Below are 144,179 nucleotides of genomic sequence, written 5' to 3'. Positions count from 1 at the left end.
GCATCATGTAACATGCACACATACACATAGCAACATATCACTGCATTCTAGTATCACAAGTAGCAACATGCATATAGCAACAAAGCACCATTCATACTAGTCCTGTTAGACAAGCTTTCGAATAATCACTTGGCCTACTTGATTGAGCACTTCTTGTTTTGCTAATCTATGGAAACTGGGGAAGCTGATCCCAGGTACACAATGATATACCTGGAAACTAGGGCAGTTGACCCCAGACACCGAATGACATACTTTGAAATTGGGGCAACTAACCCCAGGCACAAAATGACATACTTTGAAATTGGGGCAGCTAACCCCAGGCACAAAATAACCACTTTGAAACTGGGGCACAGGTCATTAAATCCCAAAAATATGTCTCCAACATTATGACGATCTTTTCTAAAGTTCTTGTCATTTGCTATAGTACTCGAGTCCCCATGCCCTATACGACTTGTCCTCCTTTACTGTGGTACTAGGGTACCCATGCTCGGTATGAGTCATCCCCATTTACTATGATACTAGGGTCCCTATTCCTGGTACGAGTCATCCCCATTTTCTATGGTACTAGGGTATCCACGCCCAGTACGAGTCATCCCCATTTACTATGGTACTAGGGTCCCCATGCCCGATACAAGTCGTCCTCATTTACTATGGTACTCAGGTCCCCATGTCCGGTACGAGTTATCCCCATTTACTATGGTACTCGGGTCCCCATGCCCGATACGAGTTACCCCCATTTACTATGGTATTTGGGTCCCCATGCCTGGTACGAGTTATCCTCATTTTCTATGGTACTCGAGTCACCATGCCTGGTACAAGTTATCCCCATTTACTATGGTACTCAAGTCACCATGTCTTGTATGAGTTATCTGCATTTGCTATGGTACTCGGGTCCCCATGTTTGGTACGAGTTATCCCCATTTCCAATGGTACTCAGGTCCCCATGCCCGGTATGAGTTATCGTCATTTACTATGGTACTCAGGTCCCCGTGCCCGGTACGAGTTATCCCCATTTGCTATGGTACTTGGGTCCCACATGCTCGATACGAGTTACCCCCATTTACTATGGTACTCAGGTCCCCATGCCCAGTACGAGTTATCCCCATTTGCTATGGTACTCGGGTCACCATGCTCGGTACGAGTTATCCCCATTTACTATGGTACTCGAGTCACCATTGTGAATTCCGATGTTATCCTAAGAGGGGGGTGAATTGCGTATTTTTAAAATTAAGTCCTTCAAGTTCTAATTTTGAAAACTATCAATTACAAACTTGCAAGCTACTTAACAACTAACTCACTATTTCTCAATTAATCAATTTATTGTGTGTCTTTATCATGTATAATTTTTTTCCTAATTACTCACAAACATACCAAATGTTCAATACATACACAATAAGCAAATAATTTAAATGCAAGTGAAAATTAAAAATACTTAAGGGAAGAGAGATGCAAACTCGATTTTTACGAGGTTCGGCCTACCCCAGCCTACGTCCTCACCTTGAACAACCCACTCAAGGATTCCACTAAAAATTCACTCATTTAGCTAGGACACAGCTTCATTTACAACCTACTGCTTACGAGAGGCATAGTTTTCTCCTCAACTCCCGTTCACAACCCGAACCATGAATACAATATAAAAATTACAATTTCTGTAAAACTCAAAATGCTTCTAACCAAACTAGTGAGTACAATAGAAATTCTAGTACATACTCATATGATAAAACATGAAGCTCATGAGTTTGTAAGATGTTTTCAATGATATTTGCGTGTCAACAAATATATGATCTTTGTATATAGATATATATAAAATAAAATATCTTCAAAGATCTGAACACACGTCAATATTTTTTAGAACGATTTTTCAAGGCTATGTATTTTAAAATCCTTAGGATTTGCTTATAAAAAGTTTTTGCAACAATATTGTAAGATGAAACCTTTGTGTAAAATATGAGCTTGAATATCTGCAAAGATTCATATTTTAGAAAAACCTTTCTAAAATAAACTTTTCAAGTTATAAAACAAGGATTTTCTTCTCAATAAAAATATTAGATATAATAGTTTGAGAGATGAAAAACTTTGATATATCTATTGAATCCACAAATAAATCACTTATTATCAAACCTCAATCACCATGGGTTTAAAAATCTGAGATGATTTGCCCAAAAAGTATGAATGTAGTAGAGTATTGGCAAAATCTTTTGGAGTGGAGGCACACTTAGCACAAGATAACAAGATTAGTCTCTCTCAAGTGTTCTTCTTGTGTCTCTAGGGTTTAGGGTATGTTTAAATAGTGTTCTCGCCATCAGATTAAATCCTGACCATTGGATCATTTAAAAATAAAGGTTTCCGTCCGTATTTGTGCTGAAAACGTCATTCTGCACCGCTACCTTCTACGATGAATGGGTACGTTCATCGATGAATGTACAGCACTCATTCGTCAACGAGACCATGAGTCCGTCGATGAGAGCACTATCTGAACTTTTTGGGCTCTCGGTATTTTTTCGTCAATGAGACAACACTGTTCATCACCGAGTGGCCTTCATGCGTTCGTCGACGAGGCCATGGGATTTGTCAACGAGGCCTCTAAAATTTTCCTCTAAAAATTAATTCAACCTATAACTAATGAAAAAGAATATTTCATGAAATGCATGAGTCCTAAGGTCAGTCTAGGGAATATTTGAGCTTCGAAATCTATCATATGACATATGGAAATACATTTAATTTTAAATAACCATTCCCATTGAAGATCTTGAAGTTGAAGCTTGCTTCTTCATCCTTTTATTCCTCTAGTTCCATGGATTGAGCCAAGTGATATGTATTTTAGGTTCCTCGTGGCTTCCATACAAGTTTACCATTCATGCATTCTAAATCATGATCCTATTCACAAACTCAATTGCACAGGTCAAATACCAAGTGATTTGTCATTATTAAAATAGGATTGGACTCATAAAGTCCACAACAATGCCTGGTATGAGTTATCCCCATTTTCTATGGTACTCGGGTACCCATACCCGATTCGAGTTATCCCCATTTACTAAGGTACTCGGGTCACCATGACTGGTACAAGTTATCCCCATTTGCTATGGTACTCGGGTACTCGTGTCTGGTAAAAGTTATCCCCATTTACTATGGTACTCGGGTTCCCATGCCTAGTATGAGTCATGCCCAATTGCTATAGTACTCGAATTCTCAAATCCAATATGAGTCTAGTACACCATGGAATTTGGGATCCAACGCCCGATTGATCATTCCCGAAAAAATGACCATGTTCTAGGAAAGGTGTTTCATCCTAATAATCGAAAGCCTATTTGAAAACATGTACCTTGACCTGGTTAAAATTGGCATTTTCTTATCTTTATAGCCATATTACTCTAAAAATAATAAAGGGACAACCTCCACTGTTATTTTTAAGCAACAGTGTCTATAAAGAGGGGCAACTATAGACACCCTAATTTTTACCAGGGGCTTCCAAAAGATCCGGCATAATAAAGTTTGACTTTGAGTCCCAAAAAACCCTGAGTTTTACAATTAAGACCCTGGGCCCCTATAATTCTCAAATATTCTAGTCCTTTTAATTTAAGTTAGTTAAGTCCCTCAAAATTTCATTTCACAAAAATTAAGCATAGATCCTTTTAGTTGCAAAATTAATCTCCTTTAGTTGAGGCCCCTGTAATTACCTTTGTTAAGCTAGGTATCGTGCCAAGTCTTGAAATAAAAAAAAAAAAAAAAATTGAGTCCTTAATTTTAGTCTTGAAAATAATTTATTTAAACTTTTTTTAGTTAAATTCTTTAACTTTCAAAATTTAGTCCTTCTACTTTAGGTTGAAAATGGAGTACTCCAGTTTTTAAGACTAGAATTGTTTTTTAGACCTTAAGTGAAGTTTTCAATAATTTCTTCAATCGAGTCCTTTAATTGGGTCTTTAATTTTGAAATCGGGTACTATGTTTCAAAGTCATTTTTTATTTCCAAATGTCTTTTGGGCAAGGTTAGTCAACTCTGAAGTAGGATTTTTGTCAAAATTGAATTTTGAGGTAACATTTTATTAGAAAGGAAAGGTACACGTGTCCAAAGCACATGAAGAGTTACCACAAAACAGAAAGTACAGGGAAATAAAATGTACAACATATAGGGAATAATACAGATAGTGGTTGCAGTACAGGAAACGTGGGGGTACATTAGTATACATGAAAAGATGCAAAAAATTACACAAAAAAAAAAATAAATACAAGAAAAATAAAATTGAAGCAGCCAATCCTTGAATGCCAGCTGGCATATCTGAGAGCTCCACCCCCACCCCCCCCCCCCCAGTTCACCTACGCATAAAAGAGAATTAACACGTCAGTAAGCAAGGGAAATTCAAAAAATAAAATGAAATGCAATCACATGGGTGTAGAATAGAGTTTGTTAGGAAATAAATATTCCTTGCCAGGTGGAAGGGAATTCTGTTGAGGGGGGGAATTGGGACCAAAATAGCCCCCAAGCCTCCCTATAAATAGGGAGGCTCACCTTGCATGCAAGGACAAGGGGGAGAGAGCTAGAAAAGCCCTGAAAAATTTGAGAGGCAATTAAGCAGAGGCATTAGAAAATCCTTGCATAAATTAGGAGAGAAAAAATAGAGAGAAAGAAAAAAAGAGCTGATAAAATTTGTAGAAATATTGAGATAGGGAGAGGAATTAAAAAGAGAGGGAAGAACTCCGTTGAAATTAAGAGAAGGGGGAGAAAAGAAGTTGAGGAGCAAACAGAAGGGGCTCTGCAGTACAAAGAGAAAAAGGAAGAAGTAGAACCAGTTAGAACCAAATACCAGCCCACAAACTCTAAACCAGGAAAGCATCGACCGATACAGAAGCTAGAAAAGAAGACCGGAGGAGGAAAGAAAGAAAGGTAAGAAATCAAAAGCCCTCACTCCCATTCAGTTCAATTTATAGAATAATTGCATGTAATTTTGAATGCAGGTATTCCCTTCCCTCTCTCAGATTCTTGAACCGGAACTCGAACCCAAGACCCATCAGCTAGATCTAGACCCTCGACCCAAATTCAAACTTGACTCGGGCTTGGGTTTTTAGAAGCCCAATTCCCATTTTAAAACACCCAAGCCCATTGTTGAAACCCCAGGCCCAAACTCTCTTTTGAAAATTCCCTAACTTGTTTTTAAAATCTCTTAGGCCCATTTGATAACTTACCCCTAGCGCATTCTATTTTAAGAATCAAATCGGGTTAAGCCCATTTGGAAACATATAAAGCAGCCCATTTTGAAAATCCACAAAGGCCATCTGTTTTAAAATTCTTTCCCAATCTCATTTTGAAAATTTAGCCAAAGCCCATTTCACTTTAAACGCAAGGCCCGGTTAAATTTTTAAAACATAGCCCATTTCAGAAATAAACCCCGAGGCCCATATGCTTTCAAACACCTCTAGCCCATCTTTCAAAAAAATGACCGGAGGCCCATCCAATTTTAACAAGAGAGCTTGAGACAGATTCACTCGGGATCACCCGAGGTCACACAACTCGCTGAGTTGGCTCACACAAGTCAACAGTTACCCACTCACTAGATCAAAGACAAGTTGACCCGTCTTCGTCTCCCATCTCTTACCCAAAACCCTAACCTAAGAATCCCTACACTTCACCATCAATACAAGCCCCAAACAACAGTACCATAGACACACGAACCACAATCAACATTCATCACATACAAACAACCACTTAGCGCAAAATAAAAATCACAATAAAAAGAAAACTTATCTGGTTCGTGGGCATTTTCGGAATTCGAGGTAACTTCCCTGAGGCTTGTTTTGGCCTTCTTTTTTGAAGAACCATTCGATGCTCATCACATTCCATATATGATCTAAAAAAATTATTAAAAAAAAAAAACACGCACACACACACAAAAGGGTGAGTTGCAGGTGAGAGCTGAGGTCCAGGAAAGCACCCGCTCACAAAGGAAAAAAGAGATTTAGAAAGCGAGGTGCTCGTAGACTTATGTGAACTGAGAAAAAGAAGAAAGCTTCTCATAAGGGAGAGTTTTAGGAAACGGGATTTGAACTAGAGTTCAAATCATTCTTCGAAAATCTGAGGCAAGAGACTCGAATGAGGGACCTTAGGTTGCATTCAGTGAGTTGCAGAGAGGGAAAAATGGGGAAGAAAGAAAAGATTTAGATTGAGATTGAGGAAAGGAAAGAAACCTTAGGGTTTTTGATGTGTCCTTGTAGAGAAAAGAGAAAACTGAGATGGACTCAATAAAGAGAGAAAGGGATGTTGAGTGTGATAAAAGAAGATTAGTTTTTTTTTTAAGGGATTTAGGATTATAAAGAGTTGTAGAGAGATGGTTGCAAATGGAAGAAGAGCTAGGGTTCTAACTCTAGGGTTCACCGAGAAGGGAAGAAGAGAGAAAGGAGAAAGGGTTGCTGCGAGAAAGGAGGAGTGAAAATGAGAGAAAATGAATTTTTTTGGTTTAAATATGTCTGACTCCGGAGTTGTCAGATCATGACACATGGCATGATCACAGGGTTCTGCATGCCTATGCGGTTTCTATTGAATGTGTGTTTTCTCTAGGTGATGAGGATTCCTCCACGTCATCAATTCATGTGCGACAACTTCACCACCTTCAGATCTTTGTCTCCCTACAATATTTTAGATTCAATCCACGCCATTGAACAGCATATGCCTGCCCCTTCACCCGCCATATGACATGCGGACATCATATCCTTCACACACGGAGAGTAAGAGGTGGTCTACTGATGCCTATTCAATCATTGCTTCCCTGGAAACGGCTTGGATCAAGCCATGTTGCCCGCGTGTGTCCCCCAATCGAGCATAGCCACGTGTAATGGCCTTGACCAAGCCTAAAACAGTCACCAGCCCCCCCCCCTTTTGACCGGTTCTTCTCCGAACCAGTCTAGTCTTCTGAACCAGTGGCAAATCAGTTCAGCCTATTATTATTTAAACTTTAAATAATTCATAGAAAACTCTGAAAAACTTATAAAAATTCAAAAAAATTACAAAAAGTTAGGAAAAATTGGGAAAATTTCTGAAAGTTGAGGTGTAGTCCCAAGAAAGGGGGTGAATTGGGTTATTAAATTTTCTTTCAAATCTTTTAATGAATTCTTAAGCTCTTGATGATTTATGAACAACACAGCACAAGCTTAATTCTTTACTCAATCCACAACCACAAATACTTAAATGAACAAGCAATCCTCAAAACCAATCAACCAAACCAATTGATTTACCAAGCATAAGTGATCAAAAACTTAAACATCCACATAACCAATCAACATCTAAGTAATCAAAAACAAAATACTCAAGAAAATATAATTTTCAGCACTTTGGTAATTTTAGCTTTTGTTGATAGCCCTGTGTGTATGAATTTTTCAAGCCCTATAGTGAATGTAATTTGATTCAATGCAAACCACAATTCAAATCCCAAACAACTCAAAATTTATAAACTCTCAGTTAATTTGTCTTTGGGTGTTAACCAATCAACATACTCCCTTTGAGGTTTTCGCAAAGCATTAATCAACCAACATACTCCCTTTCGGTTTTTGCAATCCCAAAACCAAATTAAATTTCAATTTATTTAATTTCCAAATTACGTAGTATATATGATTAAGAAATTAAATCATCCACGTAGTTTATATGTTTGCTGGAATTTAAAGAGAGTAAGGAAAAGAGAATGAGACCAAGGCTTTTACAAGGTTTGGCTTATCCCTAGCCTACGTCCTCGCCTTTGGCCAATACTACCAAAGTATTCCACTATACTAGTTCCTTTCTGGGTGGAACAAAACCATTACACACTCCTTCAGTAGGTTAGAGTAATCACCTCTCCAAGCGATACCCCACGCTTGGGCACTCCTTCAATAGGCTAGAGTAATCACCTCTCCATGCGATACCCCACACTTGGTCAACGATCCAACAACCTGGAATCATCCAAGAACTATAAGAAATATGAAATAAATGTTGCGTACAACAACACTCTCAAACAGAGCAGATTAGTACAAATTCAACACTATGTACTTCAAAATTTAAATATCAAGATGAAATAGAATTGAAGTGCAAGATAAGATATCACCGGTGGTTCTTTCTTAGGATTTGAAAAACTCAATAGCAAGTTAGAACCATGGCTTTTGATCAACAACAATTCAGTAGAATTCTCCTAACAAGAATGTGAGCAAAAGTGAGCTTTAGAGAAGAGTAGGATGCTTGATTGCTGATTTTTACTTGGTAATTTGATTCCTTGGATTAAAGGAGTATTTATAGACTTTTTAGGGTGAGTTTCCTTGTTTCCCAAGTTACTTGGAGTGTCCCCCAAGTTTTTATAACGTTTAGATTTGAACAACTAATTTTTAGAATTTTCCTGTTAAAGTTTAAAATTTAAATTCTCGTAGGCTCAGTCGGCTAGGTCACTCGACTGGGTCATTTTTTGTATAGGTCAATCGGTTAGACTGGTGGCTAACTCCATTCTATTTGTCTAGAAATTAATTCATTTAAATGTCAGTCGGCTAACTAAACATCGTTCAAAATGGTCAATCAGCTGGACAAACCCTATGTTAGTTGACTGACTGAACTCAAGTCAATTTTGTTAGCCGGCTGGACAAATTAATTAATCGTTGTGATTTGTCAGTTGGCTGAGCAAATAAAGCTTGTTTAGGTCAGTTGGCTAAGCAGTTCATCTTTTCAAAAACTTTCATTTTTTAAGATTTTAAACCCTTGTTATTTGAAAAACTCAATTTTGACTTTTCAAAAACATTTTCCACAGTTTTCAAAAACTGGTCTCTAAGCCTTAATTGCATCCTAAAGAGTTTCAAAGTATTTCATAAGATATTTAAACATAAAGTACTTACATAGAGACTTCATAAGACTTCGACATTCTAAACACTTAAGTCTTCCTACTTGCTTTGGCTCCATCTTGTCTTCAAGCTTTAATATACTTTGAGCTTTCTCTTTAATATCCATGCTCTCATATTCTTCAAGATTTAATAAATCCTTTTGGAATCCATGCCTTAAGTTTCATTTGATCATCCTTCTTTGAAGTATAAGCTTTCAATAGATCTTTGTCAACACTTGACCTAACTTTCTCATAGTTGAGTCCTGAAATGTCATCACTTAACCAAATATGTTAAGTTCCTCTTATTTGTTATCATCAAAACAAGATTTTAAGCCTTGTAAGGCCAACAAATTCTACAAATGTTTCTAAGCTAGTTCTCATTGTTTTTTCCTTCTTAAAATAATTCTTATGTTAAAAATCACAAAAAAAAAAAATACAAATTTTCACAAAAATATTTTTTAGATTAAAATTTGTTTTTGAACTTAGGAAAATCACAAAAAATTTAGAAAAATCAGGAGGAAATTCTAGGAAAAAAATATTTTTGGACTTGATTTTCATTACTTTTCTTTAATTATCTTTTCGTTATTTCAACGTTTGAGAAAAACATGGAAAAGCTACAAAAATTCAAAAACAAATAGAGTGAAATCAAGAAAAATATTTTGAGATTTAAAAATAATTTTTGACACTCTTGTCTATCCCAAATGAGTTCCACAACCTCCCAACATAATAGTTTCATACTTAGAAAAATCATATAAAATTTTAAAATGTTGGGAGTGTATTTTTGTAAAGTATTTTCTTAATTTTCCCATCCCTATGATTTCAAAAGGGAGGCATGAGCTCTTCGGAGTACGATATGCCCCGGTTCTGAGGGAATACTTATATAGTATTTATTTTGCGCATTGCTTGACAAATTTTTTAAAAAGGGAGTAATTTCACAGGCTTATTAAATATAATTGGTGAGATAATTTTCAAATTAATTAGGTACCGTTTGTAAGAACGGGCGCGTAGGGGCTACTAACACCTTCGCCTCGCATAACCGAACTCCCGAACCCGAATCTAGTAACACAGACCAATTCTACCCTTAATTGGGTAGTAATCAAGTGTTCTAACCATACTAAAAGGTTAGTGGCAACTCCATTATACCTTGTTTTCCACAAAAATATCATTTTGAAAACCACCATTTACACTCTTGTCCAGTTCGCATCCGGGAACGTCGCGACAAGGTATGTATTTTTATAATCATAAGTATGTAAGGGCATGTGTAAGCATGCATGTGCATAAAAATGCATGCATGTCCGTGAATGGCATGTGTATGTTTGTACATGCATGAAAGTTTGAACAGATAGTATATGCATGTGTACATGAATAAGTATGTGTAGTGTATATCATTATGTATGCATATGTCTGAATGGATATCATATATAGTCATGCATAAGCATATGAATGTGTACGTGTTTGTGAGTTTGTGTGCATATGAAGGTGTGAGAATGAATGCGGGTTGGTATATGTATGTCTTGATACATAAATATATATATATATATATATATATATATATATATATTTGAGCATGTATGGGTATTGATGTACATATTCATGCATAATAGATGGATATACATGCATAGATCTACATGCATTGATGCATGGGTTGTGTGAGTGGAATAATGTGTAGGCATGATTTTGACGTGAGCATATGTGCTTAAATATGTGCACATTGTTTAATTTTTATTTGTTGAAGATTTTAGAAGTTTTGACTTTCCAAATTGGTATACTTCCGTATATAAATTGATTGTAAATATGTTTCCTAGATTAAAGATATGCTCTAATGGCTAAGAGATTTACAGTCCTAAACTTTAGCATTCCAATTATGTATAGTGGTTATTTATGCCCACAATATTGTAAAGCAAAGCACAAACACATAATACCAAGTTTGACTTGGTATCAGAGCCTCCTGAAAACCTCCATCAAAACATAAGCCTCTCATACTACTCTAAACAATCATCGCAGAAAAAAACTACCACCATATGGCTCCCGAATCCTCTACTTTCGAACCATCAACCCCAGTAATCCATATCCAATCTGAAAATTTTGGTTTCCACGTCGGAGTTGTCCTCACCGAAGTTGACTATGATGTATGGTCCCAAATATTAGAGATGCAAATAGCTAGATGTGAGAAGCTCGAATATATTATGCGTAAAATTGATCCACCGAAGGAAACTAATAATACCTATGCAAAGTGGAATGCATAGAATCAAAAGGTCAAGGGTTGGCTGCTAACCTCCATGTCACTGAAGACAATGAAATGTTATCTGCGATTGCATACCACAAAGGAAATCTGAAGTGCTCTTGCCAAAGCATTCTATGATGGATCGGATGAGACACAACTCTTTGCACTAAATCAGCATGGCTTCACCACCAAAAAAGTTGGTCGACCTCTATAAACTTATTATAGTGAGCTTGTCGAAATTTTCCAAGAATTAGATTATCGTGATAAAGTTATCATAAAGGATCTCGATGATGTTGTCACCTATAAGAAATATGTTGCACGGTTGAGAGTGCACATCTTTGTTAGTGGCCTGGATGCAGAATTCAAATAGATTAGAGGTGAGGTACTTCGGAAGGAACCCTCGATGGACCTCGACAACACCTATGCTTATGTCAGTCGAGATGATGTATATCGAGCTACCTTAAATGTTGAACCCGATAATCCTGAGTATTCCGCTCTAATGGCTCAACGCGCTTAGCCCCAGCCTCGACAATTCGCTCAAAAGACTTATTCTGACCAAGCACTATATCAGAAGAGCAGTTATGAGATAGGTGCTACTAAACCTGAACATTTGTGCACTCACTGTGGTGAGACAGGTCATACAAAGGCACCGTGTTATGAATTAATTGGCTATCTAGAGTGGTGGGATCCAGCAAAGGCACCGTGCAAGTGCAATCCGAAGCCAAACCACCAAGCCTCTCTTGTCATGACCAAACCTTCCAATGATGTTGCAGAAGCTTCCTCTTTGATTGCTACTTCAAGTAACATTGGTAAGGTTTTCCATACTTCTGCATCAGATAGTAGTAGTTGTAGTAGTAGTAGTAGTAGTAGTAGTAGTAGTAGTAGTAGTACATGGATAATTGATTATGGTGCTATGGATCACATAACCTTTGACAGTCAGCATGTTCAGTCTATAAAACAATCTACCACACATATAGTCTCTACCGTCAATGACAATCCCTCACCTGTGATTGGAGAATGTTCAATTTTTCTCTCACATAATTTGAATCTTAATTCTGATTTAGTTATACCTTCCCTTAACCATAATTTATTGTATGTCACTTAAATAACCAATGCGTCGTATTGTGTTGTGATTTTCTAGCCTAACCTTTGTGTTTTTAGGAACATTCGAACTCAGAAGACGATTGGTTGTGGTACTAGAAGGGGGAAGTTGTACTACCTAGATCTGAAACCTACTAGCTCTCATTAGTTTGCTTAAGCTCTTTCAGCGAATCAGATCGACAAGTCCTCCTAAATTTGGTTGTGGCACACGCACTTGGGTCATGCATCTTTTGGATATTTAAAAAAATTGTTCCCAAAGTTGTTTTCTTAGTTAAATACTTCATATTTCAAATGTGATATTTCTGAACTCGCAAAAAGTCACCATGTATCATTCCCAATAAGCATGAATAAAATTCAAGTATCGTTTATGTTGATCCACCCTGATGTATGGGGGCCGGCCAAAAACCCTTCCTTGAATGGTTCTTGTTGGTTTGTCTCATTTATTGATGATCACACTCGTATGACTTGGGTTTGCTTGATGAAATAAAAGAATGAAGTTAGCTCCTTGTTTCAAAAATTTCATAAGATGATCGCCACTTAATACCAATCTCACATACAAGTTGTTCGCACTAATAATGGTGGAGAATTTGTTAATCAAGACCTGAAAAAGTACTTATAGGAACATGGCATATCTCACTAGATGACTTGCCCTTCTTCCCCTCAAAAAAATGGGGTTGCGAAGAGCAAAAATTGCCATCTACTTGAAGTTGTACGGGCCTCTTTGTTTGGAGCTTACATGCCCACCAGTTACTGAGGTGAAGTGCTCAATGTTCCAGCTTACCTATTAACCGTGTTCCCTCCAGCTTGCTGAATTTTTAAACTCCCTTTGAAGTCCTTCATTCAGCTGTTAGTGCTCCTACTGCTCCGAATTTATCACCTATAATATTCGGGTGCATGGAATTTGTTCATCTTCCTAAGCCATTGCATGATAAGCTGGAACCACGAGCCCTACGATGTGTCTTTCTTGGCTATGCTTCACTTCAGAAAGGCTACCACTGCTATCATCCTCCATCACAGAAAATGTATGTCACCCTTGATGTTGTCTTTCATGAAAATGACGTGTACTAGACTATTCCCGAGTCTTCTATTCAAGGGGAGAGACGAAATGAATTGTGGACTCTAAATCTAAATCCTTATTTGAACCATTCGGATACAAGTGGTGAATTTTTGGATAAAAGTGGGAAGTGTCCAAAGGAGGCAACCAAGCTGCGTGAGTAACCTATTTTTGACCAACTGGACATTCGTTTGAATTGGGAAAATAATCATAATCATATGGAAGTGACTCCACTTCAAGTACCATCTTACCAATTGTTTTCTGAGGTCAATTCCTTTCCCAAACCCCAGGTACAACCACAGGTACATTCTAAATCTCAATTTGTTCCAAAAGTACTACCTAATCGAGCCACTTGAGGTATACCTAGAGTTAACTATGAACCTATTCTTAGTTCCAATCCTAAGTATCCCATAAGCAACTATGTATCCTACCATAGGCTGTAAAGTGAATCATTTGCAAATCAATTATCTGCTGTATCTATTCCTACTAACATGCAAGAAGCTCTAGGAGATCCTAGGTGGAAGGAAGCTATGAATGAGGAAATGAAGTCACTTCAAAAGAACTTAACTTGGGAAGTTGTTGAGCTACTTGAAGGAAAGAAACCTGTTGGATGTAGGGGGGTTTTCACAGTCAAATACAAGGCAGGTGGAACCATTGAATGATTCAAAGCTAGACTAGTCGCCAAGGGGTACACTCAAACTTATGGAATTGAATACATTGAGACATTCGCACTAGTAGAAAAAATCAATACTATCCGTATTCTTATATCCTTGGCGGTGAATCTTGACTAGCCATGCACTAGTTTGATGTGAAGAATGCCTTTTTGCATGGAGACCTTCAAGAAGAAGTACACATGGAGTTGCCCCCGGATGTAATATGCAGTCAGAAGGTGAAAAATAGGTTTGCAGATTAAAAAAGGCCCTATATAGTCTAAAGCAATCTCTAAGAGCATGGTTTGGAAGGTTTACGAAGTCAATGAAGGCTTTTGGATACAAACAGAGTAACTCAAATCATACTTTGTTTGTGAAGCATAATAAAGGAATGATTACTTGTCTCATTGTGTATGTTGATGATATGATAGTAACAGGAAATGTTTCAAAAGAAAGGAGGGCATTGCAGAACCACCTAACCCAAGTATTTGAGATGAAGGACCTTGGTCCATTGAAATACTTCCTTGGTATTGAAGTGTCAAGATCAAAGGAAGGTATGTTTCTATCTTAACGAAAATATGCCTTAGATTTACTAAATGAGACTCATATGACGGCATGCAGTCCAGTTAGCACTCCTATGGAAGAAAATTTGAAGCTAGGCATATATCTCGATCAAGTTCCGACAAACAAGGAGAGATATCAAATATTAGTTGGGAGACTAATGTATCTTGCACATACTCGGCCTAACTTGGCATATGCACTAAGTGTCGTGAGCCAATTCATGCATTCTCCAAGCGAAGAACATATGAATGCAGTAACCCGCATTTTTGCTCGACTTGAAGTCATCTCTAGGGAAAAGGATTATGTTTAAAAAGGGAAATAATCATGATGTCAAAGGATACACTGATGCAGATTGGGTTGGATCAATCAAAAATAGGTGGTCTACAGCAAGATATTTCACATTTGTAGAAGGAAATCTGGTCACTTGGCGAAGCAAGAAGCAAGTTGTAGTTACTCTATTTAGTGCTGAATATGAGTTCAGAGGAATGGCTAAGGCAGTATGTGAATTATTATGGATCAGTAATTTATTAGAAGATTTGAATATTAAGCGTGATAGCCCAATGAAGCTATATTGTGATAACAAGGCAGCTTGTGATATTGCCCACAACCCAATTCAGTGTGATTGAACCAAACATGTGGAAGTTGATAGGCATTTCATCAACGAGAAACTAAAAGCAAGGATCATAGAAACACCTCATGTCTCGTCTCAAGAACAACTTGTTGACCTACTCACCAAGGTCGCATCAAGTCGAGCATTTCATGATGGTCTCAACAAACTGGGAATGAGCAACATCTATGCACCAACTTCAGGGGGAGTGTTGAAGATTCTAGAAGTTTTGACTTTCCAAGTTGGTATACTTTCGTATATAGATTGATTATAAATATGTTTCCTAGATTAGAGATGTGCTTTAATGGTTAAGAGATTTGTAGTCCTCCTTAACTTTAACATTCCAATTATGTATAGCGGTTATTTATGCCCACAATATCGTAAAGCAAAGCACAAATGAATAATACCGAGTTTTGAATTTATTGTGGTTGTAATCATCTATATTGTTGTTCTTATTATTGTAGTGTTGTTGTTGTTGTGGTTTTTATGATGAAAATCCCAAAAAAAAAAAAATGTTCCCATTTCAATTTATATTGCCTTAATTGCTAATTGTTATTGTCGTTTTGTCAAAATTTCCATGACAAAGGTTTAAATTTTTAAGAAAATCCAAAAAAAAACAAAAAATTAAGTTTTCAAACTCGTTTTTCTGTGCATGGCACATCCTTTTGCACCTTTTATCGTATTTTGCATGCATGTGTAACACTTATGATTGAAAAATAATAGATGATGAAATGTCATCTCTCTTGAGAATTTGAGGGGCGTGTGTCTATTTTAATCACCTTGAGCCCCCATTGGTGCTTGTATTGGACATTGTGATGCATCGAGCAAACTTATTTGTATTTTTCTTTTGTAATTATCAAAAGACTAAAAATTAATCAGAAGATGGAATTTCAAAGTGAGGCAATGGTAACCTTTCAAGATTCTTGAGTGAAAATAGCCTTTGCAATGGTGGGGTTACTCAATATTATATGGTTAGTAACTTAAATAAAATGGAAGTCATAAGTTTTTATTGATTAAGTTTTTAAATGTATCATAGGTCAATCAAGTATTGTTAATTGGATGAGTTTGTAAGGGGTGTTGATATTTTCCTCTTACATTACTATAATTTTAATTCTATACTTTATTTATGCAAAAAAAGACTACAGGTTCCTTGGTCCTAGATTTAGCTTAGAGACTTAAAAAACGGTTGACGACTTTGTTGAAATTAAAAAACCCATTATCACATTATATACTCTCTCAATTGCCATCTGAGTTGAGGTGATCGAATCGGCTGCAGTTTGGGCATGTCGACATATACATTATAAATACATACATATACTAGTATAGTTATGGCAAAGTGGATGTTTGAATATGCGCGTATGCATATATTATGCATACATATTTGCACATATAAATGCATGTTCATGTAGATTCGAATCCAATCTTGGGTTATTATAGGCATGATGCATCTTAAATTTCTTATATTTGAAGTTAGATTTCATAGAGACAACTTGAGTGTGTTAAAAATAAAAGAAAAAAAATTAGCTACTTATGTCTATTGCTTTATATATGCTAGTTATTCGGACACACACTATACAAAGCTCTACAATTCTAAGCTTACTATTTTCAATTTAAGAAAAAGTAAAAGTTATAAACATAGTGGAGATAAAGTTATAGATATATTTTAATCTTTTAAAATTAAAATTATTTTATTAAATTATTTACATATCCATTCATACACAATTCAAAAATATTGTAATTAAATGGTAACAACTGAGTGTTTTAGAAATGATGTGGAAGAAAAATATTATTTATCCACTCTTTAATTATATAGGGTTATATCCATTTATAGGTCACACTCATAACAGACTTAATTAGATCTGTCCTTCTTGTCATGCACCTATGTATGGCAAGAGAAATATACAATATTAATTTTTTCTAATTGCACATAATTACAACCAAAATTAAAATTTAATTTAAAGTTGTAAGATTAGAATCTAAAAGTGGATCACATGGGATTTTTTAATGATATGATCAGAATAGATTCTCACAGTTAATAATATTAAGAATATTTAATCTTTAAGCAGATTCCTGAGTAAGCAAAGGCATGGTATCATTTTCACAGTATTATTGTCTCCACGAATTTTTGTCATAAACAACAGCTTACCTAACTAAATTAATGGTGAGAAATGAAGTCCAGTCCACACCAGCTACACAGAGAGGACAGAGAGGAAGGGACAATTAAGAGAGAGAGAGAGAGAGAGAGAGAATTTAGGGTTTGTCAACCCAAAATCTCTAAACCTCAATAAATGGCAGTAGGCTTCAGTCTATTATTTAGTGTGAGATGTGATGGCTTTTTACAAATGTTCTCTTTCATTTAATGGTATTAAATCTCTGTGGTTATCACAAAAAGCAACTTCTCCTGGAACAGTACAACCCACATGGACTCCTCCTTTTTGCATGAATACACACATGGAGTTTTCATTGTACTGTTGACGCAGATAGCTCTTCTTGCTTTGATTTAATAATATATAATATATATATATATATATATATATATATATATATGTATAAAGGCCATTGTTGGTACATCTCATCATCATCATTCAAAGATTGATGACCCAAGCAAGAAGAATTTAATTTGAAGGACAGCCCATGTCTAAACTTATTATAAAAATGAGGTGGTCCAACTTTACAGCCCAATTTTATTTTTTTAGTTTTTTTTTTCATTTGTTATGTATATCTTACTAATTTCTCATGCATTAAAATAATAAAACTTTGTTGTTGAAAGTTGAAAGTACAAAATACATGAATGCAATATGCATGCATGCACATATATATATATATATATATATATATATATATATATATATATATATATAGATGTAGAGCTAGGGTTATACTTTTCTAAATAGCTCTTTGCAAGCCAATTGACAGTAGGCAGAAGGTAGATGGGCCAAGTACATCTCTTATTAATTAATCTCAAAATTCCTAGGATGGTTTCAAAGCCCTACAATTTAATGCATGCCTAGTGTCCCTAGCAAGTAGACAGCTTCCCCTCCCAACCCCCCCCCCCCCCCCCCCCCCCAACCCAAAACAAAAAAAAAATAGTTCCAGCTAGCTTGCACATATGAAATTTATTAATTAAGATATCATAATTATCATCCACTGAATGCTCATTTTTTGGATAAAAAATTATTCAGATATCATCATAAGTATGTAGACTATCAAAAAAGATTTCTATTTATTTATTTATTTTACATTTTTAAAACTTGTCAAAATGTTTGGCCAGGATAAGTATGTTATCAAATCAATGGATAATATAAGAGTTGAACTTAATTAACTCCTAATCTTGCGATACCTATAGATAATTATATTGTTAGACTGATGAGTATTGCATGTGCATGTTAAATTTATAACATTAAGCCCATATAAGTGGGACCCTTTTTGACTAGTAATTTTTTTTTTTGGTCCAATGACGTTTTTCTATAACAAAAAATTTAAGTTATTTTACTAAGTTTTGAAAGTTACACATCTTCAATGAATTGACATTAAGTGTATCAAAGTTGCAAATTGAGGGCTTGATAGAAATTTTGATCGTCATATTTTACCTTCTATTTGATTTATAAAGAACTTGTCTTTCCTTTCGGGTCACTAAATGTAAATTTTCAAACTAAACGAGGCAGTTTTTAGTGTATGTACTACTTTACTACTGTTTTTCTATTTATGTGCTTAACTTTGATAAATTAGAATTTGTTTTTAAGAATAGGAAAGTGACGCAAACTTTACCTAGGGCCATTATAGTACACAGACATAGAATTTACAAATAAGTTACAAAAATAATCTCTTTAAATATATAAATAAGATTTCATAAATGTATATCAATTATATTCTATGTGCGTATATTATATTCTCTGTATATTTCTACTATAACATAAGAGTCTTGTGTATTAAGCGTTGAGTTTTGACAATAGAAAAGAGGCACAAAAAATGCAAGCAATTTGAAATTAATTTCTTGACTAAAACAAATTTTATTCTATACTCAATATCATATTTTCACAAATTAAATGAAAATAAACTATGAAAGATATATTTAATTCAAATAGAAGAGTGACTATTTGTGAGAATTTTTTTTTTTATTTTAACATTACGAGAAGATTTCTACTAATAATTAATGTAGCCTAGATAATATTACTTGGGGCCTATATAATATTTTTTAGGAAAAGCAATATTGTACAACAAGTATATCGTATATGCACAATTGATTTATGTCAACTACTATTTGTTAAGAAGAATTACTAGCTTCTTCAAAAGTCAATCCAGACTAAAACAAAAGATTTAGATTTAAAAAATAAAATAAAATAAAATAAAAACTGGTAGTCATACTTAATATAGTACATTAAATTTTGATATTTAAATAGAAAAGGTTAATAGAGCATACACATTATTTTGGTCAATTAATTGAGTATTTAAAAGACCTCATATATAGTTTTCAATAGATTAGTTAAGTATTTAAAAAACCTTATATACTACTATATAGTTTGCGACCGATTAGTTAAGTATTTAAAAGACCCCATATACACTGCAAATTCCAACTTCTAAACTCATAACTAATACAAGAATCCATCATAATAAATTTTCATCTTAATAAGGAAATTTGATGAAAAAATTTAATGTTTTTTCATCTTCCTCACATATCCCTTTTCAATTCCTGTATAATCTTTAAATTTAAAATCTTTAACATCAAAATATCTTGTGGTTCATGACCTAACTCCTTATCCTTCTGAAAAGGTACAAAGTTTGAATCCCCATTGTGAGGATTCCTTCCAATTATCAAAAGGGAGGGCGGCCCTCATGGGGTTACATACAGGAAGGGTTATGCTGTAGTGGGTCACAGATATTCATAGTTATATATAAAGGTGCCGCATGTTAATTATTCGGATATGAGAACAAAATCTAAATAAAATTGAGGTGCTAGTGCTACTAACTGTTGTTTAAAAAAAAACAAAAAAAAAATTTGGTTAGTGATCTGCGAAATTAGAGGAACCTTCATTTATAAGAAAAATTAAATATTTACAGTAAGGAAAGAGAAAGGAGACTTATGGATCTGTAGTGGGTAGGTTAATGTATCGAAACTCCTTTGCTTCAACCTTCCAGGATATGATGTAGTGCAGCTAGATCTAGCTTGGAACCATGCAAAGCTCCCCCACACAAACAATAATAATAGTAGTAATAAATATATCTTCCTGACACCCTCTCCATTATGATAAACATATGCAATGTTGAAATTTTCCAACAGACATGCATGTAATGAAAACCAAAAAATTTTAATTTTATTTATGCCTTTGAAAAAATTGCAATGGGGTTCTCAAACTTACTGCATCAGCAGAGGCGTGGCCCTGGCCCAAAAAGGAAGGGGCTCCCTTGCAATAATTAAAAGACCCACAAGAGCCAGGCTCAATGAACCAACTAATTAAAATTTAAAGAGGCCGGACCCCCCTTAAACCCTCAGTGCTGTACATGAATTCGAGAATGGGTCGAGAGGCGGAGGGGTCTTGTGGAATGACGCAATTAATTAAACAGCTAGCCATGCATGCATGCATGCATGCATGTATATGGATTGACGGATATAGGGTGGGTGTCCTCACATGGCTGGGACATTCGGACAGTAGCAGTGGACCATCGTGGGCTAATGGAAGAGGTAGGTGCAGACAACAGTAGCAGGGGTTGTAGTCGCTGTTGGCTCAAAAATTAAATTTGTGTGGTGTGATGAGTGATGCCGCGCGCAACAAAAGCAAAAGCACTTGAGCGTGGTGTGAGGCCTAAACTTTCTTAGTTAGGAATTAGGAGGAGGAGGAGGAGGAGGAGGAGGGACAGGCAGCAGGGGCGCAGGGGGTTGCCCAGCCTGTCCCTTCCTACCTCAAATACCCCTCCAGATTCCACTCCTTTCAACAATTATTCACCTAATCAAATAAGGGCATCCCGACAACCGAATCCATATCGCATTCCAATGGTGCATATAATAATATTAATAATTATAATTATTATATTATAAGCATCTTCATATATGAGGACCTGGTGGGCTGGGTCCATTTCAGGACAACGAAAGAAAAGATATATTGATAATAGTTGGGTGGAAGTTGGAAGACACCCAGAGTTTTTTTCTTTTTCTTTTTCGAATTGAATTATTAAAATTAAATTTTTCTAAAAAAAATTAATATGAGAGGAGTGGGTTCAAAAACAGAAGGAAATCTTCCATTTCGAATTTTATATATATATAGAACATGAGAGGAATGGGTTCAAAGTAAGATAGGGATCTGATTTTCTACCGGACAAAAAAGCCCGTTTGGTGGAAAGGAAATCTTTTGGGTGGCTTGATCGCTCCCTAGCCATTTGACTCCTTTTTTTTTTTTTTTTTTCTTGTGCGTATGTGTGCGTGTGATCCCCATGATGTAATTACAACCATATGCTACTTACTATATTATAATTTTAGTAGAAACATTAAAATACAAAGATGATTAAGTCGTTTCACTACCAACAAGCTTAGGCTTTTGAAATTTGATGATAATTAATTATGTGGAATAGAATTAACCCAATATCATCGGTGCCAACTATCCTATAATACCCACACAAACAAGATTTAGGCTCTATTTGAAATAAATTAAGGGAGAGAAAAGGATATGACAAGAACTCTATCTCAAATATCATTAAAAATGAACTAATAATATGATAAAATTTCTTAAAAAATCAAAGGATATGGAAAGAATTCTATCTCAAATATCATTAAAAATGAATTTAAATATGATAAAATTAACACAAAATCAAAGGTTAATGACATGAAAAATGAAAATATCGTCCTTTCATTTTCTATATATTTTTTTCTTTTAATTATACTTGATAACCAAATAATGGATTGATTTATATTTTCTATTGACCTTATAGGTCATATCCCGTTTCGATTATGACAAGTACTTTGATATTTAATGGTTGGTGAGTTTGTGTGCATGATCAATTGAAAGTATCATATGGTGCACACACATGGACTTGAAGAAGATAAAGACCTAGAACATTTATTTGTTGTAACTTAATTGAGTTTTATTCGGGTATGTAATAGAAAATAGGAAATAGTCTGCAATAATCAATGCATTATATGCATGATAGGGTAGATAAGCTCAAATGATCATTAAATGACCTTACGGATCCCCTTTAGTCGACTGAAGGTCAACTGACGCCAGATTTTTTAGGTTCTCACAAAGACCATAGATTATCTTTAAGACCCTAAATATTGCATAAAAATGTCCCTCATAGTCTTGAAAATAAATAGGAACAGCATTATAAAGGGAAAAAAACCAAAATGCCCAAGGATGGCATGTTCGATCGACCGAACTTAGTTACACTGAGACATTCGGTCAACCGAACCCCCATTGGGTCAACAAGTTAACCCTTCGGTCGACCGACCAAAAAATGAACTCCAACGCTCCGGTTGACCGAACATCCTCAGGAGAAGCCCCAACCTCCTAGTCCACCAAACCTCATAGTTCAAAATGATCTGGTTGACAGAACCGCGCGGATTTGGAAAATCGCCTTCCACTTGGTCGACCATCTTTTTAGTTCAAAATACTCTTGGTCAATCGAACTGAGACACTCGATCAACTGAACCTTGAGTACAGTTGACCGGTACTCTCGGGTTGGCGAATTTTATGGAGGTTAAAAACGTTGTTATTTTATTAACCTCACTTAAACTTTTGCAAAAATGACTCATATGTCCCGAACAGTTATAATTTTGGGAAAATCAATATATACCCCCTCATTTGCAAAAATTAGGATGAGATTAGCAAACATAATTAGCAAATACCCTCTGAATTTCAAAAAACCTATTTCTTATACTCAAGCTTCATACTCCCATTCTTACTCATTCATATTGCAAATACCACTTAGTAAGTTGGGTTCATCTCATCAAGCTTAAACTCTCACTTGCTCATTTTGATTGAAATTAATTTTTCTTTGAGAGTAAGTTTCTAATTTTTCTAGGGGGCTTTGTAAATAAGTCTTCCGTAGGAAAACTTCTTAGAGCTTCTGAGTTTTGCATATTCATTGCAATACTCAAGAGTTCATATTACATTTTGTTTGTGAAATACTATTTTACAAACTGATTTCAAAGATCTTGTGTGGTTTATTTTGAGAAAAATACTTGTTGAAGGTATTTGAAGTGTGCTTGAAGATAAATACTATTTTACAAACCAACTTTAAATATCTCTTGTGATTTATTGTGAGAAAAATATTTGTTGAGTATATTTGAAGTGTGCTTGAGATCTTTGTTGCTGCATTGTGATTGATGTTGTTATTTTGAAACAAAGATCTTTTTACATACACTCTCACGAACTGATTATCATATTTGCATTAATCTTTGAGAGTGGATATTAAAATTACACTGAACTTATCTTATTCTATCATACGTGAGTGCATTATTCAGTTGAGCTTATTGGTACATATCTGCTTAGTGTAAGAAGCATTTCCGTATACGTAAATTTTATATGCATTTATTGTATTCCAGGCGTGGGCCTGAAAGGGAGACTAGCCCTATTGAATAGTCCCGAATTGGCTTAGACCCGATTAGGAAAGGTAGGTACACCATCCTCATAAGGTGTAGGTTGAGGTCAGCCTCGTTAATTGACCTAGTTGTAAACAGTGTCACTCTACCTGTGAAGTGAGCTTATAGTGAAATGCTTGTACTGGTGAGTCGAGACAAGGACGTAAGCACAGTTGGCCGAACCCCAATAACATATCGTGTGTGCACTATTTATATTTCTACAATTTATATTACCGCATGTATATGTTTTATTTATGATTGCATAGACAGATCCTAAGTTGTGTATTACTGTTACTTGACTGGTTGACCTAGGGATAATTTTTAAAATTTCCAATTCACCCCCCCCCCCTCTTGGGATTGCACCAAAGCTAATATTTTCCATTGCTTTCCATTATTCTTTAGTTCCAAACAGAGTCTTATAAGTTTATTCATTTATTCGTTTTTCCTTGTTTGAGAGGAGATGTTATCAAGAAAATGATTTCAGAATAAAATTGATGGGTCCTTGAGGGAAGGTATGTTGTGCATGCCCAGCCTAAATTCAAATGATCAATTACCAATGGGTAAAAAGTTGTTGATGCAAATGTCAGTTTCAATCTTTGTAGGATTGGGCTGGATCGAGCTCTCGAGTCTTCTTTCACCCAAGGATTTATTAGAAAGCCATGAATGGAGGTTGATCGAGCTGATTTCTTTGTCATCAAGGCATTTCCACTTCACTAGGAACTTATGTCGCTTCTTCCTTGAGGATATGAACTTTCTGTCTGCAAGGATCTCTTCAACTTCATGTCTGGTAGGTTGCATTGTCTTCAATTCTGCTCTATTGGATTGACTTTTGTTCAGGTCATTGGTGTCGGCGTTGAACGGCTTGAGGCAGCTGACATGAAACTACGGTCTTCTCTCCTAATCTGTCCACTTCTTCATCTGCTTAGAAGCATTCTCCAAATAGGTTCGGGCAAACTCTGCATTACGTCTCCATTCTCTGGTGAAGATGTACGCCCTGAGACTCTTTCGTCTATACGGCTCACCCACTGTGTGAAGTAACAACGGCTGCTGGCCTATAACAAGCTCAAAAGGGCTCTTATTGGTTGTTGAGCTCCTTTGGGCATTGCCACAGAATAGAGCCATATCAAGTAGTTTCTTGCTAAAGAATGAGAAATGGGAAATAATGTAATCTACGAAGAACAACATCTTCTAACACATTATCTAAAAGGTATTCTTCGGATGGATAGGTGGGGTCTTACTTCCATTCATCATTAGTTCAACTCTCGAGTTTTGTTTGGTGAATTTTGATTTGTTTATGGTTGTTTTTCGTGTCTCTATCTTCTTTGTTAGCTTTGTTTAGTTTTGTTGTCCTAATTTGGTTGGTTGCTGGTGCTATTATTGGGAGAGTTTTATTTTATTTTTCTGTAATCTCCCTTTTGTTTATTTTGTAACCACGGTATTTCTCCGCTAAAAGTGAGGGTTTATTAATAAATAAATGGAGGTGTCGCCCTCTTTTAGTAAAAAAAAAAAAAAGTATGTTGTATAGGTAGTCTGTTGCACGTCTCTAATATATACAGAACCACATATATGAACAAGCTTTTTTATACTATTTTAATCAAAAAAAGAAAATAAGAAGAGCATAAAGCCTTCATTGTATTTTTTCTATTCATCATATAGGATTTTTTTTTTTTTTTTTTTTTTAAAGAAGGGCGACACCTCCATTTATTTATTGATCAACCCTCACTTTTGGTAGAGGAGTACCGTGGTTACAAAACAATCAAAGGGAAAAACAAAAGACAAAACTTTAAAGGTCTCCCAAATAACAACACCAACATCCAGCCCAAACAGGATTACAAGTCCAATCAAAACAAAACAAAACAAGGATCTATAAAACAAATATCACGTAACAAAACAAACAAAAGATAAACAACATAAAGCATAAACCAAAACCAACAAAAAATCAATTAAACATATTTCATATAAGTCGTACCCATCTTCTCCAATTTATACAACTCATTGATAACTCTAGAGAGTTTACTATTATTTGTAAACAAACTATTCCTCTCCCTAACACCTTGACAAGTCAAGGCATTTGTCACTTTATTTTCTTCTCTATACCAATGTTTTATCAAAAACCAAATGTCAAATCATGTTTAAAACAATTTTATTCATTATTTACTAAACATTTTATTTTTCTCCTAATTTTCCTCGATAACCAATATCAAGAAGTAAATTATTTTATATTTTCTTTTCCTTTGCCATATTTTTCAAGTTCTAAACAGGAAATTCTTTTATATTTTCTTTTCCTTTCTCATATTTTTCAACTTCTAAATAGACCCTCAATGCTCACAATGCATTCCCAAATTCCCATATGATTTTTATCTTAGCAATCACCTTAACCTCTGGGCCTAGGCAGTAGAGATTTAGATAAAACATAATAATTTATATTATATTAAACAAAATATAATATAATATTGTATTGAAATCTTTTTAAATTTGTACATCTAAATAAAAGACTTGAAATACATACTCCAAACAAAACTTCGTCGTTTGAGGACTTGAGATCCTGATTCTAGATTTGAATGTTGAATAAAACATAACATAAAATAAATGAGTTATGTTTTAGTCCAAATCATAATTTTAAAGCCAAAATTCATACTCCCAAATACAAGTACAATAAATTCCAAGGACTGAGCGAAATACTCAATGAAAAACTTGAGAAGACGAAGAATGAAGAATAAAAAGAAGTAATAGAACCGATTTTTTTCAGGTATAGAAATTTTAGGATGTTGATGATGGAAGATGAGGTTGTCTTCTAATGGAAACCAACCGTTGGAAACTAACAGCTTTCAAGGCTTGCCAAATGGCAGCAGGCATCTGCATTAGTAAGGCGAGGCAGATTGCTTTTTCAGTCATTTGGGCTGCACAACTTGACAATTTTTAGCCCAGGGGACTCGAAATTCAGTCCCGCAACAAATACGCCACTCATTTTTATGTTGTTTGTGAATTTCAAATGCATTTCCTCCAATCAAATCAGAAAGAAAATGGGAGAATGTGGCAAAATTGTCAGCCCTTTGTGACATTTCAAAGTGAAAAAAAAATAACAATAATTTACATTATATGCTAGGATCAATGTCAACTTTAAGCTCAGAATGGACAATCTGCCTAATTTCTATGTCCTGAAGTTCAGTGTATACATTTGTTAGTGCAATGCTTCTGGGGTAATCCGCCTCTAATAAATATGCTCCGACGAACAATCAGTTGCCCTCCTCAGAAGCAGAAGTATTATCACAGACAAAATAGGTCAATCCCAATCTCAATTGTAAGATCTGTACAGCTGTAGCTTCATTTCCAGCACCAGATAATCATATGCTCCAATCCACTGCAAATTTATCCCAGGACCCTGCTATTCTGTTCTTCATCGATGAATTCAGTTTGACTGCTTACAAACAACGCAAGGTCTCCTGATGCCTCGGCAAAAAAAAATACCAAAGCTGCCCTAAAAATTTTCTTGGTAAATTCCCAAATACCACATTGCATTTACACTGTTGGGAGATGGAGTTCAAGCCTTGAATTTGGAATTGTGTGGAATTTAACGAAACTCTATACTTATGTAATACATTTTGTCCAAACCCGCACAATTCCAAATCCAGGCCTCAAATTCCATGCATCCAAACACAGCATAAGCATTTGCAGGCATTTCAAAGCGCCTATGGTCCTTCATATGCCAATTAGATGCTCTAGTTATGTTCCTTCTTGCTCTTTTTCAGCAACATTGACATGTGCTCTAGATAATCATGGCCAGCCTGGGTCCCACCAGTCAGCCACTGAAGAGCCTCAGCAGCTGCATCTTTTTCCGCAGACTTCTTGTTGGTGCAAGGTTGCCCCATGATTTGCATACCATTGAACTCTGCAGTGGCTCTGAATTGGCCATTCTTCAGTTGCTTTGTCTTGTAAGTGGGTGCAGCATATCCTGCTCTGGTGAGCAATGTTTGGAGCTGGCTCTTAGAGTTATCACCCCCAGGTCCACTTTCAGTCCTAGAAACCAAGGCTGGTGGCATTGCTCTGACAGATGGTTTCAAAGGCTTAAGAATCTGTCGACCAAAGACAAATCGGCCTTCACATTGATCATCAGAAACCAACAAACGCACAGCAGACAAGAGTTCGTGATGGCTGTGCAAGCCCATCCTGGGATTCAGTAGCTGTCCGACGCAATTCACCAAGGTTGATATGCGAAATTAAAAATTAGCCAGAGGAGAAGCAAAACATGTCTTCAAATTTACAAAATGATACAAGCAAAAGCGCAAAAACAGAATAAGCCAGTAACAGTTTGGAAAAAGGAAAATGAAAATAAATTAATGTTCACGGAAACTGCAAAATTTGAGTGATTCAGGGAAAAATAGCTTCTCATGGTTTCACTCACCTTGCTCTGAATTAGCTCCTCAAGCTCTCTTCTTAAAGATTGATACATCTCTGCTACAGCAGGTTTCATGAAGAACTCCAAGTAGCCACCCAGCATTTTCAAGTGCCCATCCTTATCAAAGCAGGAAAGTAAATCCATTACAATAAACCAACCAATCATGCATGTGCATGGATTCCAAGGACAGAGAGACAGCCACAGACTGAATAAAAAGTTGGCTGTATAAAGGAAAGGTAAAATAACTCACAATATCAGCTCTTGAGATGCTTCCACCAAATAAGAGCAGCACTGAATCAGACACAGCCGTTGAGTCCCGCAGAAAAACAGAATTTACCTTTATCTTCTCATTGAAAACTAGCCATGAATATGGAATTCTAGATTCCCGAGCATTGACAGAGTTCTGAAAATGACATCCAACAGCATGCATTTAGAACATAACTAACTGAAAAAAAACTTATTTCATTTACATACTCAGCAATTAAAGGGGATAAACTCACCGAATACAGAAGCACCTGACCATCCTCCATTGTTTTCAGTGAGAAGGACTTCTCGTTATGCTGTAAAACGCATGTGTTGCTTCAGTATTCAAGAAAATTACATACACTAGCCATATGCCACCAACTCCTTTGATGAGAAGAAAATTTTTGTGGCATGCAGCAACTGGGAAGTATTTTAACAGGTTGTTCACAATATCACCCTTATGTTCTTGTTGGGTTATATATGACCAAAAAATAAAATGATAATTTAATGAATTTTAGAGGAAAACATAAGTGAAAAAAAGAAAGACTAATGGGTCTTCTTTTTGTATAATAGCAAAGAAGCAAAATATTAGATTAAATTTAATAAAGAAGAACTGAATCACTAATTTAACTTCCGGGTTATAATAAAAATGGAAAACTAGCCTGGCTCACTCATTTTGTCTATCAATTTTAAGTAGTAGAACTTTCATTGCCAAGTCACCATCTGTTAAATTACTTATAATTTATTTACATTCCAAATTTAATAAAAACAAATGGAGTCATCCTAGTCCCCCAAGAACTGGACCCCAGGCATATAATAATATATCAAAAACCAGGAAATCATTATGTTATACAACAGAAGAAAACAGATAAATATATAAGAGATTCACAAATGTACGTGCTTGTGTCTGAAAATTAAGGTGGCATGACTCACCACAACAGAGCAAATTCCAGGGTACAGGCCAGAGCAAATAACTGCTCGGATGAGATACAAATCATGGCTCCATGCATTGCAGGTAGCTGTGTAACTATCAACAAGTCCAGTATCCTTGAGCAAAGAGAAGAACTCCTTTCGAAGAGCATCAATAGCTTTCATTGATTGGAAGGAAAGAAAATTTTTCCAGCAGTATTCATATCCAGCTAGGTCTCTCTCAGCATCTTTCCAGCCCTCATAGGCCCGGACAAGTGCAAGGTGGTCACTGTAATCACGGGAAAATTGGGCTTTTGCAGTTTCTGCCAACTGCAAAGAGAAAAATGGACATATTACATGCCAGAGTTCCTACCTAGAAATCATAAGTTTATGCTAACAGCAAATTAAACTTTCATGTTACGCTATATTGTTATTTTTACGAATGCAAGCCCTACATCAAATGTGATAATTGTACTCTCTAAACCTACTCCTTTCTTCAAAAAGAGCAAACCACCCTTGGAAGTAGCATGTCGAAATATTTACAAAACTCACGCATTTATACTGCCTTAGGAAACACCAACACTTCTTGAATCTTGAAGTGTCAGTGTCCGACACCTGCCCAACATAGAAGTTTTAGTTCACTAGTTTCACTTATCAGCTGAAGATGCAACTTTGGAACTCTATCAATCCTTGAAGGAGAGAGTCCTGGAGTTTATTGCTGCTCACCCCTGAGGACAAGGCTGATTTGAAGGAGGCAAGAATGTTAGAATCCCCAAATCGATTGAGATTTCAAATTAATGTGTTAGGATTCCCATATCAATTGGGATTTCAGCTTAATGTTATGATTCCCAAATCAATTGGGATCCTATTTAAAGTTGAGATTTTTATTTAATGTGATAGGGTTCTCTAAAACTCCGCCTATGATGCACTCAATGTCCTAACCTTTTCACATAGAGCCCCCCAGGTAAAGGAGGAGGCGCGTTAGGTAGCTGACAATCAATGTAAAACTTGTCGAATCACTATATATGAATTCTTACCAATTATTCATTAAGGCGTCCCCTACGAGCAACGCATTGCACTTATACCACCCAAGTGTAGCGAAAAGTGGGCGACGGTAGGCTAGGGCGTTGCCTCAAAGCGATGCACCATGTCGACACCCGGGTACAATGTCAAATATGTGAGGGTTCCCACATCATTCTAAATGTAGGCAGGTAAAGAAGTTAGATTAAAAGACCAGGACTAGGTTAGCTACTTGAAATATAGGAACACTTGCAAGAAAAGCATAGAAACTGTGGACACAATGATTAGAAGAAAATTTAATTCAATATGCCTTCAAGAAACTAAGTGCGCGGGGTAAAAAGCTAGAGAAATTGAAAAATCAAGATTCAAACTTCAGTACACAGGAAAATAAAAACATAAGAATGGGATAGGAATTATAGTAGATAAAAACTTAAAAGATAATGTTGTAGATATCAAAAGAGTACAGGATAGATAGAACTTTAAAAATTAAGATGGCCTTAGGCCAAGAGATAATAAATGTCCTTAGTGCTTATTTTCCTCACGTAGGCTTAGTAAAAACATTTAAGAAACAATTTTGGGAAGATATGGATAGTATTACAAAAGGGATATCAAGGACTAAGAAAATATTCATTGAAACATATTTGAATGGATGCGTTGAAAGGGATAATAAAGGTTATGAGAAGATAAAAGCAGGATAAAGGATATGGAGACAAAAAAGAGTTTGGAGAGATGATCTTAGATTTTGCCATATCATATGATTTTATTACAATGAATACTTATTTTAAGAAGAGAGAACACTTGATAACCTTCAAAAGTTGAGAAAAATTCAAGTAAATTTTTTCCTAACTAGGAAGGTAGATCGTTTATCATGTAAGGGCTGTAAAGTTATCCCGGTGAAAACTTAATCAATCAACATAAGAGTTTTAGTACTAGATATATGTATTGATAAATGGAAGAGAAAGCATAAAATAAATCAGTGCAAGAGAACTAGGTGGTGGAACCTAAAGAGAGAAAATATAATAAAATTTAAAGATAAAATGATCAAAGATGATGATTGGACAATAGAGGATGGTATAGACACAACACTCTTCGGAGTAGGATCTATTAAAAAGATAGCAAAAGAGATTTTAGGCGAATCAAAAGGAAGATTCTCGGATAGAAAAGAAAGTTGTTGGTAGAATACAGATGTCCAAAAAGTTGTAAAGATAAAAAGAATTTGTTATAGAACATGACAAAAATGTAAAAAATAGAGAAAACTTTGAGAAGTATAAAAGGCGAGAAAAGATGAAAAAAAAAAAAAAGCCATAGTGAACTTAAATAAGATCATTTAATAATTTATATGCTAGACTAAATACAAAAGAAGAGGGAAGAGACATAAGAGAAAGAAAGAACAAAAACTTAGGTAATGGAAAGTGTATAAAAAGTGAGGATGATATTGTCTTGGTTAAGGAAGAAGACATAAAAGAAAAATCGCAAAGTTATTTTAGTTAGCCATTTAATGAAAACCAAGTAGAAGGCTTAAACTTAGAATTGAGAAATAAGGAAAAGGCTAAAAATATGAGATTTTCGCAAAATTAGAGTTAACGAAGTTAAGTCTGGACTAAAAAAAAAATGAAAAATGGAAAAACTATAGGATCAGATAACATCCCAATTGAAGTTCGAAAATGCCTAGGTGATAAGGGAATCATATGGTTAACTAATTTATTTAACACAATTATAAATACTAAGAAAATATCAGATGAATGGAGGAAAAACACTTTAATACCTATATACAAAAATAAAGGAAATATTTAAAATTGTAATAATTATCATGGAATTAAACTTGTGAGTCATACAATGAAATTGTGGAAAATAATAGTTGAACAAAGAATAAGGTTAGAAACGAAAGTCCTAAAAAATCAATTTGATTCTATGCCTAGGAGATATACTATAGAAAGTTATGTCTTTTAAAAAGATTATTGGAAAAATTTATGGAAAAGAAGAGGGATTTGCATATACTATTTACTGACTTAGAGAAAGCATATGATAGGGTACCTAGGAAAGTTTAATTGCGGGTTTTTTTGGGGAGGGGGAAAGGTTTGTGTGTAGTAGGTATACTGACGTCATTAAGGATATGTACAATGGAATAATGACTAGCGTTAGGACTATAGGTGGAAAGAATAGGGAATTTCCAAACACAATAGGTGTACATCAAGGATCTGCTTTGAACTCTTATTTTTTGCTTTAGTGATGGATGAATTGACTAGGTGCATCCAAAATGAGGTTCCATAGTGTATGTTGTTTGCAAATGATATTATCTTGATTGATAAAACTAGGGGTGGAGTAGAATCTAAGCTAAAATTATGAAGAGAAATTTTCGAATCTAGAGGCTTTAGGATAAGTAGAAATAAGAAAAAATGTATGAAATATAATTTCAGTCATAGTAGGAGGAATATTGGAGACAAAGTTAAACTTGATGATGAATAAATCAATAGCACTAATAGATTTCAATATCTTAAATCTATTATGCAAATTGAAGGAGAAATTGAAGAAGATGTAATACATAGAGTTAAAGCAGGTTAGGTCAAATGGAGAAGTGTTTCGAGTGAGCTATGTGATCATAGAATGCCTTTAAAATTAAAATGGAAGTTTTATAGGACGGTTGTAAGACCAGCTATGCTATATGTATCAGAACATTGGGCGACTAAGAAACAACATAAACAAAAAGTAAAAATTACTGAGATGAGAATGCTAAGATGGATGAGTTGTATAACGTTAAAAGATAAATTAAGGAATGAACATATTTGCAGTAAGTTAAGCGTAACTCCTGTAAAAGATAAGATAAAGGAGAAAAGACTCGGATGGTTTGGTCACTTGCAACATAGGCTACATAGGATGTCAAATCGTCAATAAGGAAGAGTGAGTGAGTTACTATGAGTGGCAGTAGAAAGGATAAGGATAGACCTAAAATAACTTGGAATGAGATAGTGAGTAAGGTTTTAATAGTCCTGAATTTGTCGAAGGAAATTGTCCATGATCACATAAATTGGCGGAAAAGGATTCATGTAGCCGACCTCACCTACTGGGACTTAAAGTTTGGTATGTTGCCGTTGTTGTTGTTGTGTTAGGATTCCCAAATCAATTAGGATTGAGTCCATTAAGGACTTGGATTGAGATATTCTACATTCCTAATAATAGTAGGGTTCCCTACTCTATATATAAGTAATCCTACATGACTTTTTCATTAAAGCAATGATATAATTCATAGTTTTTTACTAATTTAAAGGCATAAAATGATCAACCTTATTTTCTCATTCAAATTCCTAAATTTCCCTACAGTAAAACCCTAGGGTTTTATCATTTGGTACTAGAGCCATCTTTGTTGTGGATGTCGTTGACCCGCCAACAAAAGCAAGATCTTGGGATTTTTGATCTTCACTCCTACGCAATGGCTTCGGAAATTTAGAAGAGTCCCAGATGGAAGCTAGGCTAAAGGCTGAATTTATCAATATGTTTAAACTTCAATTTGAAGAGATTTAGGCATTGCTCACTAAAGTATTCATCACATCTTCCCATAAAGAGAGAAAATTATGCCTCTACATTAGCTAATCGTATGGAGCAATTGTACGTGTGCAAAGGAGGCTACCAAGAAGAGCATGATCATGGTCCTTCTTATATGAAGGTGGAATTTGCTCAGTGAGAAAGTGATGAACTCATTGGTTGGGTTTCTAGGGCTCAAAAATAGTTTCGCTTTCACCGAACTTCAAAAACATAGAAAAGTTGAGATTGCTGCTATTAGTCTAGATGCAATGCTATTCAATGGTATGACTGGGTTGAAGCTCGTTATGGAATACCTTCATGGGCAGAATTTGTTATATATATATATAGTGAAAGAAATGTTAAATGTTAGCATAATTCAACAAAGTGTCAGCCCATATTCTTTTCATGTCTTATTGGTGGAGGATGGCTCTTGGCAAATGTGTGTTGATTATCAAGCACTGAACAAGAACACTGTGAAGGATAATTATCCTATCCCTATCATGGATGAATTGTTAGATGAGTTGGGAGGTGCCCAACAATTAACCAAACTCGGCTTGAGATTAAGTTATCACCATATTCGGATACATAAGGATGAAATTTAGAAGACTGCATTTAGTATTGACGATGGCCATTACGAGTTCTTGGTTCTGCCTTTTGGGTTAACTAATGCACCTTTGACCTTTCAAAGTTTTATGAACAACATTTTCTAACCTTATGTACATAAGTTTGTTCTCATAATTTTTTTTATGATATCCTAAAAAAATAACTTATATCTTGAAGATCATCTATGCCATTTGCAAACTGTACTCACCACTCTTCATGAGCACCATCTATTTGTTAAGAAATCTAAATGCAGCTTTGCTAGACTGCATGTGGAATACCTTGAGCATATTAACTTATCAACAGGTTCTAAGAAACAAGTTCTGGATCGCCAAGTGGTCAAACAATAGAAGTTAAGACATCACTGAAGTTTTAGTTCACTAGTCTCACTTAACAGCTGAAAGTTGCAACTTGGGAACTTAAACAATCCTTAAGAGGAGAGATTCCCAAAGTTTATTGCTGCTCAACCTTGAGGACAAGATTGATTTGAAGGAGGCAGGAATATTAGGATTCCCAAATCTATTGGGATTTTTATTTATTGTCGTTTCTAATTAATGTGCTAGGATTCCCAAATCAATTGGGATTTCTATAATGCTTTAATTTCCAAAGTGGGATTTCTAATAAATGTGTTATGATTCCCAAATCAATTGGGATTCTAGTTAGTGTTGGGATTTTTACTTTATGTGCTAGGATTCCCAAATCAATTAGGATTGAATCCATTAACGACTTGAATTGGGATATTTTACATTCCTAATAGGAGTAGGCTTCCCTACCCTATATACATGTGATCCTATGGGGCTATTTCATTCAAACAATAACATAATTCATAGCCTCTGGCTAATTTGAAGGCAGATCAAATCGAAGTGATAGACCCTATTTTCTCTTTCTATTTCCATCCTTTCAATTTTCCCAATTTTCCTACGATAAAACCCTAAGGTCTTATCAATTAACTGATTTATTTTTATTTTTGGACATGACTAAGACACTTCCTAACAATACGAGGACACCTACATGCTTGCACCAAAACGCATTTTGTAGCCCTTTTAATTATGTTAACTAAACCCAAAAGAAAATTTTGACAAATAAAGAGACTGAGAGTTGAGATTTTTCGATATGGGAGCGGTTGGACTTTGGAGCCCTAGCACCACTGTGCCAACCTTGTAGAGCACCGTCCAACCTATCAATCCCCAGAATTCCCCCCTCTCAAAAACCATCAGCAGTTTGTGACTTTTTGTTGATTTTTAAAAAAACAAATTCTTGATGAGCCATGCCCTTGAGTTGCTTTTTTGTTGTTGGACCAAATCTCTATAATATTAATGTAGTCAATGATTGTATGCTTGTAGTTTGTAAAATGTATAATTGATAATCTCACATAGGTGGTGCTTAAAATTATCATAATACTTGTCATCTAAAGGAACAACATGCCTAAATATATATTTACATAAATTAAAACATGTCCTTATTGTGTCAAATCATCATTTTCTTGAAATTGTCATATCACGGTGCCAATATCATGTCATATCTGTCTCTTGTCAGCATGAATGCTTCCTGGAATGCTGCCACAGCATGGATCGTTTTTAATTCCAAAATGTGACCATTTCTACACGGGTGCAAACTCACTTTCAAAATGGTGCAAGCATTGCCTCTTGAAACTTTTCTGTGATGATTTCGTTTATTTGACAAAAATTCATTACTTAACAGAGAAATCATTCTCTACAAGTTCCATAACCAATCCACCAAAGTTAAGGACCATACCACATAAGAAAGAGTTAAGAAGAGGAAGAATAAGAATGAGAAAAAAAAAAGAGTTTTTTTTAGTGGGGGCATACAACTCCCTGCAGCACAGCCTAACCTTAAAAATGTGTTGTACTGAATATAGTACCTTAAAATAACATAAATATTTCTGGACGGATTGAAAAGCCAGACAACGACATGCATACACAATGCATATCTAGATTTTAAAAGTCCCCTGCAACCCAATTACACATGGAGAGGTAAAGAACCGAAAAACAACACCCATTATGAAAAAATAATAGAATTTTAACAAATTAATGATAAAATCAGGCAACATAAATGGTATCCAAAACCTCCTGGAAACTATGGCTTTCATACCATATTATATCGCCACTTTAACTAAACCCTCAGGAGTCATATGTATCACTGTCAAAAATTATGAGAACAAAAACAAAAACTAAATACTGAAAAACAATAACTGGTTAATATTTCTAAAATTAAACAAAAAATCAGTTGAACAAGTGCTCATTCTTGTCCTTGAACCAAATAACAATTAAAAATATGATTAAAATAATAAGAATACAAAATAATACAAAATGAAAATATAAAATTAAAATAAAAATTATTAGAATTATTTTACTTAATCATTACATTTCAAACTTCAGTTTTTCATGCTAGAAGAACAATCTTATTCTACACAACAATTGAAAAATGTTTAAAATGTTTTTAAATGACTATTATTCTTTTTTCAAATTTATAGATATTTTTATTTAATTATATTTTAAATTTTCATGGTCACTTTATTTTGATTTTAATTCAAACCTATGCATTAAACAAATGATTTCATTCTGGATATTAAAATACACTTGCAATAGGTTGCCACCAAAACAACTTAAAACCATAAAATTTGATTTTCAACTTCTAAAAATAATTGAAAACCAACAACAGAACATGAAAAATAGCAAAGTAAACAAACACGTCATAATCTGCTCTTCACTGCAATAGATAATGCATCAGACATGATACATTTCCAGCATCTATCAGCTTGACTAAGATCCACACATGTTCTGAATAATTTTAATAGCTTTCCAAGAGAGAACTTTGGTTACATTCCGTTTGTGAAATGGAATCAGGTGAGCATGGAATAACTATTGTATAGAAATACAATAGTATAAACAAAATGTTAGTGTTATTTAAGACAACTGCAAATACCAAAGTTGATTTTGTTCCAGCCAACACGGAATAGCATCAACCGGTGAAATTTGGGAATAATTATTCCTAATCTATCACGTATAGCTATAATTATTCCTAATATATCCCATGTAGCTTGAAATAGCACCAATTTTGTCAGTTATTGACTCTAAATAGTGCCAATTTTATTTTGTAAATTATTATGCTTCACACAAAAGCTATTCCATTCCCACCTGATCCCATTCTGCATTAAGTCATTCTTTTTTCCTTTTTATTCTCTTTTGTGTGTTTGCTCGAGTTATTCCCCTTTTTTGTTTTCCGCATGCATGGTGACACTGTGGGGAACAAGCACAAAACCAATACAGCCAACTGTTTCAGATCATCCAAACTTAAAGACAGGAAGACAGTGAAAAGACATCCAGACTAAAATTTGGGAGGTCAGTACACAGAGATGTTAACCAAGTATGAAATGATGAGAGATTCTTCTGCCATGAAAGAGAGCTTTGCTCAAACTAACCAGCATGTTTTCCTTGCAAAGCCCCAAACTTGACCACAATGGAACTCTCACAGATATGTATAGAGAAAGAACACCTCATCTACCAACAGAAGAAAGCCTTCAAGCGCAAAACCAAACTCAAGACTTAAGAATTATAATTTAATATCAATAAAACTGCCAATATATTGAGCAAAGAATTTAAGAAATCTCACACATCAGATCAGCCAAACTTATAGCTAAATGAAACTTATTCTATCAAATGACTTAAACCGTCAAGTCTTAAAACATTTGATATTGAACTAGCTTTTTAGCAGCAATGGTCAATGAAATTGATTACACAATTATCAAATAATGAAAAATACCTTGATAAATACATAATCACAAGACCAGCATCAAATTAAATAAATAAATAAACATAGACTAATTAATTGCAAATTAAACTAAAAATGAAATTATCATTAAACTACACAAATGAGTACGAGGGTACATGTGTTCGTCTTATAACCATATAGAATGGGATGATTTCAATTATCCATCAAAAGAAAACGAAGACCTTACATCTTTTTTGTCCAATGGTGTCAAGAAAGGATCTCTAACGCTAAGGCCAGCAGCAATAGTTAATATAGGATCCAGGCAATTGAAAATTGCCCCAAATATAAGCATTTTTCCAAGCTTCGGCTCGACTGGTAGCATTGTCAAGTACCGTCCTGCCAAGTAACATAAACCACATGAGGCCTCTATGAATAAAATTATCAACATTGCAGAATTCAACGGAAAATACAATATAGATATAGATATATATATATATATAATCACACCTAAAACAGTCAGATTTTCATTCGCATCCAAAGCCCCAATGATTTTTAAATATTCAATGGCATTTTGAACCTACAAAAAAAATTTGAAAGAAACATTAATGTAATAAAAACATATAATTAACAAGATTGTTGGGAGATGGGGTGGGAGATTTGGGCTAATGAAGTTATAATTGTATGTTACCGCTAATAACTCTGGTGATTGCAAAGCCCTAGATAGAAACTCAGAAATACTTCCAAGTTTCAAACTTTTGATTTGCAAACAAAGGGACTGCAAAGGTGTCCTCAGAATTTCTGGCAATTGATAATCTGCAAAAGCTTCATATACACATCTAGGATAGAGATGATAGCATTCACCAGGTTGAACACGACCAGCTCTTCCTCTTCTCTACATATCAAAGACAGAAAAGGAAACTATATTTCATTTACAAAATAGATAAAAAATTTTAAAAATAAAAATTCATTCATGGAAGAAAGCAATGCACATGCACAAAAAAATCTTATTCTTAACCACGTCAAATATGACAAAAATTGAGAAATTTTGGTCCATTCTTTCATGTTCTTTATTTATCTATTTATTAGTGGCAATAACGACACCGAGCATTTTCATTGCAAACTTCATTTTAAAAAAGGGGGGGGGGGGGGAAGACACCACCTAAATAAAGGAAAGTGGAAGCATCAACCTATTGGTCCATATCCCATGTCACACAAAAATATTGTGTTTCCAAGAGCTCAAATTCCATTTTACAAGATAGAAACTAAAAAAATTTTAATGTTCTCTAATGTCTTAAAAACTGACCGATGAAAGAAAAGGCAGGCAGGTTGGGTCAACTAGGTCATCAATGGCCCAACCAGAGAAATTATAAAGGAACCTGCCCCTCCATGTTGTCTATATGTGCCTTTTTTTGGATGCAAAACATGTGGCAAATGGGTCCTGAAATGTGGAACCCACCACCACTTGTTTCACATCCAAAAAAAACACGCAAATGGACACATGGAGGAGCAGGTCCTCTATATAACTTCTCCCCAAACTGGACAAAACACATCACCAAATAAACACACCTACAAAATAAAATAAAATGGGAATGAGCAAGGCTTCAATTAATTCAAACCACCATCCAAGCCAGCATGAGGTCCCACTGGACCTGCTGATATTTAGACCAACTAGGCCAACAAGTTAACCCATAGTTACTAGAAAACACTAACACCCGAGCAAACCACGTATTGGTGTGAACATTCCAAAGTGTGATACATTTTCATTCCAGAATGCTAAATCTGTAGATCCAAAGTTTTAATTCAATGTATTTTACATAACGTAACTTTTTATTAGTTAAAATTGAGGAATCATCACATATTAAGTCTATTTCTATCATTATTAATCTATTCCACAATAGAAAATCTCTTCTGCATTTAGAAACACCTCAACACCTCTCCAAGATATACATGTGAATGTGATATTATACTTTTCCCACCAATATATCTAGTATACCCTTGATGTCCCCATTTTTTAGCATGTGCCATACCAAGATCCCATTCCCATTCCACATTCTAGGTAACATTGTGTTAACCCATCAAACCACTACGTCTTTGGTCTTTCTTGAATACAGTGATGGGTAGAATAGCGTTAGGAGCAAGATGGAGGAAACAGGTGCCATTCTTCTATTGTTTTTTTGGTTTTGGTGAACGGAGGGGCTAATTCCAAGTTTAGAGCTTCTAGGGGCCTGAGAAAAGGAGATCCTCTATCCCCTTTCCTTTTACTCTTGTGGTTGTTGCTTTGAGTAGAATGATCAACAAAGGGCTTGATCGTTTGCAACAGGATTGGGTTGCTTTGCTCCAGTAAAGTTGTTTCGCAATTATCTGTTTTCTGAGTTTTCATCCTGTTTTTTATTTTCCCTTTCATTTGAGAGGATAAGCTCATTTTCTTTTTCTTCTTTTTGTTGTACTCTTCCTTCCTTCTTTCTAATAAAATTATTTGTTTATCAAAAAAAAAATTCTTACATCTATATAGAAAAATAAGAACAAATAAGCCAAGACTTTTTTTAAAAAAATTCTCTGGTTTCATCCAAATCCAAATTTATAAAAAAAATTAAAAATAAAAAAAATAAAAAATAAAAAAAAAAAAGGTCAAATGACACCCGGAGCACACACTTGAGCTACATTATGCTATAGCTAAGCTTCCCATGCCTAATGCCGGTAGAGGGTCAATTTATCAAACATAAGACATTATAAGCTATTTGTTGTGGTACAGGACACATTACCTTAGCTTTGGATTGCCCAAAGATGGTGAGGATACAAAGTATTTATGGGTCTGTTTGGTATCATTCCCAAATAAAAATCAGGAAAAAAAAAAAAGCTGAAAACCACAAAGCTAGCAACCTATTTCCAAAACTAAAACCAATCAAAGACTAATTGAACTTTTATTTTTGCCCTTGAATCAAGTAGCAATTAAATAAAAAAAGATGATAAAATATTTAAGTAAAAAAGAATATAAACTAATCAACATTATAATGAAAAATAGAAATTAATTATAATTATTTTATTTAATTATTCTATTTTGAAACTCACTTTTAGTGCTCCCCAAGAACAATCCTATTATACATGGCAAATGCATAATGGGAAAAAAAGAATTTTTAGTAAACTTCTATTATTTTTTTCAAAATTTTAGAAGATTTATGAATATTTTTATTTTAAGTATATTTTATATTTATATGGTCATTTTATTTTAATTTAAAATTAAAATATTTTAAAGAATGAATGATTTAGTTCACAAATGGAAGACTAATTTATTTATGTACGAATGTAAGATAGAAGGAATGATTTATTTCACAAATGGAAGACGCTCAAATTTATTTATGTAGCAGATACCAAAACAATATTTTGTGTGTCTGCTACAAGGATCTTTTTGCTCATTCAATTTGGTTGAATGCAACGAGTCCAAAATTGAATCTTGTTGAATCATTTGTAATAGACCCATCCCATGTTCTTAGTGTTCCACTTGCCATAAGATTGACCACTTCAATAATATCTTTCTTCCTCAGTGAATAATCCAATCCACACCACATATGTTCAGACTCCAAAACATCCTAACCATCCCATCTGTCTGAAATTAGTGCTACCCACAGCCTCACGGCCCTCACCCTTCTGTAACATTTCTTATTCCCTCTGCAAATTACTGCTACTCCATCCTAACACCCTTGTTTTGAGCTGATGCTTATTATCTTCAAAGGCTTTTGAATGGAGGATTGCTTGTAGATAATTCTAGGTGATCATATTTCATTTGAAGATTTAAAAAATAGGGATTTTATATTAGTTTTGGGATATTTGTTTACTTCAGTAATTTTAATTACTTTTGAGGTTTTTTTATGATTTTTTGACAGTTTTTGGGTTACTTTATAATTTTTTATAGTTTTATCTTTAGGATTTTTAGATGCCTCAAAATAGAGGCTTATGATGTAAGGATGATAAAACTTTATACTGTTAATTAAGTTTGACATTTCTTTATATCTCACGGCACTCCCCTCTTCCTCGCGTCCATTTCATCTTTCTTCCGTCTTTCCTCTTCCACTTCTTTGTTCTCTTTCTACCCTCTTTTCTTCTCTCTTTACTCACTCCTCTCTTCCTATTTTCACTCTGTGATTTTTGCCTGACATTTCAAACTTGCTTTTGTGTCTGATCTTGTCTAATCAATAAGGAACTTCCTTTTTTCTGAAAAAAAAAAAAAAGGCATTTAATATTATTTGCATGATGAATTAGAAGCATGATTAGGGTTTTCTTATTCTCTCATTGGCATGTCAATTCTCTTTACTCCTAGCCAGCATGATTGGAGTTTATTTATCATTATCTTGTGTCTTGCTTAATTCTTGATTCATGCACATCATAGTTCAGTTTGAAGCATTATTAGCATTTAGTTTGCTTTCTACTATTAACCATGCTAATGTTTTTTTTAGATAACTGCTTTGATTAACTGGATCCTGATTAGGCACTTGTTTATAGCATGCTATTATTTTTATTATCATAGTGATAAATTAGAAACATGATTATAGACCCTACGTTTTGATTCATTATTAGAATAATCATAATTTTTCATCCTCTCAATTACAATCCCAACTCAAGTGCAGATTGAAAATTTATTCAAAAATTTCAAGAACCCCAATTAGATTGTCGTGTCACATCAGAAACAAAGAATCAGGAAAGAAATTTTTTTTATTGAATGTATTTGCTCATTTTAAATAGTTTATCTTATCATATTTTATTCTATTTTATCATGCTAGGGTAGTATTGCAAATGCATGTTTTCTAGTTTGTGCGGGCATGTTGGTGTCTTTCAGCCCTCCTCTTCATAGAGGATTTTGAATTGTGGATTTGATTCCCTGTTCAAAATGAAGATAAGAAGAAACTTGGTGTTTTATCCCCATATCTAAATCCACGGCAAAACATTTTTGCACATCTTTAGGATAATCCATATTGTTAATTAGATGTCTCTTTTATGATTTATGATTTATTCAATTTCTGATAATTGTAGAATTAAGGTTTGATGCTATCGCTAATTTATGTTTGACATTGATATTTATTTCGATTGTATAGGATTATTTGATTATATGCGATACAAGAACTGTTTCTTTGAAGAGAAAAACAATCTCACTAAAAAGATAGCATGATACAACAACAACAACAACAAACCTCAAGTCCTACTAGGTGAGGTCGGCTACATGAATCCTTTACCGCCAATTCACCTGATCAAGAGTGTTTTCCTCAATTATATTAAGGACTGTTAAATCCTTCCTTACAACCTCATTCCAAGTTATTTTAGGCCTACCTTTACCCCTTTTCAAGCATAAAAAGTTAAATAACTCACTCCTCCTCACAGGTGCTCTACTAGGTCTACCGTTCAAATGCCCAAATCATCTAAGTCACCCCTCTCTTATCTTGTTTTCAACCGGTGTTATGCCTAAATTATTGTATGCACGCTCATTTCTTACTTTATCTTTTTAATGCCAAACCACTCATTCGTATTAACATTCGCATCTCAGCAACTTTTATTTTTTGTGCATGTTGTTTCTTAGTTGTACAACATTTTAAACCATAAAACACAACTAGTCTTATAGTCATCTTATAAAACTTTCCTTTTAATTTTAAGAGTATTCTACGTTCACACAACACACCTGGCACACTCCTCCATTTTACACATTTCTATGTATTACATCTTCAATTTCCCCTTCAACTTGCATAATAGATCCAAGATATCTAAATCTATTAGTGCAACTAAACTCTTGATTATTGAGTTTAATCTTCTCTCCGTTGCTACTCCTTACATTATTGAAATTACATTTCATATATTCTGTCTTATTCCTATTTATCCTAAGCCCTTTAGACTCTAATGTGATTCTCCAAAGTTCTAGATTAGATATCACTCCACTCCAACAATCATCAATCAACATGATAATCTGCAAACAATATACACCAAGGGATCTCATTTTGGATATTTCTAGTTAGTTCATCAATTACTAAAGTAAAAAAATAAGGACTCAAATTAGAACCTTGATGTACATGTATTATGAATGCAAAATCCCTAGATTCTCCTCCTACAGTCCTAATGCTTGTCACTACTCTATCATACATATCCTTAATAACCTCCGTATATTTACTACAAACTCCCTTCTTTTCTAAGACCCACCAAAGAACTTCCCTAGGTACTTTATCATAAGCTTTCTCTAGGTCAATAAAAACCAAATGCAAGTCCCTTTTCTTTTCCCTATACTTTCCATTAAACTTCTCAAAAGATAAATAGTTTATGTAGTTGATCTCCCAGGCATAAAACCAAATTGATTTTCTGAAATCTTCGTTTGTACTCTTATTCTATGTTCAATTACCCTTTCTCATAATTTCATCGTACGGCTTATAATCTTAATTCCCCAATAGTTATTAGAGTTTTGAATATCACCTTCCTTTTTGTACAAAGGTACTAACGTACTTTTCCTCCATTCTTCTGGAATTTTCTTGGTTTATATTATAGTATTGAATAGATTAGTCAACCAATTAATTCCTTTTTCCCCTAAACATTTCCAAACTTCAATTGGTATTTTATCTAGTCCTATAGATTTTTCCACTTTCATTTCTTTAATGTTATCTTAACTTCAAGGACTCTAATTTTGCGAATAAATCTCCTATATTTAGCCTTCTCCTCATTTGTCACTTCTAAGTACAATATTTCATTTTGGTTTTCATTAAACAACTTATCAAAGTATCACCGCCACCTCTCTTTTATGTCTTCTTCTCTAATTAAGACATTATCATTCTCGTCTTTTATACATTTTACAACACCTAAATCTTTGCATTTTCTTTATCTAGCTCTAGCAAGTTTATAAATGTCTTTTTCTCCTACTTTTGTATCTAGTTTAGTATATAAAGTATCATAAGCTCTATGTTTAGCTTCACTCATAGTCTTTTTTGCATTTTTTTTCTTGCTTCTTTATATTTTTCAAGATTTTCTACATTTCCACAATTATGTCATATTTTATACCAATTTCTTTTTGTCTTAACGGATTTTTGGACTTCTTGATTCCACCACCAACTTTCTTTGCTACCTTAGTATCTTCCTTTGGACTCACCTAAAACCAATTTTGCTATCCTTATGATAGAATTTTCCATTTTATTCCAAGTAGTATTTACATCATCCTTATCCCCTATTGTCCGATCCTACTTTTTGTTCATTTTATCTTTGAATTTTACTATATTATCTTCCCTCAAGTTCCACCATCTAGTCCTTTTTTGTTGATTTATGCTACTCCTTCTCTTCCAATTTTTTAATATGAATATTTAATACTAATACTCTAAGTTGTGTAGCCAAACTTTCACTTGGAACAACTTTACAATCCTTACAAAATAGACGATCCTCGTTCTTAGTTAAGAAGAAATCTTTTTGGATTTATTATACCTACTCTTGAAAGTTATTAAGTGTTCTTCCCTTTTTATAAAGCAAGTATTCAATACAACCAAATCGTAAGACATGGAAAAATCTAAGATTGTATATCATTGGCCTCATTTTTATCTCCATATCCATGGCCTCCATCTATCTTCTCATATCCGATATTATCTTTTCCATAGTGACCATTCAAATCAGCTCCAATGAATGTCTTAACAAACATTGGTATCCCTTGTAAAATACCATCCATATCTTCCCGAAATTGCCTTTTAAGGTTTTCTACTAAGCCTATTTGGGGAGCATACACATTAAAGACATTTACTTACTTTCTCTAGGACTAAAGCTATCTTAATTTTAATGATCCTATCACTCTTTTTTTTAACATCTATTATATTATCTTTAAAGTGTTTTTCTACAATGATTCCCACCCCATTTTCATGTTTCTCTTTTCCAACGTACCAAAGTTTAAATCCTGATTTTTCAATTTCTCTAACTTTCTCTTCAACCCATTTCGTTTCTTAAAGGCAAATTACGTTAATTTTCCTTCTAGCATTATTCCCACTATTTCCATACCTTTTCCTTCAAGAGTCCCTATATTCCAAGTTACTAATCTAATCTTAGTTTCTTGTGTTATCTTATTAACCCTCTCCCTTTTATACTGACCCCTTCTATTCCCTTGACCTAGGTGAATTTGGAAAGAATTCATGATAATAAGATCTGACAAAGTTTTACGTTGGCTGTTAGCTACCTAACTCAACCCCGCTCCTTTATTTGGGCTTGGAATCAACTGTGTGTACAAAGAATTTATGTTAGACAAGCAAAGTACACGTTTGTGTTTAAAAAATATTTATTCACATAGACAATTTTCTAAATCAAATCCTTCAACTAGTAGAAACCACACATAAAGCATAAAATTTTGGTGTGAATCCCATCTAGACTAAAAATTACCACAAAAAAAAACCATGCAATAGTATTTTTTGAAAAATTTTGTATATTCCAAAACTTGCTAATGAAAAACACAACAAACACAAAAAAATGCATATACTAAGCCTACAAATCATAAACACAAAATCTCCACTACTAATCAACTATAGAAAAAATTATTAATAATAGTAATAAGAAAAGAAATAACAAGAGAGGAGAAGATCTCACCGGTGACCAAGCCTAAAAAGGTAATGACAACCGCTTGAAAAATACTACAATAAGTTCAACTATTAACTTGCAAGGGCGTTTAGGCTAGGGCGGAGATTAAGTTAAGTTTGAATTGAAATTGAGATATTGATGCAAGTTATTCCCTTTTGAATTAGATAGATTCATATCTGAAATAGGTTTACAATAAGTTCTTTCAAAATTGACTATTTGTCCCTCTGTTAGGGGTGTTTCTAAAATGTCTGCAATTGAGTAAATAGTTCTATGAACGAATGGATTGGTACGAATTGGAAAATGGAAAGATTTGTACAAGTTATACGTTTCGCTTTTAACACAGGAAATTTGATGCTGCTAACAAAAATCAATTGAAGAATATTTAAGCAACAAGGGATTGCAAGAATTCTTCAATCTAAATTCAAGATTCAAATCCAAGAATGTTGAAGAAACAAGACTCCTCAACCCATAAAATCTTTATTGCTTCTTCATGATTTTAGGTCTAAAGAAACAAGAATCCTTAGATTTGATTGGATCTTTGCAAGAAAAGAAAGGAATTCAGATAGGTAATCTGTTTGGTTGGTGAGAAAACAAAACCTTTTAAGATAGCATGATCCAGAACGATTATTAAATGAAGTGATTTCTGATTAGCTATATAGTATGGAAAAACTGGGTAATTTGTGCTTTGGTATTGGCCCCATCTAAGCCTGGCTCTCTCTCAGGAGCCTGGGCTGAATTTTTGGTTAAATTAAATAAAGTGGGTCAGTTTCAAGTGAAGTTGGATCAAAAAATAGTGAGGTTGGTCCAGATAATACAAACCTGGGTAGGTTTAGGGAGGGTGGCACAATGTGATTGAATAAGCCAACCAAGACAGTGCTTGTTCCTCTTTTTGCCTTAATTTTCCCTGCTCTGCTCAAACAGCCACAATTTTTATTTCCTTCCTGTTCACCACCTACTTCTCCACTTTAGCAGTGATGATTTCCCTTTTATTTAACTTCATTTCCCTTAGTTTTCGTCCTTGTTCACTGACAGCAGCAATATGAATAGAAAGGACTGTGTGGATTTGTGGGAACAGTTGGAGGGTGAGGGGGCTTCAGCATTGTAAGATGGCTGCAGGTACAATGTATAAGATGAAGCTAGGGTTTCGGTTGCCGCTAGTGTGATTGGGATGGTAGAAATTGGAATGCAGCGAGCAGCGCAGGTGGGTTGAGAAGAGGCTCCAACACCAAATGGTGCAGGAGTAATTAGAAAAAGAGTGTAATGAAAAATAAAAGAAAATATGGGAAAGTTAAACAGAAAACAAAGGAAAATTAAAGGAAAAGCCAAAATGCAAATAGGATTCTCAATGTTCAATTAGGATTTGTATTGAGGTTATGATATTACAGCTATTCTACCTTATACACCAGTCTAAAGCCTTTATATAGGTTTAATCCCTAAAACTAAAAAGACAAGAGAAATAATACTAAATCCTTAAAGAAATAAAAATTTCAAAGTAAATGCCTGAATTATGCCTATGCATGAAGTAAATATAAAAGTTTGTTCCCTTTCATAGACAACTTTGCTGTTTTCTTCCCCTAGTTTTGTTTCTCTTTAATTTTTGTCCATCTTAATTTTTTTACAAGGATGTTTTATCCACCATGTTTCTCTTTACTTCTATTACCAAATTATTTTTTTATCAAGAAAATTACAATAATAATAACAAAAATGATATTTTTGTTGTTATTGTTATTGAAAAATAAAGCAAAAAACATAAGATGCCAGATGCAAATTTTACAAAAACAGACAAGTTCACAAAATTCAATCACAAATTGCTAATAGTCCTATCTTTGAATCTAATTTGTAACAAGAAGATAGCCTTACTTGTTGAGCAGAAACCTTGGATATCCAGGAAGGAAGCAAACAAGGTGTATTATTCAGAGCATCATATGAAGTCTCTTTTGCCTTTCCACAGTCAACAACAAAAACCACATCATTAATTGTGATGCTAGTCTCAGCAATATTAGTAGCTAGAACTATTTTCCTTACTCCATCTTCAGGCTCATCAAATATTAACCTCTGCATGTGTTCCAAATAAAAACCATTAAGAAATTCACCAACATACAAAGAGCATTAAGATCATTAATTCAATCCCATCTACAATGGCTGAATTGAATTCAAAATTTATTCCTTCCCTGAGTGAAGAAAATGGAGATTGATACAAGAGCTCAGACTTCAGAACTAACAAACTGCATGTGAAAATATAGAATGAAACATGAAATTATGGGGATAGAAATTATTTATAAATGAATGACATAAAAGAGCCACAAAAAAAAACTATAAGGATACAGAAAACAGAATTAACCATTCATATTATTATTATTATTTATAGAAAAAAGAAACTGCATTTAGGGACAGCAAAGAGAAAAAAAGTTGCAGAAAAGGACAAAGGAGTCCTCAAACATAAAGAAAGAAGAAAAAAAATAGTCACAATAAGCTAAATATGCTACCTGATCACAGTTGACATCTCAAAGCAGCAGCCCTTGAAACAATCTGCACTATAAGCCCAAACAGATGCCAAATTCCACATCATGTCCGAACGTAAATCTAAAGTGAATCTTTTTGCAGAAAATATCCAAGCATTCTGTTCCAACCAAATTCCCCATAAAACATAAAACTTAGCACAGCTCCACAACCTCCCAACATTCTTACTAATGGAAGATTGTTCATGGATAATTCTAGCGATCATATTTCATTCAAAGATTTGAAAATTAGGCATTTTTTAAAAAAATTAGTACACCTAGATAGAAGTTTAGTTAATTCAGGGTTATTTCATGTACTTTTAAGTGCTTTGGGGTTCTCATAATTATTTGTTTAGTTGAAATTAGTGTGTATATGTACTTTCCTTGTACTCTATTAGACAGTTACCACATTTGAGTTAAGAACTGGTTTCCTGTTTCCATCTCTCTCACGCAACCATCTCCCTTCTTTTTTTTCTTCTTGTTCTTTCTCCACCGTTCTTCCTTCTCCTTCTACCCTCCCCTTTCTGTTCAGTTGCTAACTTCCTGTTCTTCCCTGCATCTGCTCAGTTTCTCTATTTTGCCCTCATTTTTTTCCTTCCCTTCTCTCCATTTCTCTCCCTCAATTGTCTGTGTTTCTGTTGCTTACTCTCCTACATCAGTCAGAACAAACCTCGATCCCTGCAATATTCCTCTGGTATCATATGTAACTGATCCACAAGCAATGGTCCAATTCCTACAAGCGCTCTTGAATACCAGAGCCACTTCAATACACTTCAATTGTCACCAATCTTATTGCAGAGCAACTTCAAAATGTTACACGAAGCATTCAAGGAAACTGCAAAATCATCGCAATGGTCATCCACCTGCACATTGCCGAAAATTACAGTCACTGCCCTTCATTTTCAAACACCACAGTGCTGACATCATTTTGAGACACCTCCAGACTCCAACATCATTATATAGAGACACCTCTGGAGAGGCCCTCCACCAAATTTCTCCTCCATCCAACAAAGTGTGTGGATCCACACCCCACCTAAAGCTTTTCCAGCCGTCCCCCCCCTCTTCAAAATCACTAACTTCCAGATATTTTATCTTCACACTGCTACCACCAATGGAATCATTACCCTCCAATCTATCATTACCCAGAAAACCATGGCTTGACGATCACCAGCAGTGGCTCACACGCCCCCCATGTGCTGGCCACCTGCGATAGCTTCCAGTTTCTCCTGTACCTTCCAGAACTGCAAGAAATTGGTTCTATACAAGATATTTTGCATGTTTTTGCAATATTTTGAATTGGCTTAGTGATACACTGTTGGATCTTGAACTATCAATGCAAATATCAATGTTTTGGAGGATGAACTGAATCTGCAGGCATTCAGATTGAGACACAGCTGCAATATTTTGATGTTGGTACCAAGAAATCCAATCTTGGGTATTTGGAACATATTTTTGGAGGAAACCAAACCGAGCTAATCGATTTTTTTAAATTATTCAAACTGAAACCGAACTGCACGCCAACGGTTTAGTTTAACCATAAACCAATCTTTTCAGATTTGGTTCAGTTTTTCTCGGTTATTAATACAAAAGTTTAAACCGTAATTGGCCCAACTAAAAGTAAGCCAAATGAAAGGCCAAAATAAAATGTTTTATGCCCAAAAGATATGGTCTTTTAACTGCCACAGCCCAAGAGAAATGGGCTTTAAGAGATTGGTCCAGCTCCTCAATTAAATAGAGAAGCCAGGCCCAGTAAGTTTGAACAATAAGAGTGCATACTTAGTAGCCAATTCAGAATTCTTTTTCATAGGAGGGGTAAGGGCCTTCCCTTCTTCCTCCATGCCGATGTGGACAACCATTCCCAACGCCCCACAGTGCCAGCTCTTCACTCCTCAGTCCTCTTTCAATGCTCTCAGCCTCTCATTCTTCACCCTTCAATCACTTGTCCCACATGGAAAATATGACTTGAGGGGTGCCTCTGCTTCTCTATAAATACAACTGAAAATTTATTTTATTATGAAGAAAAATTATCAAATTGTTATTAATATATATTTATTAAGTTTGAATATAAATATATATTATTAAAAAAATTATATTAATCAGTTTTTCGGTTTTTTTGATTCATTTTTCTTATAAAACCAAAACCGAAACCTGAAATTCAGTTTTTATAAAAGCTAAAACTGAAACCGAATAAAGAAACCAAAACACCAAACCGAACTGTCAAACAGTTCAGTTTTGGTCCGTTTTTTGGTTTTCAAGTAAATTTTGTACACCCCAACTTCCTAGTGCTAGAGCTAGAATAGCATAAAAAGCTCTTTAGAGGAGAGTGAGCGTTCATCAATCATTGTAAAACTCAAAAGCTTTTGTAAACGTGTTTAGCCTACCGTCCTCCCTTGATAAATACACATTGTCTATGAAGATGTTAATAATGAATTATGTTGCTTTACAATTTATAATAATGAATTGTGTTGCTTTACAATTTACCACATGACTTTTTTCTATTTTCATACTTGTTTAGTGCTTCTGCTTAATTTGTTCATGTGGTCAAACCACGGTATACTTTCAACTAACTAGTTAAGCAAGCATTATAACTAGTGCAGCACAGCCTTCCACAAAGTGTGAAATGTTTGGCCCAAGACAGTAAGGTATGAAGATCAATGTACAAGACAAAACATTATAAATAGAGGGAGACTTATTGCTGTGATTAGGTTTCCCAATTTAATAAACATTCTCAACATTTGTTCCATTTGTTTACCTTGTTCATTGTTGGTCTTGTCTATGAGTATTAGCATAGAACCAAATGTAGCATTAAGAGAATAATGTGCAGTGGTCCAAGGTTTTAGATATCTATTTCACTGGCTTAGGCCTCAATGACGAAATGAAAAGAAGTATGGGTTTAGCAAGATGTGTTGATTGTGTCCCTATTGTGGAACTTGATGGAACCCTAGATTACATGGACGCCCATGCATCGATATGCATGCAAGGATTTTTTTTTTTTTATGCCAAACTCTTTATTCTAGTAACATTACCTATATATACGATTTCTCCTTGGAAAACTTATGGCAAGGGGACGAGAATCATAGAGTACTTTGCAAAGATAAAGTGCATTTAAAAAGGAGCTTAGCGTTGTGATTGTGCAACACATAACAACCAACGTATGTGAGACAAAAGTAGAGGAAGCAAATGACAACTTTTTGAGTCCTAGCAGGTTTAACGTAGTAAAACGGCAGCCCAGTGCATAAAGCTCCCACACATGCAGGGTGCAGGGAAGGGGCAAACCACAATGGATCTATAGTATGCAGCCTTGCCTTTTATTTTTTTAATGAGGCTGTTTCCACGTCTCGAACCCATGACCTCCAAATCACACGGCAACAATTTTAACATAGTCTTATCCGGAATTCTTGGTAGTGATTCTTTATAGTCTTATCCGAGGTGACCATTCTTTCCTGATGTTTATTCTCTCAAGCTTCATGCCTCCACCAAAACCCATTCCTTAACCTCTGGTTCCGATGTTTCAACTCTATCTCCTAGAGGAGTGTTTTTCTTACACATGATGATTCTGTTTTTCAACCAAGTAGCAGTTGAAGTTCTCGAGGTGCTTCGAGTAGTTGTGGCAGAAGAGATGGGTGTGATAGAGGCATGGTTTTAAATAAAGGTCGCGACTACGTAACGGTGCATTACGTAACGGTTTTTGGGTTACCGATACCGTTACACACCACAAAATCGGCAGAAAGAAAAATCATGGCCGTAGCAGCTGTTACGTAACCGCTACATGACTGTTACACCAAAAAATTATTTTATTTTTTACTTTTTATTCTCACTTTTTCCCTCTCTTTCATATATCATTCTCAATATACCAAGAGGCAAGTGGGGGAAAAGATTATTCAAAGGATGACAATGATACAAAATTTACTATTTCTTTAAATACTCACAATAGATGCATTAATTAACAATTTGAAAATACTAACTTGCTAGGAAAATATTTTATTTTGATAATATTAGTAATGTGATATTTATGTTCTATATTTTTCAACTTCAACCTTCTTTCTTTTCTATCTATTTTATATTTGTATTATTCGTATGTCTTATGTGTCTAATAGATTAATGAAGTGTAAAATGTATTTTGTTTTATTAATTAGTTTAGCACACATAAGAATTTATCACAGATAAGAACAATGAGAAGTATAAATATGCACACACACATAATTTTTCTATCAATGGTGGTTTAAAAAAAAATGTAAACTTGTTGCCCATACCAAATAACGTAGTTACTCAAACTAAAGGATCCAAAATACACTAAAACTCTTTCTAAGAATGTTTAAATGCTTAAAACATGCAACTACGCTAATATGCACACGGTTGTGCGTGCTTCAAAAAAATTCACGGTCATTACACCCACTTCTCGTTATGTAACATCCGCTACTCCCGCTTCACGTTACACCTGTTACCATTAAGTTATGCTACCCGCTACCGTGATTTAAAACCATGGATAGAGGCCCCCCAGGCAAGTGTACTTGTTGTGGACAAGGTGGTCATAGAGGATCCTTGAGACCTTCAAAGCAAACCCCCACACATCACCAATGTAGCCATCACAAATTCCACTCTACCCCTTTCAGCAAATGGGAATCAATATTCTATCTGTTACAAAGGAAGAGTTTTCAAAGTTCCTTGAGTATCACATCCAAACAAGCTTCTCTTCTCATTCCTGCTCAAATAGCTGAAGGGTCACTTGGTATTACTATCAAAATTATGAAAACAAAAACCTAAAACAAAAATTAAAAACCAAAAAAAAAAAAAAAAACTTAAAACTTAAAACCAACATCATCTTTAGTTAATAGTTCTAAAACTAAAAAAATTAAATTTTGATTATGCAAATGCTCATTTTTCCCCTTAAATCAAATAACATTTAAAATATTATAATTAAAATAATATAATTACAAAATAATACAAACTAAAAATACAATAATGAAAATAAAAATATTTTAATTATTATATTTCAAAATTCATTTCACAAGAATAATCTTATTGTACATGACAATTAAAAAATAGTAAAAAATATGCTGTAAATGACCTTTATTATTATTTTAAATTTTTTTAAATTTTATGGACGTATTTATATTATTATATTTTAGATTCATATGATCATATTATTTTTATTTAATTAAAAAATATTCATAAGATGAATGATCTAACCCAAAAAAAGTTTATTTGGATATTAAATATTCTGGCAACAAGTTGTCAAATGGCTAAAAACCATAAAATCAGGTTTTCAATTTTTTTTGCAAACAAATGAAAACTGAAGTTAACCAAACCAAACCATAAAACTGGTGGTTTGGTTATTTTATTAACCACAGTTTACAGTTCGGTCTCGGTTTGTGAAATATTAAAACCAAAGACTTCAGTTTGGTGCTCTGTTCTGCCAATAACAAAACCAAATAAAACCGATTACACCCCTAATATCTAGGGATCTGTTTTAGGGGAAACCCAGATCTGCAAATTTTTGGAATCTGGTAACATAAAGGGTGGCCAAGCATCTAGATGGTTAGATGGGAGCTCTTTTCTCTCTTGGTGGTAGAATCACTCTTATCCAAGCTTGTATATCTAGCATGTCACCATATTACTTGCCTATATTTAAGATTCCTATGGGGATTGCTAGTAGGATTGAGAAACTAAGGTCAGGGGTTATGAGGACTACTTGGTGAGCTGGGATGTTGTGTAAGTCAAAATTGGAGGGTTGTTTGGGTCTCAGAAATTTGGCGTCTAAAAACACTGCGCTCTTGGCTAAATCGCTTTGGCAGTTTCTCCTAGAGGATTCTTCCCTTTGGCAGAGTCAATAAAAGCAAGTTTGGGCTGAATGAGAACGGGTGGGATACCAATTCAGGATTTGATGTTCTTTGGAGAGTTCATGTAGATCTATTATTTATCTCCTCTTCATTCCTCGAATCAAAAAGTACAACACAAAAGGGGCCGCATTAGGATCATGAGTCAGATAGGATAAAAAAAAAATAACTTAAAAGAGATTTCCCCAGAAGGATCAGAGCTCCATACCCTTTCATCACTCCCCAAATGAACATGAAAAGAGAGCCAAATCATTAATCTCTCTTTCCATTTTACCCCTGCTTTAGGCAACCAGTAGCTCTCTTCCACCCCAGATACAGCAAGACCCTCAACCTCTACAATCCTCCATCACTCATAGACCATCTTCACTTTGGCACTCCACCAACTAATCCAAAGATTTTCGTATGGCAACAAATCTCTGCTCTTCAAACATGGCAAAGGAGTCATAAAAAAGGGTAAATAATTATTCTGTAACTGTTGAAGGGCCACATTTTTCATTTAAGTTCTTTTAGTAGCGAATCCTTAAATTCAGCGCTTTTCTAATTTTCCATTTTTTTCTTTTATTTTTTGGTTCATTATGAAGCCCACTAGAACTCAGCTACACAGTGGGGAATAGACCCTCTAAAGGTTGTTTTTAACAGAACATTTCTACTTCTAACATTTTGATGTACACACCAAAATAGAGTTCCATGACCCGTCAAAATAACATAAATAAATAAACAAACAAAAAAACAAATAAATAAATGAAGTGTTTCATTAAAAACAGAAATGCTGGGCAAGGGTTTGTGCACATTTGCATATGCAACTGTATCAAAAGATTCAATGGACAATATATATTCTACAACATTATTACTAAAGCAGCATCAATTGACTAAAGAAATTAATAATCTGAACTGAGAAAAATATACATGTAATCCAGCCAACCCACAATGATAAGCTAGTAAATATCTAAAATACCTGCTCCGAGCTTGCCATAGAACCATGGCATGCAAGCAACAAGACTTTGCTTGGATCTCCCAAAATAGGATGGGCTTGGAGCTTATCCCTCAAAGAACTTATATCATCCCACCCAGTCATAAAAACTAGAACAGCTCCAGGTCCTTCTTTCTCACATATATTGCATAAAAGATTCTCTATAAGGTTAAATCCAATAATATCAGGATTCCAATAGTACAAAGACTCTCGGGTTTGTGGGCTATACTCCTTAAAATCAGCACCTCTGAGAGCATCCTAATTACATATTTACCAAAAAAAAATTAGCACTGGGAGCACAAGGCATACAGACAAGTAACAATAACCTTCCAAAGTCTAAAAGCTTTCTATACCTCAACAACAGAAGCAATTTGGCTCTTTCTCTTCCTCGGAGCTTGTTTGTTCATCTTCCACATTCTTTCTTGACCATAATCATCAATTTGATTATATGAGGTCAATCGATATCCAGTCATTTCCAGAATATTTTCCAGGAAATGTGTTCGAACCGGGTATGTGAAACCCTAAAAATTTATAGCAAAGAATAAAAAAGTAGCCACCCATATGGTATGCAATTGCCCTGCTGTATCCTAAGAAAAACTGATTGGTGACACAAATGGGAAAAAAAAATTCAAGAATGATGACAAGGTCAATCAGTATCCAATCATATCCCAAATGTCTCCAGAAAATAAGTGAACCAGGTAATAGAACCTGATAAACATCATAAATGGGGGAGGGGGGTGAAAGGACCAAACGTTGCATAAAATTTCTCTTTCTTTATAAGGGATGTCTTCTCTTTCAATTACATACTACAGAGACTTTCAAATAAGAAAGGAACAAAACAAATGAATACAAAAAAACAAGAAATTAAAATTCTAAAGTGCAAATATAAACCTTAACAGACTGAGAGCTAATGATACATTAGATTGCTCAAGTGCTATGTGCTTCAGGGGGAAAAAAATTTGGCACAAAGCAATCTGCAGATTGCATTTCAATATGAATAAGATCATCAATGTCACATAAAAAACGACAACCACCACCACCCAGTTGCTAGAAACTGAACAAAAATAATCCTTGACTTACTTAAACTCATTAATATATACAGACAAGGAATGTGCACGTTACAGTCCTGCCATGCCTAGAGTAAAAAACATGAGACTTACAACTCCCAAATCTATGCCTCACACCTCATACCTCATCCAAATAAGATGAGAAAAATATATAGATGCAGTGATGGAAGAGAGAGGATGAGGAAAAAGACAGGGTAATGGCTACACTCACAAGCAATCACTAGGCCTGTGGGGACACACAAAACACAATTTCTAAACAATTTAACTCTGCTTAGATCCATTACATCTAGTAAATTATAGGGCTCAATCAAAAACCCTTGATACTAGTTTCAAAAGTTATAAGGCTTCAATAATTCAGAAAAATTGTCATAAAGACTTGATCCAATAATATCAACAGATATTAAAAAAAAATGTAAAAATATTTTTAAAAATCTCTTAAAAATAGAAAATATTTTTTCTAAAATTCCTTCATTATAAGCCAATAGAACAGGGATTAGGACAAGAGAAATCGTAAAAGAGAGAAGATGATAATAGATTACAAGAAACTAGAACTTCCAGACCATCAGTACTCCTAAATACGTACTCTTGGGGGGAAAATATACAACAACAAACCAAGCCTTAAGACCCACTAGGTGGGGTCGGCTACATGAATACTTTTTCTGCCAAGTTATGCAATCATGGACAATTTCCTATGACAAATTCAAGGTTATTAAATCTTTACTCACCATCGCATTCCAAATTATTTTAAATCTAACCCTACCCCTTCTACTACCCCTCACAGTAACTAACTCACCCTTCCTCACTAGCGCACTATGCAGCCTACATTGGAAGTGCCCAACCCATCTGAGTCATTCCTCCCTTATCTTATCTTCTACAGGAGCTACACCTAACTTACCACAAATATGTTCATTTCTTAATTTATTTTTTAACGTTACATCACTCATCCATCTAAGCATGCTCATCTCCACAACTTTTACTTTTTGTATATGCTGCTTCGTAGTCGCCCAAGATTCTAAGCATGCTCTACTCCACCCCTAGTTTCATCAATCAATACAATATCATCTGCAAACAACATTCACCAATACTCCTAGTCAGTTCATCCATCACTAAAGCAAAATGATAGGGGCTCAGAGCAGATCCATGATGTACACCGATTGTGATTGGAAATTCTCTAGTCTCTCCACATATAGTCCTAGCACAAGTCATTATTCCATCATACATATCCTTAATAACATCAGTATACCTACTACACACACCCTCTTTTTCTAAAACCCACCATAGGACTGCCCTAGATATCTGATATCCTATTATACACTTACTCTAAGTCAATAAATACCATATGCAAGTCCCTCTTTTTTCCCTAAACTTTTCCATTAATCTTCTTAAAAGATATATAGCTTCTATAGTAGATCTTCCAGGCATAAAACCAAGTTGATTTCCTGAGACCTTCGTTTCTAGCCTTAATTTTTTTTCAACTACCCTTTCCCACAGTTCATTGTATGACTCATACGTTTAATTCCACGATAGTTATTACAATTTTGAATATCTCCTTTATTTTTGTATACAAACATTAAAGTGTTTTTCCTCCATTCGTTTGGCATTTTCTTAGTTTTTATGGTTGTCTTAAATAAATTAGTTAACCATATAATTCTGTTATCACCTAGGCATTTCCAAACTTCAATTAGAATGTCATTCGGTAGCTTTTCCATTTTTCATTTTTTTAGTGCAAACTTAACTTCATTGACTCTGATCTTGCGAATAAATCTCATATTTTTAGTCTTTTTCTCATTTGTCAATTCTAAGCTCAAGAATTCTACTTGGTTTTCATTAAATAGCTTACTGAAGTAACTTTGTCATCTTTCTTTTATGTCTTCTTCCTTAACCAAGACAATATCATCCACACTTTTTATGCATTTTATATTACCTAAGTCCTTAATCCTTACTCTAGCTCTAGCAAGTTTAAATATATCTACTTCCCCTTCTTTGTATATAATCTAGCATACAAATTATTAAATAATCTATGTTTAGCTTCACTAACGGCCTTTCCTGAATCCTTTCCCACTTCTTTATACTTTTCAAAGTTATCCATGCTTCTACATTTTTGCCATGTCTAATACCAATTTTTTTTTATCTTTACAGCTTTTTGGACATCTTGATCCTACCACCAACTTTCTTTGCTATTCAAAAATTTTCCTCTAGGTTCACCTAAAATCTCTTATGCTATCTTTTTAATAGAACTATCTATTATACTTCAAAAAGTGTTTGTGTCTACACCATCCTCTCTAGTCCAATCACCATCTTTGATCATTTTATCTTTAAATTTTATTATATTTTCTCCCTTTAGGTTCCACCACCTAATTCTCTTACACTAGTTTATTTTATCTTTTCTCTTCCATTCTTAAGACATATATATAACACTAAAACTCTATGTTGTGTGGTTAAGCTTTCACCTCGGATAACTTTAGAATCCTTACACAATAAACAATCTACCCTCCTAATTAAGAGAAAATCTATTTGACTTTTATTTGTCCACTTTTGAAGGTTATTAAGTGTTCTTCTCTCTTCTTAAAGCAAGTGTCCATTGTAATAAAATCATATGACATAGCGAAGTCTAAGATCATCTCCCCAAACTCATTTTTATCTCCATGTCAATATCATCCATCTCATAATCTTTATTATCCCTTCCAACATGTCCATTCAAATTTGCCCCTATGAAAATTTTTTGAATCCCTGATATGTCTTCTATAATATTATCCAAATCTTCACAAAATTTTCTCTTAACGTTTTCTGCTAAACCTGCTTGAGGAGCATAAGCACTAATGATATTTATTATCTCTTGGCCTAAGACCATCTTGATTTTTATAATTCTAACCCCTACTCTTTTAACATCTACAACACTATCTTTTAAGTTTTGTCTACAACAATTCCTACCCCATTCTTATGTTTTTCTTTTCCAGTGCACCAAAGTTTAAGATTTATCAATTTCTCTAGCTTTGTCCCCTACCCACTTAGTTTCTTGAAGGCGGATTAGATTAATTTTTCTTTTAATTATTGTGTCCATAAGTTCCATACTTTTACTCGTAAGTGTCTCTATATTCCAAGTTGCAAATCTAATCCTAGTCTTCTGAACTAACTTCTTCACCTACCCATGTCTAGAATGATGCAAGAACGCTCGCATATTTGACACCATACCCAGGGGAGGACACAACACATCATTTCGGGGTGACTACCTAGCCCACCCTCGCCCACTTTTCACTACACCCAAGAGGTATAAATGCAATGCGTCACTCATAGGGAATGCCCCAGCGAATAATTGGTAAGAACTCATATCATAGTGATCTGACAAGTTTCACACTGACTGTCAACTACCTAACATAACCCCCCTCCTTTGCCTAGGGTTGGGACCAGCTGTGTGTGAAAATATTAGGACACTAAGTGCATCACAGGAGGAGTTCTTGGGGGAAAAACATATCTAAACAAATACATCATACAATACAAAAATATTGCTACTCTTAACCCTCCCCCTCATGCTTGTGGAGCATAAATACCACATATCAACAACTTGAGCAAGCAATAGAGAAAGCAAATCTAAATATGGCCTTAGTAAACAAATTTCCTTGTTGATGACAAGACTTCACACGAAGGGAACCACAAACTTCTTCATGACAACATTTCTCACACAATGGCAGTTGACTTTAATGTGTTTGGTCCTCACATAAACATTAGATTACTTGTGTAGATAGCAACCTCATTATCACAAAACATATCCATAGCCTTTGTCATCAAAAATCCCATCTCTAATGTAAGGGGCTACAGCCATATTAACTCACTAAAAGTACAGGCCAGAGCTTTGTATGTGCTTCTAAACCTCACAGCCACAGTTTGTTTCCTCCAGGTCACCCACAAACATAACTATCAGACCTATGATCCTCCACTGCAGAAATTTCAAATCCACCATTGCTACTATAGACCAAAACTTCACTAAGAGAACCATTGAGGCACTGGTGTAGTATACCATATGTGTTGGCTTGGGATTCTCAATAAACTAACCAACAACTCCAACAGCAAATAATATGTCTGGGATAGTTAAAGTTTTCCAGCCAACTGCCTGTACCAACACTTGTCTTTAAGATCTAGTCATCATCTGTAGATAACTTCATACTTGGATCCATGGGAGCATCAGTTGGTTTAGCTACGAACATACCAATCTCATCTAGAGAGTCTAAAATATATTCCATTGAGAAATTTAATCTTTAGCTACTCTGGACAACCTCAATACCAAAATAATGAAGGATGCCAGTGTCCATGAATTTCATTTTTAGGCCAACACTTCACATCTGCTATTCCTCAAGAGTTGCTGCCTCTGATGATCAAGACAAACCACCAAAAGCACCAACCTGTCACCTGTATATTATTTGTTTTTACACTTATATTTTTAATGTGAGGCATATAAATACTCAATTGTGTACTTTGCCTTGGGAGAGGATTGGAAGGCGGTTTTATTTTTATCATCTCCTTGTATATTTAGTTTTTTTCTTTCTATGGGAGGATCTTCTTCTCCTCTTTGTACATCCTTTCCTCTACAATGAATATATCTTTTTTTACAATCAAAATAAGAAGTTGACTAGTTGCAAGCTCAAACAATCACATACAGAAACAAAATGATAGTAATAGGCATGGGAAAAATTACAGAAAGCAAGGCAATTAATAAATTATGCAATTTAAACTAACTGGAATTTGAATGATAGGAGCCCCAGCAAAGTATGAAGAAAAAAGTTCTGCATCTAAGGTTGCACTCATCAAAATCAGCCTCAATTCTGGCCGACGAGGAAGGAGATCTTTCAAGACAATAAGCAGAAAATCTGGCAACAAATGCATATCAGTCAACAATCACAATTCAAATTCCAGAGAAAACCACTCAATAAGTCCATCTTTTACCTTCATTCATTCCACGCTCATGAATTTCATCCACAATAACGTGAGTAACACCTTTCAAATTTCTGTCAGCCAACAATCGTCTCAACAAGATGCCTGTGGTGCAGAAGAGGAGGTGTGTATCCCTTCCTTTCATGCCCTCAAGCCGAACTTTATATCCAACCTTCAAGAGAAAAGAAAATAAACAGAATAGATCAATATTAAATAATTTGAGGGAAATTTTGACAAAAAAGGTGTTGTTCAGAGTGAGTTAGTTTCGAGAAACTCACAGATTCACCCAACTTCTCCCCCCTCTCTGCAGCAACTCTTTCAGAAACAGACATAGCAGATATTCGTCGAGGCTGTGTGCATATAATATTACAAAGAGCACCGTGAACCGATTCCGTCTCAGATTCTAGTATGAATTGAGGAATTTGCGTAGTTTTGCCGCAACCAGTTTCACCAGAGATGATAACCACCTTTAAAATACAAATTTTTATTATTAAATGGCATCAAATAAAAATACTAAGACAATTTAACAATATACCAATGCAGAACTGCAGATCAACAACAGGTCTTACAATTCTACAATATTATTATAACTATTTCATCTTCTTCAACATTCTACTCCTAGATATATTCCCCATTACTTCAAGTATTTGAAGATAAAAAAAAAAACACTATAAATCACTATATATTGTGCATAATGTTAAATATGATGCATTGGGCAGTTCAGCAATGTGTGGGCCCAAAGTAACCCAATTTATTTGGAAAGGAAATGGTATGACAATCAAAAGGTTAAAACAACAAAAAAAGGAGCATCAAGTAAGACTTTAAACCTTCACAAAGGCTAGTATCATACCAAATGTAGTGAGGGTACTAAATTCAAACATAAGATTCAAAAAGACTAAAACAGACAAACACATCAGAACTACCTTTGTTTCTCTTTTTTTTTTTAATCATTTCAATACCTGCTCACACCAGCATCAATGAGAATAAACGTAATTACCCAAACCTTACCTTTTTCCTTCACATCTAAAATTTACTATCACTCTTTAATTTCACACTGACCCCACCCCCCCCCCCCCCCACCTCCAAAAAAAAAAAAACAAGTCAACGAAGGATGCTTACCGGATAGCGTCTCATCACTACTGCAGTCCCATCCCACTAAGAAAGCGGAAACAACTGAACTCCCAGATTTTTGTGAACCATTCTGTCCTTTACTGGACCCTTCCATTCAAATCCCACTGGATTATTACCACTCAACTGTAAAGAAGATGCAATTGACCACTTCCTCTCCGACTGCAAATCAACTTTAGTAGGGTGACATGAGTTTATGCTTACCTTTAAGCCTTCTTGTTGAGTCTGACTTCTAACATTTCACCCTCTTACTGAAAGTGGACAACTTCACATTAATGGACTCCCGACACCTCATCCCTACCCTCATTTGATTTAGAGGAACTAAGTTTAGGACCAACACAAAACATCTTGAATTTTGGGCCTCTAACAAAAACAATAGGCTATGCCTAATTCAGATATAAGGCCTTATTTGCAATGGGCTGACTGAAGCAAAAGTCTGTCCATTAATCTTAACCTGATCTAACCTTTTATTACCCAAAATCTGAAACAAATGCAAAGCAACATTAATGATACCCAACCTGAGACTGAATAGAGTGCGAGAGAGTTATTCATGGGGGAGTGAATTCATTCTGTAATCTAGCAAACCCCAACTCAAAATTGGTGGTGAGTGTTGATGGTTATCTTAGTCATTAGCATTGTTAGTGTGTGTGTGTTATGTTAACAAGTACGAGTTAGTAAGGGCATTATGGTCATTGTATGTACTTTGACATATATTATAGATAAAGGGAGAGACCTATCATTGTGAGCAGGTCTTCCATTTCACCCAATTATTTGACATGGTATAAGAGCAAGATTCTGATACCTAGACCCTAATTGTGACAGCCACCAACAAAACGGAAGCCCAAAACCCTAAATCTGCTGCATGTCAACCATCATATAAGAGTTTCCAGCTACACTAGAGCCCCAAAAAAATAGCCAGCAGCTGCCGGAACCCAGAGAAGTCGCAGGGAAATTCCCGGGCGATACTGCCAGTTCAGGAACACAAAATCCACCATATATTTTGCAAAAACAACACCATAGTCACACACAGACACTACCGATCTGCCTCTTACTGAAATCTCATCTCCAGCAGCTTCCCCACATGCCCTCACGCACTGGTCAAAGGTTGCCATGGCCAAACCTCGTGCGCTGACACACGAAGCAAATTTCAGGCATGTTTTTTGTTCAAAGATCTTACCTTTTTAGTTGCTCATTTACGACATCTGAGAAATGGTTGTTTGGTGCTTCTCAAAGCTGTCTGTCAATGTTTATTGAGTTTATTGAGCTGAAAGTGGTATTTTCTGCGTTTTTTTATTGGTAAGTTGCAGGCTTGTGGTTCGCATCAGTTGTCGAAGGTTGTTTATGTTGGGATCGAGTTGGTGAATTTGAAAAACATGGTGCCTGCTTTGTGTTTCTTGATTTGCTGCTCTATCAAGGTTGTATTAGTGTTGGTGAATTTGAAAAACATGGTGCCCACTGTGTTTTTTTATTTGCTGCTCTATCGAGGTTGTATTTGTGTTGGGATGGAGTTCCCAAATCCCTATAGTGTGTCTCCCTCATCAGTTACTTGTTTGAGTGAAATGCGTGCTATAGCTGTTTCAGAAGAAGAGTATTTAAAGTTCCTGCAGTATCAAGCATCCCAACAAGAATCTCATCAGATTGCATCTTTTGCTCAAAAAAGTAACAATGCCATCTAAATGCCATCCAGTATCTCTCCCACTAGTCCCTAGGTTATCAACTCTGCTGCTACAGACCATATCATAGGTGTCACCAACTTCTTTTCTACTCTTTAGTATTACACAAATCTACCTCGAGTTACCCTTGCTGATGGGTCCACTACTGCTGTTAAGGGAATAAGAACAGTAAATCCTACTCCATCTCTCTTTCTTCTGTTCTCTACATTCCTAAACCTCCCTTTAATCTCATGTCTGTTAACAAAATTACGAAGTCACTAAATTGCTCAGTAACCTTCTTTCCTAACTGTGTTCTTATTCTGGATCTAAAGACAAGGAAGACGATTGGCACAAGACATGAGGCTGATGGACTTTACCACTTTGTCGCTCTCTTCTCCCATTGCCTATAGTGTTGCTGTCACACCACATCAAATCCATTGTCGCCTTGGTCATCGATCATTGGACAAGTTAAAATAGCTAACTCCTACTTTGAGTTCCGTGTCTACCCTCAATTGTGAGTCTTGTCAATTAGGAAAGCATCATCATGTTCCCTTTGCCTCTTGAGCCAATAAAAGAGTCCTTAGCCCTTTTATGTTAGTCCATTCCAATGTTTGGGGTCGTAGTCATGTCACGTCAAAGTCAAGGTTTCGATACTTCATCACTTTTGTCGATGACTATTCCAAAATAACCTGGTTGTATTTGATGAAATATCGTTCTGAGTTGTTTAATATCTTTTGTGCCTTTTATTCTCCAATAAGAACTTAGTTTGATATGCCAGCGAATACAACGTAGTGATAATGCTAAAGAGCACTTCCGTACTCAATTCATTACCTATATGAAAAACTCTGGCATGATCCATTAGCATTCTTGTGCCCATACTCCACAACAAAATGGGGTTGTAGAGAGGAAAAACAGACATATTGTTGAAGTCACTCAAACCTTTTTGTATCAAATGAACATCCCCAAAATTTTTTGAAGTCATGTTGTGCTCATTGCTTGCTCTCTCATCAATAAAATGCCATCTTATGTCCCTAGTGGTAAAATCCCATATTCAATTATCTTCCCTAAGGCTCCTTTGTTCTCCCTTACTCCTCGTATATTTGGTTGTGTGTCCTTCATTAATCAGTTAAATCTAGGATGGGATAAATTGGATCCTCGTGCTATCAAATGTATTTTTCTGGGTTATTCCTACGCTCAAAAAGATATCGACGTTACAGTCCCACTTGACATCGAATCTTTGTCTCAACTGATGTCATGTCACATCTTTTAAGTCTACACCGTACTATTTTGATCCCGAAGTTCTATCGACCTTGATGAGTCTCTTCCTCTGCCTAGCCTTCCCGATCCTAACTTATTTCCTTCGTCTAGTCCTCCTGCATCTTCATCCAATTTGAGTCCTTCTCATCACTTGGATTGTCCCAATTTGCATGTGTGCACACAACAACTCAAGGGAAGAGAGCCTTCTTCAGCTTCCACTTCTGCGCCTCCAATTTCGTCATCAGATGATCCTCTTCCCAAAGTGTTTGATCCTCCTATTGCTGTTTGAAAAGGTAAACACACTTGTACTCAGCATCCAATCTCTAATTTTGTTTTTTATGATTTCTTGTCATCCTCATACTACTGTTTTGTTAGTACCCTATCTTCTATTGCTCTTCCCAACTCTAATCTTGAAGCCCTATCCCATTCTAGGTGGAGGAATGCAATGATAGAAGAAATGCATGCTCTACAGGATAATGATACTTGGGACTTGGTAGTTGGTACATCTTCCTCGTGATAAATCTGCAGTTGGTTGTCCTAGGGTGTATATTGTGAAGGTTAATCCCAATGATTCCCTGGCTCGATTGGAGGCCCGCCTTGCTGCTAAGGGATATACTCAGGTGTATGGCCTAGACTATTCAGACACGTTCTCCTTTGTAGCCAAACTTGCCTCAATACTTTTGTTTATCTCCTTAGTCACCACCTATCACTGGCTTGTTCATCTCTTTAGTCACCACCTATCACTGGCCTCTACACTAGATAGACGCGAAGAATGCTTTTCTGCATGGCTATCTTCAAGAGGAGGTTCTATATGGAGCAACCACGTGGGTTTGTTGTTCAGGGGATGTCAGGCTTGGTGCGTTAGCTCAAGAAGTCACAATATGAAACAGTCTCCAAGGGCATGGTTTGGTCACTTCAATGTTATAGTACTTGGGTTTGGCTTTCAATGGTGTGCAGTAGATCATTCTGTAATTTATCGTAATACTCCATCCGAAAGGATTCTGCTTATTGTGTACGTGGATGATATTGTGATTAATAGTGATGATGTCAAGGTATTCAAAGCCTAAAGCATTCCTTGCAAACTAAGTTTCTGATAAAGGATTTCAGACCTATAGAAGTATCGAGATCTCGTATCAAAACTATCTTGTCACAGAGGAAGCATGTTCTTGATCTTTTAGATGAGACTAGACTATTGGGATCCAAACCCATTGATACACCTATGGATCCTAACAGTAAGCCAGTGCCAGATATAGGTGATTTGTTGCCCAACTCAAGGCGATATCGGAGACTTGTTCGAAAGTTGAATTATCTAATAGTCACTTGGCCAAATATGTCTTTCTCAACAAGTGTTGTGAGTCAGTTTCTTGATTCTCTAAGAACAAGTCACTGGGATGCAGTAATTCGCATCTTGAGATATCCCAAAGGTGCACCTACGAGAGGTCTCTTATATCAAGATCGAGATCACACTCATAATCATGGATATACTGATGCAGATTGGGCCAGCTCACCTTCTTATAAAAGATCTACAACCAAGTACTATATCCTTATTGGTAAATTTGGTTTCCTGGTGGAGTAAGAAACAAACTGTAGTGGCTAGGTCAAGTGTTGAGGCAAAGTGTAAGGTCATGGCTCACATTATATTTGAACTTGTTTGGTTGAAGAGCATGTTGGAAGAACTGGGTTTTCAACATTCTCAGTCTATGGAGCTTATATGTGCTAATCAAGTTGCCATTCATATTGCTTCCAGCCCAATATTCCATGAGCGAATAAAAAACACATTGAAGTTGATTGCCACTTTGTTCGGGAGAAACTTGGACAGAAGCTCATTAAAACAACTCATGCGAAATCTGATTTGCAACTTGCTAATTTATTTACTAAAGCCTTGGGGGGTGCTTGTGCTAAATTCATTTGTAACAAGCTAGGAGCATATCATACATACATGCTCCAGCTTGAATGATATGCTCCAGCTTGAGGGGGAGTGTTGATGGTTATCTTAGTCATTAGCATTGTTAGTATGTCTGTGTTATGTTACCAAGTAAGAGTTAGTAAGGGCATTATGGTCATATATACTTTCACATATATTATAAATAAAGGGAGAGACCTATCATTGTGAGTAGGTAATAGGTTTTCCATTTCACCCAATTATTCAATAGTGAGAATTTCTTGGATGGCAACAATGTGGTTCTCAAAAAATTGTCATCAATTTTAGGAAGGCTAGAAAGGGGATGTGGAAGTCTTTGATTTGGTAATGTGAGGCACTGTATGAAAATGGCAAGGTTTTGTGGAAGAAGAATTATGGGTTGGTTAGGGATCTCCTTCCTAATAATGGTGTTGTAGGCGAAGGTTTGCAGTGAGGCGTAAAATGGTGGTCAACATAACAATAGTAGTCAATGCTGATATGATCTCAATAGTTACAGACATTAGGATATCACAAACGTGAACTAATTTCTTGCAATAGCAAACTCATTAAAAGCATATAAAGTCACATGTTTCCATCCGAGAATCCCACATACAAGTACTTTAAATAATTTTTAGCAAAATGTAATCAATTTAAAATATAACATACAAGGTATTGGATGTTCTCTTGGTTTCTTTAGTTGCTATTGACAAGAAAGAAGCATGCATTTCCTACTTTTCTCTACTATATTGATTATAAGTGAATTTAAACCAAGAAAACATAAATATAACAAAATATAAAATATAGAATGTTCATAATTTAAAAAAGAACATACACGCATAGCAATAGATCTTTGCCTCCAACTCTAAGGCTAAAAACATACTAAAAAAAATTGAAGGAACTTACAATATGCAAATATATATGTTATTTTAATAAAATAAAAAGTAAGGTATATTGAATGTTATTCAATAAATATATATTAAATATCAAAGTGAGTATACTAAAAATGAAAATAAAATTTGAAAATTACTAACAAAAACAGACCAGCATAAAAATTTAGTTTCTAAACATTAATACAGGAAAAAGAGTGATACAAATGCAAAAAAGAAGCACAAAAAAAATATTTGTCAATCACATCCAGTTTGTTAATGTACAGCCAAAAGTAATATTTAATGGGACTCAAAAAATGCAAAAAAAAAAAAAAAAAAGAAAAAAAAAAGGACTTAAAAATCTATATTAGTCATTCATAGCCAACATAGTAATGCACGGCCAATAGCAGTGTATAATGGCCCATAGGGGTCCATAATAGCTGCTATGGTATCATAACAGACCATATTGACCGATTTGGTCCTGAATCAAGGGATCATCACCATACTGCCCCCTAACAGTCTCAAAAGCCACCAATACCATTACGTCGTAGCTGATACGAAACACACCTCTTTTTAAAACTATGCAATAACATACTCATTCATGGAGCCAAGTAGTGATGGGGAAAAGAACAAAGTTAGTGGAGTAGCCTATTCATACATCACTGGCAAATAATCATCTTTAAATGGAAGCTACAGCTCTCATAGCAAAGGTTGCTTGGGTTTCAGTCAGGGCTGAGAATGCAACGAAGATGCATTGGAGTGGGCCCGGACGTTCAAACAACAATTTTGGACTTTGGTTAGCTACCAGGTTGTAAAAGAATTGAGTTAAGCTCCCAAATGAGCCAAGCCTAGGGAATAGGCCCAATGCCCAAATGTTCTTGTTCATGACCCTCGAGCTTCTGCAAAGGCTCATGCTTCTGGCCAAAGGACTTCTAGTAAGGACCAACCTGGCCAAGGCACTCCATATGAGAGTTTGAGCCATGTTAAGGCTCGGAAGGTTTCAAAAGGCCATGTTTCCAATCAAAAGATTTCAGGAAAAGGGCTTGTGCAATCCACACGAAGGTTTTAGCTCTCACCGGGCTCACTAAACAAAAAAAGGAGCTAGAACTACGCAAAAGACTGAGGATGCATAGGTGGGGAAGCAGCAACACATCAGGTGGCTCAACAGTGTTTAATAAGGCCTTTTCGGTGCATCAAGTCGTCCAGGAAAGAGAATTTGGTATGGCATGAATTAGAAGCCCAACAAGCGTCCTTTGGATACTACTAATGTGAAAGCTCTCGGACTTTGCTTGCTAATGAACAAGGTAACGGTTTACTTGGCAAGGTATGCCATAATGCTGATACTACTAAGTTGTACATGCATTGTATAGTAAGCTAGGAGAATCTAGATAAGAGGAATTCTCTTGTGAATACTTGAATTATTTCGGATGTGCAAGAGTAAGTTTTTGAAAATAAATACAAGTGAGTGGTTTTTTTATCACTAAATAGAAATTTCAAAAATAGGGCACCAAGGGTGTTAGGCTGCAAACAAATCAAGCTGAGCTTTGCCGTGTTCAAGCTTGTTTGTTAAATTTTTAAACAACCTCGAGCTTGAGCTCAAACCGAGCTTTAACAGCCGAAGCGTGTTCATTATGCAAATGACCGAGCTAACAAGCCCTTACCGAGCAAAGCTACCAAGATGCTCATGAATGGTTTGGTTCTTTTGGAACCTCTCAATATGGAAGAAAGAGGCTCCTAAGATTTTGTTCGGCGAAAAGGTGAAACTGGGGCTCTAATCAATACTGCTCTTTTTTTTTAGCCCCACTGAGCTAGCCTATTTGATTTAGATGTCGGGCCTATCACTAAACTCAGATTATAGATTTTGAGCTAAACAAGTCCACACCTAGACAATCCCAAGCCCACTAGAGTCTATCAAGCCTAGTTCGACCTCATTAAATGAGTCCATAAATGAGCCTAATCCAAGCCAATAAAATGAGCCCACACCAAGCCTGTAAACTGAGCCACTCACAAGCTGAAACAAACCAAGCCCATTCATGTTCAGGTTTGGACTGTTTATTAAATGAGCCTCAAATTTGAACTTGAGAATCATTCATTTATATAGCAAACAAGCCTGAATGAGTTCTTACAGAGCCAAACCGCTTATAAGTGGCTTGATTCATTTGCAGCCCTAACATGTAAGCAAAAAAAAAGACCCAAAAAAATAAAATAAAATAAATAAGAATCAACTATGAGATGGTGTGTCCAAAAGGTCAAGAATTGTATGTGCATCCAGCATGTACTGCCCATACAACCAGCTTGAAAGAGTAGTAATCCATCAATACTAGAGGATTATGAGAGAAGTAGTTGTTCCTTCAAAAGCTCTTGCATTTCTCTCGACCCACATAATCAAAAAACTAGTAAAGGGGAACAAGGACAGGGCTTTTTCCCTCTATTCATAGAAATACCCTTCTGTGCTCAGATTTCCTTTTCCATGGTTTCAGCTGTGCCTCAGTGCTGTCCCAAAAGAGTGACCAAATTCTAAAACAATCTAGTACCAAGGCAATTAAGCAGTAATAAATAATCTACATTTTCAGCATCTTCCTTGCATAGAAAGCACCTATTGACATAGGTGGAAACCCTTCTCTGAAGGTTATTAAGAATGAGGATTGTCCCCAACATTGCCTCCCAAGCAAAAAAAAAAAAAAAAAAGCAACTTTGGTTGGCACAAGAACAACAACAACAACAAAACCAAGCCTCAAGTCCCACAAGGGGGGGTCAGGCTACATGAATCCTTTTCTGCCATGCGATCATGGACAATTTATTTTAACAAATTCAGAGCTATTAAATCCTTACTATCTCATTTCAAGTTATTTTAGGCCTAACCCTGCTCCTTCTACTGCCCCTCAGAGTAACTAACTCACTTTTACTCACTGGCGCACTATGTGACCTACGTTGCAAGTGCCCAAACCATCTAAATTGTCCCTCCCTTATCTTATCTTCTATGGGAGCTACGCCTAACTTACCACGAATATGTTCATTTCATAATTTATCTTTCAATGTTATACCACTCATCCATCTAAGCATTGTCATCATGACAACTTTTACTTTTTAGTTATGTTGTTTCTTAGTCGCCCAACATTATGATCATGGTCTTAAATTACCACGAAATTGTTGAAATTTCCTATTTCCGTCACCCTCAAAATTGAAATGGCAGTCGATTTCCATTTTGCATAATTTTCGTCGAAATCTCATTGAATCATCTGAAATTTATCGAAATCTTGAAATTTTAGCAAAACTTGTTGCAATTTTAACTATACGATCAAATTTTAGTGAAATTTCTATCTTAATTTATTTTATCGAAACAAAAGATATTACAAGTGCTTTTGAAATTATATGAAAAAATAACTTACAGTAACATTTTATTTAAGCATTCATGTCTAAATTATTATTATTTGTATAATAAATAATAATGATTTATGAATATCATTTGTATTAACTGAATATGTTTAATGTACATTATCTTACAAATATGTTTGATACACATACTATTTTACAACTTTTCTACCTCATACAAAACATAGATGTATTTAATTTGTAATGTATTAGTCCTAAAACTTATATTATTATGTTTGTTAATCATTTCTAAAGTTTCACAAAGAATTTCATGTTTTACTAATAATTTCCGTTATTTTTTCAAATCGAAATTTTCGTCGAAATTTCCGTAATTTTGGAGCTTTGAAATTTGAGGCAAAATCGAAATTTAAGACCTTGATCATGATCCATATAGCATAGTGTCACGATCTCACATCCGATTGTACTAGGGAGATCTTAGGCTTATATGGCTGGTTTAAGCTCCAACTATGTGAGGAGCCTTTTATAGGACAAGCCTGTAAGGCCAGTGGGTCAAAGCGGACAATACATCACCGAAGTTGGGTCCAAGACCGTTACATTTTGTATCAGAACCACCCTAAGGGTCCCATCATGTGGGCAGATCCTACACATAGGTGTAAGCCACTTTGACAAGGGCGTCAAAGATTAGACGAAAGAGCATGTCACGGTCCCACATTAGATGTGTACGAGGGAGGTCCTGGGCTTATAAGGATGGTTTGAGCTCCAACTATTTGAGGCGTCTTTTATAGGACAAACCCATGAGGCCAGTGAGTCAAAGCGGACAATACCTCACCGAAGTCGGGTCCAAGATCATTACACATAGCTGGTCTTATAGCCGTCTCATGAAACTTCCCTTTTAATTTTAAGAGTATTCTACGACCACAAAGCACACTTGAAACTAGGGGTGAGCATAATTTAGGTAAACCCGAATTAACCGATTTAACCGACCGAAATTGGTCGGTTCGGTTCGGGTAAAAGAACCGGTTCGGTCGGTTCGGTTGGGGTTCACCAAATTTCGGTGAATCGGTTTTCAGTTCGATGAACAGGAAATATAAATTCGGTTAACCGATTTAATAATTATATCCGTTCTCCGCGAACAGCACACGCGTCGTCATCATCCGCGATCGTTCTCCCCTGCAATCTCTTCAACGAGCTAATGATAATCGTTGGCGTCAACTCCGCTTCATCACGATTGCGATGGTTCTCTGATCAGCTCTGGTCATTGATTCGTCGCTGTTTGGATGGTCTGTAGGCGCTCAACGAGGTGGCTTAATCGTCGCTCGATGCTTTGTGAGCCATCGCCAGTAAGTAGCATTGTGGTTGTGCAGAGTAGAGGAAGTGAGGAACAGCCAATGTCGTCCTGCGAGGATGGGATACTCGTAGCGTTAGACCTTAAAACAGCTCTTTAATATATGCTAGGTTGCCGAGAAAATGGAGGAAAAATAACAAAAATGGATTTTGGGATGTAATGGATTTAAATGAGCTGCAGAATTGGTAAAAAATTTATAATTACATTCTGTTTTTAATAATTAATTTTAAATAAATTCGGTTAACCGAATTACCCGAATAGTTAATTCGGTCGGGCGAGGTACGGTTAATATCTCTTATTTGAATGGTTCGGTTAATGGAAATGGTTAACCGAAATTTTCGGTTAATTAACCGAATTTCACCGAACCGACCATTTGCTCACCCCTACTTGAAACGCTTCTCCATTTTACCTAACCTTCTTTGACTTTATGCATTACATCCTCTTCAATTTCTCCTTCAGCTCGCATAATGGATCCAAGGTATCGAAATCTATTAGTGCTATTTATTTCTTCATTATTAAGTTTAACTTTATCTCCAATATTCCTCCTACTATTACTGAAATTACATTGTATATATTATGTATTATTTTTACTTATCCTAAAGCCTCTAGATTCTAAAGCTTCTCTCCATAATTCTAACTTAACCTCTAGTCCACCCCTAATTTCATCAGTCAATACAATATCATTTGCAAACAACATATACCATAAAATCTCATTTTGGATACTCCTAGTCAGTTGATCCATTACTAAAGCAAAATATAAGTGCTTAAAGCCAATCCTTGACATACACCTATTGTGATTGGAAATTCTCTAGTCTCTCCACCTATAGTCCTTACACTAGTCATTACTCCATCTACATATCCTTAATGACATCAGTATACCTACTACATACAGCCTTTTTTTTTTTAAAGTTACCATAGAACTTCCCTAGGTACTCTATCATACGCTTTCTCTAAGTCAATAAATACCATATGCAAATTCTTCTGCTTTTTCCTAAACTTTTCCATTAATCTTCTTAAAACACATATAGCTTTTGTAATAGGTCTCCCAGGCATAAAACCAAATTGATTTTTTGAGACCTTCATTTCTAGCATTAATCTTTGTCCAACTACCCTTTCCCACAGTTTCATCATATGACTCATAAGTTTAATTCCATGATAGTTATTACAATTTTGAATATCTCTTTTATTTTTTTATATTGTATTAAAGTTCTTTTCCTGCATTCATCTAGCATTTTCTAAATTTTTATAATTGCATTAAATAAATTAGTTAACCATATATTTCCATTATTACTTAAGCATCTCCAAACTTCAATTGAGATGTTATCCGGTCCTATAGCTTTTCTATTTTTCATCTTTTTTAGTGCAAGCTTAACTTCATTAACTCAATCTTGCAAATAATCTCATATCTTTAGTCTTTTCCTCATTTGTCAATTACAAGTATAAGCTTTTTATTTGATTTTCATGTATAGCTTACTAAAGTAACTTCACCATCTTTCGTTTATGTAGTCTTCTTCAACCAAGACAATATCATCCTCACTTTACCTAAATCCTTACTTTTTCTTTCTCTAGCTCTAACAAGTTTAAATATATCTCTTAACCCTTTTTTGACATCTAATCTATCATACAAATTATTATACAATCTATGTTTAGCTTCATTAATGGCCTTTTTTGCATCTTTTCTCACCTCTTTATGCTTTTCAAAGTTATCCATGTTTCTACATTTTTACCATGTTTTATACCAATATTCTTTGTCTTCATGGCTTTTTGGACATCTTGATCCCACCACCAACTTTCTTTACTATTCGAGAATCTTCCTCTTGATCCATTTAAAATCTCTTTCATTGTCTTTTTAATAGAGCTAGCTATCCTACTCCAAAGAGTGTTTGTGTCTACACCATCCTCTATAGTCCAATCACCATCTTTGATCATTTTATCTTTTAATTTTATTATATTTTCTCCCTTTAGGTTTGACCACCTAAATCTCTTACACTGGTTTATTTTATCCTTTCTCTTCCATCTTTTAATACACATATCTAACACTAAAACTCTATGCTGTGTGGTTAAGTTTTCACCTGGGAAAACTTTACAATCCTTGTATGATAACCCATCTACACTCCTAGTTAAGAAGAAATCTATTTAACTTTTATTTTGTCCACTTTTGAAGGTTATTAAGTGTTCTTCTCTTTTCTTAAAGTAAGTATTCATTGTAATAAAATCATATGACATAGCGAAGTCCAAGATCATCTCCCCAGGCTCATTTTTGTCTCCATATCCCTATCCACCATGTATCCGCTCATAACCTTTATTATCCTTTCCAACGTGTCCATTTAGATATACTCCTATGAATATTTTCTCAATCCCTGATATGCCTTTATACAATACTATCCACATCTTCCCAAAATTGTCTCTTAATATTTTCTGCTAAGCCTACTTGAGGAGCAAAAGCACTAATGATATTTATTATCTCTTGGCCTAAGACCATCTTGATTTTTACAATTCTATCCCCTACCCTATTTACATCAACATTTCTATCTTTTGGTTGGCACAAGAGCTTTCCAAATAACTTTCCACGAGAAATTAAGCATGGCATCAGAGGGACTGTCCAACTTCTTGTAGAAGGAACTTCTGAAGTAGCCATTTTTGTTGAACTCCCATAAAGGCACATCCGGATTGCTCCGATTGGGGACTCTAGCATACATAATCCATAAAAGTCAGCAAAACAATTGAGCTCCCAATCATGGGCATTTCTAATAAAATGGATGTTCCAATTTGTTCCAAAGTGTTCCAAGTTGTCCCATTTATAGAGTAATCCACATACATACTCGCCAAAGCATCTTTGTTGCAAGAAAGATTGAAAATAGCAGGACATTTAGAACCAAAATAAGATGAGCTGCACTAGCTGTCATACCAAAAAAAAAAAAAAAAAAAGGGCATAGTTCCCATTTCCAGCATGGAAGTGAAGAAACACTCCTACCTTTTCCTTGTAAACTTCCAAACCCTTATCCCATACAACTTCCTGGCTCCTTGGATGCCAACCCATTCTGATCGAGATCACACTTTAAGGCAATAATCTTTCTCCATCGTAGCTTGCTCTCGTTCATGAATCTCCACAGCCATTTACTAAGGAGGGACCTAGTGGAAAGCTTGTAAGATTTGAGACCCAGGCCACTTGTTTGGATTGGTTGTCAAACAACTCCCCGTTTAACTAGAAGGAGCTTAACTACCTCCCCCATACAATGAATTGCAGCAACAAGACTAGAAACCAGGACCTCCTAGCAACCATAGATCTGTTACCATGTTAGATTCCCACTTCACCTAAAAGATTAAATAATTAGGTTGTGGGCAAACAATATATATGTCAAGCTTTTAACAGTAAACATCTCAGGTTAAGAATTTGATAAGCCTCTGCTTCACAGAAGATCATCCACAAAGAGGTGCTAAGAAACTTCCAGCTGCCAACCATTTCCTTCCACCATCAGCCAATTTAAGAATCTTATCCTCATGGCATTTTGCAGCAAGAGGCTAAAAACCCCCGTGACAATGATGAAAAGCAAAGGAAATAGAAGATCTCCTCATCATGATCCCTAGAAGTGTGGAAGGAAGTGAAAAACTTCCAGCTCCCTACTGCTTCCTTCCACCATCAGCTCTTTTACGAGTCATGTTCTCATGGCATTTTGCAGCAAGAGGCTAAGAACCCCCATGACAATGGGAGATCTCCTTGTCATGATCCCTAGAAGAGTGGAAGGAGCATGAACAGCAGCCATTGACAAGACTAAAGAAGGATTGTGTTGTGATGAACTGCTCAATCTGTTTGCACCATAAACTCCCAAAACCCCTTTTCTTTCGAGAATATAAGAAAGGAAACCCCAACAATCATGGTCAAAGATAGGCTTAGATGGGATTTTTTATGTAGAGGAGTCTCGAGTTCAAAATAAGCTAAAGATAAGAAGGACAATGAAGGGGATATACTATTGTGAAGAAAAATATGAGCAGTTGTGCATCAGAAAATGAGAGTGAGTTTAATCTTGATTTTGTCTATATGATGATGGTTTGTTATGGGATGAGGTTCGTAAGCTATGTTTCTTCATAAATAATTAGCTATGTTTCCTATTCATCAGACTGCCTTAGGGATATTTCTCATGTGCTGCATTTCTGTTTGAAGGTTGATGGATTAGTCCAATTGTGTAAGAACCTTCCAATGAGTAATCAATGTAGGGATGGAATTTTTCCAACCACCATGGAGGGATTAGTGGGAAGGATAACAAAGCTCAACAGTCAATGGACAATATGGGGTTGTGGCTCCCTGACCCTATAGGAAAAGAAGTTTGCTTGGGTGGTGATAGAAGTAAGGTAAAGAACGATCTGTGCTAATTAGCAAATTTGCAGTTAACTATTGATGGGAAGGGTTTAAAAGGGGTTTTCTTATTTAAGATTTTGTTACCATCATATCCATCCATTTTTGACAATCATTAACATCTTATTACCCATCGTGCTCTAGAAATCACTCAAACTCTTCACACATACTACCAACTCCAAAGCTTCAACATATCTTCATCAAATCCCCCCATACAAACTCTCTAGTATGAAAATCAAATACCCCTTGCCATTTGAATGCAATCTCAGCTCCAAGAATGTATCTTTATGATTTGTCTTAAATCACCACTCAATATTGAATTTTGCCAAACTTCTTGAGTTCTTGTACTGAAAGAAATGATAAGATCTCAAGGCAAACGATCGCACACCCATTGTGGCTGATTTAGTGATCCTAATCCACCAGGTACTATCTCAGGATTTCTCCTCCAATTGAACAACCCCCACCTTTTACAAATGCAAATTAAAGGTCTTCCTCTCAATTTGCATTGACTATAGGAGATTCCCCACCTTACTTACCTCAATCCATGGAAAAAGAAATTCAACCAGAAAGTGAGAGCAAGCAAGAGATATTGGTGTCAATGGTGTAACATATAAAGCAAAAATTTGGTTGCTCCTTCATTACTACCTTTGATCAAACCTATAGAAAAAGAATAAGTACTACTTTCAGTTGAACAAGAGGTTGTTTAGAAATCATGTAAAAGCAAGAAAGAACAAGCAGCATCATATGATAAGGGGGTAGTTATTGTGTGATACTCAGAATAGTTTCCATCTACAACATTCTAGCATTGAATGCATTGTCCATATCAAAATTGTTAATTAATGCATTTCTGTGAATATTAACAAAATACTTTGTTCATTATTATTCTCATCATATAATCTTCTCCCCTCCTTTTCAGATAGCTGTTAAAGTTTGACTTCCAAAAGAAAATGAGAAGAAAAGGTATTAAAAAAAATTAAAATGAAACAAAAATGAACTTTTTCCATGACGGTACTGTAGCAGCTGCACCATCCAGTAACAGTCATAGCAGCTGTTATGTAGTGGTAGCAATCTTTCTGCAACGGCTGTATTTTTATCCCCAAACACTTTAGCAGTGCATAACCATGTTATGACTTCAAGAATCCATTATATAATGCCATTACATAACAGCCGCAGCTGCTATTTAAAACCATGACCATAATGAGGCATAACAGCCAATATGGTTGTGATCTCGGTGCCTCCAAAAAATTGCCCCATGATAGCAAATTCCCATTAACTTTTAAAACCAAAGAGCAGGATTATGTGAAATTTGAGATCCTTTAGGGCATAAATCCTTTACAATGTTTCCAAAAAGTGTAAAACAAGAACTGCAAAATAAAATTATTCTTTCCTATCATTTTTCTTTTTATTCACGCTTCCATATAAAGACACAACATTCACACGTTGCAGGGACAACAGGAGCAATTAATACTTTTTCTGATTTACAAAAAAAAAAAAACAATTAACATCATACTGCTTGATTGATCAAAAAAAATTGGCATCATACTATGACTTGGCACACCTGATTTTCTGAAATAGCCATTAATAATGCATCTTTCTCTTTATAAGCAGGAAGACTCCTACGAAATTCCAGCATTTTTATTCCTTCTGGAGATTCCTGTAAGAAACCAAAAGTATCATTATGAACTCTGCACAATCCCATCAGAAGATTGTAATGAAACAATGGCATTGAAAGCATTCACACAGTTTAGAACCCAAAAGGAAACAAAACAAGCAAACCTAAGTAGTATATGCTAAATGAAAATAGATTTGAAGCAAGAAGATATAATGATATATATACATACATACATATATATATATATATATATATATAAACACACTACACAAAAAGAGAAAAACGAAAATTTTGACCACTGTCATCCTGTGTGAAGTACTCCCAATGTCAGATAGGTACCATATTTAGAAAAAGAATTTTCTCCTAAGTTGTTCCCTCAATTTCATCTTCAAACCAAATTGTCCTTGAGCATATATATAGTAATAAAATAAAAAAAGTAGAAGAAGAAGAAAAATAAAATGATACATTAACTTGCTTCCCAACCAAAGTTCCAACTTCAATCAAACACCAACCTAGTACCCTGCCTAGAGTGTAGTCTTATAAGTCCACGCCTGAGTGTGCATGCATGCATTGGTGTTAAGGTCAGAAAGTGCACATATCAGTGGTGCATACATGGATGTGTACATCTGCTTTGTGCACATACACAAGTGACTGTGCAGATGACCATGCATGCATGCGCATGCTTACGTGAATGTGTAAGCACATGCCTACACACGTATGTGTTGAGTGTGTTTGTGTGTGTGCGCATCAGCATGCGTCCTTTATGTGCACATGTGTGTTTGTGCATGTGTATCCATAGGTTCATCCATGGTGTAGGCATACGTGCAGTTAGGACCAATCATCAATCCAAGGAGCTGTGGTGCCATTCCAGCCTTTTCTGCGAATGGAGATGGGGCTCGGATTCCAGCTTCAGAGATGATTGATTCTGTGGGTATTTCGAGCAAGCATCTGGTGGGCTATTTTACTGGGAAGTTTCCAGGAAGATCTGCCTTTAACTCTCTAGTGAGCACATGGAAAGTACCAGTGGAATCGATGCAACATGACGGGCTGGATTATCTTTAAGTTCCAGAGGGAGGAGGACCTCTGTAATGTTCTAAAGAATGGTCCTTACATGGTGTATGGGAGGACTCTGATTTTAAAGAAGATGCCAAAATTTTTTCAATTCAACTCTGAACAGAGGACCACGCTTCCTGTTTGGGTGCAATTGAAAGACTTGCCCCTTGAGTTGTGGACACCTATGGCAATTGGAAGGATATGCTCAGAAATTGGTAAACCAATGTACTCAGATAAAGTTACCACCAACAAGGATCGGCTTTTGTATGCTAGGGTCCTTGTTGAAGTTGATGTTTCAAAGGAAGTGAAACGCAGGATCAAAGTTTGGCTGCCAGATGATATGTCGATTGAACAGGAGGTGTTTTTTGAGAATCTTCCAAGATTCTGTAAAAACTGCAAGGCTGTGGGTCATTCTGAAAGCAATTGCAGTGTGAGAAATGAAAGAGTTGGGGGTGCTGAAGGAAAAGTCAAGAGGGGTGAGAAGCAGAACTCTGAATCTAATGCAATCAGGAGTGTGAAACCTGCTGAGGAGATTGTTGGTGGTGTTTCTGGTTCTGGGATTTCAGCTGATCAGGAGCGTGAGGACCTGGCAGACGGGTCTGAAACTGCTTTTTGTTCCCAGCTGAAGGCTTTTCTGCAGGATAGAATGAAGATTGCAGAGAGCTTAGAGGGGTATATGAACCTTGCAGAGGGTTCAGAAGATGTGTTTTGTTCTCAGCTGAGGACTATTTTGCAGGGGAGAATGAACCTTGCAGTGGGTTCTGTTGCAGCTAAATGCACTCAACAGGAGGGTCAAATACAGGGGTGTGGGGACATTCCAGGTAATGAGGACATTGCAGAGGGACCTGATGCTGGACTTGGTTTGCAGCAGATGCCTCAATTTCAGGGTCGTGGTGACAACTCAGAGGAGTCGGGTCTGCTGGAATCAGGAAGTGCTCAGAATCAGGTCTTGAAAGGTGCATGTGGTCTGGAAGCTCAAGGGGGTAGCAGCTTGAATGCCTGAAATGGTTCCACTCTTCTGAATTCTGGGGGGGTTGGTGCTGGGAATGAGATACCTTTTGACAAGGGTAAGGTAGTGGCTAATGAGACCAAGAATCAGCATGAGAAAGCTAATACACAGAAGGATGAATTTATTCAAGTGAGGAATAAAAAGAACATGAAGAAGGGTGGGCCTTTTAATCAGTTTAACAGGAAGAGGTGGTCTGGCCCCCAACCTGCCCCATGAAGATTGCTTCGGGGAACATCAGGGGCTTTAATAAGCCCCTGCAACAAAATGGGGGTTTTTGACCTCATTAAAAGGAACGGAGTGGACATCATCGGTATATTGGAAACTAAACTTTCAACTTCTAATCTAGAGAGTCTGATGAACAATAAATTCAGAATGTGGAATCAGGTAAATAATTTTGAATGTCATAGAGCTGGGAGAATTTTAGTGCATTGGAACCCTCAGAAAGTACACCTTCAAGTTGTTGACAGGAATGCCCATGTAATACATTGTTATGTTGTTTGTTCTATAACATCTAACATGTTTGCTTGTTTTGTATATGGTTTCAATGCAATTGTAGCCAGGAGATCCCTATGGCAGGATTTATCTCAATTCAGTCAACAGAATGCTGCTCCTTGGCTGTTAATGGGTGATTTTAACTGTGTTCTGACTGCTGAAGAAAAGAAGAATGGTCGGCCTGTTACAAACTACGAAGTGAAGGACATCAGAGAGTGCTTCACTGGTTCAGGATTGACCGATGTAAACTCTTCTGGATGTTTCCTTTCCTCACATGGACAAATGGAAAAGTGTGGAGTAAACTCGTTAGGGCTGTGGTCAATTCCTATTGGCTCCTTGCTGGTTTTAAAGCTCATGCTGTTTTCCAATTTCCTGGGCTGTTTTCTGATCACTCAGCATGTCTTGTCTCCTTGTTTGATGAAGAAAATTTTTATTAAAGGCCTAACAAATTTTTTAACATGTGGACGAATCATAGCAGCTTTCAGGAGGTGGTCACCGTCAGAGTGGGTTGGGATCTCAGAATTCAGGGATTCTGCCAGTTCAGGTTTGTCAAAACCCTGAAGGCTCTTAAGGAACCTTTAAGGACCTTAAACTCTGTACACTTCTCCCATATCTCCTCAAGATCTGAAAATGCAATGTCAGAACTTCTGGAATTACAGCAAAGGCTGCATGACTCTACCGATGATGAGGAATTACAAAAGAAGGTGGTGGCTAATAAGGGTAAGAATCTTCCTTGGCCAATTAGCAAAGGCAAGGTATCTGAAGGAATGTGACAGAAACACTTCATTTTGTCATGCCTTGATGAAAAGACATATAAGCAGGAATCACATAACTGCTGTCAGTGCTGTGACAAAAGCCAATGGTGAGCAAACAAATTCTCAACAGCAGGTGGTGGAGGAATTCCTGTGTTTCTATAAGAAGTTGCTGGGATTGGAATCTCCCACTGGTGCAGTTGACTCTCAGGTTATTGCAAATGGGAAAATACTTAGTGACTACCTGGGAGCCCAAATGATTAGCCAAATTACAGATGATGAAATAAAAGCTGCTTTGTTCAGTATTGGTGACCTGAAATCACCTGGACCAGATGGTTTTTCAGCTTGCTTTTTCAAAAAGTCTTGGAACGTTACAGGAAAGGATTTCACTCAAGCAGTTAAAGAGTTCTTCTCTTCTGGGAAACTGTTGAAACAGATAAACCACAAAGTGATTGCATTGATTCCAAAGTCTAAACATGCAGCCACTGTCCAAGGATATAGGCCTATTGCTCGTTGTAATGTAATGTAATGTACTTGCAAAGGTCCTAGCTAGTAGAATCAAACCTTGCCTTGATGAAATTGTGAATCCTGCTCAGTCTGCTTCTGTTAAACAGAGAAGCATGGTGGAAAATATTTTTCTTGTTCAGGAGATTGTAAGGAAATATGCTAGGAAAGGGGTGTCCCCTAGATGCATGTTAAAAATTGACCTCAAGAAGGCCTATGATTCTATTTCTTGGAAATTTTTGAAGGAGATACTGGAGCACTTAAACTTTCCAAGAGTCATGGTTAATTGGATCAAGCAATGTGTTTCCACAACTTCATATTCCATCTCTCTCAATGGAGGGTTTCAGGGCTTCTTTGAAGGCAAGAAAGGTCTTAGACAGCGTGACCCGCTGTCTCCCCTGCTGTTTGTGATTTGCATGGAATACTTCTCTAGGCTTTTGAAAACTCTTGAGGATAACCAGAATTCAAGTTTCACCCGAGATGTGGTGGGTTGAAAATCACCCATCTTGCCTTTGCGGATGACTTGATATTGTTCTCTAGAGGTGATTCTAGTTCTGTTAAACTTCTTATGAACTGCCTAAAAAAATTTTCAGACGGTTCAGGGCTGGCGGCGAATAACATGAAGTCTAATATCCCGTTTGATGGAGTCAAGGATCTTGAGTTGGAGGAAATAAGAAGAATTACTGATTTTCAGGAAGGGGAATTTCCCTTCAGATACTTGGGAATTCCATTAATGGCCTCGAGACTGAATAAAATGCACTATGCCCCTTTGTTTAAAAGGATCTCTAATCTCATTAGCGGTTGGCCTACTCACTCAATCTCCTACATGGGTAAAATGGAGTTGATTAATTCTGTCATCCAGGGAGTGAAATGTTTTTGGTTGGCAATTTTTTCCATTCCAAAGTCTGTCTTGGATCATGTTGTTAGACTATGCAGAACTTTTCTGTGGGGAGGAAAGAAAAGACCCCCAGTAGCCTGGAAAGAGGTTTGCTTGCCAAAAAAGGAAGGGGGTTTGGGGGTGTTTGACCTAAAAACCTTGAACAAAGCCCTCCTCACTAGGGCTATGTGGAATATTCAGGAGAAAAAGGACTCTCTATGGGCAAAATGGGTGCATCAAATTTATTTGAGAGGATCAAGCTTTTGGGAGGCAGCAGCAAAGCACGAAGACTCCCCTCTGTTTAAGAAAGTGGTTGAGCTGAAGAACCTTTTTTTGCATATGTGTGGTGATCAGAGGTCAGCTGAGTCTTTGATTAAACAGTGGGTTGTTGATGGCCAGATATGCTCCTCACAAGTTTATAATTTCTGGAGAAATAAAGGAAGTGAAGTACCGTGGCACAAAGAGGTGTGGAAAAGTGGCAGTACTCCAAAACATGCCTTCACTTTGTGGATGGGAATTAGAGGAAAGCTGTATACAAATGACAAGCTGCAAGGAGAAGGGTTAAACCGTGAGTGTGATTTCTGTAAAGCAGATGTGGAAACAAATGATCACCTCTTCTTTAAATGCAGGTTTTCTAAGACAGTGTGGGACCTGGTGCGTAATTGGCTGGGCTTAACCAGGGCTATGACTAATTTTTAATCTGCTCTAAAATGGCTCCACAAGGAAGCTAGGGGCACAGGAATCCAGGCAATTGGTAAAAGGATATGTTTGGCTGCCACGGTGTACTTCATATGGCATTTTAGAAATAAAAGGAAGTTTGAGAGTAAATCTATCTCTCCGGAGGAGCTGTTGAAAATGATACAAAGCCACACGTATAGGGTGGTTTATGACAGATTTGGCTTATTTTCCCTGGACTAAATCTTGTTCTGTTTGCTGTCGGCTTCTATTAGTTCTGATGTAACTTTGTTGCATGATTAGGGAGGCCGCTTGGTCTTACCTTTCGTTTGTATTGTTCTACAATTTGGATTGGGGGTTGGCTTCCCCTGTTGCCTGGGTATGCCCATTGCCCAGTGTACAGTGTATATCGCTTTTGATCAATATATATTTACTCTTTACTGATCAAAAAAGGAAAAGGATTTCTATAATTTACCTAGTTAAGTTTTTAGTAACCATGATCACTAGCTATTTTATGATTGTTGTTTTGTATTTGTACCAAACAATCACATTTTTATTTTAAATGAATAGAAGATAATTAAGCCATAATCTTCAAAATAAATTTATATATTAACTAAATATTAAACCGGGCACATGCATTGAACATGCCCCATTTGCTAGTTTGTCGAAAACTACATTTCAGATAGATGGGTTTAACCCACTCAACAAAAGATCTGCTCAGGGATGAAGAATTTGAGCCAAAAGCAAATACAGCTGGACATGCTCCCAATGCCCTTTTGTGGCAATGGAAGAAAGAAATAAGAGGGTTTTTTAAGGCTTGGCAATTATGGCTGGCTTGAAGGGAACATTGCAGTGAATCTTTTGAAAAGCATAGGGGGTAACCTGAAGATCTGCTGTTTGGATCACCGTTTTCCATTTCTTAGTTTTTTTTCATTTGTAATTCTGTTCTCTTTTTTACGTACTTTGCCCGTACAAAATTAGTAACTTTCTTCTCTTTCATAAATGTGTACTGACAGAAAATATTTATCACAACGACAAATCTTTAAAGAAATAAGAAAAAAAAATTCCAAGTGTGAAACTATACTAAGCACTAGTCAGGGGAATATCAATTTGACATCAAATGCTGGGCGCAATGCAACTGCAACCAACGTGCTAAGTGGTTGCATCACCCAAGTTAGGCAATGGAAACCTAACTGTGGGCAGTCACAAACAGGCAGAAGAAGCACCTGCTCCACCAAGCCTATGCAATCAAGTATATGATGCATGGCTTCAAGTAAAATCAGGCATTAAGGTACACAAGTTATTGTCTGGAAGACAAAAATATTAGAACTGGGAGTTACTGTTGAATTAAGAAAACTTAGTTTTTAAATATATATTTTCCAAAAGAAAGCCACGATCAGAATTTTGGGAGAGGCAGGGGTGTACACGGTTCGGTTCGGTTCGGTTTTTACCAAAACCGCCAACCGAACCGAAATCCTCGGTTTTCAAAATGACTGAACCGAAACCGAGGAGTTCGGTTCGGTTCTGTTTTTACCAAAACCACCAACCGAACCAAACTCCTCGGTTTTCAAAATGACTGAACCAAAACCGAACCGTATACCGTCGGTTTATGACCAAACCAAACCGTGAACTTTGCGGTTCGGTTCGGTTATTTTCGGTTTTACCGAATTTTGAGCTATCAAAACAAAATATTACTTGAGCTGGGCTGCATCAACAGCCACAGCCCATTGTGACATTATAAAATTCCTGGGCTAAGGCTTTAATAGCAAAGCCCAAAACGTAAGACATGTTGAAAGGAGGATCCACATAAAATATATAGGGTGGGATACTAGTTCTCTTCCCATTTCCAACCGATGTGGGATGGGCCGATGGCTAGCATGTGGTTCCTGGCTTCCTGCTATGCCTTGGCAAATCTGTACTTCCCCAGTTGCCCTCTTTGCAGTTCGCCGATGGCCTCTCTCTCTCGCAAACACACACACAGAGATGGGGCATGTGCGCACCAAGACGGTGAAGAAATCTTCTCAGCAAGTGATCGAGAAGTACGACCCTGGATTTCCACACCAACAAGATCAACCAAGCTCCAAGAAGGGTTCTGTGATTGTCTGAGACTCTGAGGCATCTGTCCGAGGGTTTTGTTTCTGTCCGAGACTCCGATGCATCTCTCTCAAGTCTCAAGCTCCAAGAAGAGGAGTGCGAGCATTGCAGACTCGCATGGACTTCGTCCCAGAAATCTCCGCCATCCAGACTGACTAGAGGTGGATTCGGAGGTGGTTTCTCGCCGGCGACTGGCGATCCAACACCAAGGCAACAGGTAGCACCGTAGCACCGTAGCATCTATTGTATAAAATTATACAATTATTATTTATTAATTCGGTTTTTCAGTTCGGTTTTGGTCCAAAACCGAAACCGAAACCGAAACCGAAATTTTTTATATTTCAAAACCGAAACCAAAACCGCAAACCGAAAAACCGAACCGAAATGTGTTTCGGTTCGGTTTCGATCCGGTTTTCAGTTTTTCGGTAAATTTTGTACACCCCTAGGGAGAGGGGCAAACAACCACTAGACTTGCATGGACTGTCAAGGGGGAAAAATCCACACAGACCAGCATCACAATGCCAAACTCTCTCATATCTAAGTCTCTAAAAGAGAGTTTGAATCCAACTAATGAAGAATTCAAATCCAACTAAAGGGACAGTAAAAGATTTTCCAAAATTTAATCCACATGCTAATCAATCACATGCTTCAACTCAATGAACCTCAACAACAAACACACAACTATTTTAAAAAAATGCAAAATGCAAAACCGTCCCCTGGTTTGATGACATAGTATAGTGGAAATCACCAACTTCATTTCATGCTACCATGTAATGAATTGTAACCCTTAAAAATGACCTCTATAATTCAACAAAGACTATTTCACTTGACAAGGCAGGCATGCCATTTTGTGAATGCATAAAAATTTTGCTTTGGCCAATCAAAAAATAATGATGATGATGGTATAGGCATACAGTTTTTTTCAGTAGAAATAAGGAGATACTGGTGTTGCAGTCCCAAATAGAGTGATTGAAAAAAACTAACCACATGAATACACTAGTCTTTAGGAAAATGCCCACAATAAATATACACAAACTTTTTTACATAAAAAACTTTCAAAATACTTATTAATAAAAAAAAACATTAGATTTGTAAAAATAAATGTATATAACTAATACACGTGTCATTATATTCAACATATTAGTATAGCAATTACTGGTTTGTGATTAGATATCCTAATTAAAGCACACACCACGCGCGCGTGCACACACACACACATATACTGATTAGTGATTTTCATATTATTTTATTAAGCAGAAGATGATCTTTGGCTTGATCCTAAAATAAAAGTTCAATATTTAACAATATTTTTATAGAACAATGATTTAAACAATAAAAATAAATTTAAAATAAAAATTAAAAAAAAAAAAAAAAGCAGGAGAGAAACATAACATCTTTCAGGGATCGTGAAAAAAGGAAAGGGAGCAATCCAAAATAAGAAACCAGAGTTTTTCTGGAAAACCCATCTATTTACTAAGGGCATTTATTGTTGTCAATAAGCCATCCCCTGACTGATATAAGTTTGCTCCTTACTCAATTTATCATGCACCCCAGCAACAATAATATAAAAAATAAATTAAAATAAAACACGCTCGACACACAAACCGTAGTTGTAATAGATAAATGTTCAGGAAAAAAAACCTGCTAAATATAAAAGACAGCCTAAAATATGCACAGCTGAGCATTCCAATACAATGAAAACTCGCAAAGAGAGAAAAAAAAACAAATTTTGACTGAAATGACTAGAGCAACAGGAATGCTACTCCAGATTCATCAAGGTAATAATCTGAACCTGCCAAGCTTGTTGCTGATTCAACAATAGCAAACTTCTCTGCCGAATGATTTTCTCCATGAAAGGCTTACTAGCTGACAAAGGTTCTGGTTGCTCAAAAAGCCCTTCATCAGTAGCAATACTACCACTGCTACTTGACCTTGAAAAGGCAATATCTCGAAAACTGCCCAGATTCTTAGACATTTGAGAAAGGTACTCTTCAAGATAGGCTTCCACTCTTCTTTGCAAACCAGGAGATAAAATCACCTGTCAATTAGTGATAGCTTTAGGTAAATGCTTGGGAACCATGTAAATAAGAGAACAATCCTCATTGAATTTTATGTTTTCCAAGAATTAAAGCGTCTATAATGCTTGTCAACCAAAGAACTTGCAAAATTCACCTATGTCATTTAAATGGGACAAATTAAAATTAAAAATATTTTGGAAAGAAACAGTCGGACAGCAGCAATAATAACCAAGCCTTGACTCCTGCTAGGTGGGGTTGGCTACATAAATCATTCTCCGTAGTCAACACGATCTTGGCAATATTCTCTGGCAAATGGAGGGCTGTTGAATTATTACTATCGTATTTTAGGTCTATCCCTACCCCTCCTATTACCACTAACATTATCCAGCGTAGTCTTCCCAACACATTATTTGGCCTTCTTTGCTGGTGCTCAAACCATCTCAGCTACCCCTCCCTTATTTTATCTTCTACAAATGCTGTGCCTAGTTCACATAAATTATTTTTTTAAGTTTTTAACATATCCACCTTAGCATTCTCATTTCAGCAACTTTTACTTTTTAGATATGTTATTTCTTACATGCCTAGATCCATTTATAGCAGAACTAGTCTTATAGCTGTTCTAACTTCCTTTTAATTACAAGGGTATACTATAATCTCATAACATGCTCAAAACCATTTCTCCATTTTATCTAACTTGCACTGACTTTTTTTTAATAAGAAAATAAGAGGATTTCATTAAAACATAGAGAATCTACCATAATGAGAATCGGAGTTCCTCTAAAAAAATTAAGTTAAAAAGGAAAAAATAAATAAATAAATGCTTGCTAATCCCACCATAGATTTAAAAAACAAACTCCTCTAAAGCAACAGGAGCAAAAGACTAAATTCTATGTAGTACTTCTTCTATTACACATTGATATAAAATAAAAAAGTTGTACTGCAATACATAAATCCAAATTCTATTAAACAAATGAAGACTGCATTAAGAGAAAATACCTCCCGTTGCGGACGCCTATCATCCAAATCAAATCTGTAGTTCGGCAGTGGGACCTTGCTAACAACAACAACTTTTACATACACATGACTGCCAAAGATAATTTCTACCTGAATTTCATGTGATAACCAACAGAAAAAATAATGATACAAGTCTACTCTTATGAACTTGAAGATACCTATACAGACCCATTCTGCTGGCCAGAGCTGCTATCTGCTCAAAATCTCGTCGGTCCTTTTTCTCCCTTGATGCCAACTCTTGCTTATCCTTGTTCCGTAAAAGCATGGTTAACTTCCATTTCCATTCTTCAACATTATCAAATGTGGAAGCCCCCTGAAAATATAATTATTTATAAACACAATATCATAGAATTTAAGTGTAAACTCACATTAACTAAGCACTCAAGAGATAAAACTAATGGACTCCAGTGAGGCAGATCAGATAATTCTTGCATTTGCAACAAGAAGAAAACAGCCCAAGGAAAGCATCAAGGGGTAAAATTTCAAACACATTGACTCAGAAGTACCAACTCCTTACTTTATATCATGTTTGTCCATGCATTCACAGATAAAGGAGGTAACATTAACTAAGCATCTGATAGACCAAACTAATGGACTCCCGTGAGGCAGATTAGATAATTCTTGCATTTGCAACAAAGAAGAAAGCAGCCCAAAGAAGGCACCAAGGGGTAAAATTTCAAATATATTGAAGTCAGAAGTACAATTCAATACTTTACGCAGATTTGAGGCAGGTGAATCACTATTGTGTTTGTCCATGCATTTATAGGGAAATGGAGGTAACACTACAAAGAACTATTTGCATATGACAGGACATTGTCTTGATAAAAATTTGAAGTTTAATTAGATTAATGGAAGTATAAGAAGCCGCTATAAAGAGTTCCCCCAGACAACTGTCCATGTGCATGACTTGAAACAATGTAACAAAAGCTGTTCACCAAAATAAGCAATTTCATGATAAACAGTGGGCAGCAGCCCTATGTAAGCAAAGCATGATAGGAAAAGAATCAATATAGGTGTTCTTGTGAGACAATCTCATTGTTATGAAGTACCAAGATCTGATGCCCACATATCCCGTAGCTAATGCTAGTGTGCCACCATTTGGCTACCAAACATAACCCCTTGGCTTTGGCTATGGGTTCACAGAGCATAGCCAAAAAAAAATTGGATAATAAAACCTGCACACCCTTATTTGCAAGATTTTTTTTTTTTTTTGATAAACAAAATATTATATTAGACAGGGAAAGAAGAAGAGAGCAACAAGAAAAAAAAAGGAGGAAAACAGGGATGCAATGACATCCTCCCGATACAACAGATAAAAAAAATCTTTATTTGCAACAATTTTCCATATCAAGGGATGCCCCTAGTCTAAAATCATGGCAATTTACTTCTCAAAAACATGAATGACTCTAACTGGGATGTAGTAATCAGCAACTCAGGTCAAATTCATACCAGTGCAATAATTCACAATCAAAGAAACTATGGGCATTCCACTGACAATGAATTTTTTTTTAATAGAACACAATAAAAACATAAAAATTCAAAATGAACTTTTTATCAGTTAAAAGTTAAATAAATAATGAGTGCTTATTTAAAGGGTACTCTGATGATAAAAATTGACTAATAATCTTGATCTAGATACAGTCTCTGCAAAATTTTTCATCACTATAGTACACCCCAAAACCTTGACCTGTTAGGTACTGGTGCTCCCCATCAGTAACAGAGAATAATAACAATTCTTAATGGCCATCATGCCACACACAACAATAAGTTGCAGCTAGCTTTCTTTTTAAAATAGAAAAAAAAAAAAATATATATATATATATATATATTGAGGAAGAAAAAGAAGAGTAACAAACTAGGGGAGGACAAGAAATCTTTGAGAAAAAAAATTAAAAAATATAATTAAGAAAATCCCTCTTCAATTCCATGATGTCATACTTCACAGGACACCGCTAATTAGCTAATTCCAACCGGCCTTTATTTCGGCACAACCATCTAGACAAACTTCATTTCCCCCAAGACTAGACAGCCATGACCCCATCTTATCCAAAGTTGTTGCCTAAGATAGTGCTGAAACTTCCTCAATGAAACAACATGGCCCTGAATGGACTACATAATTATACCTTCCCTTTAACAGTTTTCTGCAGAATCAGCAATACGCAACTAGGAAACATGAGCACAAATTCAAGTTCTAGGAAACATCGGTAGCGACATAAAACACGAATATGACACAATATTGACACAAAAATTCAACAATTTTGAAAAACTGAGAATACAGCGCAGCAGGGATACATTAATGGATTAATATATATAAATAAATAAATAAATATAAATATATATATATATGTATTAAGGCATGTTTTTCCTTTTAAATGACAAATATGGTGGTAATTTTTTATTTAAAATCAAATATGAGCACTATTCATGCAAAACTATCAATTACACATTTTACAAACTGCACTTCTATAATCATCAACTACATTCATATTATAGAAGATTGGTCCAACAACAAAAGAAAACAACTCAAGGGCAAAGCTGATGGTGGGCAATGGGTATGGCTCATCAAGAAATTAAAAAGAAAAAGAAAAATATTAACAGAGTGGCAAACTAGCAATGGCTTTAGAAACAGAGAGGGGAATTCTAAAGGTTGGAAAGACAGCACTCTACAAGGTTGGTGCAGTGGCACTAGGGCTCCAAATCCAACCACTCCAATATCAAAGAACTTCTTGACTCTCAAACTCTCTACTTCTCAATTTTTCTTTTTGGGCTTTGTTAACAGAATTAAAAGGTGCAACATGACACAGCATTCCGGTGCAAGAAGTGTATCAAAGGTGTCCTATCCATGTCGGGAAGTGTCTCAGCTGTCCCCAAAAATAAAAATTAATTAATTAATTTCCAAGACATGTCAGATACATGTCAGGGACTGTCAAGCAGGTATTTGTATCTGACATGTGTTTGACAGTAACAGTTCAGGCTACCAAAAGTATCGGTGTTTTATAGGTGATGATGTGTGACATATCATTAGTTGTAACAGACTACAAGCAACCTGAGACAGTTTGACAATAAGCAATACCATATATATAAAATATATATATATTGGAAGAACCAAAATACAATCAAAGCTAAAAGCACCGTTATAAGTAACTATGTTAAATACTCATGAACGCATTTGAACAGCTGCTCTGAATTCAACAAATAATTTCATGGACTTATAATGGTCAACACAACCAAAACTTGGCATCATAGTTCAAGAATCTTTAGACTCTAGCTTACTATGTCAAAAACAGCATGGCTTTGCAGAAACTGCACAATTAGGAGTGAGTACACATGGTACTCATTTGAGATTAATTGAACATAGAGAAATCCTAAAAGGAAGCAGATTAAGGTTGTTAACAAAGATTTATTAGCATCTTATTTAACTGAAAGAATTGCCTTGGGTAACACAAAATTCAGAGAGACAGCCCCAAACAGTAAATGTCTTCAAGTTAATTTGGGGAAAATAATACCAGCAAAAAAATGCAACCCTCAGTGCACAAAGCTCCCATGCCACACTAATGCCATTGGCAAGGGTGTCACACTAATGCCACAAGGTCTAGTGAGGGCATAACGTACACAGCCTTACCTCTTCAATGGGAGAGCATGTTTTTGTGACTTGGACGTGTGACCTTGTGGCATTAGTGTGACACCCTTGCCAATGAAAAGGAACAATCATGCATGTCAATATTCTACATGTGTTTAGTGGGTTACACTATGAACCAATTATTCTATTCAACATGATCAGTGTATACTCTAAATTCACAACATTACATGAGAAATTCCCAAAGAAATGCTGGAGGCCCAAAAAAAAAACACAAACATTCAATAAAATATGGCGCAAAGAGCCCAATTGTAATTAAAAAAATTCCAAACTAAACACGTCCTTGCATTTAAGTGCACAAGCTAAAACACGCTGTTGAATGGAATAGAAATGCTTGAGAAATTTTAACACCAAAGATTCAGTTACTATTCAATGCTGACAAACAATCAAAACAATGAGAAATCACAACCCTACTTACAATTAATCCTCAATCAACCCAAATAAACCAAATAAAACAAGACAAACAAAATAACAGACCGGGGGCAGCGATGACTCAATTTCGCGGTCGGACCCTTCCTCTGAGAACTCATCAAACACCAAATCATGCGCCGAATTCTTCTTCTGCAGCTGTAGCGGTGGCAGCGGGACTGGCGGCTGATGTTGCTGATGATGAGGATGAGGATGAGGATGATGGTGGTTGTGGTTTTGAAAATACGGCAAAGGAGGACTGTTTCGAGAGTTGAGAGCCGAGGGCCGAGTGTCCAGAGCCTTGGAGTCGTCGGCGTCGGCGGCCGCGTCGGTGGCAGAGGAGGAGAGGTTGGAGGAAGCTGGCGTAGTGATGACGGACCTGAGACGACGATGGTGGGGAGGGACGTAAACGGAGCCGTACGATGAAGGAGGCCGGTCCTTCATCATGGGGAAGGGTTGTGCAGTGATTGAGGGTTTTAGGGTTTTGGGATGCACAGAAGGAGGAGGAGAAGGGATTGGGAATTGCAGGGCGTTCATGCAAGGGGTGCTACGGCGGTGCTGGGCCCGGTCCGACGACGAACCTCGTCGGAATGGCGTCGTTTTGGGATGGGAGCCTGTGGCCTCTGCAGGCGGTGGGCCGCACGCTGTTTCAGTTTGGTTGGTTCGGAGGCAGAAATGAGAGATGAAACTGATGATGATGGTAATGGATCGCCCAATGAGGGAAAGTTTGGCCCGGCGTCCGGTGGGTCTTTCAAAGCTTGCAGTTGGGAAAGTTAATGCGGAATTTTACCCGTTTGGTTTTAAGGATCCGAAAACAGGTTTCGGAGTTTTGTTTTTTAAATTTTAAAAATAAAATAAAATAAGTTGTATCGTATCACTTGTTCTTTTTCTACTCGAAAACACGTCTTATTAGCCGACTTGTTTTTTTTTAAATCATTTGTAAAATTATATATGTTATGAATTGATGTTATGAATTGATAAGAGTGACGGTCATTCATCCATATTTTGTCCACTTCTTTATGTTCCCACGAACCTGTCATATATGTCTGTACTAATTCAAGTTCTTATGAACTTACCTCATATGTCTGCACTAATTTTGTCCCCATGTGAACCTGGAGAAGAATCCGTGACCTTATGGTTCTAAGAAAAGGATACTTAGTGATTCAAGCATCTTTTCTAGTAATCAGATGGGTCAGCTTTGTAATAGTCCGAAAAATTTTACACACGGCCTCATCGACGAATACAGGGAGTTCGTCAACAAAAGCATAAGGAGGCCTTGTCAACGAGAAGATACCAAGAAAGGGTTTAAGGGTGACTGAAACTCGTCGACGAGGGAGCAGGTTCGTCGACAAAATTTTTACAGGACTCATAGACAAGGTGACGTGTCTCGTCGACGAATCTGACCCTATAAATAGTGAAAATTCGGATTTTTTCAGCATTATTTGGCGCAAAACACTCCCTTTTTCTCTCTCTACGCCCCTCTTCCCTTCTCTCTTCGATTCTGGCTCTATTTCTTTCCAAATTGAAAATTTGAGGCCACCACGACGCTTCTGGCGAAGTTCTTTGGAAGTCTACCGAGCTGATCGTGGGAGAAGTTGGTTTGGAATTCATCCCAAATCCAGGGCAAGGTATTTTATTCAGATTATGTCTTCCTTGTAGTTATAAGAAATGTTATAAGTAAGAAAATACTGATGTTTTGTTCTGGGAGGATGTTGTTTTCAGGATGTTGAGTGGAGAACCCTGCGAGTGTAGGGCTAGGGTTCAGTAAGAGGCTTTTCAGATTTAAGGTAAGAGAAATATGGTATGTTAGGAAATTTACTTACGTTATCAGAGAATTATATATATATATATATATATATATATGCATGTATACCAGTTGTTATACAAAATACGAATTTTGAAAGTATGTGTAGCCTGAGTAGATATTATTTGATATGGAGTCTTATACAATTTTTTTTTTCAGTATATTAAGTTGTACAGATATAGTTAGATATTTATGGATTTTATATAGACAGAATGTATACAATTTTTATTCAAATGATTACACAGACAGATATATATATATATATATATATATATATGACAATATACAAATGTTTATTCAGATCAGTATATATATAGTATTTACAGAATATTATGTTTTTCCTAAATGTCATAACACTTAGATTATACAGACAGATTACACTGATAGAAGATATAGACATATTATACAATTATAGCATCAAGATGCCATAGATATTACAGTATTTACAATATAGAATTATAGTGTTATGGTTATTTTGGAAACATAATGAAAACAGTTAAAAGAGTGTGTATATATATATAGTATCATATCCCTGTGGAAAGATTACAGACAGATACAGTTTATAGAGCACGGTACCGTTGCTAATACAAATAGAGTGCAACCACATATCTCAGATAATGTGTGGGTACCGTCAAACTGTGCTCGGAGAGGATGCAGCTCCCTGGTATGCTGGGTTGAGGGGGCCAGTTTGACAAGGTAGCAGTCAGTCCTGAGCTTAGGAGTGGATGCAATTTGGTCGGGCTGAGGTAGTGTGGTGTATGATGACTTACCTGGAGGTCCGACCAGGTTAAGTCCAGCCTACAGGCCGCACAACCCTGTCATAAGAGGTCAAATCATGACATACAAAGTCTGAAGGAAAAATCACAGTTATGTATATGTATACAATTTTACAGCTTTTATCGTATATAGTATGATATAGCAGTATGAACGATAGAAAGTTCAAATGATTCAAATGTTTTAAGCCACTATACATGTGTTTTACAGATTTTCCAGATCATGCAGTTTTATATATTAATGTTATAGTTTTACGACTCGGTCGCCACACACTAGTAATAGTATATTTCCACTTACTAAGCCTCGTCTCACCTTATTACTTTACCATTTTTCAGGTGAGCCAGCTAGGCAAGCAGAGCAGCCTCGCAGATAGAGTGACTACTTTGTTGCCCTAGTTGTAGGGTAAGTTTTACACAAAGATGTATTTTTTAGGTAGATGATACCAGAGGGAAATGTTTTATGGCTATAGTCTGTATGTACAGAATTCTGGTATTGTATAGTATATGTGGTTATATGACTTATGTTTCCGCTGTTTAGGTATGGTTATATAGATATTAAAAAAAATGGAGAAATTTTGAGGATGTTACATTTTAGTATCAGAGTCTAGGTTGTTAGGTTCTGTAAACTTTAGAATGCAGCGGAAAACAATATCAGAATATTGGAAAAAGAATTTGAGGTTTTGTTCTGTGATCTGGATACAGGATTTCGTGGTGGTTTTTATGTTTTTCCAAGGATGACGATTTCAGGAAAGTCATGGTAAACTACTGACGAGTTGTGTATTTAGGTTGCAAGATTGGATTTTGGGGTTAGGATCGTGAGGGATGGTTAATAGAGAATTTGAAGTTTTAGTTAAATGGAATAAGTTAGGTTTGTACGAGAAATAGGATTCTAAAACGGTTTTCTCTACATTTGCAGGATGGACCTAGGAGGCAGTAGCACTCATGCTAGTGGGGACGATGGTGTCGGGCCTTCTAACGTAGGAGGTGCAGATTCAGATACTGTGCTATGTAGTGTGGCTCAACAAGTTATGGCTGAGATAGCGCGGAGTTCTAGAGAGCAGGGAGGTCCATCTCCAGTTCAGGGATGTACCATAGAAAAATTTATGAAGATGAATCCGCCAGCCTTTTTAGGAGCGACTGACCCTGCAGTTGCTGAGAATTAGGTGCAGGAGGTAAAGAAGATTCTGACAGTACTTCACTGCACCAACGAGCAGATAGTTTTGTACGTTACGTATAGACTAGAAGTGGAGGCTGAGAGATGGTGGACGGCCACTAGACTATTGGTGGAGCAGAGGACAACTCCAATATCGATGACCTGGGGACGTTCCAGGGATGTATTCTTCGATAGATACTATCCTACCTCAGTCAGAGAGGCCCAAGTATAGGAGTCTCTGAGTCTGTCCCAGGGGTCGATAACAGTACGCGGCGAGATTTATCAAGCTCTCACGTTTCTGCCCATATATTGTCCCCGATGAAGTAAAGAAAGCCAGAATGTTCGAGAGGAATTTGAGGCGAGATATTTACAAGCAGGTGGCACTACTGAAGATTCAGGATTTTGCAGAGTTGGTTGACAGGGCCACTATAGCGGATGAAAGTCTACCTAGGGAGACCGATACACAGAGTCAAAGGAAGAGGACTACGCCCTCGAGTTTTCAGGTGAGTCCCAGTCGAGGCCCTTGGAGAGGAGATAGGTATGGTGGAGGCCAGAGACAGATGGTAGAGCACAGTGGGTTTCGGGGTGGACAACTTCCTGCCATTTGTACCAGATGTGGACAAAGACACCCCGGTGAATGTCAGTTGGGGGAGAATGTTTGCTACTACTACGGGAGACCCAGTCATATGGCTCGATCCTATCAGATGACACCAGGTTATGTACTGGCTCCTAGACCATTTCGAGGAGGATATCAAGCGCCCCGACGAGGGTTTATGCGTTGACGCCGGGAGATGCCGAGACAGCTGGAGACGTGGTTACAGGTATCCTTACTACTTTACCATATATAATTATTGTTTTGTTTGATACAGGTGTCACTCATTCCTTTATATTGGTGGGATATGTGAAGATAGCTGGAATAGAGACACAACCATTAGATATAGAACTGTATGTGGGTACGTCAATGGGGTCTGTGGTGAGATGTAAAAGGATACTTCGGAATTTTCCAGTAAGTATTCAGGAGAGGGTATTATCAGCTGATCTAGTGGTTCTAGATATGCATAGGTTTGATATAATATTGGGTATGGATTAACTAGCTACTCATCATGTCAGTATAAATTGCCATAAAAAAGAAGTTATTTTCAGACCCCCAGGTGAGTAGGAATACAAATTTGTGGGTTCACGTGTACGTGCCTCACCACAGCTAGTGTTGGCTATTCAGGTGAGGAGACTGCTACAGGGTGGTTGCCAGGGGTATGTCGCATACATAAAAGAATTTTCAAAAGAAGAATTGAGACAAGCTGACATACTAGTAGTGAGGGAGTTCCCAGATTTCTTTCCAGAAGAATTGTCTAGTTTGCCGCCTGACCGTGAGATTGAGTTTACCGTAAATCTGTTGCCGAGATCTGCACCAATATCTAAACCACCATACCGTATGGCCCCAGTAGAGTTCAAAGAATTGAAAGAACAGTTACAGGAATTGCTGGATAAAGGTTTCATCAGGCCCAGCGTGTCACCTTGAGTAAAATGAAAATTATGTAATAAATTGTGATATGTACATTTATGAGATGTTAGGAATACTGAAATGTGATAAAAATATGTATTGCATGTGTATTGTTTGATATGACATGAGATCCACGTAAGATGGACTTTACACAAGATCCATGTGATGTGGACTATTACAGATGATGTATATGACATGAGACCCATGTAATGTGGACTTTACATGAGACCCATGTAATGTGGACTTTACATGAGACCCACGTAATGTGGACTTTACATGTGATCCATGTAGGATAGACTTTAGATGAGATCCACGTAAGTTGGACTTTATATGAGATTCACGTAGGTTGGACTTTACATGAGATCCACGCAAGGTAGACTTTATATGAGTTTTATGCAATGTGAACTACGAAAGTGAACTACGTAATATGAACTATTGAGAATATGAAAAGATGTATATACAGAGATAACAAATTCCAATTAAAGTAAGAATGAATTGTATATTGTAATATCAGTATTCACGCTAGTATGATATGTATTAAATGGGCGGGGTAAACTCTTCGCCCGAGGGCTTGCTGAGAAAGGCGAGTGCCCTAGTAGGTATCAGATGTAGCAATAGGCTACATAACGTACTAGGGCAAAGGGAAAGTACTTGTATGGGCGGGTAAATTTCCCTATTCTCATGAGCCTTCGCTGGTAAACTATTGTATGAACTGTGTGAGTATGAGATTATTTATTCACTTGAGGGCTTACTGAGTAAGGTAAGTGCCCTGATATGCTTTAGTTATGATCATTGGTTGCCTAAAGTATCAAAGCAGAGGGGTGCTACTTGTATGGGTGGGTAATCACCCAAATCCTTAGGAAATCTTGTTGGTAAAATACCTTACATGGGTTTAATCAGGCTCAGGAAAGGTTTTTTTAGAAATTATGATTAAATAAAAATGATGATTTTATATGTTATTTACAAACCTCTTGTTGGCCACACGCTGATTTAATATATATAGTTTCTTCCCTTACAAAGATGTGTCTCACTCAAATGCAAATTTATCTTTTTCAGAATCCCCACGGGATTGAGCTTAGAGAGCTCCGGATTATGATAGCATTTTTTGGTTATAGAAAGCAAGTAAAAGGGGTATAAACTTGATAATACTATTGGATTGTATAAAATTATGTTTTATATTTTATGTTTTAAGTCATCTGAGGAATGGATGAATGTGAATACTGGAAGCTGTGGTTTATATTTTTGGAGTTCTATTTATATGTGGATACAGGTTGATGTATGATTTATATTGGAATGTAGATAGATGTAGAAAACTCTAGTATTATACTGATTGAGGAATGTAGTTATGTTTTCTGCTACGTAATTATAAATAGAATAACAGATACAGGAAAATGAATGATGTGGCACCCAGGTTCCACAAGACGGGTTTGGGGTGCCACAAGACATGGTTAATCAGGTATAATGCACCAGACCGGGTTTTCAGGTTTGGGGTGTTACAATTTTGTATTAGAGTAATAGATTTTGGGTTCTGCAAACTTAGGCATGATTTATACCAAAATATAGGAATTAGTTAGGATAAGGATACTAGATGGATTGGATAGGTGTTGAGAAGTATAGGATATTGTTTTATAGTTTGGAGGCGGAAATACGTCAATGATTTCTTGTGATTTTTCTGAAGCATTCGACGGCCTCAGAAAAGCCACGGTAAACCTCAAATGATTTCGTTTCTGAGCTGTGAAACTGATCCTTATATGAGGAACTTGTATGTTGACTCGTTCTGAGTTTTGCTTCCAAGTGCAGAAGTGTCAAGTTGTATCAAGGATGAGTCTAGGAACGAATTCCACAATGACCACTGAGTATCAAAGTATTTGTGAAAGTTTAGTGAAAACCCATTGCTATAAAATGTGGAATGAAAATCTTTTTGGTTTTTTTTATATTTTTGCAAACAACAAACAAAATGGGAAATGATTGAGTAAACTACCAAGATGAGACTGAAATTTTATCAACTTTCCAAAAATATAAATCTAATAATGCAGCCAAAACTAAACATATTAATTGAAACTATTTACCAAACACTCGAGTTACGGGTTCAACGTCCTTTTACTTCCACCATTTACTAATTCCCTAGGCCTTACTTCTCTTCTTGTTAATCCAATCAAGGCATTAATAAGATAAAATTTTCATACTAAAGCTCAAGTAAAATTTGCCACATCCAAACGGAAGAAAATAATTACTCTCATTAAGCATCAACTGAATTTCATGTAAAAATTAATTGACGAAAAATCCTAAATTAAATCAAGGTTTTGATGTGCCTAACGTCAACAACAAAACAAGAAATAAGAGCCAGCGATTTATCAATGATACCTTCAATTTTCAGTTTTAGCCAAACAAAAGTTTATCAATAATACCATATGAGAACTAGTGAACCATGGAAAGCAAACGACATTGACCCACAACCTGAGTTTCCAAACTTAGCCCCTCATGCTTGCAATCCAAATTTTTTGGGTCAAATTAATTCCATAATAAACCATTGCAATAATAAAATAAAATACAATAACTTAAAGAACAATAAACTAGATGTATACTAATACTAAAAGAAAACTAATTAATCCACCCTATAATCATGCCAAGCATTAGACTAAATGTGTACCAAGTTAAGCAACAAATTAAACCAACCTTGTAGCATCTAGGATAACTAAATAAAAGATAAACAATTAATTAATCCAATGAACATACTCAAACAATAAAGTAGAGACACATGATATTAAAGCACTCTAATAATGTATTAAAAACAACCATTAAAATACATAAAGTTTTTCCCACAATCCATTAAAACAAACATTTAAAATAACTAAACATGAAGAGAGAGAGAGAGAGAGAGAGAGAGAGAGAGAGAGAGAGAGAGAGAGGTTGCCGTGAGAAGGTCTCCAACACAATAGCTACGGCTGCTGTGTTCTTCCCCTTGCAGCAGTGCGCAGAGCAGCCCCCTAGCAGCCCACACAACTCCCTAAAAACCTAAAAAGAAAACCCTACAAACAACTATTTACCTTTTTTATTTCTAGCCCCTCCTTTTCTCCCCCTTTATTTGACTTTTCAAAGCATAAAAAAACGGACAAACTCACACACACACACAATGCCCAGCCCTCACTCCTTTACGTGCTAGCCTAACAAAAAACACATATACACAAAAAAATTTTAAATGCATGGCCGGGTCACATTACTGGACTCGACCCACCTCCTCATTTTCTTTTGTTGTTGTTTCCTTTGGGTTTTCTTTTGGTTCCTCCAGCACACAAACTCACGGCTGCCTTCCAAAATTTTCCAGCCCAACTACTCTTTATAAGCCCACACTCATAGCCTTGGCAGTCCTAAGCTCACGTAGGAAACCCACGACCCTTCAAGTTCCTTTTTAAACCTAGTACATGGCCTTCACTCCATGCTTCTTCACGTGGTTGGGTTCCTTCACACATGTACATGGCTCGAGTACACAGGCTCTCATTGCGAACATGACAATGTACAAGTATGTGCATGACTTCATGTACGTTTTTAATTTCAATCTTGATCTCCAAAAATTGTTCTGCAATATTAAAACACGAATGACCGTAAATTTCCTCAACAAAATAGGTTCATTATTGGTTTGAGGATGGTAAGCAGTAGAGATATTGTGATGGATACCATACTTCTTCAATAAGGCTGAAACATGTTTGTTGCAAAAGTGCGTGCCTTGATCACTGATTATGGCTTTAGGCATGCCAAACCTTGGAAAAATGTTTTCTTTCAAAAGTTTTATAACCACTTGATGGTCATTAGTTCTACTAGGGACTGCCTTAACTCACTTAAAAACATAAGCAATGGCAAGCAAAATGTATAAATAGCCGTAAGAAGAAGGAAATGTTCCCATGAAATCTATACCCCAACAATCAAAAATTTCAATCACTAGTATAGGTTGCAAAGGTATCATGTTTCTCCTAGTGATTTCCCCTAATTTTTGACAAGGTTCACAAGCTTTACAGAAACTCAAAGTATCCTTAAACATACTTGGCCAATAAAACCCACTTTAAAGGACTTTAGCCACTGTTTTGTGGGCGAAAAAATGCCCACCACAAGCTTCTGTGTGGCAAAAATTTAAAACACTAGAAATTTCATTGTTAGGCATACACTTCCTAATGATCTGATCTGAACAATATTTAAAGAGATAAGGATCATCGTAAAAGAAATTCTTAGCTTCAGCCTTCAACCTTCCGATGTCCTAAGCATTCCAATGAGGTGGAGTTTTCCCTGTGACCAAGAAATATACAATATCAGCATACCATGGTAAAGATTCAACTGCAAATAATTGTCCATTAGGAAAATAATCAGAAATTAATGAAAACTTCTCAGAAACTTCTGGTTGAAGCCGAGAAAGGTGATCTGCCACCACGTTTTCCACTCCCTTTTTATGTTTTATTGTGAGATCAAATTCCTGTAGTAAGAGTATCCATCTTACCAGCCTTGGCTTAGTGTCCTTTTTTGACAGTAGAAATTTCAGAGTTGCATGGTCAGTGAATATTATGACAGGAGAATCAGGAGAGATAAGATCTGAACTTATCCAATGCAAATACTATAACTAGTAGTTCTTTTTATGTGGTGGAATAGTTCTTCTGTGCAGCATTTAAAGTCTTACTAGCATAGTATATGACATATGGTAGTTTACCTCTTCGTTGTCCAAGAACAGCCCCCACAGTAAAGTCACTTGCATCACACATTAATTCAAAAGAAAGTGACCAGTCAGGAGATCGAATGATAGGTGCAGTGGTGAGACATGTCTTCAATTCATCAAAACCATTTTGACACTCTTGGGTCCCTTCAAATTTAACATCATGCATCAAAAGTTTGCAAAAGAGGTTTAAAGATAAAGCTAAAATTCCCTATGAATCTTCTATAAAAACCAGCATGCCCTAAAAATGATCTAACATCTTTCACATTTTTAGGTGCAGACAAATTTGAAATTAAGTCTATTTTAACTTTATCCACCTTTATGCCTCAAGAAGATACAATGTGCCCCAAAAATATTCCTTGTTGGACCATGAAGTGACATTTTTCCCAATTTAACAACAATTGCTTTTCTTCTAATATTTTCAGAACAACCTACAAATTAGACAAACATGCATCAAATGTTTTTCCAAAAACTGAAAAGTCATCCATGAATACCTCTGCACTGTCCTCAATCAAGTTGCTGAAAATACTTAACATGCATCTTTGAAAAGTAGCTGGGGCGCTGCATAGCCCAAATGGCATTATCGTGAAGGCAAAAGTTCCAAAGGGATAAGTGAAGGTAGTCTTCTCTTAGTCATCTAGAGCTATTTCTATTTGATAATAACCAGAGAATCCATCTAAAAAATAGTAATATTCATGCCCTACCACTTTTTCTAAAATCTGGTCAAGGAAAGGCAAAGGAAAATGATCCTTCGTAGAGGCGGCATTCAATTTCCTATAATCTACACACATCCTTCAGCTTGTGGTCTCTCTAGTAGGCACCAATTCTCCCTTATCATTTTCTACAACAGTTATACTAGATTTTTTTGGAACAACTTGTATTGGACTAACCCATTTATTGTCAGCAATTAGATATATGATGCCTATGTCTAACAATTTCAAGACTTCCTTTTTTACCACTTCCTTCATTGTGTGGTTTAGTCTTCTTTGCATTTCTCTAGAGGGTTTTGAATCCTCTTCCAAATATATCATATGTGTACAAATGAGAGGACTTATACCTTTGATGTCGGCAATGGACCAGCCAATGACTGATTTGTGTTGTGTCAAAATTTTCAACAACTTACTCTCTTGGTCATGGTTCAACAATGCCAAAATCACCACTAGAAATGAGTTCTCTGGTCCAAGGTAGGCGTATTTCAGCTCCGGTGGCAGTGGCTTCAATTCTAACACTGGTGTCTTCTCATTGGATGGTTGTGCTGGGGTTTGTATTGCCGGTAGTGGTTCAAATTTGAGCTTCCATTGCATCTCAGTTGAATCACCTGTAGCACAAAGAGAAGAAAAATGATCAGTGGACTCAGTTAAATCAAAGGAGTCTTCTAAATCCTCCCACTGCTCATCACAATCATAATTTAAACAAAAAGTGTCTGCCATTAAGGATTTTAGTGAATTGACTTCTTGAATGTCTTCATGTTCTTGAGGTTGCTTGCACAAATTGAAGATATTCAGTTCTAAAGTCATATTTCCAAAACTCAATTTTAAAACACCACTCCTACAGTTGATTATGACATTAGAAGTTGCTAAAAATGGTCTTCCCAAAATCACAGGTGGTGAAGAATTTGCGTGGGATGACACTTTCATATCCAAGACCACTAAATTCACAGGGTAATAAAATTTATCCACTTGGACCAAGACGTCCTCAACAATACCCTTAGGAATTTTCATGGATCTATCAGCAAGTTGCAAAATAATGGATGTGGTTTTCAATTCCCATGGCCACATTTGTTCATACACACTATAAGGTAGCAAACTAACCCCTGCACCTAAGTCTAGCAAGGCCTGCCCAATCTTAGAATTTCCAATGACACATGAAATAGTAGGTGACCCAGGATCCTTGTACTTAGGTGGTGTGTGATTTTGAATAATGGCACTAACTTGCTTAGTGAGGAAAGCTTTTTTCTGCACATTTAGTTTGCGTTTCACAGTGCATAAATCCTTTAGAAATTTAGTATAAGCAGGAATTTGTTTTATAGCATCGAGAAGTGGAATGTTAATCCTAACTTGCTTAAAAATTTCCAAGATTTCAACATGCTGTTTATCCTTGTGCAAAGAAAGAAAACGTTGTAGAAATGGCGCAGGTATGGGACATGCATCATTATTTGAATTTAAAGTGCTTGACTCACCACTATCAAGAGAAGGGTTAGCATTTTTACCTAAACTTCTTGCATTATGGGCAGGGTCACCCAAAACCTTACCATTCCTCAAAGTTGTAATAGATTTCACTGATTTCACATTGCTTCCTTCACCAGTATTCTGAGATGATTAACTATGCCCATGTGGGTTGGGTTGGGGTTGAGTTGGAAATTTTCCTTTCTCCTAGTTACTTACAGTGGTGGTTACTCTAGTGAGAGTCTCTCTGATGTCATTGATGGCCTAGGAGTTCTGGTTGTTGATCGTGTTCCGACTCTGCATAAACTGTTGCAAGCAAACAGTTAGCTGTTGTATGGAGTCTTCCACTCCTTTTCTCTATATTGGGGGTAGCTAATTTGGAAAGTGAGGTGGTCCCAAGCCTTGGCCAGCTGCTGCATAAGGAGTATATTGACTTGGTCCTTGCATAGATGGCCCCACTTGGTCATTTTTCCAGCAGAGATTTAGATGATTTCTCCAACCTGCATTATAAGTATTAGAATAAGGTCCAAAAGAATTCTTAGAAACCATATGCACTAGGTTAGATTGATCAAGCAAAACTTCCTTAAAAGCAGGAATAGTTGGACATGCATTAGTCACATGCCCTGGATCCTCACATATGCTGCATTTTTCAGAAGATGATGCTAAAACATGCATTTCATTTACCTTCTTAAGTTCAATGGAATCTAACCTTTTAGAAATCAGTGCAAGCCTAGCATTAAAATCATCAACTTCTTTCAATTGATACTTACCACCCCCACTAATACATTTTTGCTTTTCAGACCTATCATACACATAAGAGACATCCCAAGATTGGGCGTTTTCAACCAAATAATCAAAATAGTCAAAAGCTTCTTCGAGCCCTTTATTGAAAAACTCATCATTGCACATTATTTCTACAAATTACCTCATCTTTGGTTGCAACCCCTCATAGAAAAAACAGATGACCCTCCAATTCTCATACCCATGGTGAGGACATGCATTTAAGAGGTCTTTGAAATGTTCCCAACAATGATAAAATGTTTCCACGTCCTTTTGACAAAAATTCATGATTTGTCTTTTCAAAGCATTAGTTCTTTGCATGGGAAAAATTTTCGTTAAAAACTCAGTTTGCATTTCTTTCCAAGTCTCAATGGATCTTGGTCTTAAGGAATTCAACCAGGTTTTTGCCTTATCTTTTAAAGAAAATAGAAACAATTTCAGTCTTATTACCTCTTCAGTGCATGTTCTATCCATGAATGTGGAACACACTTCTTCAAACTCTTTGATATGCAAATATGGGTTTTCAGATTCAATGCCATGAAAATAAGGTAACAATAGAATCATCCCAAGTTTAAAATTAAAAGTATTTGCATTCAAAAGTAGAATAATGCATGATGGAGTGCTGGTCTTAACAGGTTGCAAATATTCTCTGAGGGTCCTATTAGGGTTCTCTTTATCATGATATTCATTCTCAGCCATGATGTTATGAGTGTCAGATGATGATTCAAGTGATTTAAGTGAAATAGGTGCACTTGATGATGAGATGGATGAGTCTGTCCTGACCAGTCTAAATGTGTTATCTCTAACCCAACCAGACATACAAACTCAGTATAAACGAAATAAAACAAAAAAAATAAAAGCAAACAGGTCAACGGAGAGGAAGTAGATATCACCCAGGCTATGAGGATGTTCACAGCTTTATAAATACCCTCTCTGAAATCTGAAAAACACTTTGATGACACCAATTAGTCCCCGACAACGGCGCCAAAAACTTGACTCGTTCTGAGATTTGCTTCCAAGTGCAAAAGTGTCAAGTTGTATCAAAGATGAGTCCAGGTTCGTATTCCACAGGGACCACTGAGTATTAAAGTATTTGCGAAAGTTTAATGAAAACCCATTACTGAAAAATGTGGTGTGAAAATCTTTTTGATTTTTTTTTTAATGTTTTTGCATACAGTAAACAAAATAGGAAATGATTTAGTAAACTATCAAGATGAGACTGAAATTTTATCAATTTTCCAAAAATATAAATCTAATAATGCAGCAAAAACTAAACATATTAACTGAAACTATTTACCAAACACTCGGGTTATGGGTTCAACGTCCTTTTGCTTCCACCATTTACTAATTCCCTAGGCCTTACTCCTCTTCTTGTTAATCCAATCAAGGCATTAATAAGATGAATTTTTCATACTAAAGCTCGAGTAAAATTTGCCACATCCAAATGGAAGAAAATAATTACTCTCATTAAGCATCAACCGAATTTCATGTAAAAATTAATTGACGAAAAATCCTAAATTAAATCAAGGTTTTGAAGTGCCTATCGTCAACAACAAAACAAGAAATAAGAGCCAACGATTTATCAATGATGCCTTCAATTTTCAGTTTTAGCCAAATAAAAGTTTATCTATAATATCATAGGAGAACTAATAAACCATGGAAAGCAAACGACATTGACCCACAACGCGAGTTACCAAACTTAGCCCCTCATGCTTGCAATCCAAATTTTTCGGGTCAAATTAATTCCATAATAAACCATTGCAATAATAAAATAAAATACAATAACTTAAAGAACAATAAACTAGATGTATACTAATACTAAAAGAAAACTAATTAATCCACCCTATAATTATGCCAAACATTAGACTAAATGTATACCAAGTTAAGCAACAAATTAAACCAACCTTGTAGCATCTAGGATAACTAAATAAAAGATAAACAATTAATTAAGCCAATGAACATACTCAAACAATAAAGTAGAGACACATGGTATTAAAGCACTCTAATAATGTATTAAAAACAACCATTAAAATACATAAAGTTTTTCCCACAATCCATTAAAACAAACATTTAAAATAACTAAACAAGAAGAGAGAGAGAGAGAGAGAGAGAGAGAGGTTGCCGTGAGGGTCTCCAACATAGCAGCTACGGATGTTGTGTTCTTCCCCTTGTAGCAGTGCGCAGAGCAGCCCCCCATCAACCCACACGACTCCCTAAAAACCTAAAAAGAAAACCCTACAAACAACTAGTTATCTTTTTTCTTTCTAGCCCCTCCTTTTCTCCCCCTTTATTTGACTTTTCAAAGCATAGAAAAAACTCACAAACTCACACACACACACAACGCCTAGCCCTTATTCCTTTACGTGCTAGCCCAACAAAAAACACACACACACACACACACAAAATTTTTAAATGCATGGTTGGGTCACATCAATTGACCCGGCCCACCTCCTTTTATTCTTTTGTTGTTGTTTCCTTTGGATTTTCTTTTGGTTCCTCCAGCACAAACTCACGAAAGGCTTCCAAAATTTTCCAGCCCAACTACTCTTCATAAGCCCACACTCATAGCCTTGGCAGTCCTAAGTTCATGTGGGAAACCCACGACCCTTCAAGTTCCTTTTTAAACCCAGTACATGGCCATCACTCCATGATTCTTCACATGGTTGGGTTCCTTCCCACACGTACACGGGCTCTCATTGCGAACACGACAATGTACAAGTACATGCATGGCTTTATGTATGTTTTTAATTTCAATCTTGATCTCAAAAAATTGTCCTGCAATATTAAAACACGAATGACTGTAAATTTCCTCGACAACATAGGATCATTATCGAACGAACTCATTGATTAAAATGATGGACATAATCGAGCATTTAATTAAAATTATGACCTTTAATGCATGAATTTAAATGCCGAATTACCCTATTTTTGACACGTAATCATATGTATATTGGATTTAAATTATATAATTGTGTTATTGGGGTTATGATATGGAATTCTTATCTCTTTCTTATCCTATTTTCAAGATGGACCCTAGAGATAACGTAGAGGCAGGAGGAAGGCATGATTTGGTGACTTCTAGTGAAGAGGAAATTGATACATCCATGATGTTACAGGGTATAACCCGTCAAGTTAGGGCAGAAATGAGGAAGGAGCCTAAAGAGCAGAACTATCCAGTTGCAGATCAGGGCAGTAGCATCAAAGAGTTCATGAGGTTGAACCCTTCGACGTTTGAGGGAGGACTTGATCTAGTAACTGCAGAGAATTGGGTTTAGGAAATTGAAGAAATAATAGAAGTACTTGGCTGCACGGATGAACAGAAGGTCCACTTTGCCGTGTTTAAGATGACTGGAGATGCAAAACGCTGGTGGCTTTCTATGAAGCTGCTAGAGAGACAGAGGGTAGTGAAAGTGGCGCTAACCTGGGAATGATTTAAGGAACTATTCTTTGACAGGTATTTTCCTTCATCCACTAGAGAGGAAAAAGTTGAGGATTTTACCAATCTGACCTAAGGAAATATGACTCTTGGAGAGTATGCGGCAAAATTTATAGAACTATCTCGCTTTGCACCCTTTATGATTCCGAATGAGGCGAGAAAGGCCAGAATGTTTGAAAAAGGCCTTGGATGGAAGATATTTGAGCTGGTAGTGGGTTTCCAGGTCCAGAATTTCTCGAACTTGGTGGATAAGGCTTCAGTACTAGAAAAGAGCTTATATGGTAGTTTAGGGCCATCGAAGCAAAATAATAGGTTTGCACCATCTAGTTTTCCGGATAAGGTCAGTCAGGGATCAAGAAAGAAAGGGAAAGAAGCAGTCAGCCTGAGGCAGGGGGTAGGAGATCGGGGTTATCCTGGTAATTAGAATAGTCAGTCTTACCCCGTATGCTAGACATGTAATAAGAGGCATAGGGGTGAATGCTGGTTTCGTACTCCTAACTGTTTCAGGTGCGGTAAGCTGGGGCATGTCATGCGGAACTGCCATGTGCTATTATCAAATACACCTGCACCAAATCAAAATCGAGGAAAGCAACCAATACCACTTGGCAGAGGTGGTTCAGCACGAGTTTACTCGTTGATCTAGCCTGAGCCAGATAATTCCAGGGGCGCAGGTATGGCTTTATGATTAAGATAATTATGATTTAATTTAATTATGGATGAATTGAAAGTTTATATGATGATTATATTACAGATGATGCAAAAATATTTGGTAATGTATACTGAATTATATGGAATATATTAAGTTAACTATGGTAGAAATGTGAAAATGAATGATTAGTGAAATTTCGAGGACGAAATTTTCTAAGGAGGGGAGAATGTAACGATCCAAAAACTTTTAATGATTAAGTAATTAGGAAAATTATAGATGTAATAGATAAATAAGGAATAAAGGGGAAAAGGGAGAATTTTGGAAGAAGGGAACAGCAAACCTCGTTGACGAGTTTCATGTCCTTGTCAACGAGTGTTCTACCAAAGATCGTCGACGAAGTTCAGTCCTCGACAAATTTCATATTTTAAGACTTGTCAATGAATGAATCTCCTTGTGGACTAGGTTCCTTTTATGACTCGTCGACAAATTCTGTCTACTCGTTGACGAGGCCATGTGGCAAAATCAAGTATAAAAGGGTTTGGGGGAAACTTCTTGGTGAAGAAATTATATTTTCCTCCGAATTTCACTCTCTAAACGTCCCTTTGCCTTCTCTCTAACTTTCCAGCCCGGATTTAGCCCGAATCAACAATCGGAGACCGCTACAATTTTCTAGGAAAGAATCTCTACACATTTAGCGGAGCAGTTTTCTAAACTAGGATTTTCGAGAAACGCTCCTAAGTTGAGGTAAGAGTTAAGATTTTCAGTTTTGGGTTTTTAAAGGTTTATTTAAGGTTTATAAGTTGAGAAAATGTAGAAATTGTAGTTTATTTGGGGTTTATTTAATTAAACAAGGGTTTTTGAACCAGGGTCCGGGTGAGCGTTACAAGCATCTTTTGGGGATTCCTGTTGGCATAGTTCAAGAAAGCAAGTAAGGAGGAATATATATTAAACAAGGATTTTATGATTTAAATAGATAAAAAATGGATAATTTATGTATATATATATGTTTTCTTATGGGTTAAAAATGTCAACCGTTTAAATTATGACTTCTGAGCCTAGGACTATTTTATTAGGTATGTATATGTGAAAATGGACAGATGAAAGTTGAAGATTTTTCAACATGTAAGAAATTAAAGGTATAATTTCAGTAAAAGAATAATAAATGAGGGTTGACTTATTTTACAAAACATATTTGAAATATATTGCTAAATTGTGTGATGAATTATGATATGTATCTTTATGAGATGTTGCGAATACTGAAATGTGATAAAAATATGTATTGCATGTGTATTGTTTGATATGACATGAGATCCACCTAAGATGGACTTTACACGAGATTCACGTGATGTGGACTGTTTGTCACACCCCGAACCCGGAAATGGGACCCGGGGGTGAAAATATGTAACCTAACCTGTCCCTGTATCATATGAATCATCATGTATACAGTACACTGGATGAGGGTCCGACCCCGTGGGGTTCCCAGGCACCCTAAACACATCCAATCATAATAATATACGCAGCGGAAAAAGTCATTTTATATCAACATATGCAGTACCATACCAGAGTCTATACAAGAGCAGAACAAGGCTCTAACAAAACGTACAAACTGGGTGCCCAAATACAACTCAAAATGACAACCCAACAAAACTACAGTCCTAGCACTTACCTAAGCGCTAACGCAGTACATTGGCCACTACGCTCCCTACACTAGGACGCGAGTTCTGGTTACACAAAGGACCTGTAAAAATATACGTACAGTAGGGGTGAGACACCTCTCAGTAAGGAAGAACACAGGTTATATCGGTATGTGGCATTTGAGTGTTATCATGACACAACATACAAGCAGTTCAATGCAATCCAGTACTAATTTACACAGTGCACACACGCATGCACACGATGGCCATTTATACGCAGCCCCATAATAATACACACACATGATCAGTAATCCGGTGTCGTCACACCCATTGGCCTGAAACCGGTCTGGCATTCCGGTGTTGGCCCGTAGCCAACCCACGAAGCACGGCGCCACCGACACATGGCTAGTCCTCGACTCCCATGGCATCGTACCGGTGCTAACTGATGGATCCACACCCTTCGGCCTGATCTGCCGGAATAGGCTCACGCCCTCGGATATAGAGCCGGCTACTCTTGCCAACGTGGCTAGCGATACACACGCCCTCGGATATAGAGCCGACCACTCTCAGTACCCGAAACAATTTCGGAACCACGTTCCTACTAGCACTTCAACATATCACACACACATGCATGCTCATATAACCAAACAAACCACACTCATTTGGTAATCTAAATCATGGTTTTCCAAACGAATACAATTTAAACAAAGTTAAGGAATGTTCATCCCAATATCACAATATAAATCACACATATACTCGGTTTTCAACAAAATCCGGGATTCAACCTGTCGCCCCCTTTTTCCCAAAATTGTAATAATGAAAAACCCATAATTTTCCCCATTAGATCCCCCCAAATGAGTAGCCAAAACATACACAGGACCATGGACCACAGTTCCACCGAGTCCGATTTCAAAAATAACCAATATAAACATAGTTCCCCTCACCTTAACCCCGTAAGCAAATCCCGAACTCCAACGTCCCTAAACAGCGAACCGAGTTTCAAAACCTACAAATCACAATACAGAATATACTCACAAGACTAATACCTACAAAACTACCGGATCAGAATTAAAAATCGAGTCTTACCTCGATTTTACGCCGAAACCCGAAAATCTCTGAAACGAGATTCCGATCTATAGAAGTTGTAGAGAATCCTTCCACGATCCTCGTGGTAGCTTCCGTTTTTCGATTCCGTCAATGATCGGCAAAGAATTCTAGAGAGAAGGAGAGAGTAGAGAGAGTTTAGAAAGAGAGAGAGATAGGATTGAGTTTACTTAATGAAGAAGTAATAGAAATTTCCTTTTATAGCCCTTGACCCGAAAATTTCCAATTTTGCCCCTCTTAATATTTGAACCCATTTTTCATATTTTGGGTTTTTACAATCTCCCCTCCCTACAAAATTTCGTCCTCGAAATTTGCCATCTCTTATTCCCAGATCCATACATACAATCAAATACATAGACACAACTCAAGAGCGAACTGGCGATCATCACAGCGCAATCCCATCATACACACACCCATAGACACAACTCAAAAGCGAACTGGTGATCATCACAACACAGTCCCATCATACACATACACATACATACTCACTTATGGCGGAGGAACACCTTGGTTACATATACAACAGTCTCAGGAGTTCACAATACTCACGCTCCCGACGACTAACCACTTATCCCAACCCACAGTAGGATCATGTACAAGTGCTCAAAATAACTGTGGATACTTCCAACATATTTTCTTTTCCAGTTCCCAAGAAGCTTCCTCAACCTCGTGGTTTCGCCACAATACCTTCACTAACAGTATCTCTCTGGTACGAAGCTTCTGAACTTTACGGTCTAAAACTCAGGTATCTCCTCATACGCTAAAGTATCCCCAATTTCCAACTCATCATAGCTAATCACATGAGAAGGATCCAACATGTACCTCCTCAACATGGAGACGTGAAACACATCATGGACCATCGAAAGTGCTGGAGGTAATGTAACTCTGTAGGCTACCGAACCCACTCGCTCAAGTACCTCGAATGGTCCGATATACCTCGGGCTCAGCTTGCCTTTTCTGCCGAATCTCATCACTCCTTTCATCAGAGCAATACGCAGAAATACCTTACCTCCCACTTCAAACTCTAACTCACGGCGACGAACATCTGCATAACTCTTCTGCCGACTCTGAGCCGATTTAATCCTCTCCCGAATCAAACCCACCTTCTCAGACGCCTGCTGCACAAGTTCAGGTCCTAACACCTGATGTTCACCAACCTCATCCCAACACAAGGGAGATCGACACCTCCGACCATACAAAGCCTCGAACGGTGCCATCCCAATACTAGACTGGAAGCTGTTGTTATAAGCGAACTCCACAAATGGCATAAATTGTATCCAACTACCACCAAAGTCTAACACACAAGCTTGCAACATATCCTCCAATATCTGTATCGTCCTCTCCGACTGTCCATCAGTCTGGGGGTGGAACGTTGTACTGAAAGTAAGCTTCGTCCCCAATGCCTTCTGCAAACTCGTCCAGAATCGAGAAGTAAACCTCAGATCTCGATCTGACACTATGGCACTGGTATCCCGTGCATTCTCACAATCTCATGCACATACAAATCTGCTAGCCTACTCAAAGGATAGCTAAATTTCATCAGTATGAAATGAGCAGATTTCGTTAATCTATCCACGATCACCCAAATAACATTTTGCCCGTGAAGCGTTGGCGACAATCCGGTCACAAAATCCATGGAAATATGCTCCCATTTCCACACCGGAATAGGTAAATGTTGCAACGGCCCTGCAGGCCTCTGATGTTCAGCTTTCACCTGCTGACACGTCAGACACTGCTCCACGAACTGAGCAATCTTCCTCTTCATACCAGACCACCAGAAGGTCTCGCGCAAGTCCCGATACATCTTTGTACTACTAGGATGTACCGTATACATAGAACAATGCGCCTCCTCTAGAATCGTCCTTCTGATCTCATCATCGTTCAGAACACACAGTCTGGTCCCAAACCTTAGCACACCTCCCTCAGAGATGTTAAACTCTGTAGTCAGTCCCTGTTGTACATTTTCCATAACCTCTGCCAACTCTGCATCACTAGCCTGTGCGGCTTTTATACGCTCAAACAAAGTCGGTTGGACCACCAAACCAGCAAGATAAGCCTGATGATCACCCACCACCAACTCTATACCTGAGCTCTCCAAATCCCATCTGATGTGACACTGAGTTACAATCGCAGATACAGCCGTAGGCCCTAACTTCCGACTCAACGCATCAGCTACCACATTAGCCTTCCCCGGGTGATAATTGATCGTGCAATCGTAGTCTTTAATCAATTCAAGCCACCGCCTCTGCCTCATATTCAAATCCTTCTGCATGAAGAAATACCTGAAGCTCTTATGGTCAGTGAATATCTCACATTGCACCCCGTACAAATAGTGTCGCCAGATCTTCAGTGCATACACAACAGCTGCCAACTCCAGATCATGTGTAGGGTAGTTCTTCTCATATTCTTTCAATTGCAGAGAAGCATACGCCACAACCTTACCCTGCTGCATAAGCACACATCCTAAGCCTTTTAGAGACGCCTCGCTATAAATCACAAATCCACCATCCCCCGAAGGAATGGTCAACACTTGAGCAGTAACCAGTCGGTGCTTCAACTCCTGAAAGCACTGCTCGTAATCATTGGTCCACTCAAACTGGACTCCCTTCCTGGTCAATAGAGTTAGAGGTCCAGACAGTTTACAGAAACCCTCCACGAACCGACGATAGTATCCCGCCAGTCCTAGAAAACAACAAACCTCCTACACATTCTTTGGCCTTACCTAATCGACCACAACTTCAATCTTGCTAGGATCAACTGATAGACCATCCCTAGTAACCACATGGCCTAAGAACGCGATCTGACTCAACCAGAATTCACATTTCTTCAACTTAGCATACAACTTCTTCTCCCGCAGAATTCGTAGCACTAACCTCAAATGTTCCGCGTGCTCTTCCGTACTCCTTGAGTATACCAGAATGTCATCAATGAATACCACTACGAATCGATCTAGGTACTCATGGAAAACCCTGTTCATCAGATCCATGAACACCACCGGAGCATTTGTCAACCCAAAAGGCATGACTAAAAACTCGTAGTGGCCATATCTGGTTTGGAAAGTCGTCTTCGCTACATCCTCTGCTCTAACCCTCACCTGATGATATCCTGACCGCAAATCGATCTTCGAAAAGACCCACGTCCTCTGCAACTGGTCAAAGAGATCATCTATACGAGGTAAAGGATAACGATTCTTCACAGTTACCTTGTTAATCTCACGGTAATTAATGCACATCCGCATCGACCCGTCCTTCTTCTTCACAAAGAGTACTGGAGCTCCCCAAGGCGAAATACTAGGTCGAATGAATCCCCTGTCCAGTAAATCCTGCAACTGCTCCTTCAACTCCTGAAATTCTGCTGGAGCCATCTGGTATGGAGCTTTAGAGATCGGTGCCTTACCAGGCAGCAATTCTATGGCAAACTCCACCTCACGATCTGGAGGTAAACCGGGTAAATCATATGGAAACACATCCAGGAATTCGCTAACTACCTGAATATCCTCGAGTCTCAACTCATCCCGCGGCGGTTCCTCCACACAAGCTAAGTACCCCTGACATCCGTTCAAGAGTAGCCTTCTCGCCTGTAATGTCAACAAAATCTGTGGCGCTGAACGCACACATGATCCTACAAACTCATACTCCTGCTCCCCAGGAGGTCTGAAAACTACTACCTTCCTACGACAGTCGATCACAGCATAACTGGAGAACAATCATTCCATCCCCAGAATGATATCAAACCCCGACATGTCGTATACTACAAGATTCGCCGATAGCAGCTTTCCCTGAATTTCTACTGGGTAGTCTACCAACATCTTCCTACAGAAGGATACACTCCCAGATGGTGTAGTAACAGATAACACCTCATTCATATCTCGAGTCTCAACCCCATACCGTCCCACAAAATTCATAGACACAAAGGAATGGGTTGCACCAGAATTAAACAAAATAGAAGCTTTATTCGAAAGCAATAATAAGGTACCTGTCACCACGTTACTTGCATGCTCAGCGTCCACTGGAGTAAGAGAGTATACTCTGGTCGGAGCTGTATTTGTTTGAGCGGTTCCCCGAGGTATTTGATTACCCCCTTGGTCCCCACTAACTGCAGGCACGTCTCGCCTCGGTGCTTGACAATCACGAGACATGTGACCTGACTTGCCACAGTTGTAGCAACTATCACCAAATAGCCGACACTCACCCTCGTGGCACCTATTGCATCTGGTACAACGACCATCAGTCTGGCTCCCCTGAGAAACCTGGCGCTCGGTATTCTGACGATAACCCGAGCCTTTGCTCCTCTTCTTCCATGGTCCCTGACGAGATCCTGTCTGAGAACCAGAAGGTACTGTCCTCTTCCTCGATTCCTGATCCGCCTCGTCCTCTCGAATACCAGTCTCGATCACCGTGGCCTTATCCACTAATACCGAGAACTCGCGGATTTGAAGCATACCCGCCAGTCTACGGATATCCTTCCTCAAACCCTTCTCGAACCTCCGAGTCTTCTCATACTCGCTCGAGATCATACATGGTGCAAAACGGGACAGCTTTATGTATCGAGCCGCATACCCCTGCACCGTCAAACTCCCCTGCGTCAGAGCAGAAAACTCATCTGCCTTCGCATCACGTACTGATGCCGAGAAGTATCTGTCAAAGTACACCTCCTTGAAATGACTCCATGTCATCTCCTCAGGACCAGTTCTCTGCCTCTCCAGCAGACTCACCGCAGTCCACCATCGACTCACCTCCCCAGCCAGTTGGAAAGTAGCATAGAGGACTCGCTGCTTATCCGTGCAGTGCAGAACTCCCAGAATCCTCTCAGTCTTCTCCATCCAGTCCTTTGCTGTTATCGGGTCAGGTCCTCCAGAGAACATCGGAGGATGCATGCGTGTGAACCTCTCAATGGTGCACCCCGTAGCAGTAGGTGAGAGCTCGCGTCTCCCCACACTCCACCCGATCTCCCGTAAAACCTGCCTCGTTAAACTTGAGGCACAGAAGGAGACTCATCACTCGCAGTCTCCTCGGAGCCACTTCCCAGGTTATTATCCTTAGGCTCCATGCTGCAACACAATAGGAATCTATCAGTATCCCTACAACACATACAATTGACACAATGATCTACACTAATCATGTTAACTACTCCTTGCTAGGTCTAGGTTTGTCTTATCACACTAATATGAAAGTCATCAATGATCTGCCCTGCTTTTACTAGAATCGTCATCCTAGGAAAAATACGGAATACCATCGACAATTCCTGGTTTAGCAATTGAACAACCCTCAACCAACTCTACCCATATCCACATCCTATACTCTGGTATGTACTCATAACTAAGCCTAACCAAGTCTACAAGATCTAGTAACCTAGTTAGCTCTGATACCAAGCTGTCACGCTCCGAACCCGAAAATGGGACCCGGGGGTGAAAATATGTAACCTAACCTATCCCTGTATCATATAAATCATCCCGTATACAGTACACTGCATGAGAGTCCAACTCCGTGGGGTTCGCAGGCATCCTAAACACATCCAATCATAATCATATACATAGCAAAAAAAGTCATTCTATATCAATATATGCAGTACCATACCAGAGTCTATACAAGGGCAGAACATGGCTCTAACAAAACGTATAAACTGGGTGCCCAAATACAACTCAAAATGGCAACCCAAATAAACTACAGTCTTAGCACTTACCTAAGCGCTAATGTAGCACACCGGCCACTACGCTCCCTACACCAGGACGCTAGTTCCGGTTACTCGAAGGACTTGTAAAAATGTATGTACAGTAGGGGTGAAACACCTTTCAGTAAGGAAGAACACAGGTTATATCTGTGTGTGGCATTTGAGTGTTATCATGACACAACATACAAGCAGTTGAATGTAATCCAGTACTAATTTACACAGTGCACACACGCACGCACACGGCGGCCATTTATACGCAGCCCCGTAACAATACACACACATGATCAGTAATCTGGTGTCGTCACACCCATCGACCTGAAGCCGGTCCGGCATTCCGGCGTTGGCCCGTAGCCAACCCACGGAGCACGGCACCACCGACACATGGCTAGTCCTTGACTCCCATGGCATCGTACCAGCGTTAACTGGTGGATCCACACCCTTCGGCCTGATTTGCTGGAATAGGCTCACGCCCTCGGATATAGAGCCAGCCACTCTCAGTGCCTGGAAACTTTTCGAAACCGCGTTCCTACTAGCACTTCAACATATCACACACACATGCATGCTTATATAACCAAACAAACCACACTTATTTGGTAATCTAAATCATGGTTTTCCAAACGAATACAGTTTAAACAAAATCAAGGCACGGTCATCCCAATATCACAATATAAATCACACATATACTCGGTTTTCAACAAAACCCGAGATTCAGCTCGTCGCCCCCTTTTTCCCAAAACTGTAATAATGAAAAACCCATAGTTTTCCCCATTAGATCCCCCCAAATGAGTAGCCAAAACACACACAGGACCGTGGACCATAGTTCCACCGAGTCTGATTTCAAAAATAACCAATATAAACATAGTTCCCCTTACCTTAACCTCGTAAGTGAATCCCGAATTCCAAGGTCCCTAAACAGCGAACCGAGTTTCAAAACCTACAAATCACAGTACAGAATATACTCACAAGACTGATACCTACAAAACTACTGGATCAGAATTAAAAATCAAGCCTTACCTCGATTTTACGCCGAAACCCAAAAATCTCTGAAACGAAATTCCGATCCGTAGAAGTTGTAGAGAATCCTTCCACGATCCTCGTGGTAGCTTCCATTTTTCGATTCTGTCAACATCGACGAAGAATTCTAGAGAGAATGAGAGAGTAGAGAGAGTTTAGAGAGAGAGAGAGAGATAGGATTGAGTTTACTTAATGAAGAAGTAATAGAAATTTCCTTTTATAGCCCTTGACCCGAAAATTTCCAATTTTGCCCCTCTTAATATTTAAACCCATTTTTCATATTTTGGGTTTTTACACAGTTATAGATGATGTATATGACATGAGACCAACGTAATGTGGACTTGACATGAGACCTAAGTAATGTGGACTTTACATGAGACCTACATAGGATGGACTTTACATGAGATCCACATACGTTGGACTTTATATAAGATCCACGTAGGTTGGATTTTACATGAGATCCACGCAAGGTAGACTTTATATGAGTTTTATGTTATGTGAACTATGAAAGTGAACTACGTAATATGAACTATTGAGAATATGAAAAGATGTATATACAGAGATAATAGATACCAAGTAAAGTAAGAATGAATTGTATATGGCAATATCAGTATTCACGCTAGTATGATATGTATTTATATGGGAAGGGCAAACTCTTCGCCCGAGAGCTTGCTGAGAAAGGTGAGTGCCCTAGTAGGTATCAGATGTAGCAGTAGGCTGCATAACGTACTAGGGCAGAGGGAAACTACTTATATGGGCAGGTAGATTTCCCTATTCTCGAGAGCCTTCGCTGGTAAACTATTGTATGAACTGTGTGAGTACGAGATTACTTCTTCACCTGAGGGCTTACTGAGTAAGGTAAGTGCACTAATATGCTTTAGTTATGACCATTGGTTACCTAAAGTATCAGAGCAGAGGGGTGCTACTTGTGTGGGCAAGTAATCACCCTAATCCTTAGGAAATCTCGTTGGTAAAATACCTTGCATGTGTTTGATCAGACTCAGGAAATGTTTTTTTTTTTAGAAATTATGATTAAATGCATATAATGATTTTATATATTATTTACAAACCTCATGTTGGCCACATGCTAATTTAATATATAGTTTCTTCCCTTACTGAGATGTGTCTCACTTGAATGCAAATTAATCTTTTTGAGGAACACCACGGGATCGAGCTTAGAGAGTTTTGGATTATTATAACATTTTTTGGTTATAGAAAGGAAGTAAAAGGGGTATAAACTTGATAATACGTTTGGGTTGTATACATTTATGTTTTATGTTTTATGTTTTAAGTCATCTGAGGAATGGATGAATGTGAATATTGGAAGTTGTGGTTTATGTTTTTGGAGTTATGTTTGTATGTGGATACAATTGGATGTATGATTTATGTTGGAATGTAGATAGATGTAGAAAGCTCTAGTATTATACTGATTGAGGATTGTAGTTATGTTTTTTGTTGCGTAATTGTAAATGGAATAACAGGTACAGGAAAATGAATGACGTGGCACCTAGGTTCCACAAGGCGGGTTTTGGGTACCATAAGACACAGTTAATCAGGTATAACGCACCAGACCGAGTTTTTGGGTTAGGGGGCGTTACATGGTTAGCCTCCTAGAACTAGATTTAATATGAACCAGTGTTGACTTGGCCACTTGGTCTGACTCAGATGAAATAAGTTTGAACCAGAGTTGGAGGCATGTCAATCGGCCCCTTGCTTTTAAAGAGAAAAAAATGTGACGGCCCTAGGAGTTGAACCGAGTTCCTAGTGTGCGTACACTCCAAATAAGTACCACTGTGCCAACTTTTGATTTGTGTTTATTTGTAAAATAACTGTTATATATAAAAATAATAATACACTATATACACAAAAACTATAACAACACCCACAAAGGCACTACAAACAATATTATTTTGTTTTTGACAAAACTATAAATATTAATATACATTTTAGATAATATTTTTCAATAAAAAATAAGAACAATAGTTGAAAATTCAAATTTTTATTTAGACGATTTTTAAAATTTATAAACGTATTTATTTTCTTTCTTTAATTTGTTGATATATGTGATTTTGATGAAACATTTTTGTAAAATATATTACATGGAATTGGTGTAATTTTATTTTTATAATTTTATTATTAAATATAAGATTTATACATATGTATAAGTAGTATATTAATATATATTATTATATCATGCCGTCATCACTGGTTCGACCATTGGATTAACCCACCAGTCTGATTATCCTAGGAGAATGACTGTAATTGAGTGGAATTACAGTTTAAAAACCATGTTGTGTAATTCTTCTAGAAAAGTGGTTTTCAAAATGGGTGGTACAATTGTAGTTTTAGCTGGAAGTTGCAGTTTTGTCCCCTTAAAGTCTAGGACCAGTAATTGATGCAGGGTAGGGATACAAACTCAGGAATAGAGAGAGATTGTTAAAGCTTGATATACATTGTTGGCCCACAACCTAATAGTTTAAACTTTTAGGTAAAGTGGTAATCTAATAAGGTATTAGAGCAGGTTACTAGGAGGTCCTGAGTTCTAGTCTTGTTGTCCACAATTTTAAAAAAAAATATCACATTCCTTATTTTGGGTGCTATTTATCATGTGTTTATCTCTCTATGTGCTGTCGGGCTGCACGTGCGGGGGAGTGTTAAAACTTGATATACATTGTTGGCTCATAACCTAACAACTTAAGCTTTTAGGTAAAGTGGTAATCTAACAGAGATAGAAAGAATTAAGAAAGGGATAAATAATGAAGAAGAGAAAATAAGAAGATGATAGAAGAATGGAGAAGAGGTGAAAACAACAAAAGATTTGACGGGGGAGAAAGAAAGACTAGGGAGAAGATTAGAAGGAAGAAGAAAAGAAGTGGAGAGGAAGAAGAGAGGCAACAAGACAGCGGTAGGGTATTGCCCAGGGGAGAAAGAATTTGGGAGAAATAGAGAATGAAGAAGAGAAGTAAAAGAAAAGAAGAAAAGTGAGGAGAGAGAAGAGAAGAGGCTGCTGGCATGATTGTTAGAATTTTATGATTCACGATTCCATTTACATATCAATTTCACACAAAATCAATTTGGATCTGACAAGAAAATCTGAAAACAACTTAATTGTTGCAGAATCTATTGTTTCATCTCATGTATCTAATGAATCAATCTAAATCCATAAATTCACACAATTCTAGACCTATCATGCCTTGAAAAACCCAACTGTTTAAAAACCCCAATAGCGTAGTTTCTTTTTCTTTTCTTTTATTTGTTTGCTTTTTTTTTTTTTTTTGCCCAATTACCTTTCATTCCTTGTTAATGTCAGTTTTGTGCTAAAAAAGAGGAGAAAATAAAACATCAAGTCTTGTGGTACCTCCACAGTTCTGTTAGGGATTTAGGAACAATAATCACACACACAAGCAAAATAATCACACAAAATAAGAACACCGGATTTACATGGTTCGGTCTAATCTAACCTATGTCCACGGAGCACACTGAATATACTATAATCGAGGAGAAAAACAAGAGGAGGAGATATACACTCAACTCAACTCTTCTCACACTTTTCTCTCTCTCACCTTCAGCATTCTCACACTCCTCGCTCACTCACTTCACTTGCACTCTTCACACAATACAAATGTTCTTATTTATAGACACATATAATAGATATAGAAGGAAAGAAGTTATTGCATTCTAATGGATAATGAGCACATGGTTTTTAATGGATTATTTGAGCACGTGATAATTGTGTTTTGTGATGGAATGAATTTGGCACGCTCATTCTCCTCCGCTGCAGCTCATCCTCTTCAAGGCGTTTCCATTGTCTTTGTTTCCATATTTTCTCTGTTTCCATTTTAGCTTAACAATCTCCCACTTGGAGACGGAGATACTATCTCAAATAGTATATAGATAATGATGCGCTCAAATCTGTTTTCAAGTATGAAGACCAAATGAAGTTGAGTACAACTTCAGCTTCTTTGTAGTCACCACCTTTGTCAACATATCTGCCGGATTCCTGCTACCTTGGATTTTTTCCAGTGTCAACACTCCATCCTCTAATAGAGATCTAATGAAATGATAATGTAATCCAATGTGTTTGATTCTGGAATGAAATGCAGGGTTCTTTGCCAGATGTATCGCACTCTGACTGTCGCTATGCAAAACATTTCTTTCCTGCTTTATTTCGAGCTCTATTAACAAACCTTGAAGCCAAATCATCTCTTTATTAGCTTCTGTCACTGCTACATACTCAGCTTCTATAGTGGATAAAACAACAATCTTCTGTATCTATGACATCCAACTAATAGTTGTTGTGCTAACAATGAACATATATTTGGTGGTGCTTCTGTGATGATCAATTTCACTTATAAAATCAGCATCAACATATCCTCGAATTTTCAAATCTCCTTTGCCAAAACATAGACACTTATCAATAGTGCCACGTAGATATCTCAAAATCCATTTCACTACTTCCCAGTGAGTCTTCCTTGGATTTGACATAAATCTGCTGACAACTCCCAATGCTTGACTAATGTTTGGTCTGGTACCAACCATAACGTACCTAAGACTTCCAATGGTTAAGGCGTAAGGTACCTTAGTCATGAAGTCCTGCTCTTCATCTGTTTGGGGAGCCTAATCCTTGGAGAGACGAAAGTGACCAGCCAATGGCATATATATTGCCTTGACACTGCTTATGTTGAATCTTTGTAAAACACGACTAATATACTCCAACTGAGATAATCGCAACGTTCCCTGTTGCTTATTTCTGGAGATTCGCTTCCCAAGTATCTTCTTGGTTGAACCCAAGTCCTTCATGTCAAATTCCTCTAACATTTGCTGCTTCAATTTCCTAATTTCTCCTATATCTGGTCCTGCAACTAACATGTCATCAACATATAGCAATAGTATGATATAGCTAGAATGAAACCTCTTGAAGTAGCAATAGTGGTCGGCATTGCACTTCTAAAAATCTTTTTTGCTCATAAAGTTGTCAATTTTTTTGTATCATTGCCCGGGAGCTTGTTTGGGACCATACAAGCTCTTCTTCAATCTGCACACAAGATCCTATTTACCTCTTATTGAGAATCCTTCTAGTTGGTGCATGTAAATCTCCTCATCAAGATCACCGTGAAGAAATGCTATCTTCACATCCAACTGCTCAAGATGTAGACCCGCTGAGGCAACAATGCTCAAGACTGATCTGATGGTTATTAACTTCACAATCGGTGCAAAAATGTCAGTGTAGTCAATTCCTTCCTTCTGCTCAAAGCCTTTGACTACCAATCGGGTTTTGTATCTCTTGGATCCGTCATGCTCCTCTTTGATCTTGTATACCCACTTCTTATGAAGAGTCTTCTTACCTTTGAGCAACTTAGCTAGTTCCCACTTTTTATTGGAGTTGAGGGACTTTATCTCATCCTTCATTGCAAGCTCCCACTTGCTCGAATCTCCCGCCTGACATGCTTCATCATAACAAGAAGGTTCCCTTCCATCTGTAAGAAGTAAATAATTCATATACCTCTTATTTGGTACATGCTGCCGAGAAGATCTCCTAAGCTCTGAAGCTGGAGTAGGAGATGGTGGTGCGATAATCTACTCCACAGGTTCCTCTGCTTGAGGAATCTCGGTATTTTGTTGTTATGTCTCCTTTGCCTGAGTATTTTCGGTGTTTTAGGTTGTTTCATTTTGAACTGGTTCTGCGGGTTCTGTTGTGTGTCTGTATTTGTACATCACCTTTTCATTAAAGATCACGTCTCTGCTTCTGATCACCTTCTTGTTTTCATCATCCCAAATGCGATACCCATACTCATCTTCACCGTAACCGACGAAGGTGCATTTCCGGGACTTTGGATCAAGCTTGTTTTTGACATGATCATTAACATGCACATATGCTACACAACTAAAAACTTTCAAATGTGAAAGTCTCACCTCTTTTACACTCCATACCTCTTCTGGTAGATTGTTGTCCAATGGTACTGATGGACTCCTGTTAATCAAGTATGATATTGTATTTACTGCTTCTACCCAAAACTGATTTGGTAAGCCTGATTGCATACGCATGCTTCTGGCTCTTTCAATCAATGTTTGGTTCATCTGCTCGGCTACGTTATTGTGTTGAGGTGTACTTGGCACAGTTCTTTCCATCCTGATACCATGCTCATAGCAGAATTTCTTGAACCCGGTGTCATCATACTCACCATCGTTATTAGTTCTCAGCTTCTTGATTTTCAAACCAGTTTCATTTTCAACCATTGCTTTCAAATTTTAAAAGCATTAAAGACATTAGATTTGTATTTCAGGAAGTAAACCCATACCTTTCGATAATGATCATCAATAAACGTCATGAAGTAATTCCTTCCACCTAGGGATGAGACGGTTGTCGATCCCCATACATCTAAGTGGTCTAGTTCAAGTCTCTCCTTCTTTAAGGTACTAGTGAATGTTTGGAAACTAACCCTCTTCTGTTTCAGAGTATACAATTCTCACACATATCAATCTCTACTGACCGTAGATCACTCAACTTTCCCTTTGAGTGCATCACCTTGAGTCCCTTCTCACTGATGTGACAAAGTCATTGATGCCAAATGTTGCTATCGACATTTCCTGTAGCAACTCAAATGGACATGCATGCATTAGAAGTCACATAAAGCGTTCCACTTTTCTTACCTCGTGCAATCGTCAATGCAGCCTTTGAAATCTTCCATTCATCGCCAAGTATCCCTCGTCTGCCAGTTGACCAACTGAGATTAAGTTCTTTCTCAGGTCTGGAATATATCTGACATCCTTCAGCTTCCATACTGACCCATTAATCTTGATCTTCACAATTCCCTCGCCAGTTATGTTGCAAGATTGATCATTGCCATGGTATACTTTATCGAAGTCACCTGACATATACTCCTCTAGGTAATCTTTACTGCAAGTGGCATGAAATGTGGCTCCAAAGTCTAAGACCCAAGACTCCTTCTTGCTCTCCAAAGAGCATATCAACATATCACCTTCTTCTGAAGCAACATTTGCTTCTATCTTCGCCTCATATTCCTTTCTTGGACCTTTACACTGGTTTCTGAAATGACCGAACTTTCCACATTTCTAGCCCTCAATGTTCTTTGTGCCCTGGGAACCTTTAGGATTTCTGGACCTAGATCTATCGTGATTGTTTGATCAGACATGCCCACTTCCTTTCCATGAATCTCTCCCTCAACTTTCCACATTCAACGTTGAACTTGAAGTGGAAGCAGTGTTTGACATCCTAATCTCTTCCGTCAAAATCATGCTGACGACTTCATCAAAATTCAGCTTTGATTTTCCTACGGAACTACTGATCGCAGTAACAATACCTTTCTAACTCTCAGGCAACTAACTAAGAATTAGTAAGGCACGAATCTCACTATCAAACTTGATTTCAACTGAGGTGAGTTGATCTGACAGCTCATTGAAATTATTTAGATGTCTACTAAAACTTTCACCTTCGGACATGTTCATGGTAAATAACTTCTTCATTAAGTGTACCTTATTGGCGGCTGATGGCTGCTTATACATGTTGGAGAACGCATCCATAAGAGACTTGGTGGTTGTCATGTGCTTGATATTAAAGGCTACAGACTTTGCCAGTGTCATCCTGATAGCTTTGAGAGCTTTTTGATCAAGCAACTCCCACTTATCATCCTTTATGACTTTCCCTTCAATGGTAAGTGCAATTCCTTACCAAACAAGTAGTCTTCGATCTGCATCTTCCAGAAACTGAAGTTGGTGCCATTAAACATCTCGATCTTTGAGCTATTTTTATTTGACATCTCAATTCGTCAATCTAAAGATGGAATCAAATCAAATGGACATCACTGTTGGATTCGGAACGGCTGAAAACCTTAGAAATGGTTCAAGTCGTTAAAAGAAAATCTGGTCAAACCTTCTGACCAGAATCGTTCAACTTTTCGTTAAACTTAACGGAATATACTCCCACTTTATAGAATATTCTGACGCCGTTATTGACGACGTTAATTAACGCTATTAACAAACTGCTGACGTGACAGGTGGGACCTGAAGATGATGTGGCGCAGACGTGGCAAGTGGGGCCCAATGATGACGTGTATGTTGGAGTGGTAGTAGAGCCCAGTGCTGACATGTCTATTGACGTGGCAGTGGAGCCTAATGATGACGTGTTTGCTGACGTGGCAGTGAAGCCTAGTGATGACGTGCCTGCTGACGTGGTAGTGGAGCCTAGTGATGATTGTGCTAAATTACACCGGGTAAATTCTCAGGGAAGTGGGGGGTCATAATGGACCGCTTATGTCCTACTTTCCTAGACAGAATTTTCCTTAGATACGTAATTAGCACAATATAGCTCCTAGGACCTCCAATCTGCTCTGATCTGGAAATTTTGCTCTGATTTGGCGACTTTGCTCCAACCTGTCTCTAATACCACTTGTTAGGGGTTTAGGAACAATAATCACACACAAACAAAATAATCACACAAAATAAGAACACCAAATTTACGTGTTCTTATTTATAGATACATAGAATAGATATAGAAGGAAAGGAGTTATTGCATTCTAATGGATAATGAACACATGGTTTTTAATGGATTATTTGAGCACGTGATAATTGTGTTTTTTGATGAAATGAATTTGGCACGCTCATTCTCCTCCACTGCAACTCATCCTTTTCAAGGTGTTTCCATTTGCTTTGTTTCCATATTTTCTCCGTTTCCATTTCAGCTTTACAAGTTCACAGTACCATTCTTCACTCTTGGAGGAGTATATTATTCTGCCATTGAGAAGGAAAGGCAGAAAGCTCATCAGCTAAGGGGGTACTCATGTTTCCTTTGTGTTGTTAAGATGTAAAAGTTGGATTTTTAAGTAGTTGTTCAATTATTTTCATTTTTTAAATTTAATTTTTTTTATTTTAATTCAATAAAGAATATGCATGAAATATTATTTTTTAAATTTTTTTTGGAAAACATCAAAATTTTAGGTTTTTTGATAATTTTTACTTGATTCCTTCCCTAAATAGCATAAAGTTCATTTTTTCTGTTAATATTTCTCGGCTCATTCCCTTACCTTTCGTTTGTTTAGAAAGCTTACACATGAAATATGATTTTTATTGTCCAAATCTTAATGTATTTTGCTATTTTGCTTGTTTTTTTGTATATCTATTATTGCATGCCACTTAGAATTGATTTTGGAAATTTATTCCGAATCTTATGATTCAATTCGATTCTTGATTCACAAAGTTATAATTTTGATTCTATTCCTTGATAGGAATTGTGGGACTCGACTCTTTTTGAAGCTCTTATCTCTCTATGTCCTTAAATCACTACGATGTGTGTGGACTATTCGAATCTTGATTTGACAACTATGCAGCTGGACAGAGAAATTTGAGGACAACAGAAAACAGAAGACAGGGAGTTATAGAAAGAACAATCAACAAAAAAAATTATTCATTAATTAAATAATTTATTTTGCAATATTCATAAATAGAGTATATGACAATATACACAACAATAAAGAACAAACATTTACTGCAGTAAATAAATAACACAGCGCATACAAAAATTCTTACCATGAGAAACTTAGAGCTCCCTTCTGCAAGATTCAAAATTTATTGTTCTTGAATCCAAATCAGTGTAGATCAAGGATAGGAAATCATTCCTGACCAAACTGAGCAAGATAATGCCAAACAAAGCAGAAAGTGAAAAGGTTGGAGATTTAGGATGTTGCCCCGAGTTTGATAAGAATTTCTACCTGAAATTTCTGTTTTGAAAGCAAGAAATTAGGTTGGAATGGAATGGAATGGGCGAAGAGCATAGAGAAAGATTCAGCGCAAAGAGCTTGAAAATTTTGGTGGAATTCAATGATCCAACTATACTTTGATGCCGGTGTATCAGTGCTGTTGCAGGCTATTACATCCCAGAACACGTGTAATGGTTTTTACAGCTGACTACATGAGTATTGGATACTCTCGCGGAGAATTCAAAATTTAATTGCAAAACTGGTGTGAACTAGTAAAGGGTGGGACCTCAATATCCAATTACGCAGCACTAGTTAAAGTAGATGACATTTAGAAGATACAGTATGGTAATTCAAGTGTTTTCTACTTCTCACTTTGACTCTCTCGGGCTGCTTTACTGCTGAGTCCCTAGGCGGTGTGAAAAATTTTCTAACTTTTCAAGAATTTTCTTCTATGACTAGTATAATTACTGTTACCATCACTATCAATTTTCTATGGACTGAATTCTGATCAGTTTCCTTGTAGCCACCGCGGCATGTGACTAATCCACGAGACAAACTCAATCTGCATTTCAAGGTTTCTTAGAAACGTTATCTGCAGTTTTTTTTTTTTAGTTTAAATTTTGGAAGTTGTTTTCTTCATGGTGCATTTTGTGAAGTGAACAACTTTTCATCTTTTTGGGTTTCCTGTTTAGAATTTAGAGTTGACTGTTGAGGAAATGTTATGTTTCAGTGCCTTTTCTTGATTTTGTTGCACTACAGAATTGCTTCTTGTCTGTTATGTGCATATATTCCCCGTTCTTAGTTGTTTTCTGTTTATCATGTTCTATTCTTCTTTTGATTGTTTGTTTTTGCCTAGGAACTCTATACAATGATGTCATAGCATCATTAGCTTTTAGGTAATCTGAATGGCTGTTCATTTCTAGGTTTTCATGTGGATGATTCAGAAGCGACTTTGAACATTTGCTTGGGAAAACAATTTTCTGGTGGTGAGCTATTCTTTCGGGGTGTTCGTTGTGATAAACATTTTAGTCTTGTATGAGTACTTTAGTGTCCACTTGACTAATTATGCATAACTTCATGCCAATATGGTCATTCATTTTTTAGAAAACTTGATGCCAGATATTGTCCTAATTTTATACAGATCAAAATTGTTTATTTTGTTTTCCTGTGTTTTTCATTCTTTGCTTGGCCCAGCTAAAAGAACACATTAAAATTCTTGAAATAAAGTCACTAATTTATAACTAACTGTTGTGAAACTTGGGATTATTCCACCTAACTTTACCACAGTTTACTATTACACAGGTAAATAGAGAGTGAATGATTGTGCAAAATTACACCAGGTAAATTCTCAAGGAAGTGGGGGATCACAACGGACCGCTTAAGTCCCACTTTCCTAGACAGAATTTTCCTTAGACATGTAATTAGTACAATATATTATTACAACTATACCCGACAAAAGCTAACTACTGAATAGATGAAAGAAAGAACACTAGAATATAACGAGGTTCGGCTAAATTGTGCCTACGTTCTCGGACACTATCAATCAATATTCCTCTATTGCAGAAATATTACAAAATGAGAGAGAGAAAAGAGAATGTGCCTAAGAGAGAAGTAGGCAAATTTGGGGATGGGATTACAAATGGAAGTGATGGGTTTATATAGGTTAAAAAATAACACTATTACAATAACTCATCACTTACCATTGAAAAACTAGCCCACCATTGAAGACTTCAATGGTGAGCTTCTAGAAATGAACCATAATTCAACAAATCTCCACCTTAGCGAAATTCCATCTTTTAACATCTCTCATGGATTCCATAATGTCTTCAAACACGCTTGTAGCGCCAATCTTTCAGTTTTCAATAATGTTGATCAAGTTCAAGCAATGTTGATACTTGACCACAGTCACCACTTTTGTCATCATATCAGCAGGATTATTAGTGGTTCGAATCTTCTGGATTACTACTCCACCTTCTTCCAGAATTTCTCGAACAAAGTGATATCGAACGTCGATGTGCTTTGTCCTTGAATGGTAGACTTGGTTCTTTGCTCGATGGATAGCACTTTGGCTATCACAATGCACCTTGATGTGCTTCTATTCAATTCCCAAATCTTTCATCAATCCTTGAAGCCAAATTGCCTCCTTCACAGCCTCTGTGACTGCCATATACTCTGCCTCTGTAGTGGACAAAGCAACTGTTGACTGTAAGGTAGACCTCCAACTAACCAGCGCTTTTACAAGAGTAAATACATAGCCAGTAGTTGACCGATGCTTATCCAAATCACCAGCGTAGTCGGAATCACAGTATCCAACAATACTATGATCATCTTGCTTATCCTGCTCAAATATCAATCCAACATCTACCATATACAAAATGTATCGTAGAATCCATTTCACAGCTTGCCAATGTTCCTTTCTAGGATCATGCATATACCTGCTCACAACTCTAACGGCTTGTGAAATATCAGGCCTTGTACACACCATGGCATACATCAAGCTACCAACAGCATTTGAATACGGTACTTTTAACATGTATTCTCGTTTTGCTTCAGTTTTTGGAGACATAGATGCATTCAGCTTGAAATGAGGAGCAAGCGGAGTACCAACAGGTTTTGACTTCTCATTCATACCAAAACGCTTCAGTACATTCCTCAAATATTGTTTTTGAGTCAAACAAAGCCTCCCCAATTTCCTCTCTCTACTTATCTCCATACCGAGAATCTTCTTTTTTTCGCCTAGATCATTCATCTCAAACTCCCTATTCAACCGAGCCTTCAGTTTGTCAATTTTTGTCTGAATCTTGGAGGCTATCAATATATCATCAACATAAAGAAGAAGATATATGTAAGATCTATCTTATAGCTTGCAAAAATACACACAGTGATCACATTTGCTTCCTTTGTAGTTTTGCCCCATCATAAACTTGTCAAATCGTTTGTACCACTGCCTTAGGGATTGCTTTAATTTATACAATGATTTTTCAAGTTTGCACACCATATTTTCTTTTCCAGCAACTTTGAAACCTCCTGGTTGAGTCAAGTAGATTTCCTCTTCCAAGTCTCCATGTAAAAATGCAGTTTTTACATCCAATTGAACTAGTTCCATATCCAATTTTGCTACCAAAGCCAATAAGATTCTAATGGAGGAATGTTTTGGTACTGGAGAAAATACCTCATTGTAATCAATTCCCTTTGTTTGTGCTTAGCCTTTAGCCACCAACCTTGCTTTGTAGCAAACACCATTCTTGTAAAGAAATCCATCTTTCTTTGTATATACCCATTTACACCCAATTGCCTTCTTTCCCTTTGGAAGACTAACAAACTTCCATGTTCGATTCTTATGAAGGGACTGTATTTCTTCATTCATGGCTCCTCTCCACTTTTCTTCTTCTGAACTTTGGATTGCTTCATTGTAAGTGACAGGAGCATCATTGTTTGCAATTGGAGATGCATAAGCCACCATGTCAACAAAGCGAGCAGGCTTTCTAATTTTTCTCGTTGGCTTACTCAATGCAATAGATTCATGTTGCTGTGGAGGTTCTTGGGTTGAAACTTCTTCCTCAGGTGACTCTTCTTCTATCATAGGAGGGTCTTCATTTTCTAGGAAGACAATTCTTCTATCAAACTCCACCTGTTTTGGAGCACCATCTTTTTGCTCAACATTTTTTGTTGTCACCTTTTTTCAAAAAGAAGATTCATTAAAGGTAAAATCCCTGCTGAAGATTATCTTCTTTGTTTCTAGACACCAAAGATGACATCCCTTTACTCCGGAGGTGATTCCCATAAAGATTGCTTTCTTAGCCCTCTGATCCAACTTTGATTCCTTGACATGATAGTAGGCAGTGGAACCGAATACATGTAAGGAATCATAATCTGTAGCAAGCTTTCCAAACCACTTCTCCAATGGTGTTTTACCAAAAATAGTAGTAGATGGTAGGCGGTTGATGAGGTGGTAGGCATATGTTACAGCCTCAGCACAAAATTCTCTACCCAACCCAGCATTGGACAACATACACCAAACCTTCTCCAATAATGTTCGATTCATACGTTCTGCCACTCCATTCTGTTGTGGTGCACTTCTCACTGTGAAGTGTCATATAATACCTTCTTCTTCGCAGACTTTAAGAAATGGATCACTTCTATATTCTCCACCATTATCTGTACGGAGGTGCTTGATCCTCTGCTTGTTTGAATTTCCACCATATTTTTCCATTTGAGGAAGACTCCTAACACTTCATCCTTAGTTTTCATAGTATACACCCATATTCTTCGAGAAAAATCATCAAAAAAGGTCACATAGTAGTGTTTTCCTCCCAGTGAAGTTGTCTTGGAAGGTCTCCACATATTATAGTGAACATAATCCAAAATACCCTTGGTATTATGGATTGCAGTACCAAATTTCACTCTTGTTTGCTTCCCTTTGATGCGATGTTCACAGAAATCTAGCTTGCAGGTCTTTGCTCCCTTTAATAATCCTTGATTTGTAAGAAGACTCAACGATTTTTCACTTGCATGCCCCAAGCGTATATGCCATAACCTAGTTGCTTCTATTTCCTTATCATCAGTAGAAATTGTTGCTGCCGTCCCAATAACTGTACGACCTTGATAGTGATACAAGTTATTGTTCTTCTGAATTCCCTTGATTACCATGAGTGCACCAGAGATGATCTTCATGACTCTATTTTCTACTGTTACTTTGAATCCCTTTGATTCTAGGGTTCCCACAGAAATAAGATTCTTCATCAAACTTGGTACATATCTAACGTCTGTCAATATTTTGATTGATCCATCTTGATTCCTTAAGCAGACTGAACCAATCCCATGTGTGGTAAGAGGGATATCATTTGCTGTGTAGACGACTCCACCTTCTAGTTCTTTAAAATCAAAGAACCAATCCCGATTGGGACACATATGATGGCTACACCCAGAATCTAGTAGCCATATACTTCAATAACTAGTTGACGACGTAACAGCAAGTGAAAGATCTAAGCTTCCATCTTCGTACTCAGCCACATTTGAGATGACCTTTCCTTCATTAGGTTTGCCTTTATTCTTTAGCTTCGAATAGTCTTTCTTCTGGTGCCCTTTTTCTCGACAAAAGGCACATTCATCTTTGTTTGGTCTGGACCTTGACTTGGATCTCTCTTTCTTTCTTCTATTCTGGCTTTGTGAATGGCCTCGAACTACTAAAGCCTTGTTGGCTCCACTTGTGCTTTCAAGCTTGTCCTTCTTCCTCAATTCATAGCTGTACAAAGCAGCACAAACCTCGCCAAGAGACACTTTATCCTTTCCATGGAGTAGAGTAGTTTCAAGAAACTCAAAATCCTCAGGAAGGGATCCCAACAACATCAAAGCCAGGTCTTCATCTTTAAAAGTCTCATCCAAATTAACTAGATCGGCAACCAACCTATTAAAGTTGGTGATATGATCATTTATAGTGGTACCCAAGACATAAGTGAAGTGAAATAGTCTCTTCTTTATATGGAGTTTGTTCTGAGAGCTTTTCTTCAAAAACTTTTCCTCTAGTGCCTTCCACAACTTATTTGTAGATGTTTCCTTACAGAATGCATACTTCTGCTCTCTCGAAAGGCACGATCGAATTGTACCACATGCTAATCGATTGATGGTCCCCCATTCTTTCTTCTCAATATCTTCTGGTTTCTCTTCTTCAATGGCAATGTCTAGACCTTGTTGAAAGTAAGCGTCTAGAACCTCACTTTGCCACATACCAAAATGATCGGTGTCGTAAAAAATCTCCACTGCAAATCTGGAATTTGTCACAATAGTTCTTGCCAAAATAGACGAGTTTGATATGGATGTTTTTGCACTATCTGCCATCTCTGCCATAAATGTTATTCAATAGCTGCCAATGCAGAATGCCAATAGCCCAAGGAACACTTTTCTGATGTGGAAGATCATACTAAGCTGCAACCACAGAGCATACTAAGAATAACCTTGGCTCTGATACCAATTGTTGTGAAACTTGGGATTATTCCACCAAACTTTACGGCAATTTACTATTGTACAAGTAAATAGAGAGTGAATGATTGTGCAAAATTACACAAGGTAAATTCCCAGGGAAGTGGGGGGTCACAACGGACCACTTAAGTCTCACTTTCCGAGACAGAATTTTCCTTAGACATGTAATTAGCACAATATATTACTACAACTAAACTCGACAAAAGCTAACTACTGAATAGATGAAAGGAGGAACACCAGAATTTAACGAGGTTCGGCTAAATTGTGCCTACGTCCTCAGACACTATCAATCAATATTCCTCCATTGTAGAAATATTACAAAATGAAAGAGAGAAGAGAGACTGTGCTTAAGAGAGAAGTAGGCAAATTTGGGGATGGGATTACAAATGGAAGTGATGGGTTTATATAGGTTAGAAAATAACACTATTAAAACAACTCATCACCTACCATTGAAAAACTAACCCACCATTGAAGACTTCAATGGTGAGCTTCTAGAAATGAGCCATAATTCAACACTAACTACATGTTCAAGGCTAATGAACACCAATAATTCTAGACAATAGTGCAACAGCCAAACGTAGTCCTTAGTACTCACTTAACAGAAAGACAACATTAAAAAGACAAATCTAAAAGACTGATGATTTATCAACAATTTTTTGGAGGTTGCAAATTTTTGTGAAGGCTTTGAAATGTTTTGGTTATATGAAGTGGATGATTTGCCAATTGACAGCAGTGGTGTTGTAATTCTATGCTCTGGATTCATTTAGTTTTTTTTTGTTGTTCATTATTGTTAGTATTCTACTGCAAACCCTTTAGAGTAATTTATCTAATTGGTTGAACTAACAAAACGAGGTGATTTTATATGCTTCCCTGGTATCCCGCAATCCAAATCAAATGTGCACATCTCTATCAGGTTGCACATGCTGATGTTATGATTTATGTGTTTATCTATTAAGAGTTCAAGTGTTGAGTTAATGAGCTAAATGAAGTATATCTATCATTCTAGCAGAAGATATCGGTAATCAAATTGAAGTTTAATTTTGCCAGCTGTCCTGTTTGATCTCAGCCATATTGAAGTTTTCCCAGTTACTTAGATGTGGTTAGTTGTATCATTGTCCCTGACTGACCTACCTAGAAGTTTGTCTTGATTTTCGAAACATTTTGGACAGTTGCAAAGGCAATACCACCCTAAATCCTATGATTTTTAGACTTGATGATTTGTCAGGTTTTAACATGGTTGTGGATTGTGGGACATGGCAGTTTCTTGAAATGTGGACACAGATGTTACCTATTTCTATGCCTTGAAACTCATTTTTAACATCTAACAGGCACAGCAGAATTCACCAGATCTATGGGAGGGGATAGAATGTCTCCAAGTGATATATGCCATAAGCTTGAGTATACCCATTGCCCACCAATTGGGCTTTCAATACCATCAGGATGATACTTAGCACCGAAGAGAATTATTAATTTTGTATATTTTTTACTTAATAATACATTGCTATACATGGCTTTTTATACACAATCAATGATGAATGTGCGAGCAATACACAGTAAATTTGGAGTAATCTTAGCCAAGATTCACGAAGATAATGGAGGCTTGGCCGGTGGAGTGATTGACGGCTTGATTAGAGGAGCAATAGTAGGTGTTGACTTATCATGCCCCCGCAAGATTGACTAGCCGTTGAGGACACCAATCTTAGTTCGATGAGAAAGAAAGGAGAATTGAGGTAGCGGCTTGGTGAGAGAGTCCGCTAGTTGATTAGAAGTGTGAACATGGGAAACGTGTAGGCGACCTGTAGCAATTTGATCGCGAACAAAGTGGAAGTCAATAGCAATGTGTTTCATACGAGAATGAAAGACTGGATTGGCACAGACATAAGTAGCACTCACGTTATCACAGTAAATGACCGAAGTAGAAGTTACAGGTACACGCAGCTCTTGAAGAAGATTCATTATCCAATTTATTTCAGCTGCAATAGAGGCGATGGCTCGATATTCGGCCTCGGTGGAGGAGCGAGCAGTATTTTGGTTCTTAGAACTCTAAGAGATGGGATTAGCGCCAAGAAAAAGAACATAAGCAGAGGTTGAAGTCTGATCATTTGGATCACCAACCCAATCAGCATCGGCAAATGCATGAAGTATCTGTGGTGATTTTTTGCGAATCATGATGCCAAAGTCAAGAGTTCCAACCAGATAGCGGAGCAAGTGTTTAACTGCAGACCAATGAAGAGTGGAAGGAGAATGCATTAACTGAGATAACTTGTTAATAGCAAAGGACACATCAGGATGTGTCAACGAGAGATATTGTAACGACCCAAGAGTTTGACGACACAAAGTAGCATAAGTTGGTGGAGAGTCATCCTAAAATATGAGAGCTTCAGTAGTTGCAAGAGGGGTAGAGACAGGCTTAGCATTGTCCATGTTAACTTGATGCAAGAGGTCTTGGATATATTTCTTTTGAGACAAAAACAAACCATTAGGGGTAAAGTGAGCTTCAATCCCAAGAAAATATGTGAGATTACCAAGATCCTTAAGAGAGAATCGTTTGGAAATATTGGTGATGAAGGCAGTCACATGAGCAATAGAGGATCCAGTGACGATAATGTCATCTACATAAACTAATAGATAAAGAACTGTGCCAGAAGAGTGAAGCATAAACAAGGAGGTATCCAATTGAGAGTTGGTGAAGCCTTCCGAGATGAGAAAATTGCAAAGTTCATGGTACCATGTGCGAGGTGCTTGTTGAAGCCCATATATGGTCTTGTGTAAGCAACAAATATGATTAGGAAGATCGGGGTTGGTGAAGCCAAGGGGCTGATCCATGAAAACTGCCTCAGATAAAGAGCCCTAAAAGAACACATTATTCACATCCAGATGGAAAAGAGGCCAATCATTAGTCACAGCAAGAGTAAGTAATAATCAAATAGTTGCAGGTTTAACAACTGAGCTATAGGTTTTAGAAAAATCTATCCCAAGTCGTTGATGGAAACCTTTAGCCACTAAGTGAGCTTTATAACGAGCTATGGACCCATCAGGATTTTTCTTAATCCTATAGACCCACTTACACCCAATAACGTTTTGTGTAGGATTGCGTGGAACAAAAGACCATGTGTGATTGGAGAGTAAGGCATTGTATTCATCGCTTATGGCTTGTCGTTAGGAGAGGTGTTGCTGGGCCTGTTTAAACGTGGAAGGTTCAATAGTGGAGGGAGTGGTGGTTGTGTGAAGGTCAAAGATATGCTTTGGATTTGTAATGTAATTATGTAGCCTGGTATTATAAGGATGAGGTTGTGCTAGAATTGTAGATAAGATACTTACCTAGGAAGGATTTGATGCATTCGATGGTGGAGGCATGAAGGAGGGTCCCAAGGATGAAATGGCTTGGTGGGTAGATTCACTTTGATAAGGAGAAGCCTCACCATGCGAAGTAGAAATAAGAGGAGGAGATATAGATTCAATTCAAAGGATGGAGGTGACAAGCACTTGGAAGTGATTAGGAGAAGTTGTAGGAGTGGACACCTAAGTTGATTTAGATAACCAATTGGTGAAGGAAGGTAAGATGAAAGGAAATGCAGTGTGAGACTTGATATTATGAAGGGGAAATGTGTGTTCCAAAAAAACAACATGTCTAGAGATGTAGAGTTTATTAGTGGAGGGATCAAGACACATATAGGCATGATGTGGAGTTGAGTAGCCAATGAATATACAAGGACAGGACTGTGGTTGGAGTTTGAAAGAGGTGTAAGGGCACAACCATGGATAATACAGACAACTAAATATTTTCAATGATAAATAATTATGTGACTACTTAAAGAGATGAGAGAATGGAGATTGGTTATGTGTTACCGGAGAGGGCATTCAGTTGATAAAGTAAACGGCGACTTGAATTGCTAAGGACCAATATTTGAGTGGAACATATGCATGATGTAGCAAGGCTAGTGCAGTTTCAACAACATGGCGATGTTTACGCTCAGCCGTGCCGACATGTTCTGGGGTATGGGGAGGATATTTGAGATGTTGAATACCAACTCGTGAGAGAAAATGTCCGAGACTGGTGGCTTTGCCACTTCCATCTGTATAAATTGTTTTAATCTTTGTAGAAAAATAATTTTCAACAATAGATTTAAATCGTTCAAATATAGAAGTAACATCCGGTTTTTTCTTGATAGGATACAGCCAAGTATATTTAGTAAAGTAATCCACAAAAATAACATAATAGTGAAAATTATCAAAGGAGGGGAGAGGAGCAGGACCCCAAACATCCATAAATAGAGTTTCCAAAGGTCTAGAACAAGTTAAGGATAAGACACCAAAAGGGAGTTTGTGACTTTTATTACATAAGCATGCATTACAATGATGAGACAAGGAACCGGACTTAGAGAAAGGTAGTTTATAAGATGCAATGATTTGATGAAGAATTTTAAAGGATGGATGACCAAGACGACTGTGCTAGAGACTAATGGTGGGAAATTTGGATCTGGACAGGGTTGTTGTGAGAGCCAAGTGTTGTGGTGAAGAGGTTGTTCTGTTAACTGAAGTAGGCCACTCATAAACGTTTCCTCTATTTTGGACTCACACCAAGGATGCCCCCGTGGTTAGATCCTTCACAAGAAAAAAAATCAGGAAAAAATTCAATAGAGGTGTTATTCTAAGAGCAAAATTGAGAGACATAAAGAAGATTTTTCTTGATGTTAGGTGCATAAAAAGCATTATTGAGTTTGAAAGTGGAATCACATGAATTAAGAGTAGTAAATCCAATATGAGTGATAGGAACGTTATTACCATTTCCAACCATGACATCATCATTGTCACCGTACTCAGACTGAATGGATAGGTTATGCAAATCTGAGGTGATGTGATAAGATGCCTCGGAGTCAACTATCCAACCTGACTGATTATTCGGAGTGTCATGAGTCGTGAAGTTGGCTTATGGCCAAGTCATGGGTAAGGAACGTGATCTACATACTTTGGAAACATGACCAGGCTTGTCACACAATTGACAGACAACTCGAGATTGATTCCCATTGAAGTTAGGTCGCAAAGTCTGATTTGAGTAGTTTGACAAGAGTCCTTGAGTTTGTAAATTGCTGGAAAAATTTGGTTTGCCCCGGTTTCTATAGGAATTCTGTTGGAGTTGATTGTTGTTGTTCCCTATGTAGCCATTATTGTTTCCTCTAAATCGAGACTGGTTTGGAAAGGAATTGAAGGTGCTATTACTGCCTCTCTTGCTGTGTTTCTTTTGTGAATATTGGGTAATGATGTGAGAGTCTGTTGAGTGTAATTGCTTGAGGCTCGTTTCATAGGCCATGAGTTTTTCTACTAATTCTTCAAAGGAGATGGGTCATTCTCTTGCATGTAAAGTAGCTTTGAGTTCCTTGTAAGCATCGGTGAGACCATTAAGCGTATGTACCACAATTTCTCCATCACTCATATTGTGCCCAATTATAGCAATCATCAATAATGGTTTTAATAATTTGCATAAATTCAGAAATGGTCTTTCTTGCTTGACTGACCTTGGTGAGGGAATCAATTAGACTAACCATCCGAGTATTAGATTTGTTGGCATAGGTAGTTTTGAGTTTGCGCCATGCTTCCTCGGCATTTTTGCATCAAGATATAATTGGTCCTATAGGTCCAGTGACAGCTGTTTGGATAGCAAGAAGTAATAGTCGATCTTGATGAATCCAAATTTTACACTTTGGATCATTAACTAGTGGGCATGGATGAGTTCCATCTATAAATCCCATGAGACTATACCCAAGAAGAAGATTTGTCATCTGGGAGTTCCACATTGAATAGTTTCCGCCGCTTGAAAGTTTGGAAGTAATAAGTGTGGATGTATTGATTTAGACAACATGAGTATTATCGCTGGCAGATATAACTGTAGCTTCACTGTATTCAACCATAATTAAAATATGGGAGAAGATAAGCTAGCTGTATGTATATATAGGAGTACAAGAGTCTGGGTTTTATTAAGGGAAAATGTGGAAGAGGACAAATGGCTAGAAAAGTGAATGAGGAGATGGGTGTAAAGCCTGTAGTATGGGTCTGTAGGAAGGGAGTATTTAATGGATGGGTTGAATTATTGTATTGGAAGTGGGGCTAGAATTTTTGAAATAGAAGTGGGGCTTGAATTGATAAATTGGAGATGCAGGAAAGTATTTAATATATGGAGTCATGTCAGAATATAAAATATTTAATTGGAAGTGGGGCTTGGATTATTGAATTAGAGATGCAGAAAAATATTTAATTAATGGACGGTGGTGTCAAGAGAGAAGTTTAATTGGACCTTAAAATGTTGAATTTGAGATGAGGGCTGCGCTACACAAATGTGGCTGAGAGTTGCCGGGGAAGACGCCGCAGGTGTTGTTGTTGTAGCAAAGGTTGGGGGTGGAGAAGCAGTCGTTGCGTAGCCATTGGCTTTGGTGAGGTAGCACTGGTAGGAGTGACAACGAGCAAGGTGGTAGAAGGAAGAGATGTAGTTTTGGTCGCAGTCGACCCAGAAAAACTTGCCGCCGAGGTCAAGGATAAGGGACAAACCATGAATTTTCTATGGAAGTTGAAGGTGGATGCAAGCTAGGAGGGAAGTGCAATGCAGGTGTGGTCAAGCACCCCGAGTAGAATATGGCTCCGGTGTAGAAATTTCATGGCGTAGATTCGTCGGCGGAGAGGTTGTAGAGACTTGTCGATTTTAGGAATCGGCGCGCTCTGATACCATGAAGAGAATTATTAATTTTGTATATTTTCTACTTAATAATACATTGTTATACATGGCTTTTTATACATAATCAATGATGAATGCAGGAGCTATACACAGTGACTTTGGAGTAATCTTAGCCAATATTCACTGAGATAATGGAGGCTTGGTCGGCGGAGTGATTGATGGCTTGATTGGAGGAGTAATGGTAGGTGTTGACTTATCAAGAAGCATGTACCCAAAGACACATAACTAGGTATTTATTTGGAGGAAGATCCCCCAATTCTGATGTCCCTTGAGAAGTCAAGGTCTCCATCTCAATTTCTCCTAGCATGCTTCCATCCAAGATTTGCAAAGGTCTCAATGCGAGTTGGGATAGAAACAAAGGAAATAGACAAGGAAGAAGAACAAATAGTAGGACTAGTCAAGGATACCTAATTAGAAAGTGGACAAGTGATTAAGGATTTTTTCAGTACAAGATATGGTACCTTTTTGATAAGTAGTAGGTATATCCAAGTTTGAGCTAGACTAGTCTCCAAAGCCACAATCTGATGAAAAAGTGTCTAAGTGGTGGTTTGATTGTTGTGTCAATTTCTCTCTTACATCGTTCATTATTATTAAACCTTCAAATGATCGACTTCCAAAGGAATGAGAGCAGGATAAGGAGTCTAGACAAATAGAATCTCTGATGGCTACTTGGAGTAGAATTATCTAAAGAATACTTGGCACTAGAATTATTGAGGTTTACCTCAAAAAGGGTCATATTAGCGCACTTGCATAGAGACCAGTTCACGTAAAAGTTTAAGTTAATATGTGGGCCAATCATGTATGTCAAGCCTTAACACTCGTCGAATGTACAATCCACTCGCAATGGAGATGTGAACAAATGATGAGTAGCACTCATTATAGGGAATACGATGATTTGTAAGTCATATAGTACACATGGGCAACAATACTGGAAATTGTGGCTTTGATCCCATGTTGCAAACCTATATTCAACTTGATTATCTGGGAAAGGAGAAAAAATTGAGAGTTTAGATTTGGTCTGGAGACCATTTTCTCACAGACTGGCCAATTATTTTATATACGGAGTATTGATAACATCAGTATGCCTGAAACCATAAGACATTAATACCCTATGCCATAAGCTGCCATCCTGTGACATGAATATTGGTTAATCCTAGCGAAGTCCTTTGTTTGCTGATACTATGCCTGGGTGGTTGGCCGCACAGTTCGTAAAATGCTCTATTGTCTATGTGACAAAATAACTCTAGCTGTCACTTGCGACAATGTTGGCTTATTATTGAGGTGTCTTTTGAAAATATAAACCTTTTTAATTTCATTTTTAATTGCATGGGAGATAACTGCTATATATCTTAGTCAATTTGTTCATAATAAGCATTTGTAATTGTTCTATTTAGTTTTATCTTTTGTGCATCTTTTTATGTGATTTGAGCTACATAAGCTTGGCTTAGTTTCTTGCAAATTGTCACTGTGATGTGTTAGGATCTGTCTAATTGTTTTTCTTTTTGTGCAAAAACATGAAATTTTAGATTAC

At 36.9% G+C, this 144,179-nt stretch overlaps 1 protein-coding gene across 2 annotated transcripts; it reads right to left on the bottom strand.

The window, feature by feature from the left end:
* Nucleotides 1-26,552: 26,552 nt before the first annotated feature.
* LOC131152713 (DExH-box ATP-dependent RNA helicase DExH5, mitochondrial) lies at nt 26,553-94,615 on the bottom strand. 2 transcript variants are annotated; one of them, XM_058104526.1, is made up of 19 exons: nt 93,920-94,615; nt 89,964-90,118; nt 89,788-89,875; nt 88,566-88,811; nt 79,264-79,359; nt 62,149-62,337; nt 61,883-62,042; nt 61,676-61,806; nt 56,231-56,398; nt 55,863-56,135; nt 48,433-48,627; nt 38,693-38,896; nt 38,512-38,581; nt 38,252-38,400; nt 29,158-29,463; nt 28,482-28,541; nt 28,232-28,384; nt 27,988-28,098; nt 26,553-27,766 (listed from the first exon to the last, which is right to left on the bottom strand). In XM_058104526.1, exons 1-19 carry the CDS (start codon nt 94,385-94,387, stop codon nt 27,305-27,307), a joined length of 3,684 nt encoding a protein of 1,227 aa, XP_057960509.1. In that variant the 5' UTR covers nt 94,388-94,615; the 3' UTR covers nt 26,553-27,304. The 2 variants fall into 2 exon arrangements, with proteins under 2 accessions (XP_057960509.1, XP_057960511.1); XM_058104528.1 differs by lacking the exon at nt 93,920-94,615 and having other exon boundaries at nt 89,974-90,104.
* Between the last annotated feature and the right edge of the window lie 49,564 nt (nt 94,616-144,179).

Source organism: Malania oleifera, chromosome 4, assembly GCF_029873635.1.
Source record: "Malania oleifera isolate guangnan ecotype guangnan chromosome 4, ASM2987363v1, whole genome shotgun sequence".
NCBI classification, from domain to species: Eukaryota; Viridiplantae; Streptophyta; class Magnoliopsida; order Santalales; family Ximeniaceae; genus Malania; species Malania oleifera.
This window is presented reverse-complemented; position numbering and strand designations above follow the sequence as displayed.

Coding starts and splice junctions, on each gene's coding strand:
- LOC131152713 (XM_058104526.1), bottom strand. CDS start 94,387: ATGAACGCCCTGCAATTCCCAATCCCTTCTCCTCCTCCTTCTGTGCAT. Junction 38,897..48,432: donor CCAAGGTTTCTGCTCAACAA/GTAAGGCTATCT, acceptor TTTGATATGTAG/AGAAGAGGAAGAGCTGGTCG. Junction 38,582..38,692: donor AATCACCAGAGTTATTAGCG/GTAACATACAAT, acceptor TTTTTTTTGTAG/GTTCAAAATGCCATTGAATA.